A 128,090-nucleotide genomic window follows, 5' to 3' on the forward strand; every position below is an offset into this window, starting at 1 on the left:
GTAATTTTCATCTAAGGAGAGAACAGATTAGACGTACAACACCAGTATGAGCAAAGTTATAAAAACATTTTTTTGTTTTAAATATGCCGTTTAAGGGCGAGGTTGTCTGCATCTGCAGCTTCGCCCGTTTTGTGCTTGTTGGAGAAAAACGAACCGAAAGCGACCATAGAAAATATAAAAGACAGAAATGGTGTGCAAGATTCCTTTGTCCTTCTCTAATACCAAGTAATACTCATTGTCATCGACAGCATCATCATTATCACCACAATTTTAAATAATAAAACAGTAAAAACTTAGAAAACAAAAATACTTTCTTCATAAGACTCAACAGAGACAAAAAAAGCTGCAACACTGGGCTGACTGAGTCTAGGTGCACAGAGAGGACCACAACACCGAACTCAGTACCAACGTCTCTCCACTCCTAGTCCGAGTTTCCTCCTTTCCTTAAATTAATCACACCATTTCAGTCTTCCCCGTTTCCTTTTTGCTGTCCAGCAGACTTAAATGTTGCCGCAACGTCTCTGCAACAGAAACATTGAGAGAACATTCCCCGGTCCTCGTGTCTGTGCATCTGCGCGTCCGTCCTCCGTCTGCCGCGTCTTCGTCCGCCTGGCGGGACGGGATTAGGATGTACTGATTCTGCCGATTTCATGTCTGATGGCTGCAAGAAACCAAACGGAGAGAAACTGAAGCAGCATTTCTGACCGTCAGGTTGGACGAGTTTGATAGAAATCAAACTGCAGCGTTGGAGACGGTACACTGCAAAAACAGAATCTCTCACCAGGTAATTTTATTCTAGTTTCTAATGCATCTAGTGTACTTAAAAAACTATGTTGGCGCATTGGAAACATTGTAGAAAGGCAAAGGAAAGGAATAAATGTTCGCCCAAAAATGCAGAAATGTTTTTTAAAAAAATAAAAAAATTTCTGAGTTTGAAAAGTTGAAAATTTGCTAAAAAACCCCTTAAATTTTGAAATAAATTTTTGAAATAAAAAAATCCCCCAAATTTGAGATTAACATTAGAAACTTTCTATAAAAAAACATAAAAATTTAAGTTTTAAAAATAATTTTAAAAAATCCCTTAAATTTTGAAATTAATACCAAAAATGTTCACTAAAGAAACTTAGAAATATCAGTTTGAAAAGTTGAAAATTTTCTAGAAAAAAAATCCCTCAACTTTTGAGATTTATCTCGGAAATTGTCTACAAAGAAAAAGGAAAAAAAATCTGAGTTTGAAAAGTGGACAATTTGCCAGAGGAAACAGGTTAATCTCAAAACATTTTTGTTGTTTTTACACAAAAATCTATATTTTTTGTAGTCAAAAAATTTTGGAAATTTTCTGAGTTTCAAATGTTGAACATTTTTGACTTTGGAAACTCATAAGTTTAACATTTTCTTAAACAGAAAATTTTGAAGATTTATCTCAAGAGTTCTGAGCTTTTTTTTTTTTTTTTTTTTAAGCAAAGTTTTTCTAGAAAATCTGAGTTTCTTGGTAAAAATGTACTCCTTTTTTCTAATAACAACCCTAATATGTTGCCGTGAACCTTAAGCAGATAAATAATTATTTAAAGCAAACAATTCCTTAATATTGATAAAAACGTACTAGTTGAATTGATTATTTTAGTTATGGCAAAAAAAATGTATATGTGAAATAATCTGCCAGTGGAACTTGTACTTTTTGAAATTATTTTACCAATATTAAGTAAAAAAAAACAAAAAAACAACTTAATATTGTCTTGATGAAAAGTTACTTCTAAGTTAGTTTTGTCTTATTTCAAGTGCACCACGATAATTGGACTAAAAAAAACAAAAATACTTGGTAAGAGTTTGTGTTTTTGCAGTGTAAAGATTTTCTCTGCAGAAGACTTACCGTTAATGATTTCATCTTTCACCTTGTGAAGCTCGCGCACAACTTCATCCAAAATCTCCTACAAACAAATAAAATCTACGTGTGAGCTCATTTTCCACACCCCCCAGTAAACCCAGTTGGTCAGAATCCCAGCTGGTTCTGATGGGATCACCTGTTTCATCCTGTCGAATTCTGTGTCGGCTTCACTGGTGCTGCCGATGGGTCTCACTCTGAAACACAAACCGACAGCAGGCAGAATTTACGCTCCGCCGCTCGTTAACCGAACGGTTTCGTTTCCACGATAAATTCGACCTGCTCACCTGGACACCAGCGAGGATTTCTCTGCAGAGTTGGACCGCTCCCACGGCTTCTTCAGAGCATCTGCTCAAATACGCAAAAACTACATCAGCATCGGAACAATCACCGATTGTAAAATAAACATACTTTTTTTAAAAAAAAGGTCCAAAACCACACTGAGAACTGCAACATGGCGGCGTCATAAAAACAACTTTATTTCCAAGCTAATATTCTCTTTTCTTTATTATTAGTTCAAAACACTCAAGAAATTATTATAAGCAAATATAAAGCGGGGTAAAAACTGTTTTATATGTTTGTATATAGGTGTGTGCACTGCAAAAACAGAAAATCTTACCAAGTATTTTTGGTTAATTTTAATGCAAGTATTTTAGTTCACTTGAAATATGGTAAAATTAAGTTCCAAGTAACTTTTCAGCAAGAAATAAGAGATCATTTTAAGTAGGTAATTCCGTAATATTGATAAAAAATAACTGGATTATTTTTCCCACATTGTAAGTGAAATAATCTGCCAAAGGAACTATTTGTGTTTCATCAACATTAAGGAATTATTGACTCAACACAAGCTAGAAAAGCTATTTGTAAGTTATTAGCACTAAATAAATCATAAATACTTGGTAAAACTCTGTGTTTTTGCATGAAACATTTCACACAGTTGGTGAAAGCATGTAAATAATAATCAGGGATGAAGGCATTCCCCGCTGAGGTCGACTCTGAACGACTCTGCTCTGGTTTTATTGGCTGTGCGATGAAAGCAGAGGAAACCAGTGCATGCTGGGAAAGAACAGAAAAAACCGTCATCCCAGTCCATTTAATCTGGTTCCAGTTGCTGTTTGTTTTTTATTATTTCAAACTATCCACTTCAGGCTGCACAAAAACACTAATCAAGCCTGGCTAAGCTAATGTGAGCTACGCTTACTTTATATTTATGACAAATTTGATGTAATCAGCACCTTTCTAATCACATTTCTCGTTAAATCAACCAGTTTGTTTATTTAAGATTAAATCATCTGAGGAATTAATCCAACATCTGGAAAATGTTTTCTTCATAACCTTGAGCTCAAAATGTGAAAAGAAGAATGATGCACTGGATATTCGTAACCCAGTTAGGCTGGATGCTGAGCGTTTTCCCGTACCTGTTGAGTTCTGCTGACCCGGTCCTCGACCTCCTGAATCATCCTGTGAAAAATAAATAAGTGATTTCTAATAAAATATTGGTTTTCTAAGAAGAAGATGACAGCGGTTCTGATATTTTTGATCTCTTAGTTCACCAAATAATTGAATATTTCATCTAAATCTTTCACATGCGGAAACAAGAATCAAACATGGCGTAGAAACAACTTTTAGCCACTGAAACATTAAAGATGGTGGCTGTTTTTCAAGATGGCCACCATGATTGTCATACTGATTTTGACTATACTTATTACAGATTAATACTTTTGTTGTCAAATCATACATAACTGGATCCATAGTAGTCATATTTACTGATATTTTTTTATTTTTCAAAATGGCCACCATGGTTTTTGCTGAAAATTATTTCTTGAAGTAAAATTGCTAGTTAGGTGAATGTGTTTGTTGTCAAATCATAACCTGCATATTTTGAACTGTAGAAATCACAAATATTTTCTTGATATTGTTTGCTTTTTCAAGATGGCCGACATGGTTGTAATGAAGAATATGTTTGCACTAAAATAGTGTATTAAAATGGTAGTTATTAGACAGCTAACCAGAAACTTTGGCTGGCTGTGGCTAACCAAACTTAATTCCGCTAATGCTAAGTGACTAAACACATTAAAAAAATAACAGTTTAAACAGCTAAAATAATTAAAAAAACACCAGAAACTAATGCTAAACCATTACACAAATATACAAAATACACAGAAGCTAGTGCTAAGTGCTAAACACATTAAAAAAACTAATCAGAAAGTAATGCTATAAAAAAAAATCATCACAAGCTAACGTTAAACCGCTAAATACGTAAAAGTATTAGCAGAAGCTAATGTGAACTGGTAAACATAAAAAATACCAGAATCTAACGCTACACACATAAAAATATGAGTGGAAGCTAACGCTAACTATGACGACCGTTGTCTTCAGCTACTTCCAGTTGTGTGGAATCCGTAAAATCACGACCATTTCACTATATGACTGGTTACTTTAGTTATATGACTAGGATGACCAAAGTAGTAAACATGTAATGTAAAGTTATGAAAACGGAGAACATTTTACTAAACCAATAACTGGTTTAAAAGGCTCAAAAACAGCAACCATTTTGTAAAATGGCCGTCATTTTGGAACTCAAATGGCTAAATACAACAAACATATGACCTGAGGAATGAGCATGCTAAAATGTATCATCTGAACTCTTGACTACATAGAAATTATAGATTTTTGTTAAAATGTGCAACTTACTTCGTCGGGTTTCTCTGAAGCTTTTCGTCTAAGAGAGAACGAGGGAAGAACGGTTTGAACTTCAGGAGTAAACAACCGTTTTCTAAAAGCAGACTCTACCTCCTGCTTCATCGAACTATTGATGTATTACCTGCGAGCTAGTAAGGCATTCATCTCCTGCATCAGCCCCTCTCCGCCGCCGCCACTGCCACCACTCGACCGGTTGGAGTCACATTTACCCCCAGAGCCGGGTGGGCTGCTCTCATCCTGGAGGAAATGATGCAACATGGAGGTCACCAGAGGTCACCAGAGCCACTTAGTGGAGGGAATATGTCCCAGAACATGTGAAAATGTTGCTCCTGTGGCCCAATTAAGCAGCTGTAGAAACTAGAAATGAATGTTTTGCACTTCTGTGGAGGAATTTCTCTCCACTCTTCGCAGTGAGGAACATCTTAAACTCAGATTAAAGGGTTTCAGAGCCTGAATGGCCTGTTTAAGGTCATCTCACAACATCTTAATCTGGATTTTTTCTTGTACTGAAAACTACTTGATATTAAATGTGACTTAATATGCTTCCTTGAACAAGTTAGTATGGATTCACAGGCTATACAAAACATGAACATACATTTTTTTGTTGTTGCAAAAAATCATCTTAGAAAGAGATTTTATTCAGTTAAGTCAGTCTGCTCAGCTCAGCCTGTTTTAGAGCCTCCTGTCAATTTAAATCCCAACAAGCTTAGTTTAGTTTTTTTTTGTAAATCTCTATTATTTGATTTTATTCTTAAGATAAAAGGAGAAGATAAAAAAATGTTTTCTTCTTTCTGCTGCCTTTAATTTTATTGATTTGTATATTTTCCTCTATTGTATACAACCATTTAGTTTTTAATGAATTGAAACCAGTAGAACTACAAAACGCTTGTCTTTTCCAAACGCAGCAGAGGTAAAACCAGAAGGAATTCAGCTTTGGTTGCTAGGTGACCGGCTGGGCTTCTGGGGTTGCTAGGCAACGGCGCAGTACCTCTCGAATGTGACGTAACAATTGGGATGTTTTTGAAAAGGCTAATTTATTTAGTCACCAAAAACTTTAACTTATTGCCCAAAAACGGCGGGAAAAACCAAAAACATGTAAAAAGTGAAATCTGGATAAAACGTCGACTATAAAATCATGTGTGTTTGTTAAACAGGAGCGCTCACCCTTTGCACTTTCCGTAGTTTGGCCCCAGCCAGAGCTGCAGCCAGTCCTGAAGGCTGGACCCCAGGCGGGCCCCCAGGAGGTCCCCCACCGGTGGGCAGAGGAGGGGGCATGGGTGGAGGCACTGCCATGGGGGGCGGCGGGCCCGGCGGTGGCGGTGGCGGGGCCGGCGGACCGGCCATGGGGGCCGGGGCAGCGGCGGGAGGCGGGGCCACAGAAAGCATCGCTGGGTGAGCTGCAGAGACGGGGCCACCTGGTCGGGGTAAAGTTACAGCTTTAGTAATGATTGACAGCGCGAGGGACGATGGCTGTTTTACTGCATGAAAACTTCCTGAGACGAGATTTAATGTCAAATATACAGTCAAGATGAACACTGGGAGGCTATTGGACTAAACAAAGTAACAGCAGGAAAACTTGTTGTCTTGTTTGGATCCTGACGACTCAAAATATAAAACAACGATGGGAATATCTCTTAATTTGAGTCATTTTTTAGTTTTATGTTTGTGAAAACAGGTCCCAACTGTTACCTCAAGAAACTTAGTAAGAGACATCTAACATATTGTGGATGTTTCAAAGTGTATTTTATTGGTGTGACCTGTCCAGGAACTACAGATGGAAGGTAGCACTAAGCTAAATCTGATGTAAAGCGCCTCTTCTTTTAGTTAAAGTCAATGTCTTTACACACTGAAATAACTAATAAAAACAAAACACAGAGGCAGACAGTGGCTATTGATTGGGACTAATTTTATTCTAATAAACTGTTAATCGACAATCAGCCGATTAACAGTTTGTATCCCTAATCCACACACACTCCTGTTCCAACCCAACACACACACACACACACACACACACACACACACACACACACACACCGAGTGAAAACTCCTGTCACTTCCCTGCTGAGCCACTTCCTGCTCCTCTCCTCCATACTTACTGCTGCTGGCCCCGGGGGCCGGCGGGGGGACAGGGGAGGGGGTCTTCTTGGGAGAGCCCCCGTCTGACATGGCAGAGTAAGAGGGGGGCGAGGAGGATGAGGAAGATGAGGTGATGGTGGTGGGGGTCTGGGCCTGCTGGTGCTGCTGCTGCTGGTGTTGTTGGTGCAGATGCTGCTGAGAGTGGAAGGTTAACTGGTTCTGGGGGTGATGGTTGGGCCCTGACTGACCAATCAGAGGAGGGAGGGGGATTGCCTCGCAGTACTGCGGTGTGAGCGGGAGATGCTGGGAAAGAGGAGAGTAGGAATCGTCTGGCTGGCCGTTGGAGTGAGGGTGTGGCGGCTGACTGAGGCCCCCAACGGCGGGAGGTTCAAGGGGAGGGGGCTTCATCCTAGTGCTGACTGGTGGAAGTGGGTGAGCTACTGGGAGGACTGGCTGTGGGGGTAACCCCTGCTTCACTGGCATCATTACCGGAGGGGACGAGGAAGGTTGGGGGTACATCTGCTGCAAGAGGGAGGCAGACCAGGTGCCATGTTTGGGGGGGAGGAGGATGTCCTGCTGTTGTTGTTGCTGAAGGTGGCGGGCCGCCGTGGGAGGGGATAAGGGGATCTGACGGACCTGTCGGCCCTGGGTGTTCACTCCTGTCTGGACTGGGGAAAAGGCGGAGGCGAGCGAGGTGGAGAGCTGGGACGACAGCTGGGCCTTGTCCCTAATGGCCCCCAACTCCTTCTCCTGAGACGGAGGAGAGGAGGAGGACGCCACGCGGACGTAGGAGGGCGGCAGTGTGCTAGCTCTGAACTGTCTGTACTCGGGAGGAGTGTCTGGGTGGGTGGGAGGGGTGGACACTTTATACTGGAGGGTGGAAACGACTGCGGCGGGCAAAAGGTGGGAGAGACAGAGAGAGCGAGAGAGAGAGAGAGAGAGAGAGGAGATGCAGACGAAGGAGGGCAACAAACAAAGGAGAACAGAAAAGAGAAAAACGTGAGAATAATGAAAAGCAACTGAACAGTCAAGCAAGTAAGATGAGAAAAAATCAGGAGCAGTCAAAAAACAGAAGCAAACAGCAAATAAGAAAGAAGCAAAATATTGTAAAAAAGAATAAGCAGCAGAATGCAACATGACTGAGCCATGATCGGAGAGCATGTGGCATTTCCCCCCAACGGCAGCTGGGAGAAAGATGGCGGTAGAGCATGTTGCAGGGGGAGGGGGGAGCACTGGTTTTACCATCCACATCAGGGACACAGGAGGATGTTTAAGGGTGCATTCACACCAGCCATGTTTAGTCCGCTTTAATCGAACTCTAGTTAGAATAGAAAGTGCGGTTCGTTTGGGGAGGTGTGAATGTGTAATCGAACCCTGAAGTGGACCATTCAAGCAAACTGTCTGGCCTTAAAAAACTTGGTTTCGGTTCGATTAAAGTGAACTCTGGTGCGGTACGAATGCATAAGTGAATGCCAAGCGGACCGGCGAACGCTCCGAAAGCAGGAAGTGGACTGCAGCGCATGGCATTCTGGGTAAATACAACCAAAACAAACGTGTCAGTCTAGTGCTAACAGGATAATTGACTCGCGATTATTTGCCAAAGACAAAGGAGAAATCCTAGAACCTCTAAAATCTGATACCACTTCATTTTTATTTACATTTTGTGAATAAGGAAGCTGCGCTCATGTATTTATGTCATTTCCTGTAGTGCTTCTTGGTGCAGCGCCACCACAGGCAAGGAGGGGAACAGGTTTTTCAAAGGGTTTTGTTTATTTGACTGAGGGGAAAATGTAACAAATGTTGCAATGTTGGTCCCCAATCGAACCGAGTCTATCGGACTCTCAGGTGTGAAAACACCCTAAGTCTGTTGGTGTGGCTAAAAAGCAGACATGAACATTTATATGTGTGCATGGATAAAAATAAAAGGCAGAAAGACTTGGGGAAAACTACAGCAGAGGAACTCTAGGAACCTGTTTAATCCAGGAATTTCAGGAATTCTCTACAGGTGAAATCATCTGTTTGCTTTATAAACACAGAGAGAGCCTGACCTACTAAAGGGCAAATCAAACATGGGTGGGTAAATATTAATTAGCTCTTGTCCGGATCGTCTATTGGCAGATCTGGACAAGATCCGCACTAGGAGAGTGTTTTGTTTGGATGTTTGTGCAGCGGGGATCATATGACACCATCTCGGTGTGTGTGTTTGTTTTTACCGGGGGGCGGGGGCGTGTTTGCCGGAGACTCACCTGATCCTGATGTCCGCCGCTCCCTCTCTTTGTGCGCCTGCATCTGATGTTGCTCCATCATCCTATCAAGTGCAGGGATGTCACTGCTCTGAAGAGCTGCGTTTGCTTTCAGTAAATCAAGCTTAATGATTCATGTGACCGTCTGCCGCCAAATGAGCAGAGGTTAAACAATGACTCACAAACTGATTACAAAACCTGAAAAAGATAAGTCCTGATGCATTTTATTTCAACTTAATCAACTTTTCCTATAATGAACCCAAAACCCTTTTTCTCATCTTTTTGAATTCTTCAGCTATAACCTCCATTATCTGTGTTTCCATTACAAATGTGTGTAAAACTTTATTGCTATTCTGCTAATTTAAAAAAAACACCATTTCGCATTTGCAATAATTCAAATGTGAATACGTTTGTTCGTGTGATAAGTCATTAAAAACATGCCACACCACGATCCTCCGACCACTCCCCGTCATTGTCATCGTCGTTTCCGCCAGTAGTAACATCCAGTAATTAATCATATGACTCATGTGATGCAAACAAAAAATGTTTCCATTTTAAAATAGATTAATTTTGATAAGGCCACGTCATCCTAGTCCAAAACCTTTTCCTGGAAAAACATAAGATTTATTTTAAATTGGTATGTTAACAATTAAGCTCATTTATTTCCATAATTCCAATTTGCTCAATTTTATGGTCAATGGAAACGCAGCTGATGATACACTACAAAAACACAAAGTCTTACCAGGTAATTTTGTCTAGTTTGTCGTGCAAATATCTTAGTACACTTGAAAAGAGACCGAAGTAACCTGTAACTTTTCAGCAAATTATAGGAGCTTATTTAAAGTCCATGTTTCCTTAAAAATAATTTAAAAGTTCTAGTTCAACTGGCAGATTATTTCCCTTGTCACCTGGGAAAATGTCTTGTTTTTACTGATAATCTGCCAGTAGAATTAAGGAACTATTTACTTAAAACAAACTGAATGTACATGTGTGTTAGTTTTTTTATTTTTAATTTAAGTAACTAAGATATTTGCACTAGAAAATAGACAAAAATAAGATTTTGTGTTTTTGCAGTGGGACCACAGTATATTACTACACCAGAGAGTCTGGTACATTATTTGACTGGTTTTGGTTTTAATTTAAAGAGAGGGACTTGTTTGTGTCAAAATGTAACTTTACATTGTGGGGCACCCCAAGGTTTCATTTTAGGCCCCCTCATATTCAAGTTGTTGTGGGAAAAATGTTGACTGGTGACTTAAATTAAATCAAACCACTTTGTTAGATCCTGAGTGAAAAACATGAAGTAAGTTAAAAAATCTCAAAAAGCAACACAGAACAAGCAACTTGCCTGTTCTTGAAAAAAATTCAAGAACAGGCGAGAAACCCGGTAACTGACATCCATCAGTCTGGAAAGGTGGGAACTATGACACTAAAGAAAAGAATGCTTTAGTTTGAATTTAGAAAGCAAACACTCCTCTAATGCATGTAATAAGTCAAGAAAAATGTATCAAAATGATGCATTAGTCCCTTTATTTATTGTTAATGTTCGTCTACATGGCCTAATTTGAATCATACCTCCTCTGAGCTTCACTTTCTTCCGAGGACGGACCATTTTGGCGCTGAACTACAGGACCTGAAAGACAGAAAAAATATGTTTAAACTAAAAACTACCTAATTAACAGCAAAAATCATATCAACAAATAACATATAGTTGGCTTAGACTGTCTGGAAATATTTTTCCTAGATGAAAACCCTTGTTATAAAATATCCAATTACAGGATCTATAAACTTTTCCAGGAGTAAAATTCCAGCACTTTTCAAGCATTTTCAAGGTAAGTTTTCAAACTTTTCCAGCAAAATACTGTGGAGTTAAAAAGATACAAACTACACTAAAAAACACAGTTTTCATTCATGATCATATGACACCGTATGTTAGTGTTATTTATAATGTATTATAGTAATATTCTGATTCTACAGCATGAAATAAATAAACTAAAATACAGCAAAATTGTATGTCTTGAAATGCCTGACTGGCCTGAGAACAAAACACTAATTGAACAAAAGAATCCACCAATTTCAATAACTTTGTTTACCGTATAAAATATAAGACGATCAATAAGTCATTGAGAAATGAAGAATATTAAACATTCATTACATTGAAACAATCCAAACAAATCGAGTCAAGATAAATGAAATACCTGCTCAAATAAAAGGGTTAAACACAACAGATAAAGAAAGTTACAAAAAGATCATCTGTAGAAATATTGTTGGTAATTCTAACTGTCCTAAAACAAGAACAAATAGTTTGATTTAACTTCAGTCAATGAGAAACAAAACGTGTCATTTTATTTGATGTATGAAAATATCTAGTGTCAACTGTAAATACTGTTTTTCAAACGCTTAAGAACAATGTACAAAGAATGTTCAAAAATAATCCCTAAAAAATGTTCTAATTAGGTCTCCTAGTATTTAGAAAGTAGAAATTATTTTGGTAATTTTAACTGACCCAGAACAAGAAAAGTTTGGTCTGATTTAACTTTAGACAATGAGGAATATTTTTTTTATCTGTGTAAAAATATCTGGTTTCAAATGTAAATAATCTTTTCCAAATTTAGGCTTTTAATCAAATGTTGGTTGCACTTTATTACAAAAACATTTAGTTTGAATATAAAGCACTTTCAAGGACTTTATACAGGAATTACGCACTTTCCAAACCTCGTCTAAGTTCAAGTATTTTTAAGGATTTCAAGAACTACGATCAGGCATAAAACAGGCAGACAGCAGCTGGCACCATGTGATTTTATCCAAGCAGTTTGTCTACCGCAGGAATTTCAGCCGCAAACCACAGCAGAGAATAAACCAAAAAACACTGAGACAAACAGAAACCCTGGCAATAATAAAGGAAAATGTGTCCAAATTAAAATAAATAAAAAAACAGAGCTGGTGTTGAATGTTTTAGTCGCTCAGTTCAGCACAGGCTGACTCTCAAGTGGCAATCAACAGGGGGCCGCTTATCACGTATCACCAGAATACCAGTCATTAGACTCCAGCGCCCAATGTGCCATCAGGATCCCTGCAGGGTGATATTTCTGTTCACAGCGTCTGCAGAGTTGGCAGATACTGAGATCTTCTGTATTTAGCTGCATGTTTTCAACTCAGTGTGTCTCAGTAGTTTCAATTAACACCTTCTGCAATTTCATCTTCAAATAGTGGACGTCCGAGAAAAAAAGATGGCAGTTTCTGGTCAGGCAGCTAATATTCTCGCCATTTAGCCAAGAAATAAAAAGACGGGTGCCCATAACATGATGCTGCCTCTACCATGCTTCACATTGGGAATGGTGTGTTCACATTGCAAAACCACAACATCTTACCAAGGGTTTATGTTTTGGTTTTGAGTAGGGCTGGACGGTATGGCTGCAAAATGTATCACAATGTAAGCGTTTAATATCAGTTGATATCCATAATTACTGATTAGTTTTTTGTTTTAAATCTCTGCCAAACTGGTGGGGTGACCTTTCCTCTTTTATTAAGTTTTCACTACATGCCGTTGTTTATTTTTAAGTAATTGTGATGCCCAATGATGAAACTTGAAACTGCTGCTGCTCAAGTTACTCAACAAGTTGTTGCTAGGTAACCAAAGAGTGAGCGAGTTGCCAGGTAACCAAAGAGTGAGAGAGTTAGTTGATGCCACCCATTCTGCTTTCCTAGCCATGAGAGGTTTCTTCTTTCCTCTGCCTACATCTCCCAGAATGCTGTGCGGTTCAGTATTATCTATTGATATTGATCACGTGTTTATCACAGTATATATTGTTATTGATTTATTGTCCAGCCTTATTTCTAGTGCAAATATCTTGAAATAAAATGAAACTAATTTGCAAGTAACTTTTCAGCAAGAAATAGGAGCTACATAAGAAACTGACATTCAAAAAACGTCTGTTTTCATTAGGCTTTCTTCCTTTGACTAGATTCTTCGAGAGTCCCTGAAATTAAGAAGAAATGTCATAAACAACAAATCTAAAAAATTATTGTTTGCTACTCAGATTCTCTGCTTCTATTTTATTCCTGGCATTTAACAAGTTCTGCAGTTTGAGAGCTGATTTTAAATGCTTCACACCTTTTCCCACAAATCCAAATGTAAGAACTGTCCAACACAACGGAGCATTATCCACCCACTCACGAATAAAATCAGGCATCTTAGTAAAATTCAAGCTACTTCTGTCGTCACATGAGAGCTAAGACTGAATCCAAAATGGCTTCAACTAAGTTTTAGCTTCATCGTATGCAGCTGATTTTTGCAACTTTTTTATTTTACATTTGTCCAGTTTCTTGTTGCTTTTTAAGTTAGGTTTACTTTTTACATTATATATTTAATAACACTAATTCTTATGTACATATTAATCACACAAAAATCATCGTGGAACATTATTTGGATAGAGGTGTTTGTCTTTTAGCTGAGTTGTACCCATGTGTGCAAAAACTGGGAGGAAAATTCACAGAAACATTCCCTTTTACCAAGGTGAATATTTCTGAGATTCAAAGTGGTAAAAAAAAATCTTCAATCATTTCTGGTGACTCAGTAGAACAAACCCTAAAATCTGCTGTACCCTCTACTCTGTTACTATAACGCTGGATACGTTTGCTGAAGAACAACTAAAAGGTGAGAAGATAGCGAACATATTTATTTTTTTAATCTGCAGATCAAACCAGACATTTACATACACAGATAACCTTGTTCTGAATCACTACCTGACTCAAAATCAAACCAACTCTTCTCCCTGCTTTATACCAGATATTACTAGTTTTAAGTTATTTTTTAAATGTATTAAAGTGGATGGACATATTTAGCAGTGACTTTTAAACTGTGTCTTTATTCAAGCTTCTCACAACAATCTTGGCCCTTTCCTCCTGACAGAACTGGATCGGGTTTGAAGGTCACCTTCATAATATTCTCCTGTTTAGCTCTGTTCAAAGATTTACTAAAGGACTGGGATAAAGGATTTGTGATTGTCGTTCTCCAACATACTTAATGTACGGCGCAAATGTAAAACCAACTGACCAAGTTCCGCTTGGGTTGCTAGGTAACGGGGCTACACTGGGGTTGCTAGGTGACCGTGACTCAACATTCCGGAGGTTTTTGAAACAACTCAAACACCAAATTTGATTAACTTATTGCCAAAAACCCAGCAGTGTGTTTTTTTTTTTCTTTAAGTGTTTGGGCTGTTTTTAAAAGCTGTGGAGAGTCAAATGAAGCACAAAAACATGAAAATTGTGATTCTTTTTGTCACTTCGTAACTGATTTGGTGCAAAGATTGAGGTCATTGAGGTGACTAAGAACACCTTAGTGAACTAGCTTAGCTAGTTTCCTTTCTAAGCTTTATTATTAAGCTTTATATTTCCACATGATTATTTAAACAGATGAATGGGGAACGTTCCAGTACCTGGAAATTGGACCTAAGGGTGAATCAAATGTGAGGCGGTCTACAACTTTCTCCTAATATGTTGACTTAAGATTTTTTTTTACAAGTCACAGGAGGAAGCAGCATGTTTCAGTTGCTCCATAGATAAAACTTCTACATCAACCTGACACTTGCAAATCCGTGACACTGCAAAAAAAAAAAAAAAAAAAACACCAAATCTTACCAAGTATTTTTGTATAGTTTTATGTGTAAATACTGTAGTACACTTGAAATAAGACAAAACTAGCATTTCAACAAGATTTAGGAGATTGTTTAAAGTCTATAATTCCTTAATAATGATAAGAAGTACTAGTTCCATTGGCAGATTATTTCACTTCCATATAACAAAACATTTTTCTATGTTTTAAAAGAAATAATCTTATTTACTAAAAACAAGCTACTATGTCTTACTAAACATTACTTGTACAATAGTAAACTTGAAGTAAGGAAAAACTGAGATATTTTCACTAGAAACAAGGCTAAAAATACTTGGTAATATTTTGTATTCTTGCAGTGGATGGCTTTCACAAATTGTTTAATCTTAGTTGATTAAAACTTCTGAATTTTATGAAGGTTCTAAAAAAATCTATAAAAATTCTGGTATTTTGCAAGCAGAAATAAGTTAGGTAACGCTTTCACACTAAGCAGAAATTAGTATAATTTAAAGTCAAACAGCGAGGAAAATAAAAAACCTGCATGATCCATGTGAAATGCTCTCATCCAGAACATGGAAAAAAACACAATGTTTTCTCTTTAGCAGACCACTACCTGGAAACAAGTTCAATGCTTTTCCAGGCAGCTCAGCTACAAATAAATCCATAAACATGTGTGGAAAATACTGCTTTACTCGTAAAACTCCTCTGTTTAAGAGAATACGGCTTTTTACTGTAGCACCTGGTCCAAAGGGTGAAGAAATAAATGTGGGGTCACATCAATGATTTCCTGCAATCTCTTTTTGTGTTTAATATAAAAAAGTTACTTTGTTCTTGCAGAAGAAGAGTAGAAAGCAATGTTAAATAATAAGTATGTATCTATTAGAGGCTGCTGCAGTAGCATGGAAAACATGCCGGATTGTCATGCAGGTTCCTCCTCAACCCAACATGACACTTACTGAGGATGATGACGGCTGAAGAAACCCGCCTGAGGTCACTGGTTGAAATCTCAGGAGTCAGCATGCCGGCCAAACGTTTCTGACTCCACAAGCTGCTAACAACCAGCCACTGCTGCCACTGCAGCAGCTTTCAACAGCAAACAGCTGGAGACGCATGACAGCGTTTCCCATGGATGGATACAAGCACCGAGACGCAACGACGACGACGACAAAAAAAAAAAAGGTACGACATTTAGGCTCCACGAGAGATATTTTAGCAGCCATCGGGAGGGTCACAAGGATGGGATGGAATGACAGTGCAGTAAAACACACACACACACACACACACACACACACACACACACACACACACACACACACACACACACACACACACACACACTCTGAGTATATAAGTGGCCTGTAACCAGAGATGCTCTGAAGCTATCTGGTAAACTAAGAGTATGAGTAAATTTAGCTGTAAATACACTTCAGGGTTTTATTCTTTTTTCTTCACTGAACATGTGTAATAACTCTAAATCTGTGACTCTGACTGCAGGTGGGAAAAAAATAGCTTTTCACAAGTTAAAATATATGTAAAAAAATATTTAAACAACTCTAAAGTTTAAAAAATATCCACAAGTTAGAAAACACACTCACAAAAATACAAATAAAATGCAACAACTCTGCTGCTCATCTCATTTGTTGGTGCTGGGATTACAGCTGCAGTACCTGACATCAACCAGCAGGGAGCAGTAACAATCAGTTTAGCAGGTATTTTTTTACGCTTCACCGAATTTACTGAATGTGAAAAATCCGACTAAATATTAAATAATCCACCTGAGTAGCATTATTCAGACAAAGGCCTGTAAGACCTTATCAATTATAAAAAAAAAAAAAACGTGATCAGAATTAGGAAAAGTCAGGGTATATGAACCATTTCTTGTCCAAAGTTTGTGCAGAGAATAAGAATAAAACTATATAAGAAAATAAAAACAATCTAATTATGATAAATGGCAATGTTACTGCATCATAGTGATTTACTATTGAGCAGAGCAACTAATGCAGGTGTAACTAATTCAACTAATTATACTTTCTAACACAGCAGCATCAGTGATTCCCATGATTCCTTCCTGTTACACAAAAAATCACAAATCTGCGACTTCTGGGCCGACTTACTGCACAGATGGTTCAAAGTATGTTAAATTAAATCTACAAAGCAGGTGAATTACATTAATAGATAACGGCTATTTAAGATTTCTCTCTTTTTTTTGGCCTTTTTTCCAATTTAAAATGTGCTGATCACAGTATTATTTATGAGTATCATTCTCATTAAAGTCTGCTATGGGGCACAGCTTGTTTAAAATCAGAAAATCTGCTGATATGAAGATAAAACTGATATCAGAGAGAGTTTTATCACTACCTGCGGGAAACCAGAAACTTTTTCTCAAAACTTTTGACTTTTAACCAGAAACATTTCCAGGGCTTCTCAAAATACAAAAGCTTTCAACCCATTTTGCCCATTTTTAGAATAAAAACACAAAACATCAGTGTAGATTTGTGGTAGAAATAACTGTGCCAAAGAAGGTTCTGGGTTCAAATCCAAGCCTGAGGGTCTTTATGACTGTTTGCATGTAGCTGTGGGAATTTATCATACATTTTTTTATCATAAGAATTTGATTTATTGTTGTCATGATAAGTTTAAATTATTAGTTAAAACAAACAAAAAAACAAAGCTAGCTATGTGATTGGAAATGTTATTTTTGCTATTTCTTATGCTTTTTGATCCGTGAAAGCACGAACGAATAAAAAAATATGATTAAATGCTTTGTGCAGTTTAGAGCGATAAATTACAGGTTTTTAAGTGTGTTTGTGGCGCGATGAATGCTGAAAAAATAATCCTTTTTGATCATAATCTTTATTGTTATCTCAATATTATCACAAAATAACGTAATAAACGTTCACATCGTTCAATCCCCATTTGCCTGGTTGGTTGTTCTGTGCGTCGCAGGATAAGCGAGTTTAGATAACGGATGGATAGATTTTTGTATTTATTTATTAATTTCAAACATGTTCTAGAAAACAAGTGAAAAAGCAATAAGTAGGAGAAAGTACGCCTTATCTCAATTTAATGAAATATATTACACTATATTAGATGTCTACAGTTATCAGGCTTTAAATATAGAACCTGCAAAAACAAGAAATAATAAGGAAGAAAGTGGATGCATGGATGGAATAACAACTAATAACCTGTACATGGATTTTTCTTTTCAGACTGAAACCAAACTGCAGATATTTTCTGACTCTTGGGGAACCCGATGCCATGCAGGTCAGATGGTAATGGAGGTCAGACGACGCCTCACCTCCGCTGTCAGGGGAGCTGAGCACATTGAGGGCGAACAGCATGGCGTTGGAGAAGGTGGTGGCCTCCTCCTTACTGGCAAAGTTCAGCCCGTAGACCTGCCGAGCGTCCCGCCACTGATGGAAGGTCGGGGTGGCCTGGTTGTACTTCAGACCCTTCACTATGGAGTAGTTGATAACCACCTGGAAGAAAGAGAAAGATGTGTGGAGATTTTATGGTGGATTCACATCAGCTCTGTTCAGTCCGCATTAATCCAACTCAAGTCCGTTTGTCTAGAAAGTCCGGTTCGTATGGTGAGGTGTGAATGTGCAGTCGAACTCCGACGTAAAAGCTGACAAAATCTCCGCCTGGTTTGGGTCAAGTCTATTTGTGACCGGAGAATGCTCCAAAAGCAGGAAGTGGACTGCAGCGCAGGGCATTCTGGGTAAATGGGTCTAGCACTATTGGGAGAAATGTCTCCTGGTCTTTGACCACAGACAATAAAGAACTCTTACAACCACAAAGAATCAAAATCCTTACAAGTAGTTTTGTCTAATTATTTTGTCTTAAGTAATTAAGACTAAATACTTTTATCTTATTTGTCTGAAATAAGATAAAGCTAATGTATAAGTAATGTTTCATTAAGATACAGGAGGTTGTTTTAAGTTAATAATTCCTTAATATTGATGAAAAATTCAAGTCCACTGGTACGTCTTGTAAACATTAAGGAATACGTGTGGTACACCATCAGCCAAATAATCATTTACAATTCAGCCAGCCGTTTGTTTTTAGACAAAGACTTTACTTTTGTAACTGGCTGCTGTGTTTTGCGATCAGTAAAGCCGGTTGGGTGTGATGTCCAGGGTGACCCCTCACCTGCTGGTCCTGCAGTTTGACCCCCACCACTCTGAAGGTGTTGTTGGCAGTGTTGTGGTAGATGTTGATGCGGCTGAAGCCCTGCTGCCCCGGCTTGATGGGCACCCACTTCTTACTGGCGTCATCGTAGACCATCACAGAGGCCCTTGCCTGGCAGATGCTCTGCTCACTGGAGGAAGAGGAGGAGGAGAGGAAGGTCCCATGTTAATGTGTGGAATACAGAATATTTACTTTATTTGTCTCAGTAAAGAGCTGAGACGTTACACGGACCCATTGGGGTTTTTTCCTGTTTCTGACAGCAAGAAAAGTTAGTTATTAGAAAGTTTTAGGCCAATTCAAGGTTTCCCAAAGGTCGCACAACCTTCTTGTTTTTAACCACTTCAGGAAAAATATCCAGGATCAGCAGGAATCTGCCAGCCTGTCATTATAGGGCAGAGGCTGGGGACACTTACAAAAACGGCAATGCAGACCTAAAACTGAACCCGGAGGATTTCTGCTTCTGTAGTGGTGTTGGTTGTGGTGTCAAGTTCGAGCAAAAAAGAGAGTGTGTATGTGTGTGTGTGCGTGTGTGTGTGTGTGTTGAGGATAATGACAGAGGGTGTTAAAAACTGAAGTGTTTGATCCATACACACATAAAGAGTGAGAATCTTTTATTTTACCAGCAAACAAAGTAAAGTCACATTAAACAGAAACTTATGATTGGTTAAAATCAACAGATATGATTCAACGAGGGGTGCAAGTTATTGATCAAAGCTGGTTGATATTATCCATCAACTAACGATTAAATGACTAACGATTAAAATAAGGACATTTTTGAGCATGAAAAGTTGAACATTTGATAGAAAAAACTCAGAAATTTCCAAGTCCTTTGGCGAAAATGACTCCTTTCTACTCTAACACGCCGTTGCAAATGTGCACACCACACTTTTCAGATTTGCATTAGTGAATAAAACTGAAAACTCAGTGAAATAAACAGAAATGTGCAGTTTTAGCATGATAAAACATGGAAAGTTGAAAGAGTTTGAGTTTCTGTCCAAAGTGTGCTGCAGTAGTTTCAGGTGAAAAACCTTGAAGACGTCAAACTGAAATATCAAAACACCACGAGACGCTGCTGTGCAGCAACAGCTCCATCTCAAATCTTTTCCCCACTTTTCCGCTGCCACATCGTCTCCACTTTCCTTTCGGCTTCAAACAATTCAGCAGTGATGATAAAGTTCTTGTTCTGCCTCTCAAAACAAGTGGATGAATCGACTCAAGACCAAATCCCAAAGCAACAGAACCAGTTTGACTCACACCAGCTGAAAACAGATAATTATTTCTACTATTAAATGTTAAGAATGCTGGTGCATAAACTGAACTGGTCTTCAAGAAGACGACTTCGGACATTAAGAAGCTCCTCCAATAAACATCAGATGCAAAAACAAACTTACTCCAATTATCCAAGATGTTTCCAAGAATTTCCCTAAAGAGTTGATTTATTTCAGTTCTTCCTTTAAAATAGACGAAGTCATAAAGATTAATCACACACAGGTGGATGCATATCCAGAATTAAATTTCACCTATTTTGATTATTTTGGGCAATAACTCATGAAAACCAATACATTTGGGACATTTAATACAAAATGTTTTAGCTTCTGACTTGAATGTTGTCCAGCAAACTTTTTGTGGGTTTGTCACAAAAACCCACAGCTAAAGAAAATGGTTGAAGTGGAAAGTTCAGTGGAAGAAAAAAGCATGGGAAAAAATACAGAAATAAAACAGCTTTGAGGTTATTGTGAAACTCATTTAGGACAAATAATGCAGACAAGCTGAAAGATAATTAAAACAAGTCAAGATTATTTAATAAATAAGAATATTGGTGCGAAATAAACCCTGTATAAACCTTTTCAGTACCTATACTGTAGAGTGCATGGATAATTTTTCAGAATATATATATATATATATATATATATATATATATATATATATATATATATATATATATATATATATATATATATATATATATAAACTTTTATCAGTTTAAGTCAAAATTATAAACACTTACTGACATAGACGCTTGTAATATCAATCTGTGTGATAAATGTATTTGTTTCTTAATTGAATAGCTGAAATAAATTAACTTTGTGATAATACTCTAATTTATTTAAGTGTACCAGTAACTATTCATTCTTATTTATCAGATTTTATGAGGAAATTTACTCCAAAACTAATTTTAAGTGGAAAATAATGAGCAATCACTGGCAAGCCCTTGAATTAAATTCTTATAAATGTTAAACAATGTGGGATTTCTGCAGACTTTGAGCTTCCTGCACGTCAGAATGTGAGCAGCAGAGCCTCTAATCGCGTAACAAACACGTCTCTCCACTTCAGAGACTCCGCAGACCACCAGAGTCAATCTGGGAGCGCGAAGGGAGGGGCGCAGGGAGGCGGCCGACTCTCTCCTTTCGAAAACAGCTCCTATTTCTGGAGCAGTTTAAACCGCCGAGCTGGAAGATGATGCAGGAACTCAAGCTGAATGTTTTTGTCTTGTTCTGCTTTGTGCATTGCTCCATCATGATTAGGAAAGCAGAAAAGGAGGAACAGAAACGTGTAAGAGGCAGCACAGATTTAAAAAAGAAAAAGATAGATTTCACAGCTTCTTATAAATCCTTCTGTGTGTGACCTTGGTACCGACGTTAGATTGGATCAGATTACTCAGATTTGACTAAAATAAAAATCTAATCTAATCTTGTACCAGAGATCTACTTCTAATTCTCTGTCAACTTTGGGCAACATGGCAAAGAGAAGACGAGTTGCAAAAAAAGTTTAATTAGTCTAAATAAAGTTTATTTAGAAAAACTTTAACGTTAAAGAGCTATAAAAGCCCACAAAAGAAACTTCCTAAAAACTGCAAAAATATTAAATATTTTTCCCAAGAATTGAGGTGGAAATACAATTTTCTATCAAATATGAACCATATTTTTTATTTTTAACACCTTGAAGCTCATAATGTTTAGAAAACTCCACTGTTTTTTTAAATAAGATGATGTAAACAATGAAATAAGTTCCAGAAAATACATTTATTTTAGCAGTAAAAAGAGAAAAATATTAAAATAAGCTCCATAAAATTAATTTACAGGAGCACTCAATTATTCTTCTTATTATTAGACCCTGATTTATTATTATTTGCAGTAATATTGATTTTTATGGTTTATTATTACTATTGGCTGATAAAAAAAAATCTTCACTCTTCATGCAAACAACTGAACAGAAAAATTAAAAACTGATAGTCTAAGACAAAAATGGTATTTTGAGTGGTGTTTCATATACATATTTAGACTGAGATCACAATTTTTCTACATCTATTAATCAAAGCCAAAATGGGTTTAGAATAGACAAAAATAGAGTGACACAAAACACCCCAAGTATTTCTTAATGTTTAGTTTAATTTAATGACCATGTTGGACGAAAACACAAACTGGCCTGAAAAGGTCAGCGCGGGCTGGAAATCCTGATCAGTGACATTAAACTAACTTGATGAATCAAACTGGTTTTTTGAGCTGCAGAGAGATCAACACTGAAAACTGAAGGTCAAAGGTCAACCTGCTGGTCTTAGGGGTTTAAACTCAGAACCACATCTATAGATAGGAAGATTTTTATGTGTAGTGTTTTCTTAAGTTGCACAACAAGGCCTTTTTCAGATTACCCTGTTGTGACAATAAAAACAGATTTAAAAACATTTCCAACTTGGAAGTTATGAAAAAATACAAAAATGAAAAATTGTGATTTAGCTGCATTTCTGACAACTTGCACGTCTTTAGTAAGCACCGTTTTTAACTATGATAATGAGATTATCATCAAGACACTGAGATTTATCACTAACTATCAGATCAATGTGGATACGGGATCTGATGTGCAAACAGTCTAAGGTCAGAGCGAATCCACAGAGTTTCCACTCAAATAAAAGCTTCAACGGATAAAAAAACGTTCTAAATAAAGATATAGAGATCTGTAAAAAACTAAGAGCCCACTGCAGTGACCCCCATTGAAAACCTGCTGGTTATTCCACCAAGTATTGATTTCTGAACTCTTCCTGAGTTAAAACATTACCATTGTTGTCTCTAAATCAATATGATCTTGTTTCCTTTGCATTATTTGTGGTCATGAAGCACTGCATCTGTTTTGTTATTTTAACCATTTCTCATTTTTTGTAAATAAATGTTAAATTTCTGCTTTGAATTTCAGAGGCATGTTGTCAGTAGTTCACAGAGTAAAAGAACAATGTTCATTTTATTCAAACATAAACCTAGAAAGAGTAAAATCAGAGAAACTGATTATTTTAAGTGTTCTCTTAATTTTTTCCACACTCCAAACAAGGCAGTAAATAATGGAAATATAATGAGAATGGAGGCTAAGTACGCCTCATGATGCATAGCTGCACATTTCTGGATAAAATGAGAATAAAAAGCAAATGAAATAAATGAAATCCAAAGCCTGCAACTCATCTGTTAAACATGTTGGTGAGGGTATTATGGTGTGGGAATGACTGGGCATAAGAGAGGCTACAACACAGCTCTTCGGTAGATATGTTCACATTAAAAGAAAAACTCCTTTCTGCAGTGAGATGCAAAACACACTAACAAAGCAACATGGGAGTCTCTTAGAGCCAGAAAAAAAGGCAATAAAATTCCCCAATCAGCCAAATAACGACCAAAGTGCTTTTTAGTCAATAAAATTTAAATTTAAATTCAAAAGTACTTTATTGATCCCAAAGGGAAAGTAAAAGTTGTTCTAATGCATTAATTTAAAGACTTAAAACATGCTGAAGGCTGTTGGCAGGAAATGTCTCCTGTAGCAGTCTGTATTACAGCAATTCTGAAGAAGCCTCTGACTGAAGATACTCTGTTTTCCCAAGACAGTCTGATGAACAGGATGGTCAGGACTTTCTTGACCTTATGAAGAATCATTCTTTGGATAATCATCTCCAGAACAGAACCAGAACAGAACCAGATCAGATCAGAATCACATCAGAACCAGATCAGAACCTGAACAGAACAGGATGAGAACCAGAATAGAACCAGAACAGAACCAGATCAGATCAGAACCACATCAGAACCAGATCAGAACCTGAACAGAACAGGATGAGAACCAGAATAGAACCAGAACAGAACCAGATCAGATCAGAACCAGCCTTCTTCATCAGGCTGCTGAGCTTCTTTATGTCCCTGGTTCTGATGCTGCCGGCCCAACAGAAGATGCTCTCAACAACAGACTGATGGAAGATCTGCAGCATTTTGCTGCAAACCTCAGAGGATCTCAGCTTCCTCCAGAAGTCCAGTCTCTTCTTATGGACCCTTCTCTGCTGCGTCTCCAGTCCAGTCTGTTGTCCAGATGAATATCGAGGTGTATATATTCCTCAACCCTGTTCCTCCAAAAATCAACAATCATCTCTGTTGTTTTGTTTACATTCAAGGTGAGAGGATTGTTCCAACACCGTGACACAAAGCGGTCCACCAGCTCTCTGAGCTCAGCTGCTAGTCCACAATAAGCTGCTTGAAAAACCTCCAGAATGTAACATCACAGATCGGCAGGCACTGACCCACACCTGGCAACGGCAGCGGAGCCCAGCCTGTTACCTAGCAACCTTAGAGCTCAATCCGTCACCTAGCAACGCAAGCGGAACTCTAGCACTTTTGGTTAGCTAGTTTTACTGCTGTACAACGGCGGCTGGAAAAGATAACAGTTTTGGAATCACTTGCTGCATTGTTGTTGGTTGTGCAGGAGGCTGCACTAATGTTTTTCAAAGACGTACAGTAATGTAATTGCACATCTGTTTGCAGCCATTTTCATGTGCGTATGTAAACATTGAGTTGGAGGTTCGTGGCCAGCAGCAGCTTATCTGGGTTTACAGTGACAGAGACCCTGAGACAGTCTCAAAATAAGCCAAGAGTGATTTTGTGAAAAAATGTAATTAGAATCTGGCCAAACCTGTTGAAGGAATCATAATAACTCACCTTCACCATGTCACAAACAGACATGTTTGTTGTGTGTCTAAAGAATAACAGGATAACATTTCATTTCTACAGCAGTCATTTCTTAATATTAAATCAATGGGTTAGTGTTGGTTTAAGGTTTAAAGGCGCCCCAAGTTAATGTGGAAATCATTTCAGCGCACAGAGTTTTTGCTGAGATAAGGAGATTTCTCAATGGAAGCTAAATATTATTAAAGGCAGTGGAGAGAGGATATGAACAGGACTTCTGCCGCTCTGAGCACTTCCTCATGTCAAATAAGCCTCAAAGGCGAGTGGCGAAAAGGAGGCCACATTCCCAGCCATTTGAATTAAGTAAAGCACTTCCCTGCACACATGGCTGGACATATGTGCCTTCTTCATCCCAACCTCCTCCACCCAAATCCTTTCCCATATACTACGAGCTTCCTCTCCCAGAACAGATCGGTCCATTAGCAGGAACCTCAGCGCTGGGGAAAAATGCCCGAAGCTGAGCATCCCCAGAAAACATGAAGTGGATTTAATAGAAATGTTACGCTCAGTTTTGTGCTTTTGCAGAGTGAACTGTATCAAAGCTGAGGAAGTGTTCCCTTAGGAAGGAGGGCGCTGGCATGAGGTGTCCTCTCTGGATACTGCCCAAGGACAGGACTTCTGTTATCGCGACAGTAAGCTTTTAATGCCAGGGTTAATTGTTTCATCCCGCCAGTTCGCAGCGGAAGGCGCCTGAACGAACCCGAACAAACGATGAGTCATTGGAGACTGGCGTGCGCAGCAGGCATCTGAATGGATTTATTATTAGACCTTTGTCTCTGCGATGCAAACTAAACCTCGCACAAGAGCAAACAGAAGCATCACGGAAGTAGGTCATCAGCAAATAAATCTTTAGGATGAATAATAAATGAAAAAGAGATGACAAGAATATTCTAGTCTGCAGAATGAGACTTTTTTTGCTTTCCACTCAAATAGGAGTTTTCACTTTTAACCTCGTCAAACTATTTTGTACCTTTACCTTTAAGGAAACCTATTCAAATTTTGCATCTCTTTAAATTTCCATTTGGGTTTCTAAAAACTTCTGAACAGTTCAAGCACTTAACATTTTTTTGACAATAAATACATTTTTTAATGCTTTTTGGTGTCTGGAAAATGGGCCAGTTCAAAAACCTCCAAATTGTTAAGTCACAATCAACAGAACAGGTAGTACGCCGTTACCTAGCAACCCCACCTGAGCCCAGCCCGTCGCCTAGCAACCCAATTAGAACTCCAGCATGTTTGGTCAGCTGGTTTTATAAAACATTTGTTTGCGGTGTACGCTTTTTGGATGTACGTAACACGACAAAGTCTGCAGGTTATCCAAAGTCCTTCTCTGATTGGCTGAGCAGAGAATTGTGACGGCTCCTTCATAGGAAGTTTCTGGCTCCCAATGCAGCTGCGTTCCAACACTCAGAACCAGATAACCCATCAAGAAGCTTCAGGACCGATCACACTTTTCAGATTCGGATTAGATACATGTTTTTTGTTTTTTTTTTACATTGATTGACTGAGCAGACTCCTTCTAAGGATGCTGTTGTGTAAAATTCCTGTAAAGTATGAGTTTTATTTTCTTTCTGCACACGGTGATCTTCTTTGACCTAAAAATAGTCAAACCTCAGTTATAATTCAATTTAAGTGGATGTGATTTACTGAAGACTTTTTATTTTTTTATTTACATTATCTCTGGCTCTGATCACTGTTTAGGCCTGCTGACACTTATTAAATATGGCTCTATGATCCCTGCACAAACCAAAATAATTTCTACGCTTAATACTTATTTCCTTAACAGCTTTTTGAAAATGTTTAACTTACTGCAGGAGAATATGGTTCTAATCCCCTAGTCATCAATGCTAAGCACTTGAAATATATCACTTTGAATGAAGCTAACTGATATTTTCTCCTTTTTCATCAAATTTAAATTTACTGAGATAATTTTCTATCAAGTATGACAGGAATAAAAAATGGTCATCACATAATCACATCTTAAACACCTCCTCTGCACCACTTTCCACAGCAGATTCCTCTGAATATAACTGGGCCAACCAGGTGTCCTGCAAAGTGACAACTTTATTCCTTCAAATAATCCGTTTTGGTTCATGCTCATTAACCAGCTCAAAGCTCCTGAATGACAAAAGCACATGGAGAGGCTGCCATGTGCAGCAGCAGCAGGAATAATTACACGGTCTAATGCATCGCTGGTCGGAGCTGCTGCTGATGGAGACATGAAGTCGGCAACAGAAGAGTAAATAAACAGCAGAATGAGGAAGAATGCATTAAGCTTTCAGTGTTTGTTCAACTTAAGCAGTGAATTTATCAGAGCTGAAACGATTAATCGGATTAATTGATTATTAAAATATTAATTGATTAATCGTTAACTGGAGTTTATATGCTAAAAAAGGCAATTTGCTAAAGAAGGAACATATTCAGAGCATCGTTTAAGGCAAAACTGTACAAAAATACAAGCATTTTGCATTTAAGATAATAAAAACCTTTGTCTGTAAAGATGTCTATCCAAAACAGTTCAAGTGTCAGTTTTAGCTTTACCTGCTTCAAATTATGCAAAATAAAATATTAATCATTTTAAAAAGTCCTTGTGTTATCCAATCATTTTCACATGTTGATGTTAGAAGTATTTTTTTGTTACAAATGGTCAAGCATTCACTAAAGGAATGCTGTGTCATCGTTTTTACGCAATAAAATGCTTATTTTATTATTTAACAAAAGAACTGAATTCTTTTTTTTGCACCTTTAATGTATTTATAAAACTGTACAAAATGAGTTTAGTTGTTAAATGAAAAATGCAAAATGTGCCAATTTTTCTTTCAAGTATGCAATTAATTGTAATAATCAATAGAGTAATCGATTAATCGTTAGTTGAGGCCAAGAGAAGCAGATAGAAATGACTCAGAAATGCAACCCGCCCTGCGTTTGTGACATGCTGCTCTGCCTTCTTCCCCAAACAGGAATAGAAACACATAATTATCCACCAGCATGCCATACATCATGGTACCCATACTGTACGTAAACCCAAAATAAAACAGAGGGATATTTTTAGCTCAGGCACGGCTTAGGACAACAGAAAGCAGGAAAAAACTCTTTCATACTCTCAGTTAGTTTTCAGGGCGTTGATTTTATTTCATGTATGTATAATTACGGCAGCCTTCAGAGTTGACCGGGATCTTGGGGGCGACGCTGGCGCTTTGGGTGGAGGTGTGCAAGTTTATTCACAGCGCCAGCGTCTGGGTGGGTGTGGGGTTCAGCTGACTGACAGGTTGGATTAGAGACCGAGCCAAGTTGGGCGGATCATTACCTCACAGCAGTTTTAAATCTAAATTAACCACGACTTAACTCCAGCGCAAGACCTCTAATCTGTTCCACGGGGGAAAGTACTGCTCACGGGCAGAGAAACAGGCACTGGGAACTAAAAACAGAACAGGCAGCGAGAAGCCGAGTCAGATTCTGTTCGCTTGTTAAAACCAAACTGATGGAGATGAGTCAGTGTGAGCTGGGTTTTAGTATCACTGCTGGCTCTAAAGTCAGTAAGAGTCACACTGATGGGGATCAGACCATTTCATTTTAAATTTAGACAACATACATACTTAGAAATCCTGCACACTGTCAAGAGAAAACCAACTTCATCAAAGAACAGATACGACTTCTAAAAGTAGGGCTGCAACTAACGATTATTTGAGTTAATCAATTATTTCAGCGATTAATCGGGAAAAAAATCTGCAGATTTTTTACTTAAGCCTTTTTATACAATTATATAAATACATTAAATATGCAAATAAACAATTCAATAAACATTTTATTGCCTAAAATGCAATGACAGCATTCCTGTAGTGAACGCCTGATCATTTGTAGCGAAGGATGCATCTGCATCAAAATGTGAAACGCTCAGCCCTTCTGCTTGATTAAAAATTAACATAGTAAAGGGATAATCTACTGACTCTATTTTGATTAACCAATTAATAATTAGATGACCAAGAGAAGTTTTTTCACAGAATTTGAACCAGGTGAAGCTAAAACTATGCCACTTGAGTTTTGGGTAGAAAATACTTAGAATTTTCTCATTTCATCTTAAATGCAATATATATATATTTTGTACAGTTTTGGTATAATTACCACTCTGAGTGTGTTGTTCTTTCAACAAAAGGCCTTTTTTGAGTCTGTATCCTCCATTTTACAATTAATCAATTATTAAATTATTTTATAATTACTTCCGTATTCGATTAATCACAATTAATTGTTTCAGCGCTAGTAAACTCCCCCAACCCCTTTTTTTAAAAAACAAAACAAAAAAGAAAACATGCCAATATAAGACAGAATGCAGAGTATGACAACCTGTTGCTGAAAACAGAAATCAAACTGCTTTCTCCAGATCAAGTCAAACTTGGATGCTAAAACTTAATGGCAACAGAAAAAAAAGAGAGTGAGCATTCCTACTTTGGCAAAGATCTTCTATGCTGGAGAGATGAGTAAAAGTGATTGGATCAATTCAAGGATAATAAAATGTCAGAGAGAAACTTGGTGGAAGGAATCCCATTCAAATAGACAAAACGCAGATGACAGTCAGCAGCCAGACGGCCAAGCATAAACTTTCTCATTTACCGTCATTTTTAATGTTTTTGAGTAGGATAAATCTGCCTTAATTTTGAGCTACAACAAGCCTTGAACAAATGTGGCACCGTTTCAGGAGGAGTAAACAGGCTTTCCATTGGTTTGAGACTTATTGCCAAGAAATGTTGCTACAGGAAAGAAAACCTTAAGCCAAATACAAATGGTTTAACTTTTTGTGCTGGGTTTATAATCCATATTCCAAAGCCTAAACATGCCAATCCCAGATGTTGTCCTGAGTGCACCCACTTCCACAGTCTGTGTATTTATCTAATCTCCACCCCTGCCCCATCTGGTCCACACAAGTAAACACTAAAACTGCACAATCGGGAATAGTTAAGCTCCAAATGAACAAAACTCGAAGTCCTAAAGGCATTAATGCAAACCACATAAATACAACTGTGGGCGTAACTCTCTATGCCACAGTCACGGTGGAAAAAACATAAATCTAGTGCCATGAAAATTTAGTTGGTGGGGTAACAACCTTAAAGGTGACCTATTATGCTTCTTTGAACAGGTTATGATTGGTCTGTGGTCTATACACAACATGTTCATAACATTTTTTACACAAAATTATTCTTATATGATGAGATTTTAGTCTGCTCTTTCAGAATGAGTTGTTTTAGGGCAGAGGTCCCGAAGTCGGTCCTGGAGGGCCAGCATCCTGCATGTTTTAGTTCTCTCCCCGGTTTAAGGCACCTGGATTCAATGATGGCTCGTTAGAGGCCTAAGAAGAACATTGACCTGCTGAAAAGGTTGTTGGTGTCACCAGGGAGAGAACTAAACCATGCAGGACCGACTTTGGGGACCCCTGTTTTAGGGTGCCTTGTCACTTCAAATACAATTGAGCTGTTGCTGTCCACGCCCCTAACTCAACGTTTACACTCACACATGAAAATGGCTGCAAACAAACCACGCAATTACACAACCAGACATCTTTGAAAAGTAGAAGTGGAGCCTCCTGCACACCCAACAAGAATGCAGCAAGTGGTTTATGGAAGGTGAGTCAAGAACAAAACAGTTGTCTTTTCCGGCAGCCATTGTACAGCGCATGCAGCAATAAAACTAGTTGACCAAATGTTTTGGAAGTGTGCTGGGGTTGCTAGGTAACCGACTGGGCTTCACTGGGGTTGCTAGGTAACAGACTGGACTTCGCTGGGCTTGCTAGGTAACGGGCAGTGCCTGCTGATTTGTAACATTACATTCAAAAGGTTTTTAAATTTACTCAAAACACATTAACTTATAGTCAAAAAGATTTCCCTAAGAGCTTGAGTTGTTTTTAGAAGCAGTAGAAACCCAGATGGAAGAACAAAACCATGCACAATGTAAATTTTGCATAATAAATTCCCTTTATGTTTTATGCACAAATATAAAAGCACCAGAAAATAACATGTAATCTAGAGTTTACATTCTCCTGCTTCTGATTCCTTAATTATCTACGTTATAGTTGGCTCAGCATGCAGCAGCCCCTGCATATTTAAAACCAACAAAATACAACTGTCAAAAGCTAACTGTGGATTTTTACAGCTTAAAACACCAAAACAGGACATTTTACCCCAAAAGTCAAGACAATTTTAAGCAGAAGGAGCACAGAAAGGTCTAATTGTTCATCATTTTCCTTTTAAAAATGAACAAGGCTGCCATCAGGGCTGTGGGGACAACCGCCGAGACCCTGTTAGCATCATCCCCGCAGAGACCACTGGCCTGAAAGACTGCTGCCTCAGCCAGAAGCAGAACTGTGTTTAATACATGTGTGAATTAAAAATGCATGGAGGCCTTAAAGAGTTCTGCTGTTCAGAGATGCTCTGTGTGAAGCTGCAGAGTGTTCAGAATAACGACGAGGCTCGTTGCATCTCTGACTTTCACTGAGAAGATGCAACCAGACAGGATCTACAAAACGGTAGATCAGCTTCACTGTTTTACGGGAAAAACATAACAGTTAGCTCAAACCAGTCATGTACACAGCAGCTAATCCCAAATAACCTCAATTCTGTTTCTATACAGCAGATTAAGATTACAGATTAGTATTTTAGCTCTGATTAAAATACAAAAAGGAAAGATTTGTCCATCTGTGCTGCACAAATGTTGAGAAGCTTTCTCCTTTTTTTCACACTCACTCCGTCCAACTCATTTAAAATTCCCCATAATGTGTTTTATTATTTAATTTCAGTCATAACACTTCACTCTTCTCTGATATTTATAATCAGAGGAAATGCTCATCCACAGAATACAGCTGCAGCTAACAATTATTTTACCAGTTGATTAATTGATTATTTTGACGATTAATTGGTTAATCTGATTTTTAAAAATGCCACATTCTGCATGTTTTTCATTTAACTTCTCAATTTTTATACAATAAAAAACTAATAATTAAATTTATTTTTAAATGAGAAATAAATATTTTATTGCCTAAAACGCAACAACAATTTGAACTGGGCCAAGTCAAAACTATGCAAGCATATTTACAGAGAAATTAGTTTTTATCTTAAATGCAAAATGTTTATACAATTTGTACACTTTTAGTTTAATTACAGCTCTGAATATTTTATGCAAATTGCCTCTTTTTTAAAGTATGTATACTCCAGTTAACAATTAATCAATTATTCTGATGATTAAGTGATTAATCTTATTTAAAACTTCTCACATTCTGCAGATTTTTATTTAACTTCTTAAACTTTTTTATACAATATACAAAAACAAATGATTCAAGTCCTTTTTATACAAGAAAGTGACATTTTATTGCCTAAAAAGCAACAACACTGCATTCATTTAGTGAATTTGAACCAGGTGAGAATAAAACTATGGAACTTGAGGAGTTTCTGTAAAACACATTTGCAGAAAAATAAGGTTTTTATCTTAAAAGCAAATAGAAATTTGTATATTTTTAGCTTAATTACTATTCTGAATATGTTGTTCTTTCAGAAACTAGATTTTTTTTCAGTGTTTATACTCTGGTTAACAATTAATCGATTACCAAATTACTAGATGATTATTTCAACAATCAATTCATCATGAGTAATCTGATTAATCATTTCACAGACAAAGAAAATGTCAGCACAAACCTGGCAGCGATATGGCTGTAAAACAACCCCGAGTCACTGACGCTCTGAGGGAGGCAGTAACGCACCGCTTGGACCCGATGAATGTCCATTTTGGTCAAAGGGGAAACAGAACTACAGTCCTAGAAGAGCAGCTTTAACCGTCACGTTCGACCAGAATTAAAAAGAAGTGGTGGGAAAGAAAACATCCTTTTGGTAAAAGAGATGAGATCCAGTGGTTCTGAATTCATGCACTGCTGCATCCACAGTTGGACCAATAATCCATCCTTCCAGCAACAAAGAGATGACTGACAGACGGGCAGAGATGAAGTCATTGACCTGCCAGCTGTGTGTTTGAGCCTCTGTGCTATTGTCATGTTGCTAACCCAGGGGAGATTACCTCATGTCCTAAGCCCCGCCCCCTTCCATCATACACAGCTTTTTCAGTCTGCTGTTGGGGTTCCTGCTGCTAGCGCTCGCCCCACCTCTCCACCAGCCAGTGAAGAGCAGAACCTAAATTAACAATCACCGGTCTATACTGTGGTGACTAATATTGATTGGGGTGGCCTCGGCCTCAGAGGACGGATGTGGCGCGTGAATACATGAATACAACACTCATTGGCTGCAGAGGGGTTCATGCTAAATGTTCGTCAACACCCACGGAGACCAACCCTGTTGTCTCAGCCTCTGCTAAAGGAAAAACGACACGTAAAGCTGCATGCAAACCTCTACACTGCAAAAACACAAAATCTTACCAAGTAGTTTTTGTTTACTTCCTAGGGCAAATATCTTAGCATACTTTAAATATGATAAAATTAACTTATTAGTGACTTTTCAGCAAGATGAAGGAGTTTATTTTATTGTTTATTGATAAAATAAAAGGGCTAGTTTCATTGGTAGATTATTTCACTCACAAGAAGAAAATTTTCACATGTTATAATGTAATTAACCTGTCAATAGAACAAGTACTTTTTCTTCAATATTAAGGAATTATGTACTTAAAAGAAGCTCCAATATCTGTAAGAAATGGCTTGTGGGCTTTTGCCAAACATAAAACAGAAATCCTACAAATGTTAAAATCTGACGCTGCTCCTTTTTTCTTTACATTCATCTTTACATTACAGGAAGTTGCGCTCTTCAGAGGTTTTCATGTTGTTTCATTCAGTGGTTTTTGGTGCACCGCCCCCACAGGCGAGGAGGGGAACAGATTTATCGATTAGTTTGGATCGTTTGACACAAAGCAGTGTGAAAGAAAACCGCAGCAGCTGAAAATGTAACAAATGTTGCAGTTTTGGCCCCCAGTTGAAACAAGTCTACTGGATTACCAGGTGTGAAAGGAAAATGTTTAGGCTGTAAAGGTTGTAGATCCCTGGTTTAGGTGGGCAGACATGTCTGAGTGTTAGAACCTAAGGTAACACTTTATTTGACGGCTTGTGAATAAGACTGTCATGACAGTCTCAAATCATGATCTGACATAAATTTATTACATAATAACATCAGTAATAAAATTATTACTGATGTTATTAAAGCTAAAGTTTAATCAGCAATACTTTTATAACAAATTTATGTCAGATCATGATTTCTTGGTTAATGTCAAGATGTCATAACAAAGACATTTTGAATAATGTCAACTTTGTATTAGAAGTGTCATGACTTACTGAAGGTGTTATGTCATGTTTATGACGGTGTCATGACAATCTTATTCACAACATGTCAAATAAAGTGTTACCAAACGTAACCTTACTTTAAACCTCTACAGTCTGACTAGCTAATACAGATGCAACATACATCTATAAGCTTCACTTTTTGAAGTGGATAACTTAATTAAATTCACTATTTGATCATATTTAAATGCATTGAGATAAACTTGAATATTATATCTAGTGAAAAGCCTAAAACCAGCACACTGATCTCCCCAGATTACATCAATTATTTATTCCAAATGTCCTTAGATGCCAATCAGGCCTCCGGCTAATCGACATGGATACATAATGCACAACCCAAACACAAACCCCAACCTACTGACAGTGTCACTCGCCCTCGTCTCTGAAGGGAATCAGCACTCTGCAAAAACACAGACTCTTTCCTGTTTTGTATTTTTTGTCTAGTTTCTAGTGCAAATATCTTAGTACACCTTAAATAAGATGACACTAATTTAAAAGTAACTTTTCAGAAAGATATAGGAGCTTATTACAGGTAAATAATTCCTCTATATTGATGAAAAAGTACTAGCTCCACTGGCAGGTTAATTCACTTAGTGGGAAAATGTCTTGTTACAATGAACTAGTATTTTTAATTAATATTAAGAATTATTTACTTAAAAGATCCGACATCTTGCTGAACTGTGAACTGTCTGTTAGTTTTGTCTTATTTTAAGTGTACTAAGATATACACTACAATCTAGACAAAAACTACTTGGTAAAATATGATTTGATTTTTGCAGTGCACTTTTGTTTGCAGGCAAACATGAACCTGAGAGTCGTATTGATAAGAAATGTATGTTTACATACATTTCTTATCAGAATTGATTGTTAAGATGATCAGCTTATTTTATACAATAATAGAAATCCATCTAAAAAATGCAGGTGAACAAATAACCAAGTTCCTTTTTAAAATAAAATAAACATTTAAGTGCCTAAAATGCAATAACTAAACATGCCTTTAGTGTAAGTTTCATCTGTTTGAAATGATTTTTTTGTACAGTTTTGGCTTAAATAAAGCTCTGAATATGTTTTTCTTCCAGCTAATTGCATATTTTCAAGTCTGCACACTCCAGTTACCGATTAACTGATTATTAATGGTTAATCGATTAATCATGGTTAATCTGATTAATCGTTTCGTCTCTGTGTGTCTGTAAGATGAAATGACAGTCTGAACCACCTTCCCTCCATGCTAACTGCTCCGATTTGCAGACAAGTTTCCCATGTGATCTTGTTTGCATTAGATCACTGGAGTTCACGCGGTCAAATCTAAACCATTGATATTATCCCTCCTGACCCACTTCTGTAGGATAGCTGCAACAAATCAGCACAAAGCAGCTGTAATCTGTCATATTATGCACAAACCTCTTTGTCTGAATCTCATCCATCTCCTGCTACTCCAGCTCATCCAGCAATCTTAGATTAACGTTCTCTATCCTTTTCTTCCTGTCTCTCCTACTTTAGGTGATGCATTGAGTCAGATCACTGCTGCAAATTGGCAGCATTGAGGCAGAAACTCCTTCCTTCTGCCTGTAAAAAATGGAAACTAAGCTAATCAAAATCAATTCTCTGGGAGCAAAGAAAACACAGACGGGAGGGTGTAAGAGAAACTGGCGTTTTTCCTCGCATTTTTCTCATTTTCTCTGCCACACCAGAGGAGTTCATGGCACGAAGAGCAGCTTAAATGCAGAAGCAAAAGCAGAAAAATTCCCTTTTCTTTCAGACGAGCAATCCTGCGAGAGCTTTTTCGAGAAGGAAGCAGATTATGTGGCCTGAAAGCCGAGCCAAGCTTTAAAAAGAAACACTCAGGAGCGAAGAATCATTCCCACACATTCCAGAAGCAATCCGACGGCGACTCGCACAACTCCACAGACACAGACCGAGAGGCGCAGAGGAAGAGTCGCGCTGCCTTACCCGAAGTCATCCAGGGAGTACATGTCGGATAGGACGCTATCCTCGAGGATGAAAGGAGATACAAAAAAAGGTGACGATTACGGAGGAGAGGGGGAAGTGTTGGTCTGAGAGGACAGAGAGCCACACATGCTGCAGCACACTCAGTCTTTCCCCTCTTCACATCCTCAAAAGCTGTTTTTTAAGAAACCACCACGCCAGCAAAGCATGAGGCACAGAGAGAGAAAGACGGAGAGAGAGAGAGAGAGTAGGAGGGAGATGAAGAGGAAAGGGAATGAAGGAGAGAGAGAGAGCATGTGATTGCTGCAGACCGGCCCCCGAGGAATGACTTCCACAGGGTGGAAATTACATGTTACACTGCAAAAACACAAACTCTTACCAAGTATTCCTGGTCACCATCTGACTACACTTAAAATAACACAAAACTAAATTATGAGTAACTTTTCAGCAAGATATACCGTAGTTGCTTATTTTAGGTAAATAATTTCTTAATATTGATGAAAAAGTTCTAGTTCCACTGGCAGGTTATTCCACTTATAACATTGGAAAAATGTCCTAATATAAATAAAATAATCTCCCAGTGAAACAAGCTCTGCAATATAAAGGAATTATTTACTTAAAACAAGCCTCTAAATCAGCTGCATTGAACTCATTTTCATTTTGGGCCACATCACAATCAAGAATGTACTTGAAGGGCCGTTTGTGGCAGAACGGGTTGATGAAACCAGCTGATGGTGAGAACTTCTTGAAATCAAATCATATTAAACAAGTTTTCACCTTTATCTGATTTGGCACAATACAAATAAAACTGCTGATTGATAAAATAATGTGTAAGAAACACAACTGTTATTTTAAGATTCTATTTCTACAGTCCAGAGGGCCACATAAAATCTTCTGCCGGGACAGATTTGGACCTCGGACACACGTGCTCTACAGCTTGCCGAAAAGTTACTTTTAAGTTAGTTTTGTCTTATTTCATGTGTACTAAAATATTTGCACTATAAACTACCCCAAAATTACTTTTGTTTTTGCAGTTTAACCCTTGTAGGAAACACGATGGATTCCACTTGTTTTCCTTTATTCCATTTAATTATTCCAGTTCAGACAAACTGAGCAGCAATTATGTGTAATATGATTCTCTGTTACTCAGATGTGGGTTTAGTTTGTCTGCACTCAGGGTCCATCTGGCCGAAGCAACGCAGACATTAAGCTTCTTTACGGCAAGCCGAGGTGCAGGAAGCAAACAAAGAGCAATCTTAAAGATTAGAGGGCTTTGTGCGCCTTAAAATGGCAGGAAATATGCAGCCTGATGCTGATAAGGTCACAGAAATACAACAGGAATTTAAAAAAAAATCCACAAGCAATTACTTCACCACTAAAGTTCCCCAAGTTTTTGATCAACAGTATCAAGATGTTTATATTTACTAGGAAACGATGTAAAAAAGTACTTCCTTGTTTGTGATTTAAATGTTTTGGGCGTTTTCACACCTGAAGGTTCGATTGGGGACCAAAGTTGCAATATTTGGTGAATTTTCAGCTTTCACACTACATTGTGTCAAACGATCCAAACTAAACGAGAAAAAAAAGTTCCCCTCCTCACTTGTGGTGGCGCTACACCAAGAACCACTGAAGGAAACTGCAAAAACCTCTAAAAGAAACACTGAGAGCAACTTTGTTCTTCACAGAAATGGAGCCGTCAGATTTTACTGTTTGCAGGATTTCTCTTTAAGCTGTGATATAAATCCATTATTCTCTCTAACAGTGATTTTGAGGCTATAGTTATGTTTTTTATATTGTCAGATTAAAAAGAAATCTCACCCAAAGTCCTAGGGACACAAATTTTAATTCCCTAAAATCTTATTTTTTTATATTTTATTGTTTTGTTTTTTATAACCGTTTTAAAGCCAAGATACTAACATTGGACCATTTTTTAAAGATAAATACCGTAACTGAAATGAATTGTTGATATTGTCATTAGAGAGAAAGATAGACAGTTATGCAGCAATAACAGCTGCATAATAGTACAAAACTTATTTCTTGGAGAAATTCACAAAAAGTGTGAAATTTGGCTGCAAGTTTTAAACGGAGAGAGTATTGCCATCTGCTGGACAAATAAAAACCTTCTAGTTTACTTTAGGACACACTGAAAGACTATGACAGGTTTCCAATAGGTTGTTTATTGTCTTTATGAACAAATGTGTTGTTTGGGGTTAATTTAAGCAAAAAAAAAAAAAAAAAAAACATTTTAAAACAAATATCTGAGCTATACACACAGCCAAAATGGGTTGGAAAATAAAATGAATTGCAGAAAGCATGGGTGTCCAAGGTGCGGTCCGTGGGTCACCTGTGGCCCTTGGACTGTTTTTGTGCGACCCCCAACTGCAAATCAAAAATAATACAAATTTAGCCCGTAGATGCAGACTTTTAATTTGTAACCAGGGTCAAGATTAGAGGTATGGCGATCGATCATAATCGCCCGATTTCCATGAAAAAATCTGTGATTGGTGATTTCAGATCACTCGTCTCTTGTTCCCGATCACTAAACCGATCACATTTATCTCACTTTGCATCCTGCGTGTGCAGCTCATCTCCTCTGAGCAGCAACAAATCCAGCTATGTGGAACTTTAACGCTCTGAGAGTGAATGCCGACCTTTGATTGTTGCGGCGGAAAATTACCTCGGGGGTGAAGCACGTCAAAATGCATCAACAAATCAAATATGGCATTTAAAAAACAAGCGCTTGACAAAGTTTGGCTACATTGAGGCTCAATGCAGGAAAAAAAGGACAACCGGAGCAGCCAGATAGAAGGTAAAGCAGCGCACAGCTACCAACACTCACCTGGATTAGCATCACAGTCAGAAAACTAAACAAATAAACCGAAAAATAATTCAAATCTTCGAGCTGGCGGTGTAAGACGCTGGTTCTGCTCTCGCTGTTGGACCGCTGCTAGGCGCTACTGCTAGTAATATTTCACAGACGGAGCCGTTCAACCTCCACCAGACAGTGAACTCTCACACCGAACCTCTGCTTGAAGCTGCAGCATGTAACTTTAAAAAACTGAAGATTTTAGATGTGCATCAAAACTTTTACCATCCTAACGTAAGACAGGCAATGTCTGAAAAATAATCGATCTCCTCTGCATCCTCCTGTGTTCTGCAGAATTTGATATAGGCAGATTTATTTGACTCTTCTATAATTTAGGCTGTCGGGAGTTTTACTGTTAAATATTATTTTACTGATAGCAAGTTTTTCAGTTGTCCTTTTAACTGATTAGCTGCTGCATTTTGCCTGGAAGTATTTTGCATATTTTATGTCTAAAGAAAGTGAATTTATTGCCAGATCATTTTTCCATTTTGCCAAATCACACAGCAGCATTTATGCCTAAAACAAAAAATTAACAGCCAAACCAAGTGATCAGCAGTGATCATCGGTGATCGGTAATGTGCAGCCATCGTGCAAAATCTGTACAAGGGTCATTGTGGAACAAAAATAAAGTGCTGTAGTAAATTTCTGCAAAAAAAACAAACATAATAATAATAATAATAATAATAATAATAATAATAATAAAAAGTGTTCTAGAAAAAAAAATTCACTAGAAAATAATTTTTTAGATTTATATTAGAAACTTTCTCCAAAAATAAACATGAAAATTTCTCAATTTCAAAACAAAAATTTTCTTTTGCATTTTTTCTACAAAAGTTTTGAGATTAATCACTAAATTTCTCAGTTTTTGGTGGAAATGTACTCCTTTTTCTCTATTAATAAAGGCCCTGATACACCGCCGTAAAAATCCCTTTCGAGTTTTTGCTCTACAAAACTTAAAGGCTTGATTTTGGATTTTTTTTTTTGGCCTTTGACTAAGTTGTAAACATGTTTAGCCATGTTTGCCAAAAGTGAAAATAAATAAGTTTAAGAGCTTTTCTGACATCTTCCAACCCCTCGGATAAAAACTACACAATCATTAACAGTTAAAACACTTTGCTTTCTTCCCTTGAAGGTTGAATTTTCTCCCCTACATTCCAGGGTTTATTGTGAGTCTCTCTCTGCCAGTTTAAAGCTTGGAGACGGCTGACTTTGGCTCACGTGGACGCTAGCAGCAGCAGCAGCAGCAGCCTGCAGTACAGCTCAGCATTTTACCTCCCAGTGTCTCCTCCATCATTTTACCTCTCCAACAATGAGTCACCATCAGAAGCGCTTCAGAAATCATCCTGCAACGACTGTGTAGGACAAAAGCCCAACTGTTTTAAAGCTACCTCCTCATCCAGCAGCAAGAACTTCCTCAGACCTGACAGCATAAAGCAATGCCCAGCCAAAGGACTAAAAATGTATACGCTTAAACACATCAGCATTATGCAACAAAGCCCAGAATGAGGTTACATTTTTATAAAAATCTTCCTCCATAGTGTTGCAAACATCCAACTTACAGTTAATTGTTGATCAATGATTTATCAGATTAAAATTAGTCCCAACTGATTAACTCGTAAGTTCTGCTTAAGGTAGGGTGACCATATTTTCATTTGGGAAAACCAGGACGTCGGTAAACATACATTTGCGCTTTGGCATGTTGTTGGCGTACTGACAGCCACGCAGGGTTGCCCGCACTGACGCGGCTCAGGGATTACGTCACACGCAGCGCCGTGCGCAGTGCCCAAGTGCCTGTAAATTTAATGGTCCAATGAAGGTAATTTAAAAAACAGGACATTTCCTCACTTTCTAAAAAAAAAACCCGGGACGCCCGGGACAGGACGTGAAATACGGACATGTCCCGGGAAATACAGACGTTTGGTCACCCTAGCTTAAGGCGTAAACCTTCTTTCTGTGTTGTAGATTCGCCACCATCCAGCAGACGGCGCCGCTGGTCATCCTTAAGCGGAGCAGCGGATACAGAAACAAAGATGGCGGCGAGAATAGGAAAGAGAAACTGTCCAAGAGTCCAGAGTCTGCCCTTTATGCTGCTTTTAAATATAAAGTTCATTAAGTCAACTTTTACCTCAATAGCAGGAGAAGGGTCAATTTCTCATTCAAAAATTATTGTTTTGCTACAAAATGAGAATAATGTGCAAGAAAAGCAAAGGGCATAACAGAGAAAAATTATAACATAATGGAAAAAAAACATAATGTTGATAATTCTGGTTCATTTTTAGGGCTGTAGTGAGTTAATTCACTTCATGGAGAGAAGTCTTGACGTTCTTTCAAAATGAAAAGCAACCGATTTATGTTGGGGAATGATACAAGAGCCTGCACAGTGGCGCAGTTGGTAGAGCTGTTGCCTTGCAGCAAGAAGGTCCTGGGTTCGATTCCCGGCCTGGGGTCAGTTTGCATGTTCTCCCTGTGCATGGTGGGTTCTCTCCGGGTTCTCCCAGTCCAAAACATGACTGTCAGGTTAATTGGGCTCTCTAAAATCTCCCTAGGTGTGAGTGTGTGTGTGAATGGTTGTGTGTCCTGTCTGTTTTCTGTGTTGCCCTGCGACAGACTGGCGACCTGTCCAGGGTGAACCCTCCTCTCGCCCGGAACGTTAGCTGGGGAGGAACCAGCAACCCTCCTGACCCCATTAGGGACAAAGGGTGAACAGAAAATGGATGGATGGAATGCTACAAGAGAAAACTCAGGTTTTAAAGAAAATGGCCGCTTATTAATTAATCGCTAGTCAATCAACTTTAGATGAGCTCATTAGTCAATAATTTGCATCCCCTCCATACACTGCAAAAGAAGCAAGTGGTTTCTCTGTGGAGATTTAAAACTTCCCTTCTGGGCTTAAGTCAAAGAGCAGATCTGCCTCTGGCAAAAATAAACACACACAACACAAGGAGCTGAGCTTCACAGAAAGGGAGGAAACCCAGCGTTCTTCCAGCTGGAAGGAGCCACATGATTCCTACATGTTTGCTGTCTGAGAGGAAAGCAGTTCAGCTGCTGGTTCTGACCCAGCAAAGCAACGGGATGGAGCTGGAGCTGCCTGGCAAGCAGATCGCCAGAACACCGGCCGAGACGCAGCGTTGTCCTGTCTGAGGTGTACGTCACAGCCATTAAAGGGGCAGTATTAGGTGTTTTTCAGCCATTTTATAATAAAATCAAGTAACTATGTTAACTTCAGTTGTTTAAAAATGCTATATACATAAAATATTACTTAAAATAAATGATACTGTGTAATTTAAAGGCTTAAAATTGGGCTTCTGTCTCTTTAAAAAACACTCTCAGGAAGTGATTACAAAATGGCACCTCTATTAACCCTTTAACAACATTTTTACCAGCGATGCCCTGAGAAGTGGCTTGTACAATGATGCGCAGTCCCACCAGGTATTTGCTAATTGTTGCTGGCTAGTCTGAAGGAGCTAAGGAGCTGCTCTGTAATACGGAAACTTGGAAACTGCAGCTCTAAAAATTAGATGACAAATATCTTTCGTCTGAATTAGCCTATTTTTTGAAGGACAAATTTATTTATAATTCATTTTATTTGTTGTGTTAATTTATTTTGGATATTTAAAATGTCTTCCAGTTCCCATGTTAAATCTTCATCTTAAAGAATATGTTCTGAGAATCATTACCATCATGTTACTTGAAAATAATCTCAAAACAACAATAATTTTGTCATGACACTAATTTCTGGGATGATTTGTAGCCCAGCAAAATTTGTTATTGTGGCAGGTCTGGTACTTCACCATTTAAAATCAGAAACAGTAAAATAACTTTTCAGCAAAAGACATAGGATATTAATTTAAGTACTTAATTCCTTAACATTGATTTTAAAAAAACTGGCAAAATTTTAACTTATAACAAGACATTTTTCCCATGTGATAGGTAAAATAATCTACCAGTGGAATTAGCAATTTTTTTATATCAATATTAAAAACCTATTGAGTTAAAATAAGCTCTGCCTGTCTGAAAAGTTACTTGTAAGTTAATTTTGTTTTGTTTCTAGTCAACATAAAGAATTAAATTGAGAAAATTTAATTTGTACGTCACTGTCTTTGGCGCCCCCGCTATTGCGGCGCCCCCTATGCATCGCCTATAATATAAACCCATTTTTTTCTCTCTTTTTTTAGCGCCAGCCAGTATCAGACAATTTGAATAAAGGTCGAATATAGAATATATTTTTAAATGAGCAAATATGGCTTGGATCCATGCTGGATTAGTGTGTGTGTGTGTGTGTGTGTAGTGGGTGGGGGTGGGCTATTAACCTGCCTGGAAACCACTAGAATAAACAGCCCCCCTCCTCCTCCTGCTGCTGCCATAAGCACCCCCACTTATCCCCTGCAGCGGCTCACATATGGCGGTCACATACACCGAAACGGGGCCTTTTCTTTCCCCATATATCACCGATTAGGAGAGACACAGATGCTGTCGTTTCCATGACAACACGATTCACGAACCGGGGCCTGAGTCCGGCTTTTTAGCTATAAGGGTGGGTCCAGTGTAGGTGACAATGGAGAAGTGGGTAAAAAAAACATAAAAATGATAACATGAGGGGGGAGGTGGCCGAGCCGAGCTGCTGAATGAGCCAAAGCTGCTGCAGTGATTTTCAGACATATGCGAGAGGGAAGGAAGAGGGCAGAGCATCTGTCATGACGCGTCAAACGGAGCGCATGGAGCCGCAGCAGCGGTAGCAGCTTACCTCATTTTCCTCCTCCTCCTCCTCCTTCTTCTCCTTTATCCAGCCGTTGGTGGTGCACTGATGAGCGTCAGATCCGTCTTGATAAGTGTGAAGAAAAATAAAATAAAAACAGCCCTCCCGCGTCCAAGCAGCGTCAGTAATAGAGAGAGGAGAAAAAAGAAAAACAACCGTTGAAATGACCCGCAGACGCTAAACCAGAGCGCGCGCCTCCATGCGCTTTGTGTTGCGCTGTCTCAGCGGAGCTCCGGCGGTTCGCTGGAGTCTCCTCAGGCCCATGTTCGGCTCACAGACGCTCGGTCAACAGCGCCGGTGCGGCTCGGTCTCCTTCGTGGAGCATTTCCTCCCCATCCGGAGTGTTTTGTTTCTGGTTGTGGTGCGCTGGGGAAGCAGATTTCGTGGATTGCTAACACGGTGGGCGAAGAAGGAGAAGGAACAGGAGCGACTCAAGACTGCCCCCCAGCGGCCAAGGCGAAAATAGAACCAAGCCCCCTCCGCCTCCCAGTGGTTCCCAAAAGGTGGGAGCGGGACTCCACTGGGTGTCGCCAATTAACAGGCGTCTGGTCTTTGTCTTCAAAAGCAACAATGATTGTAAAATATAAAATAAAATAACACAAATCATCATCAAACTGTAGAAACACAAACTCTTATGAAGTAATTTTGGTCTAGATTCTAGTGCAAATATCTTACAAAATTAAATTACAATTAAGATATGAGAGCCTGCGACAGACTGGGGACCTGTCCAGGGTGACCCCGCCTCTCGCCCAGAACGTTAGCTGGGGATAGGCACCAGCAACCCTCCCAACCCCATTAGGGACAAAGGGTGAATAGATGATGGATGGATGGATATGAGAGCATAATTTAAATCAGTGTTTCCCAACCCTGGTCCTAAAGGCACACTGTCCTACATGTTTTAGAGGTTTCCCTGCTTTAATGTGCCTGATTCAACTGATTGCAGTTCAACAAACGCCTGTTAATCAGTCATCAATTGAAATCAGCTGCACTGAAGCAAGGAAATACCTAAAACATGCAGGTCAGTGTGCCTTGAGGACCAGGGTTGGGAAACACTGATTTGAATAATTCCTCAATCTTGATAAAAAAAAAAAGTAGTACGAGTTTCACTTGCGGATTATTTTACTTATAACATGGGAAAAATCTCTAGTTATTTGCTAGTTGTGTCTTATTTCAAGTGTACTAAGATATTTGCCAAAAAAAAATTATTGCTTTTTTTTGCAGTGTATTATTGAAATGTCAACTTGTTCTGTTTCTGGGCTCAAGATCAACTAAACTGGACAAAAGGGAAAATATGACAACTCCATAAAATTTCAAAACAAAACAAAAAAAAAGAAACAAATAAAAGGTTTGATTAAAAAAACAAAACATTCCTCCAATTGGAGGAAACCCAAAATTATTTTTCTCTCCATTTTTATGATAAATACTGGTTTTTGATCATGTGGAAATAAAAAGACAACATGAAGACATTTTCAAGTTTCATTTGTTTTCAGTCAGATGTTAGGTATTTAATAGGAATAAATCTGCAGCTTCAGGTGTTATGTGGTAAAACAGGTTCTGTTACATCCAGCTGGAGGAAGTTAAAAGATTTTACTGAGAATGAAGCTCCAACCATCAGTCACACACACCAGCAGAGAGACTCACACTAAAATCCACTCAACTCCGTCCCGATAAAGTTTGGCTCTGAAGCAGAAACCTGACTGGAGCAGAGATTGTTTCATGTAACGGTGAGCAGTAAGAAACCTGCAGTGTGTTTGCCAGGCGGAAGAAGTGCATCACAGAGGAAAAGGGTTCAGTTCAGTGTCGGTGCAAAACGTCAGGCGATTACAGTGCAACGGTCTCTTCCTTCCTCTGCAGGAGCAAACCTTCGAAGCCAAAAAACAACAACAAAAAAACAACATTTGCTTGTTTTTAATGCTCCTCTTTTTTGTTTGGAAAAAAAAGACACATTTCATCAAAAAAAAAAAAAAAAAGAGCTAAAACTGTTTCAAAATTCCACTCAGGTTTTCCACAGAACCGTGCCATAGCTCTTGGTATAGATTCACCCACTCAGGACGACAAAGGGAGAAAAACTCAAGGAGAAACGACTGGCAGAGGGAGATTTGGATTAAAATCAATAAATAAAAAGAAAATTGTTTCCTTTTCAGCTTGAACACTGCAAAAACACAAAATCTTACCATTCAATTTCTAGTGCAAATATCTTAACGCACTTGAAATAAAAAAATTACAAGTAGCTGGAGCACAATATGTTAGTTAGTTTTCTCTAACTAACATATAGTTAGTTTTTTCTCATTTCATGTGTCAGATATTTGGACTAGAAACTGGACCAAAAATATTTCTTAAGATTTTGTGTTTTTGCAGGGTTGGTCAAATATGTTGAGACTGTGATGCAGAAAATCCTTCATTCGGTTCTCAATTGGCTGAAACCTGATTTGTTATATTGTGATGATGTCACTGATATATCTTAAACTTTTTGACATTGGATCACTTTACATCAACAAACTTTTATGTTTTTTTCAGGAATTTTGTGTGATAGACCAACAAAAAGTGCCTCAATGTAAAGCCAAAGGTATTTTTTTTACAAATAAAAATCTAAATAGAATGTTTCCAATTAGCATGAATAAATTTAAATGTAGAAACGAACTAATATATTCCTGTGGTAAAACACGGCGGTGGCAGCATAATGCCATGTAAGGTTGGATGGAAATAAAAAAGGCCAATACTGGGAAAAAACCTGCTAAAGGCAATACAGTCGTTTACATCACACTCATGTGTCAGAATGACCTAGTCAAAGTCCAGACTAAATGAAAGTTTGTGGGAATACCTGAACATTTGTTATTTTACATCTCATGTGACTGAGTTTGAGCTATCTTGAAATAAAAGCAAAAACTTTCAGATTTTCTTTCTGTAAATATTATTAGGCGATTATTTTAGGTATCAATTAATCTATCAATTATTCTGAAGATGAATTGATTAATTGGATAAAAACACTGGGAAATTCTACACATTTTACATGTAGGCCTTTTTATGCAATATTAGAAATACATAAATAATTTAAGTTGATTTTTTAAGCAAGAAAATGAACATTTTATTGGCTAAAATGCAGTAACATGATTATTAGTAGCAAAGGATGAATCTGTAGCTAAACTTTTTTATAAAATCCTAACCTGTGGAAGTGCAGTTAATCTGTTGATTATTTTTAGATTATATAAATTAAAACTAGATGGCAAAAGGTGCTCTTAAAAAGTTTTAACCTAATATGGGTTTTTTTTTCCATCTTGTATGCAAAATGTATCTTTTGCGGATTTTTGTCTTAATTACAGCTTTGAATATGTAATTTTTTCAGCATACAGCAATTAAATTAATACTTAAAGTACTAAATTAATAATTAATAAATAATTTATTTATTATGATTAAACGTTTAAGCGATTTCATAATTATGCATGACTTTGTGTTAGTCTGTTTCATAAAAATTAAGTAAAAAACATCAAAGTTTGTGGTTCTTGTGTGGAAAATTCAATACTTTGCAAGCTGTTGCCAGAAGTTCTTCCTGATATGTTAAGTGGGGAAGAGTCTTGCTTCATTAGTGCATTCCTGAGTTGTTAAATACAAAACAAAAGTTTAAAGAGTAACAATAACAATCCCAACATTTCAGGGTTTTTTGGCTCTCCGGCTCCATTCGGTTCTGTCTGGCAGCGAACAAACCTCCTGAGAGCAGAACCGGGACATCCACGCTGAGTAAGTGCAGTCAGAAAGTCGGAGCCTTTGGTTCTGTTGGACCGTTTGTTTTGTTCATGTAGTGTGACTAAAAAAAACTGAAAAAAGGAAAAGTTCTGCATTTCAACCACTTCCGATCACTCACATCCACTTCTTATTTGGAGTCTTTTTTGTTTTTAGTTTGGTTCATTTTAGTGCAGTTCTGTTCTGTTCGGCTGTTCAGACTATCCTCCACTGCAGGACGCTCATGTCCTTCCCGCCGGTCGACACCAGGTAGCTGTCGTCATGGAGGAAGCTCACATTTGTCACGTGGCTGCTGTGGCCCCGGTAAACATGGCTTGGAGCCTGGAAGGGATAAAAAAACAAACATTTCTTCATACAATTCTGAATAAAACAAAAGGAAATGGTCACATTGGTAGCCAGTGGTGGTTCTGTAATGCTCTCCTGCCTCCATAAATAACTAAATACAGCTTCTACCCCAATCTATGACGACCATTGTTAAATGTAAAATTCACACTTTGTACGTTTTTATTCTTCCATTTTGGTCTCAACTGCTTCTAAAATCAGCTCAATCATTCAAACGGGAAAAACCCAGCTGTTATCGTTTGTCAGTGTCGGTAAAATGAGTCGCTAAGTCATAGTCAAGGGACGGTGCCCCGTTACCTAGCAAACCCAGTGGAATTCTGTCCGTTACCTAGCAACCCAAGTTAAGCTGCACCACATTTGGTCAGCTGGCTTTACTGCTGTATGCGCTGTATAATGGCTGCTGGAAAAGACAAGTGTAAGCGCAAGTGGCTTCTGGCTACCATCCAGAAGCCACTTGCTGCGTTCTTGTTGGTTGTGCAGGAGGCGCCACTTCTGCTTTTCAAAGATGTACGGTTGTATAATTGTTGTATGAACCACTCGATGCGGCTGAATTACAATATTTATCTTGTGTAATTCATCCGTTTGCAGCTATTTACACGTGTGAGTGGAAACGTTGAGCTGGGGGCTTGGCCAGCAGCAGATTATTTGTATTTATAGTGACAGGACGCTCTAAAACATCTCAATCTGAAAGGAACTCCAAATGAGACTAAAATCTCCTTATTTAAGAATAATTTTGTGGAAAAAAATGTAATGAACATGTTTTGTATCGCCCACAGTCCTATCAGGACTTGTTCAAGGAAGTATAATATGTCACTTTAAAAACCTTTGATCTTATTTCTATTGATTTGTTTGATACTAGGCTTTTTTAATGTTCCAATGAGGGTAGATTCTTCAAAAAATAATTTAATCCAGTCTGACTTGGAAGATAAATATTAAAGACCAACTTCAGAGCCAGTGTTATTCTAACTGACTCATAAAAAAGTGCTAATTTTGCCCCTCATGCTATGCTGCCCTTGGCAGAGAGCCAGATCACGAACCGCCACCGTTTGTAGCCTGTGTAGTTTCATACCCTGAACTGTGAACATGGGTATGAGAAAAGATGGACCTTCCCGAAATCATCTCCAGTAACCAGGAGGCTCTTGTCGCTGGACGCACACGCTGCGTTGATGTCGGTGCCGTCGGAGCCGTCGGGCCACAACCCTGAGGAGAAAAGAGCAGCAGAAACATTCTAAACCAAACATTCACTGGGCTCTTTATTTAAATCAGCCAATCAAAAGCAAGCCAACATAATCCAGTGGCTAGATGTACACTTACCCATAATAGATACAAAAAAAGGATATATTAGCAGCTAATTAGCGGTAGCCTCAACCACTGCGACTCACATAATGCAATAAAGATGTTTGAGTCTGACTCAAACAGAAAGGTCCCAGAGAAAAATAATAAAGAAGATTAAACAGTCCTGCTATGACAAAATTTAAGAACTGTAATGAATGTATTTAAAGCTAAGTTGGTGTTTTTTTCTAATGAATTTAAGACATTTTATGGCCTTAATTTTAGATAAATGAATTAAAGACTTTGACTAAGGAGCATGGACACCCTCAGATCTAGATGATGAAGATGAAAAAGATGTCTTGCTGAAGTTCAAAGTGGGAATCAAAATGAGTAAAAGAGCTTAAAATTTATTTATGGAAAAACCTTGTCTGGTCCTTTTAGTCAGAATATGGTACAAAAAACGACAAATGCAGTCATCCATCCTGACTTATATCAACAATTCAGCCTTGTGGTGGAGGTATAATAGTGTCAAGATGGACCAAAATCCCTCAGAAATTTTCAGACGCTTTGCTGAATTGATAAAATAAAGAATTAAAGTGCTTTAGAAAACAGAACAGAGTCAAACCCACTACTGGGGATGTGTACCTAATAAAGTGGCCAGTGAATGCACATGGGTCGAGAGAGGAGGAGGCGGCAGCGTCTTACCAAACACCTGAAAGCCCAGAGTGCAGGTGTGAGTGAACCACTGGATGTCTCTGGTGGTTTCCACGCTGACGACCTGCTTACACACCGAGGGGATCCCTGTGGGGACAGAAGACGTCCTGCATCAGCAACAGGGCTGCAAACTCTGCAGCAATCAGCAACGTTTTTAAACGGTTTGAATTGTGAAAAATTGAGATTTGTTTTTAACTCTTTAGTTTTTTACGTATTTTATCTTTGTGGTTCAGAACGGAAATTAATTAAGTCGTCTTCTTTCAATTCTTAAAGGGGACATATTATGCAAAATTCATATTTTGTAAGTTTTTGTCCTTCCATTTGAGTCTCAACTGGTTCTAAAAACACCCCAAGCTCTTAAAAAAAAAAAAATCACCCAGCTGTTTTTTGGCAAAAAAATGAAATGAGCCCTTTCAAAAACCTCAAGATTGTTGAGTCACATTCCAAAGGCACTGCACCGTTACCTAGCAACCCCAGAAGCCCAGCCCTGTTACCTAGCAACCCCAGAAGCCCAGGCCCATTACCTAGCTACTCCAGAAGCCGTGTCACATTACCTAGCAACCCCAGAAGCCCAGCCCCGTTACCTAGCAACCCAAGGAGGCCCAGACCATTTGGTCAGCTGGTTTTATTGCTCAGTTCACTGGAAAAGACAAGTGTTTTGTTGTCAACTTACGATTAAGTCAACAACAAAACACTTGATTCATTCTTGTTGGTTGTATAGAAAATCTTACCAAAAATTGTTGGTCTAATTTGTAGTGCAAATATCTTAATACATTTCAAATAAGACATAACTAACTTACAAGTTTCTATTTCTTGCTGAAACGTTATTTGTAGTATAGTTTTGTCTCATTCCAAGTCTATTAAGTTATTCAAACTACAAACTAGACCAAAAATACTTAATATGTTCAGTTTTTTGAATGAATGATTGTATAATTGTGCATATGTTTGCAACCATTTTTACTTCTAAGTGTAAGTTATTCAAACTACAAACTAGACCAAGCATATAATGAAAATGCTTTTTATGACTCATACCCTTATCCTAACCTGCTTAATGAAGAATAATAGGTCACCTTTAATAACGGCAGTAACATTCTGTGTTGTTTTAACGTGAACCTTGTAACAGTTTGGACCAAAATCTCTGAGGAATGCTGGTATTATGAAACACGTTTGGCAATTGGAATGTCAGTGATGTTATTTAAAAAATGATCTCAAAGGTCACAGCTGAGGAGTCTGGTTCCTCTACAGTATGCTTTATTTAACCGGCCGTACTTACAGTAGAGAATCTCATAGTCGCCTGAATTTGAGACCAGATACTGGGAGTCCACAGACCAGTCCAAATGGGTGATGAAACTGGAGTGACCCTGGCGAGGGATTAAAGAAAATAAAGCTAGAAAAACGACCCAGAGAGGAGAAGGTGAGAAAGGAGGTGTGAAGGAGACTGAGCTGACCGAACACTTCCCAACCCGACTGTACTTCCTGCCATTTTCTGCCACGGCGTAGATGTAAATGTAGTTGTCATGGGAACCGATAGCCAGGAAGTTACCGTCTAGAGAAAACAGACCAGAGTTACGTCGTTTAGAATGTGAAATTATGGGAATAAACATAAACCAGACCATTTAAAGTCCTGTCAGCGTAAAAACTGTATTTTTTTTTCACTTGTCTAAATGAGGCAAGTGAAGCATATTACTGCAGGTAAAACAGAGAAACCAGCACACCTGGGCCGTAGCGCATCACCGACAGCTGCTCGTTCCCGTCTGTGTGAACTGTAACTAAATCCTTCGAATCCGTGTCCAGAACCAGCCACCTGCAGGATCAGAGACACATTGGGCTTCCTGTCAGCGTCACATAAATCTGTCTCTGTAATAAAACTATTAATCTTATGATGAATTAAAACAGGCTCATTCAACCAGAGACTGGATGAATGATTAATTTTGTTTACAGAGACTTCACAATCCTTTTTATTTGGTGTTTTGTTTATTTATTTGGATATTTAAAATGTCTTCCACTTCTAGTGTTAAGTGTTTGACAGAAATTAAACTGAGTGTTCCTGTATTATTATGCAGTTAACATTATATAACCTTGAAATGGTCTCTAAACAACAATATTTTAGTTTATCTCAATAACTTCTGGAACAATTCATTGTCAAGCGAGATTTGTTATTGTATGATTGTTATTTGACCTTTATTTGTACAGTTTGTCTCATTGAGAGACCTTTTTGCATTTGTACCTGCCAGTCTGGGTTCCCACGGCAACCACGGCTCCTGATGGGTGGAAACCTGCTGACTGGGCTGTATCCTGTGAAAACAACACAGCACAAACACAGTTCATTAACTTCTAACTTAAAATTGTAATATGGGATGAGGATGAAAAACAGTAACACATGCTGTGTAATTCCCCTAAAGGACCTCAGGGGGCAGTGTTGACTAATCTCACCTCCAAGGTTTTGGTCCAGATGAGCTGATGAGTGCTGGAGTCCCACATACAGACCTGCCTGTCATAGCCGCAGGTCAGGAACTGGGGCTTCCAGGGATGAACAGCCAGACCCCACAGCTCGTCAGTGTGACCCTGTAGAGGAGACTTTGTTAATTATTCACCCAGTCATAATGAGTGAATATGATACCAAACAAAAACAAAGTAACTCCTTCAGTGGAGGGTGGATATCTGAGCACATTTACCTGAGTGATGGGTATGAATTCTCCATCCAAGCTGCCCTGCAGAACAAAGTTCTTGGTGGTGCCGATGAGGACGGTTTCCCCTCTGCCCTCTGCTATGGTTCTGATTGGACCGAAAAACTCAAGAACCTGCACAATGAAAATAAAGCCGTTGTTTACCGGGAAGCCAACATTGACCAAATAAACAATCTTTCTTCATAATGAAGGTTTTCAAGATACCTTGAATACATATCAAAAGTAGCTTTAAAATGCTGGTTGAGGGAGATTTTTTTTACAATCCAGCCTGACATAAAAGTTCATGTCAATAATTTTCTTATAAGGATTTTGAATTTCTCCAGACCTAGTTAATCTTTTAGCACAATGAGGCTGAATAAAATTTTAAATTAAGAAAATCTGGTGAATTACAGTTAGTTAGGTTTTCATGATTTGAGAACTGTGTGTTGTTTCTGCATTCAAATCTGTTAAGGGGGTGAATATTATTTGGAGGACTGATATAAGCTGTATCAGTTAACAAAACACTCATCTTTTCCAGCAGCCATTGCACAACACATACAGGAGTGAAAAGAGCTCCACTTGGGTTGCCAGGGAAAGGGGCTGAGCTTCTGGGGTTGCTAGGTAACAGAGTAGTGCCTGTCACACGGAACTCAACAATCTGGAAGTTTTTGAAACAGGTAATTTTCCAGACACCAAAAAACATTCATGTATTGTGAAAGAATAGCTGGGTGTTCTTCTTAAACGCTTGCCCTGTTTTTACAAGCAGTAGTGCCCGAAAAGGAAGAACAAAAATCCGCAAAATGTGAATTTTGCCTAATAGATCCCCTTTTAGAGTGGAAAGAGTTTAACTAATTCATTTCTGATCTGAAACAAGAAGCTAAGAAATGTGGAAAATGAAAGAAAGTAAAAAAAAAATAATTCCTTATCTTCTCGCTAATCAAGATATTCAATAAAGTTCTTGATTGCTGCAGAGTTTACAGTCCTGTCACTGATATAGCGCCTCTTCTATCTCTTGGGAGGCGCTACAGGTGCATCAAAACAAAAACAGACTCAAAACAGCTTCTACCCGAAACCAATTAACACCCTTAACTCTCACATGCTTTTATGCATGGTGGATGTATGGGTATGCGTCTATATGTGAATTTTACTGATTTAATATATAACTGTATATATTTCTTGCATTATTTGCACTCGTTTGGAGATGATTTTAATCTCATTGTACATGTATGTGTAAAGTGCTCCACCGGGACCCTATCAGAGTGTAAACAAGTTGGTGGAACTCTGCTGGGGTTGCTAAGTAATGGGCTGGGGTTCGCTGTGGTTGCTAGGTAACGGGCGGAACTCTACTGGGGTTACTGGGAGAGAGACAGTGCCTGTAGATTTGTGACGTCACATTTTGAAGATTTTTCCTAATGGCAAATTTTTCAGCCACTCAGAAACATTAACAAGTTACCAAAAAATGTCTGGGTGTTTATTTTAAAGCAGTTTGGTTGTTTTTAGAAACACCGGAAACCCAATTTGAAGTACAAGAACAAGCAAGATAAGCCTTAAATATTGTTGCTATGCACTTGCAGCACTTCCTTGGTATGCTATGGAATTCCACCATCATGTCTCATGCTAAAAGAAAAACTAAATTACTAATTACTAATAATTCAAATTACAAATTATTTGCATTATTCAAAGAGGTTGTCGGGTTTTGCTTTCTTACCTCCACTGTTTGGATCTGCTGGTAGCTGCTGTCCCATGAAATAAGCCTGCGGTCCTTCCCTCCGGACACTAGGGCGCCGTTTCTCAGCATGCACACTGCGAAGATGCTGCCCTCGTGAGCTCCCTGGATGACGCGGCTGATGCGATTAGTGCCTGCACAACAGAGACGGGAAGAGACAGATGAGCAGGATCTCAGGCCAGGGAGACAGACAGGAACGGTGATCAATAGATTAAACTGAGATGGAGATGGTGAATCGCTTTTCCCATTAAATCTCTGCTCACAAGATCAAGCTTTGATCTATTCTCAAAGTGACCTGACTTTAACCTCCTGCCTGCTTCACTGGAGCTTGTGACTGGAAACATTTGGATTGTTTTATTCCCTTCTCAACTCCGGCTCACACATTTGATTATATTCACTACAAAAACACAAAATCTCACTTAGTATTTTTGTCTAGTTTCTAGTGCAAACATTTTACTACCCTTGAAATAAGACAAAACTGACTTGCAATTATTTTTTCAGCAATATTAAAGAATTCTTGATTTTAAACAAGCTCCTATATCTTGCTGAAAAGTTGCTTGTAAGTTAGCTATGTCTTATTTTAAATGTATGAAGATATTTGCACTACAAACTAGACAAAGATACTTGGTAAGATTTTGTGTTTTTGCAGTGTTCATGCATGTTTTTTAATTCCCTGCAAATATTCGTACCTTTTCCCCACACCAGGATGTTTCCACTGGAGTCTCCTGTGATAGTGTCGCCATTTTCAGCAAAGGTCACACACAGAACGAACTTGGGCTTCTCCTGTTTCTGTAGCACAACACAAGAATTCACTGATTTCTCCCACTATATAATAATTTGCATAATAATACAGATTTTCTTTCATTAAATCGAATATACATGGTCTGAAATTCAACACATTTTTATTTGCTTTCTCCAAAATATTCTAGACTGAACCTATTATTATCAGCTACTACGACCTCTTATGCTCAAATAAACTCTCACTGGAATAATCTAATTTTGAAGATTTTGAAAGTCTGAAAAAGGTTTTTTTAAAATTGATAAGTCAATGATATGCACTGTAGTAATTTTAGATATGTTTATAAAAAATACTAACTAAGAAAGGACATTAAAACCAAGTTAAAGTGAATAGTAATTTATTAGATGATGCTATAGATGTTAGATGGGTGGGTGTAAAACTCAGTTCCTACTTCTTTGATAAAATCTAAGTGAACCTGATACATTTTTTGCCTAATGTTAGACATTTCTCTTACCTCAAACAGCCTAACATCAACAATGTGTCTCCACTGATAAGGTTGAACTGAAAAGGAGATTGTACAAAAATAAAAAACATGAGTAATTTGTGTGGTCCACTGTTGTCTGGAAAACTCAAGAAAGAAACAAGTCCAGTTCAGCAGACAGCCACTGTACCAGCAGCTCCACACAGACAGGACGTGATCGTTGGAGTCATCCACAACGCAAAGTGTGTTTCCTCCATTCTGATTTGCCAAAAAACCCCAAACAACACAAACCCTATTATGTGTTTATTTGGCTTCACAGGAAGAGATCTAAAAACTAACTCCTAGCAGAGCTGGAGTGGCGCTAAAGGTGCTAGCTAGCGTCTCTTACCGACTTGGAGAAAGCCAGGCAGACAAGCGCTCGGTCGAAGAAGCCTGCGCCCAGAACGTGGAGCGTGTTGAGGCTGACAGAGTCCCACACGCGGACGTGAGGAGCCAGCTGCTGCCAGAAAAACAAATACCAAGTTAGGATACAATAATCTGTTTATTTAGCTTGGTGAATATTAATTATTTAGGAAAAATATCCAATCATAAACATCAAAAGTCTAGAAATATTTACAAAAGATTAATAAAAGAAACAGATTTTCTCTTTCCAATAGACTATTAGAGGCTGGACACCACATTCATTCACACACATGGTCAAATATGACCTTTAACCTACAAAAGTTCTAAATTTTTACAAATCACTACAAATGATTGATAAGTAACTGTAGTCTGACTACTGGATTTGAAATAGCGCGTTTTACTCATTATCTAAGTCAGTAAATCTAAAGTCATTGGACTTTATATTTATAAAAACAAACTAACTCCAACCCCTAAGGAATCAATTTCAGTAGACAGCAAGCAGATAGCCGGTTTATTTTTCAATAATTGCTCTGGCGATAAACTAATATTTTTGTTTTGAGACTATTTTCAAGTAACATACTGATAATTGCCTAATAACGCAAGTTCACCTTCTCAAAGACAAAGATATTAGATTTTTATTTAACACTCCACTTAGCACTGAAAATGGAAGATATTTTAAATATCCAAAACAAAACACAACAACCAAAAACAATAAATAAAAAAATTAAAAACACAACCAAAATCATAAATATTAATCAGAATGGAAATTATGGAGCTCCTTTCAATTTATTGTGTGATTAACTGCATCCGGTGTAGAAGTTATGAGGCTCTATGACTGTTATTTTAATTTAACGTACCTTAATATCGCTTCAGTAATGCGTGAATGTGAAGAAACAATAAAATAACTTACTTTTCCGTCTGAGGAGGTTCCTGCCACCTGCCCAGTCGCAATCGTAATTTTATCAGGGTGGACGGCCAAACTGAAGAAGACAAGAAAAACATCAAATGGTCTCCGAAAATAATCAACCTAGTTGGAAAAACTGATATTCCTGATCAGATTGGAGGAAATTAGATGAATTAAAATAAATTTTCTTCTCTTAGACATTTTCTCAGTAAAGTCAAATGATAGAAATTAAGAACACAAAGTAGGGGTGAGCGACATGGATATAAAGTTTTATTACAATATATTGTGGTACTATTGTGACAACGATAAAATTGACGATAAGAACTATTTACTAATGTTTGTAAGGTCAGTGTAGAATTACTGTGAGTCACGATAAATTCTGCTGAAAGATAAATCAAGATAAACGACAATATCGCCATTTTGAAACAATTTTCAACTAACATAATAATGGCACACTAAATCATAAACATCAAAAGTCTAGAAATATTTACAAAAGATTAATAAAAGAAACAGATTTTCTCTTTCCAATAGACTATTAGAGGCTGGACACCACATTCATTCACACACATGGTCAAATATGACCTTTAACCTACAAAAGTTCTAAATTTTTACAAATCACTACAAATGATTAAACTGATCATTTGATCAATCTAAAGTCCAATCTAAAGTCATTGGACTTTATATTTAGCCAAAACAAACTAACTCCAACCCCTAAGGAATCAATTTTACAATAAATTATGACAATAATTATTGCGATAAACAATAATATTTTTGTTTTGAGACTATTTTCAAGTAACATACTGATAATTGCCTAATAACGCAAGTTCACCTTCTCAAAGACAAAGATATTAGATTTTTATTTAACACTCCACTTAGCACTGAAAATGGAAGATATTTTAAATATCCAAAACAAAACACAACAACCAAAAACAATAAATAAAAAAATAAAAAAATTAAAAACACAACCAAAATCATAAATATTAATCAGAATGGAAATTATGGAGCTCCTTTCAATTTATTGTGTGATTAACTGCATCCGGTGTAGAAGTTATGAGGCTCTATGACTGTTATTTTAATTTAACGTACCTTAATATCGCTTCAGTAATGCGTGAATGTGAAGAAACAATAAAATAACTTACTTTTCCGTCTGAGGAGGTTCCTGCCACCTGCCCAGTCGCAATCGTAATTTTATCAGGGTGGACGGCCAAACTGAAGAAGACAAGAAAAACATCAAATGGTCTCCGAAAATAATCAGCCTAGTAGGGAAAACTGATATTCCTGATCAGATTGGAGGAAATTAGATGAATTAAAATAAATTTTCTTCTCTTAGACATTTTCTCAGTAAAGTCAAATGATAGAAATTAAGAACAAGTTTTATTACAATATCTTGTGGGAACTATTTACTAATGTTTGTAAGGTCAGTGTAGAATTACTGAGTCACGATAAATTCTGCTGAAAGATAAATCAAGATAAACGACAATATTGTCATTTTGAAACAATTTTCAACTAACATAATAATGGCACACTAATGCAAGTAATTTATCCTCCTAGAGATAAAAATAATAAGCTTCTTCAGGACACCAGTCATTTAAATAAGTGTGATTTATATGAATAAACTCCAAATTTTAAGTGTATTTAATTAGACTTTCAAAGTTATTTATTGAGCCCACAGTAGAAAAAACAGTAAAACTTTAATTGGATTCTACTTTGACAATAATAAATTTTAATTCTTGCTTGAAAAGACGTTTATCACACTAAATGCTTTACTAACAGAAGGAACGTTTTAAATAAATCCTCGTTTTAATGATGGACGGGAAGCGGAAAGTCCAGTGTGTCTCTCACCACTTGATGTCGTCCGTGTGTCCTGTGTAGTGTCTCTGCAGCTGCTCGTCCACGTTGAACAGGACGACCACGGAGGCAATGAAATACACCGTCTCTCCAGTAGGAAGCAGGTACAGGTTGGAGCGACAGTCTCTGCCACGGTAACCGTAGCTGGGTCAAGGGTCAAGGAATCCAAATGGATGGAAATTGATTTGGCACAAGAACAATTTGTCAAAGAGTTTAAGGTGTTTTAGGTGAAGTAAACATAGAGAAAAAAACACTTCCAGTCTATTTGGTCACATAAAATCTCGATATTATACATTGAAATTTGTAAATATACCCTTAAAAAACATGGTTGTTTGTGCTTTCCTCCTCACATTTTTTTTTGCCTTTTGGTTTTTTTCTATTTCTGCAAGGCTGAACAGCATGCCACATTCACTCCTGACAAGAAAAAAAATAAGCAAAGATGGCCACAGATGATGAGAAAACAAAAAAGAAAATAGCACAAGAGGAGCTGCTGACTGCTTGCGCCATCGGCTTGTCAGCTGTGTGCCGGTTATTCCTAACTCGAGGCTGCAGGGCGACGAAAACAGATCGACTCTGACAAGCAGGGGAAACATTTACAGACTCTTGTTTCTCCAGAATAACAGGCTGAATTTATTATGCACACAATTACTCAGCTGAACACTGAAAGAACACAAAATCTTAAATACTTTTGGTCTAGTTGCTAGTGCAAATATCTCAGTGCACTTGAAATAAAACTAACTTACAAGTAACTTTTCAGCTTGTTTTAAGTCAACAATTCCTCTATATTGATGAAAACGTGCTAGTTCCACAGGGAGGTTATTTCACTTATAACAAGACGTGCCATCGGAACTGGCACTTTTTCAGCAATATTAAACAATTATTGACTTAAAACAAGCTCCTGTATATTGGTGAACGTTCTGCAAGATAAAGCTTTGTCTTATTTCAAGTGTTTTAAGATACTTGCTTAAAACATTTGGAAAGATTTTGTACTTTTGCAGTGTTGTTTCTGAATAATAAGTCAATAGCAAAACATTTGTGTTTTCCAGCAGAGTTCCCCTTGGGTTGCTAGGTGATGAGCTGTGGTTGCTAGGTGACGGCACAGGGCTCAGAATTCTGACTCAGCAATCTGGATTTCAAGTTTACCAAGACATTTCCACTAGAGATCCACCAATCTGATGTTAATATCTGCATCGGGCCAGACATAAAAAAAAAAATCCATCCAGAGAGGCAGATCTATTCTGTCTAATTCTATGCTTAATTATTTACATTTAAAATTACTAATTACACTTTCTGGACAATTTGAAAAAAGCTTTGTTGTTTATTTTTTTACATGTTGGGTCATTTTGCCAATTTATTCTGTCAGTTTCAATTTCTGACAGAATAATATATTTCTACTAGAAACTAGACCAAAAATGCTTGATAAGATTTGGTGTTTTTGCAGTGTAAATTTGTAATTCAGCTATGTCTGTATTTATTTAAAAAAGGAAACATTTTCAGTAAATTTAGCACTGTTTTTCTGAGTCGGATTAATATGGGCCAACAATACTAAACCTCTGATATTGGCATGAGAAGAAAACAAAAGTAGATCATTGCATCCCCAATTAGCAGTAGTTGGTGATAGTTGGGAATAGTATATTACCAAAAATACTTGATAATATTCAGTGATTTTTCAGTTTCATTTCGGCTTTAACTTCTGCAGAAAACTCCTGGGCAGCAGCGTCAGGATACACCCAGTCCAGTTTGAGCTTGTTGCTGGGCAGCTCGCCTCGGGCCTCCAGGCTGTAGCTGTCCACTTGGTCCTTAGGCATGAACATGGTGACGGGGCGACCCTTCAAGAACATCTTCACATAACCTTCCTCTAGAAAAGGCAACAGAAAAAAGCCTCATCAAACCATGAGTTTATACACAAACAGATCAGAATAATTAATTTGGGAGAAATTAGTGAACAAAAGAAGCGCTGGTGAGTTATGAGTGAGATCGGTTAAACAGTGATGCAATTGGCTGTCTGAAGGTGGAGTTTATTTATGTTTTTGTTGTGAACAGATAATTAAAAACAGAAAAATTACAACACAAACAAATGTCTTAAACTGGCTTTTATTGCTCATTTCAAACATCTGTGTGAAAACAAAGGGCACAAAATGAACAGCAGATGTTTTTAAAACACACAGCAGAGATTCAGCACAAAATGCGGAGACAAGCAAATGAGACGTTGTCATCAGTGTAAAATGTTGACCTGTAAAATAATGCATGCAGAGGACAAAAACAAACAAATCTGAACATTTTAGAAGAAAAAGTTCAGAAGAGGGGATAATATTAGCCTAAATTTAAAATTTTTTTAGGTCTGAAACTGTTAATCTGATTAATCGTGAACAAAAGAAGCGCAAATTTAAATAATAGCCAACTAATTTAATTGCTAACTGAAGTATACAGATTAAAAAACAAACATATTGAGAGCATTTAAGATAAAAACCATTAGAACTTCGAAGTATTCTGACGATTAATCGTTAGAATATTTGATTAATCGTCAGAATAAATCAATGACAAAAACAACAGTTAGCTGCTGCTGTGCTTTTTTCTAATAATAGGTAACTTTAGAAGACCTGATCTAAATTAAGCCATGAATTGGCCCGTTTAACCTAAAACAGTAAAATTTCAAACAATGAGTGTTGATGTTTTGCACTAGTAACAAATCTGACAGTACTGGCTGGGAACTACAGAGCAGAGGAGGCAGAGATGGAGGGAAAATACGTGTGAAAAGAAGATGGAGAAAGTTGGATATTAGATTATTGAAATTCATTCTTATGTCATAATGAGGGAGAGCAAGCAAAGAACAAACTAAGCTACTAAAAGAAGGAAAGAAAGGAAACTGTGATTATAAATCACCAACATTTTTAACATATAGTAAAATATTTTACTGGAGCAGCTTGTTTTTTGTTTGAACGTTTTTACAAAATACAGAGTTTTATTTCATAAAACCTTAATGTTTCAGTAGCTGCTTTCCCATTTTAGTATATATATTTTAATCAGTCTGATTATGTAAATACTATTTCAAATATTAAATGCTTGATGTTTTCGGTAGCTTTTTTACCAAATACATTTTTACTCTTACTTGAGTGATTTCTTAGATAGCTAATTTCTACTTTTACTTGAGTAAAAATATGTTTTTGGAGTGCAAATATCTTTATCTACTCTACCTGCTTTTGGTTTAAGGGTTTAATCCCTCTGAAAGAAAGCTACATGTTTCAGGATATTACTCCCTCTTTTTTTTTTCTTTTTTTTTGGCACAGATACAAAACAAAAAGCTGAAAAATCAGACAAGATTCAATAGGAACTGTGTCAGTGTGCAAATACTCATTCCAAGTGCAGGGAGACTGCAAGAGCAGGAGTTAAAAAAACCAAACAACAACCTGGAAGCAACTGCAAGGCATTGAGTGGCAGACATCTTTGTGTCGTTACTATGGTGACCAAAACTGACTGAAGTGAGGCTGTGAGCAAACAGACAGCAACCACTGCAAAAACACAAAGTCTTGCCGAGTATTTTTCTCATCTTACCTTACTTCAAATAAGACAAAATTAACTTACAGCTATGCTTGTCAAAGTAATACATTTTTCAGGATGATAAATTGTCTCAAAGGTTATGGTGATAAACGATAACATTGTTGTTTTGAGACCGTTTTTAAGTGATGCAACGGTAATAATGGCATGATAATGCAAGAACAAGTTCCCAAAGATAAATAAACTTTAGATTCTAACAAAGATTTTAGGCTGGAACTGGAAGACATTTTAAATATCCAAAACAAATAAAACTGAAATATCAAAATGAATTTTGAAACGTCCGTAAACAAGGTTATCCTTCAAAAAAAGAAATAAGGGCTTGTTGAGCCTGAAAACTTTTATCACCCAGTATTTTGTAGGAGAGAAAAAAAGTAAATTAATAAATCATAAAAATTGACATTTTTGGGTTTGTTTTAACTGATTTATTGATTATTGTGAAAAGCCTATTTACAAGTGACTTTTCAGCAATAAATAGGAGCTTTACTTCAGTCAATGACTTCTTCATATTTATAAGAAACTACTATTTCCACTGGCAGATTATTTCACTTTTAAAAACATTTTTTCTATGTTTTAAGTAAAAATAATCAACAGCACCAGTACTTTTCTAATAAACATGAAGAAATTATTGACTTAAAACAAGCTCAAATGTTACTTCCAAGTTAGTTTTGTTTTACTTCAAGTTGAATAAGATTTTTGTGGTAGGAAGTAAAAAATACTAAGTAAGTTTTTGTGTTTTTGCAGCTTTGAGGGGAAGTTAGGTGGGATGTTTGTGAGTAAATTTTTCCAAAGGGAAAGTCTCAAACGCAGCTCAGCAGTCTGGAGCTCCTGCTCCAGTCTGGACAGCTTTCTGCTCACTCCATGAACAGGTTTTTATTGCTTTCTCTTCAAGACTCGGCCTGAGAGCAGCGTCTTCACGTCTGAATGAATCCAAACTGAGCAGAGAGCTGTGCAGACAGGGCGGAGGTAGGGGGGGAGCAGAGGGGCCCTGACCTACCTTTGCAGTGGGTCACACGTCGCATCCCTTTTAAAGGTCACAGAGAGACACACAATCACCAGATGAAGGCTGGCATCGCTTCCTCACCTCTACAGTCACCTCACTTCCTGTTTCCTGGTGAACGGCAGCTTCTGTCCATGATGTATTCAACAAACTACCACAATTGTTTTCTAAGAGTTTCTCTTTATCTTCATAATTTTTTTTGATGTTTTTCATCTATTTTTTTAAATCATGTTAAAAAGAAAGCTCCATGTTTGTTAAAATATTAAGTGGAAAATTTTGCAGGTATGTTGAGCATTGGTAAGATCTTCTTAGTTAAATGACAATAAATGTAAATCTAAATTTGCCCTGATTATGAATACTTTTGTGGAGGGTATTACGTAAAAAATATAAGTACAAAACATAACAATAACAACGGCTCCTACTGCTGTGGTGAATTTAATTTATTGCAACAGAAACCTAAAACTTCTTTTGAACTGAAATCTACAACAAAAAAAAAAGTTTTAATAAGAAAAGATTTTGTAATAAATTTTGAAGCAAGGATAAAATGATAGGGCTGCACAGTGGTGCAGTTGGTAGAGCTGTTGCCTTGCAGCAAGAAAGTCCTGGGTTCAATTCCCGGCCGGGGATCTTTCTGCATGGAGTTTGCATGTTCTCCCTGTGCATGGTGGGTTCTCTCCGGGTTCTCCGGCTTCCTCGCAAAGTCCAAAAACATGACTGTCAGGTTAATTGGTCTCTCTAAATTCTCCCTAGGTGTGAGTGTGTGTGTGAATGGTTGTGTGTCTTGTTTGTTTTCTGTGTTGCCCTGCGGCAGACTGGCGACCTGTCCAGGGTGAACCCGCCTCTCATCCAGAACGTTAGCTGGGGATAGGAACCAGCAACCCTCCTGACCCCATTAGGGACAAAGGGTGAACAGAAAATGGATGAATTTTAAAACGATATGAGATGAATGTGTTAAATGTAAAGAATGAACGATGAGAAAAATGAATGTTTAACAATGACATTTAAAGCAGGACATCATGGAAAGAAGCTGAAGTAGACTTCTGTGTGTAAAACACTCATGACACAGAAATCGTAGCTGATATTAAATTTGTTTTTTGGAAAAAATATAACATCAGCTCTCAACTCTTTGAAATAGAAAAAGCTGGACTTTTACCTGCATTGAACACTGGATCCCTCTGTTTGCTGCAAAGTAAATGAATAAACACACAACTATCAGTCATCCAAGCTCACACACTTCAGTTTAGAAAACTAAAAACCTTCAAAGTCAGTAGCTGCATTTCCTTTAACCACAAAATTGTGCAAATTTAAATTTTGAAAATAAATTTGCTTAATGGAGATAGAGCAGTTTAAAAAAACAACAACTCCAGTTTTATGATAAAAAAACGTTTGTACTAGGATGAGTCGGTTTTTCCAAAAACTTTTTTAGCATCACAAAAGTCACATGATCAACAACCGGATGTTACTACTGGAGAAAACAACAAAGAAGACGATGACAGGAAGTGATAGGAGGATGAGCTCTCACCACTGGTCAGAAAGATTAAATGAACAAAGAGTAGCACTACTTAAACAAATTTTTCTGTCAAAAGTAAAAGGTCGCCATCCAAAATATTACTCAAGTACAGTTTTTAAAAAAGTATTTGGTTAAAAGTCTACTCAGGTACTAAGTAACCGATCAAATGAGGATTTAATGTTTAAAAATTACATAATCAGAAAGTTTTAAAGGACCAAAATGACAATTATTAATATAAGTGACAAAAAATAACAAAATCAGGCAAAAGAACATTTTTCCAAGTCAGTTTCTTTCAATAAAAAAACTTTGTGTCATTCTAATGTGTTGAATCCACAGCTACCAGTAAAATGGCCGACTATAAGTGGAAGCGGCTTGTCGCTCCATCGCTTGAATAAAACGCTGACGTTTCCTCTGATGGCTGAATTATAAATGCATCTTACTGTTTACATCCATCGCTGTCATGATTTTTAATGACTTTTCGTGTGAAGAAGCTTATTCACGCGTTATTTTAATCCAGCAATTGCAAAATTGTTTTGTTTTTTGTTTGTTTTACATTAGGAGAATACTGACAAAGAGTTTCACATATTTGAGATGGAAACGCAGTTAGTGACTGAGGTTTGGGTTTACCTGTCGCTTCTCTTGCCGCTGGAGTTGCTGCCTGTTGACCCGGCCCGGGTTCGGTTCCCCTTGGAGTCGCCCGAATCCTTGCGAGTGAGAGTCCCCACGTGTTCGTTTGAGTTGGCTCTCCTCACAGTGCTGCAGGGACAAACACAAGAAGCAAAACCAGTGAGTGGAAGCAGACAGAATAATGGGCCGTAAAATTACCTGACGGTAACGTCTGTGAGCTTTCTTGGAAAGATTTCATCGATAAGGATTTATTTTCATGCTCTATTAGCAACAAGAAGGCATTTGAGACATAAAGCACTACCTCTTGTGTTGCTGCTGAAATTAGGGATTAAAGTTATTAATTAATGAGTTGATCAAAAGTGGATTTTTCTATACGACTAATTGATAAGCGGCTTTTCTTAAGAATCTGAGTTGTCTCTTGTATCAAGATTGCTCAATCTTTTCATATGGCGGGCTAAATGTTTCATCGTATGCTGAATTTTTTAAAACAGCTATTAAAGTTTAACATTATTTTGTGTCAGCTCTATTAACTAAGTGATAAAATAGAAAATTAATAAAAAGGTGTATTAATGGTTTTCTTACATTAATACACCTGGACGTATAAAATGTAGTAAAACAACATCCTCTTAGGTTGCTGAATAAAAAATAAAAGAATAAAATATGTGAAACCATTAATTCCCCATGAATAGAGAAACATTCATACAGAAATAGTCTGTTGGGCGTGCTGTGGTGGCAAGGGGATAGCGCGACCCACGTTTGAAGGCCTTGAGTCCTCGACACGGCCTTCGCGGGTTCGATTCCCGGACCGGCGACATTTGCCGCATGTCTTCCCCCCTTTCTTGTCAGCCTACTGTCATATAAGGCAGTGGTCCCCAACCACCGGGCCGCGGACCGGTACCGGTCCGTGGACCAATTGGTACCGGGCCGCGCAAGAAATAATTAAATATGTCCGTTCTATGCATTGAGTCTGGAGGAGCTTTTATTTTGAAAATCGTACACCGGATGCCGAGGGTTGAGTCTTGCGCCAGCTCACAACGCGCGCACCTCCCCCCCCCCGGTCCGCGGAAATTTACGAAGGCTTTGGCCGGTCCGCTGTCATAAAAAGGTTGGGGACCACTGATATAAGGGACACTAGAGCCCACAAAAAGACCCCCTGGAGGGGTTAAAAAAAAGAAGTAGTCTGTTGAAGGAGTGTTCAAACTTTGCTGCATTAAGTCTTTTTAACTTACCACAGCTATCAAAGTCAACCTTTTTCCATAAGATTAAAATATTTCCTCCACTTTTCTCACATTATCATCGCCTTCGCAGTAAATGAGTCATTTTTGAGTGATAAATTGAAGCTGCTACGACATGTAGCTCGGCTAAATGAGTGCTATTAAAGTAAAACGTAACTTAAGGAAGAGCTTTTCCAGTGTTTATGTCACAAAACAGAACTCAAAACAGTGTTCTTTTGCATCCCAAACCAGACTCTGGACCGTTTCTCTTTCCCGTTCCGCCATAGCCCCGCCGCCATCTTTGTTTCACATCAACGGTCGGCTTGAGGATTACCTGGGGCGCCACCTGCTGGATGGTGGTCAAACTACAACACTACAAGAAGTTCTAACGGAAATTACTAGTTTATCAATTTGAATTAATTTTAATCCAATAAACCACTAATCAAAAACTAATAGTAAGCCAATGAATAGTTTGCATCCATAGCTTAAATAGAGTATTTTTATACCTCCTCTAACAAAGGTAAAATCAAATCAAACTTTATTTGTATAGCACATTTCAGCAGCAAGGCATTTCAAAGTGCTTTACATCAAATCAAACACAAAAATACAATGCACCATAGAATCAACAATAAAAACAATATCAAGTCAGATTCCGTCAATAAATTTGCAATTGATTACGTTTCGAATACAACTCTAAACAAGTGGGTTTTTAGTTTAAAAAATAAAAATAAATAAAATCTGTTAAATTATTATAACAGTCTATTTGGTAGAACAACAATTTGTATTAAGATTGGAAAAAATACCACCTCCCACTTTGGCAGAGAAAGCATACTATATTCTATTTTCCTTTCCTAAAAACATATAAAACAGTCACAATAAATTAAGTTTGCTTCACTGCCTTCCAAAGCAAAAAGCAAAGTTAGGGAGCAAATAAAAAGGTGTTTGCTCAGTCAGTGTTATTGTCTGCATCAAACCAGATGAAATACATAAAACATTGGAATTTGCTGAAGTGCAAAATGATTTGATTGTATTTTCCCATCAGAATACAGTTTATTTAAAACAACAACATGTCAGAATAAAAGCAGCGCTGTGCAGATCTGCATGAGGGCAGCTGGTCTTTTTTCCACAACAAAAAAAAGAGCCAAATCAGCAGTCAGCAGGCAGACAGGTCATCTAATCCACTTTGTCCAGAACCTGAAACTCGCCGCTGGCTTTTATCCCTTCTGCACAAACTGTTTGTGTTTTTATCCGAAGCAGCAGAGAGGAACAACTGTTTGCTGTTTTTCCTGTGAGGAATCCCGGCGCCCTAATTGGACCGCAGGGCTTTAAAGGCTGTAGCAAGTCGGGAAGCGACTGCAACGAAGCTTAAATTAACACAAACATCAATGAGAGAGTCAGTGCGAGAAAGTTAAACTAATATCCAACTTTCTATGTTTACACACTGCAAAAACACAAAATCTTACCAACTATTTTTCGAAAAAGTGAAAACATATCTAATCCCTATCTAAATTAAATTAAATGCATCACTTACCAACTCAGTAATTATCTGAAAAGTATAATTAAAAACTTGCATTTATATGCCTGTTTAATTTACTGTGCTAAAGAAAAAAAATTATTACACATATATAGATAGATTAGTTCAGGACATAGAAAAACACAACCTGCACTGCAAAAACACAAAATCTTACCAAATGTTTTTGGTTTATGGTGCAAATATCTTAGTACACTTGAAATAAGTAAAAACTAACGTTTTAGCAAATTAAGGGAGCTTGTTTTTAGTCAATAATTCCTTAATTTTGATTAAATTGTTCTAGTTCCACTGACAGATTATATAATTTATAACGACATTTTTCTCATGTTTCAATTGAAATAATCTCCCAGTGGAACTAGAACTTTTTTTTGTTACATGTTTAACCAAATTTGTGAAACTATTCACTGCAAAAACACAATCTTACAAAGTTTTTCTGGTCTAGTTTCTAGAGTGAATATCTAAGTACAAATAAGACAAAACCACCTTACAAGTGACTTTTCAGCTCGTCTTAGGTATACAATTCCTTAATCTTAATGAAAAGTACTAGTTCCACTGGAAGATTATTTAACTTATAACAATAATTTTTTTCCATATTCAATATTAAGGAATTATTGACTTAAAAGGAGCTCCTACATCTTGCTGAAAAGTTACTTGTAAGTTAGTTTTGTCTTATTTCAAGTGTACTAAGACATTTGCACTAGAGACTTGAACCAAAATACTGAAGGTAAGGTTTTTTGTTTTTGCAGTGCAGGAGGTAAAATGACAGAAGGGGAAGTTTTAGTCTGCGTTTTAAATGGCGGTGATGTTAGCTGGGTGATTCTCACCTGAGGGACAAAATTCTGGTGGGAATAGAAAAGAGGACAAAACAAGAGATGAAAACAGGAGGTGCTTTCAAAAACAGGCTACAGGAGAAGATGTGTCTGGGAAAACACGACACAATGAGGGGGGGAAAAACTCAGCTGGAGAATAAAAATGTTTATTTCACTTTTCCAGTTAAAAAAAACTCTTACAGTGAAATTTCTCTAAGAAAGTAGAATATTACAGTAGCAATTTATTTCGTAGCATTTGCTAATCTGATAGTTCTACAAAAATTGCATAAAAGAAACAGGTAGGCAAAAGTATGCAAAAGGAAAGTTTAGCGGAAGAAAAACATATCGTAGGAACATCAGATTATGAGAGAAAGTCTCATTCTAGTTGTGAATCGGAGTGCAGCTGGAGTTACAGGAAATGTTCAGGATATGGGCTACACCTGTTGCATTCCTTATTATTTTTACTCCAGAACTGGAGTCAGTGTAGGAAGAATCTCAATTTGATCAAAGGAGAAAAAGGATTGAACTGTTCCTCCATTTCTGACATAAGATTTTGCATTTTATTTAAAAATAAAGGTCCCAGTTTCTGGAAAAACTGCAGAGCGGAAGAAAAATCCTTTGCTGTTACCTAGCAACCACTGCCAAGTCTAGTAAAAATGGAGCTCCAGCACCAGTGGTCAGCTGATTTTACCACCGCTGAAAAAGATAAGTGTTTATTTGTTGACTTAACATTTATAAACCATTTGCTGCATTCCTGTTGGTTGTGCAGGAGACTCTGCTTTTACTTTTCAAACATGTACGGTTATATAATTTGGCATATTTGCAGCCATTTTGATGTGTGAGTGTAAATGTTACATTGGGGGCCGTGGCCAGCAGCAGTTCATTTGGATTTAAAGTGACAAGAGGCTGTAAAACAGCTCAAAATAGGCAGAACTGAGCAGACTGATATCTCACTATCTAAGAATGATTCTTTTAGAAAGTTTTTCCTCTAGTTTTAGTGAACACAAGCAGACGGTATTAAAGCTGGGAGGTTTGTTTGGACTGAGCTGCTCTTCTTCTGATTATGTTAATGTCATCCAGGAACGGGAAAAGACTTTTGTTCCCCTGGCAGACTTAATTTGTAGCTTGACCTCCACGTGAACACACGCACACAGAAGTGACAAAGAAGCCTCTTTCTGCATCAGTCTTGTTAAATGTCAGTGAATTTGGCTGGTAGAAAACCTGAGGGCTCAAACGGCAGAAACACAAAGCAACATGGCTGTGTTGACTGAAGATTTACAACATCATTAATAAAACTAGGGCTGCAACTAAAGATTAGTTTAGTAATAAAATATTTTCTCAATTATTCTGACGATTAATTGGGCAATCAAATAAAAATGCAAACAATTTAATTCTTTTTTTTTAAAACAACATTAATATTAACTGCAAAATGTATATATTTTTTCTACCGTTTTGGCTTAATTATTGTTCTAACCATGTTGCTCTTCCTGCAAATGTTTTTTTTTTTTTGTGAGTCTCTTTACTCCAATTAATTGTTTACTGTATTTTTCGGACTATAAGCTGCTAACTTTTTTCCGCTTTGAACCATACAGTTTGTTTCCCGGTGCGGCTTTTCTGTGGATTTTTCTTCAACCACCAGGGGGCTCTTCAGCAGGAAATGAATCATTGGAAGTCAAAATTGGAAATCAAAGAAGAAAGCGCTAATTTGCTAATTTAGAACATGCTAGCAGCAGGCATGACGGAGAAATTTCTTCAAACTCAAACTCCCTCATCATGGAAACCACATGAAGAGTAAGATGCAGCTTTTAAGTTGAAGGCTATCGATCTGACAGTACAGATCAATAGCCGCTGCACGTAAACTCGGAGTGAACGAATCCATGGTTCTGCGTTGGAGACGGAGGGCTGCGTCCTCAATAGCAGATGTATTAAGATTCAGGCCTCTGTTGCTTCCTTATGAAAAACCGAGAGCGGCGGAGAGAGCCGCGGCTTAAATTCAAGTTCAAATTCAAGTTTGGAGTTAAAAAAAAAACAACTTTGTGGGTGCGGCTCACAGTGACGTGCGCCGTATAGTCAATAACTGAATTAGTAGACGATTATCTTAATAATCGATTAATCCCTATTAATTTGTTTAATCGTTTCAGCACTTAAGACATGGTGAATCTTTCATAAAAATAGCACAAAATATAAATCAAAAACAAAAAACAAATTTATGAATCTGCTGAATAGTATGACGGAGTATTAGGGTGATGATAAGAGAATTAAAAATAATAAATAAAATTGACTATTAGGACTTTTTATTCCCATATTATTTTTACTTTATTCAACTTTATTCTTGTATTATTAAAAATTTTTCCACAAAATTTTATGACCTTATTATCGTATAATTTAACCTTCATTCTCATAAGAATTAATTTGGGTAATTTCTGACTTTATTCTGATTATTGTTTGTGATTTATTATTTTTTTTATCAGTGTTTTACTCCTGGTACTCCGTCGCAGGACTACGGTACTTTAGGAATCCTCTGTTTTGGTTCCTGACCTCTTGTTGGCTGCCGGGCCGGCGTCCTTCCTGGTCCCGGGTCCAGACGGGGAGGGCAGGGTGCTGCTGCCTTTCTTCGGCAGGACGGTCCCATTGTTGACCGTGGGCCGCAGCGGCAGAGTGGCGATCATCGGCCTGGCTGGAAAACAAACAACCAGAAGCAGGACGGTGAGGAGCGTCAGCTGCAGCGGTGAAATCAGCGACGAGGGAGGAGAGTAACAAAATATAAAAACACCAAACTGATCACTTTATATCAGGATTTACATTTTACCAACATTAAGATACTGTTTGGATGTTTTGACATTATTCTGGAGGGTCTATCAAGCCCACTTACTTGATTTGGACACATTATTTCCAGAAGAATTCGCCATTCTGATAAATTTCTTGTAATTATTAAAATGCTTTATTGTGAAGTTAGGGAAGATCAAAAGTGTTCATATTCATTGGCGTTGCAACTGACGATTATTCTTAGTGGATTATTCTGATGATTAATTGATTAATCAGATTTAAAAAATGGCACATTTTGCAGATTTTTCAGCTAACAAATTAAATATTTTTTCTTTTTTTTTTACAATATTAGAAATACACTAAAAGATGAAAATAAACAAATAATTTTGCTTTTTAAATAAGAAAAATATTTTATTTCCTAAAATAAGTTAATATCATAAACATGACATAACACCTGTCATAACCCAAGCAGAGTTCCAGCATGTCTGGTCAGCTGGCTCTGTTTTGATGTTCAGTTACCACCCATAAATCACTTTCTGCATTCTTGTTGGTTGTGTAGAAGAGTCCACTTCTGCTTTTCAAAGCTGTTCAGTTGTATAATTGCGCATCTGTTTGCTGCCATTTTCATGTGCGAGTGCAAACGTTGAGTTGGAGTCGTGGACAGCAGCAGCTCATTCTGAACTGAGCAGACTAAAATGTAATTATCTAAGGATGATTTTGTTTAAAAAATGTAATAACATATTTTGTGAAGTCCACGAACCAATCCTAACCTGTACATAATAGATCAGCTTTACAAACACATGGAGAGTTTTTATTAAACAGAGATACAAAAATGACGGCATGCAGGTGGACAGACAGCAGCAGTGGCAGCATGCAAAACAATGCAGCAAGTGCAGCCTGGACAAACGTAACAGGTCCTGCGGAGTGGAGTAAATCAAAAAATCAGCAGCAGGACAGTTGAACTCACAGATGTGAAGGCGAAAAAATCAAGACGCCATAATTTTCTAACATTTGAAGATACAGTTGGATTTAAAGAGGAATTAGACATCTGTCATTTTGCTGAAGTAGTTTACAGTGTGTTTAGATCTGACTCTTCAAACAGGTTTACGTCTGGAGAAGGATGATTAGAAGTGTTCAAAACTCAATAAATACATAAATACAATTAGAAAGATACCATATTAGTTTAACTTCGACGGTAGTTTACCAAACTTTGCTCTTTAAGAAAAACTCTAAAACAAGACTAAAACACAAAATCTTACCAAGGATTTTTTTGTCTTCACTGCAAAAAAACCCAACTCTCTAATTTACATTTAATTTAAAAATATCTACCAGAATTGCCAGAATTTTACTGTACAAATAAAGATTTTAACATATAAACATGGTATAAATATGATAAAAATACAGTAAAATCTGTTACCTCAGTGGCCGGTACTTTACTGTAAATTAGAGATGTTTTTTTTATAGTGTACTTTCTAGTACGAACATCTGAGTACACTTGAAATAAGAAAATGTTAACTTATAAGTAACTTTTCACTACGATGTAGAAGTTTGTTTTCAGTATATAATTCCTTCATATTCATGAAAAAGTTCTATAGTTCCATGTTATAACGTCTTCACTTGGGAAAAATGTCTTCTTACTAGTGAAAAAAAATTCCCAGTGTTACTTACACTTTTTGGTCAATATTCAATAATAATTGACTAAAAACAAGCTCCAATACTTTGGTGTAAAGCTACGTTTAAGTTAATTCTGTCTTATTTCAAGTGTACGAAGATATTTGCACAAGAAACTAGACAAAATACCCTCTAATAAACATTTAAATCTACCGATTTTAGTAGTTTAAACAAGAAATATCCCTTATTATGAATAAATATGAACAGTGGAAACGGTTTTAGCATTACCGCACTCTTCCTTCGCTCTGTCGTTCATAGTTCAGCCAATCAGAACCAAGGAAAATCAACGGCGCTCCTGGATTGGCTGCTTTGAAAATGCCAGCTAATTGTGTATCATGTAGCATTGAGTTTAAGTATTTTTGATTCCCAAGCTTCATTTTGTCAGCAAAAAAACCCCAACTTTACTGTAGGGGGTTCTAACTTTTTCCTCAAGTAAAAAACTGTTTTGTTTTTTATTCTTGCTCTTTAAGTGAAATTAAATCTTTCCATGTACACATAAAAAGAATTAGACATCAATTTATGAACATGACAAACTTTATAAAAAATAAATGTTACATTTACAAATAGAATATTTTAGAAAGGTTGCATTTTTTATTTTGTGTAATGTGAATAAATTATTTATTCTTATTAATGTCCCATATAGGGAAATTCCAGATTTAACAGCATAATTAGGTGTAAAATGTTCTTAAAGTGTTAGAAACAATATAGAAACTACAAGTTATAGTAAATCAAAGTTTTCTTTTCTTAAATCTGTCTTCTAATGTGAACATTGTGCAGGATATTGATGTGAAATGTTGCAGGCAACGACTGGAAAGTGCACAACAGGCCCGGTGAGTGCAGACAAGCTACAGACAGCCTACCTGACTTGCCAAAACTGCTGTCTGCTGATGGAGATTTTCTCATCTTAGTGGGCTCTATCGCACAACGCAATTAACAAAACAACACAGTCATGGAGGAGGAGAGAGTGACAGCTGGTCAGAGGAATCAAGCAGAATCTGAAGTAAACTTTGGCAGGAAGAAGAAACTTAAAGAAAAAGCTCCACAAACAGATAAAATCATGTAAGGAGGAACAAAGCAGAGGTAAAAGTGAAGGTTCTGGTTCTGTGTTACCTTTGGTGGGTCCTCTGCGCGACCCCATGGCCTGCTGCTCCTCCGAGTGGTTCAGCCTCCGAACCACGTCGGCCAGAGCGGACTTGAGCAGCTGGATCTCATCCTCCTGCATCTGGACCCGCTGTTCCAGGGAGGCGATGCGGTCCGTCACCTCCATGCTGCTGGCTGCCGACGCGCTGTCATCTGAGGAGACAAGAGGTCAGATATGTCAACGTATTACAAGAAAGACACATTTAAAGGGAACATACCAGGCAAAATTCACATTTAGCACATTTTTATGCTTCCATTTGGGTTTCTACTGATTCTAAAAACAGCCAAAGTGCTTAAAAAAACCCAAGCTGTTTTTATTGGCAATAAGTTAATGTCTTTTAGTGTCTGGAAAATCCACCCGATTGTTAAAGGTGACCTATTACATCTTTAACAGCTTCCTTGAACCGGATAGGATAGGTCCATGACATCATTCTTGGATTGTGACATTTCAGTTCTGCCTAGTTTGAGGTGTTTAGGGCCTCTTGTCACTTTACATCTAAATAAACTGCTGATAGCTACGGCCCCTCAAAATCAACATTTACACTTTTAAGTGAACATATGTGAAATTATACAACCGTACATCTTTGAAAAGCAAAAGTGGAGCCTCCTGCACAGTTAACAAGAATGCAGCAAGTGTTTTTGGAATGGTAAGTCAACAACAAAACTCTTGTCTTTTCCAGCAGCCATTGTACAGAACATACAGTGGAAGAACCAGCTGACCAAACATGCTGGAGTTCAGTTTGCTAGTCAAGTGTACTCAGATATTTGCACAAGAAACTAGACAAACTAAAAAAAATACCCTGTAGTAATGCTAGGTGACAGGCAGTGTAACTTTATATTCTGAAGTTTTTAAAATGGCTTATTTTCCAGACCCCAATGCTACACATTTTTTAAACCTTTGGACTGTTTTTAGAAGCAGTTGAGACTCAAATAGAAGTATAGAAACTCACTATATGCAAATTTTGCACATTTGAAAGTCACTATGATGTTACTTAGCAACCCAACTTGAGCTCCAGCATATTTGGTCAGCTGGCTTTACCATTGTACAATGGCTGCTGGAAACGACAAGTGTTTTGCTGTTGACATGCCATCCAGAAACCACTTGCTGCATTCTTGTAGATTGTGCAGGAGACTCCACTTCTCCTTTTCAAAGACACATGGTTGCATAATTGCGTTGTTATTCATGTGCAATAGTAAACGTTAAGTTGGGGAAGCAGCAGCAGATTATTTGTATTTAAAGTAACAAGAGCTCGTAAAACAGCTTGAAAGAGGCAGACCTGAGCAGACTTAAATCTCATCATCTAGAAATGATTTTATGCAACAACAAAAAAAAAAAAAAAAACTGTAACAGGTTTGTATCGCCCATAGACTTACCCTAACCTCTTCAATAACACATAACAGGTCACTTTTAACAGATAAGCTTTGCCTTACTAAAGAGAAAATCAAATTGGATGCGAGGTTAATCACAGATTTGTTTCCAATGTCTTCCTGGCCTCTCATCAAGCTGAACAGATTATTATTTTGTCTCCAGCAGAAACGCAGATCAGGGCCAAGCACCGGCCACCAGGGTCCACTTCATTAATGATAACACATGCACACCCACTTACCCGGGGTGTCCTCCATTAACACTTTGATGTCAGGATGGGTTGTTGAAATATTCATGTAAATCAATGCCGTGTTCTCCCCACAGATTGATAATGAATTATTCATGTTGGAGCAGACCCACTCAGAGTCTGAGTTCGACCCCCCGCCGCCTGACACCATTACGGAAAAGCCTCTTGACCTCCGTAAATAACATCTTCAAACAATCAGCTGCAGCAGTTGTTGATTTCAGAAGCTGGAAGTAAAGTGGCATGATGAGCTCCTGAGGGTTCATGAAAGCTTTTTAAAAGGTTACATCCCCAACCGAGACGCGATCAGATCTGAAATACAGAAAACAAATCTTCCCAAACGAATATCACATATTAAAATGTTTTGGTCAATAAGTGGGAAGACATTTAGTGCGTCCTTATTTCTCGTAAAAGTCAAGTAGATTTTATTTGTATGTAGCCTCACAAAACAACATTTGTTACCTTTTCAGCTGCTGCAGTTCACTTTCACACTGAACTGTAAAATACCACATCTTTGAAAAACCTGTTCATCTCCTCGTCAGTGGGGGCGTTGCACTGAAAACCACTAAACGAAACGACAAAACAAACCTCTGAAGAAAATACTGAGCTAAACTTCCTTCTTCACAAAATCTAATCAAAAATGGAGAGGCGTCAGATTTTAATGGTTGTAGGAATTTTCTTTTGTTTTTAGTAAAAGACAGCGACCCATTTCTCCTGCAGGTGATAGATTCCCGTGTTTGTTTTGGTTGTATTTACCCAGAATGCCCTGCATTGTAGTCCACTTCCTACTTTTGGAGTAGTCTCTGAACCAACAGAGTTCACTTCAACTGAACCGAGACCGAGGTTTGTAGGGGGACCAGATCTTTTGGTCCACTTAGAGTTCAATTACACGTTCACAACTACTCAGACGAACCGGACTTTCTAGACAACTTTTTAAAAACAAACTTAGCACAGATAGTTACAAAATCAGAAAGTGTATTCTAAAGAAAGTTTGGTGGTTCACAATCTTAATGAAACCACCTGCCTTCCTCGTCTGATTTATTTGTGTCTACTAATTAAAGGGCCAGCGTTATGTAAAATCGACATTATGAGCTTTACATCATATTTAATGTCAATCCCTCATCAAAAACACCTGAAATGTTGCTATGATTCTTTCATGTGTGTTTAAGAAATTCTTAAATCTCCATTGCAATCAGTTGTGCAAGACACCTGGGTGGACCTAGCCCCGCCTTCGAGGACAAAGCTCCTCATTTTAGCTGCAACTCAGAAATTTTGAGACAGATCTCAGAAATTTTTGAGTAAAAATTGAGGTAATTTCTGAGTTTCAAAAATCAAAAATGTTCGACCCAGTGCCGAGGCATCACTCCTCCTCGGAGCTGCAGTTTCCAAACTTCCACCTCACAGAACAGCCGCCACCAGCAAATCCTCAACATGGCTCCTTCAGACTAGCCAGCAGCAATTAGCAAACACTTGGTGGAACTGTGCATCAGCTGTGCTCATTACAGGAGCTACTTCTCAGTGCAATGCAAGTAAAAACATTAAGAGGTTAATGGAGGAACCAGGTTATGGTGACTTCCGGATGGCGGAGTTGCAGAAAGAGCAAGAGATTTTAAAGAGACAAAAGCCCAATTTCAAGGCATCAAAAAATGTTTTTTAAGCCATATTTGATATATACAGCATTCTTTGACAACTGAATTTATCATAGATCCTTAATCCTGCTATAAAATGGCTGGAAAATACATAATATTGGCTCTTTAAAACTTCTGTAACTACACAACAAACCAAGCTTACAAGAGCAATGATGAATTAATGAATGCTTATGAACTCTTCCTGCTGCCTGCAGAGGAATAAACCACAGAAAAAAAAAACCACAGTCCAGACAGTCCAACGTCAACCACAGGACGTATTTAAGACTTTTAAAAATGAATTTAAGACTTTTTAAAGATGCGTAGTAAACACATCTTTAAAAATCTTTTTTTTTTAAATAAAAGCATAGATGTTGCCAGAAACGACCAACTGCTTTCCTCTCACCTGCAAATATCTCACCAAGGCAATCCATGTACATGTTTAAATGTGAATGTCTGTCAGGATGTGAATTTCCTCAGATGAAGCTTCTCCTGTCTGCTGAGAATCTGCTGTGAGTCTGTTCTGTACACAGACAGCGATGGTGGAGCCGCCGTACAATGACTGGGTGTCACAGCTCTGAGCTAACATCCTCCGTCTGTCACCCGGCTCCCACCAGTCAGAGAAGTTCTTCCAGAAAAACAAAACGAATGCTTCCTAAATAACACCAAAACATACTTTCTACCCAGAGATTCACATCACTGAGGTGTCAATCTTTATTTAGCAACACATCCTCCATCACAGTGTGGAGACTTGAACATTGTTCTGTCTGTGGGAGAAAGGATTTCTGCCTGATAACAATCTCCAGTGGGGTCTTCACACCTGTCAGCCATCATCTGTAATCGCTGTCTGTCTTCCTTAGCTTCCCTCCAACTTTTCCCCTGTCAGTCCTGGTTTCATTACTGGATCAAAATGTGGCGAGGTCACAAATCAGAGACCGTGCTCTCTGCTCACCTTAATGCAGTGTTTCCCAACCCTGGTCCTCAAGGCACACTGCCCTGCATGTTTTAGGTATTTCCTTGCTTCAGTGCAGCTGATTTCAATTGATGACTGATTAACAGGCGTTTGTTGAACTGCAATCAGTTGAATCAGGCACATTAAAGCAGGGAAACCTCTAAAACATGTAGGACAGTGTGCCTTGAGGACCAGGGTTGGGAAACACTGCCTTAATGGATCTGGGCATGGTGTCCCCCAATACCTCCCCCTGGAAAACAATGAGATTCAGGCAGGAAGCCTCAAGCTTGACTGCATGTCCATCATTTTTTATAAACATTTGAGACGCAAATGGAAATATACAAACATGTAAGATGTGAATTTTGCTTAATAGGTCTCCTTTAAGGATGAAAAGCTATCGAAACCCACTGTCTTCTTCTTAAATCATCTGATAAAACCACAAAAGTTGAGTTACATCTCATTGAGAGTTATTTTAAATACCAGCAAGAATGGCTGAACCACTTAAGTTTATCTTTTTTAAATTAATGCCGTAAAACATTTTTAAAAACTGCATTTTGGGTTTACTCAAGTTATCTTTCTTTGAATTGAAATCTCATAAGTGTGGCAACAAAAAACAGATTAAATTGTTTTTACGATTATATGCAAAACAGGAATTTTAAAAACACGTGAAGCTCATTCCAAGAACGCGGAGAGTCCAGCTGTATTCAACGTGTTGGACCTTCTCATGAACAGATGGTTAATGTTAAACATGCCAACAATCCACCGACAAACAGGCTGGTTAATGTTCGCTTTCTTTGCTCCAGCAGAGCAGAAACGTTTCAATAAACCTAAAAAAAAACTGACGGAAAGTTCAGGAAAAATCTGTCGGATGATCTAAAAATCCACAAGTATTTGCACAAACAAAAAGATGATAAAAGTCAAAATGGCGGCAAGGAAAAGCCTGTTAAAACACTTTGACTTCTGTTTGTTTTCCAAAGTACATTGAAATCACCACTTCTGGCTTATCTGCTGGACAAACCCAGACAGCTGGTTCCAATTCCAGAATATTCATTTGTTTGTCCAGATGGTGCGTTGCCACTGCAACTTCAGCTGGTGGAAATTGATCCTGAGGACATCAATTTTTCCCAGTGAGTCTCATTTGTTAAAAGAAACATCTGAACTCACTTTGCTGCTGGCTTTACTAATGGAGGTCCCAAACATTACTCAACTGGCTTAAAGAAATAAAAAAGAGGTAACATTCTGTCATTGGTTTCTCATAATTATTGGTTTAATAGATCATAATAATTTCACCAATCAACTCCAATTATTTTTGAGTTAAACAGCTGGATGTCATTAATCCTGACCCAGAACAGTAAACTGAAACATTTAACCAAGAAAAATGAGAAAAGTCATACTGCTTCTCCTAAATATGAGGTGGGCTCCATCCTGGAGTTAGCAAAAAGTAATCACTTAAATCATTTTTATACTTTCATTTGGGTCTCAACTGTTTCTAGAATAAGTCCACGATCTTAAAAAACCCACCCAGCCGTTTTTTGGTCAATAAGTTTGTGTTTTTTGGTGTCTGGAAAATGAGTTGTTTCAAAACCTCCCTATTGTTGAGTCACATTCAGCAGGCACTGTCTGTTACCTAGCAACCCCAGGCAGCCCAGCCGCATCACCTAGCAACCCAAGCTGAGTTCCAGCATTTCTGGCCAGCTGGTTTTACAACTGTATGCACTGTACAATGGCTGCTGGAAAAGACAAGTGTTTCATTGTTGACTTATCATCCAGAAACCACTTATCACATTCTTGTTGGTTGTGCAGAAGACTCAACTAATGCTTGCCAAACATCTACTGGTGTTTAGGTAACTGCCTGATTTATGCTCGTTGAAGCAGATTCAGGCATAAAAACTTCATATTATTATTTATATTTCCATTTCATCAACCATAGAATCACAAAGTGAAATTGTTAAAATAAATTGGCTTAATGGATTTTTTTTCGCTTTTGGACTAGAGTGAGGCGTCTTTTTTTGGCTATAGATGTCTTTCACAAAACTGCAATGAGAACAGTTTCATGTGGTCAACAGCAGGATCTTACTACTGGCGAAAACAACAAAGAAGACGACAGGAAGTGGTAGGAAAATTATGGATTGTTTTATTTTTTATCTACCCCAAAATGCAACATACGTTGTCGCTCCCAAGTATAAGCGGCTTGTCGCTGCAACGCCTGAATAAGATGCTAACGTCTCCTCTGATGGCTAACACATGGTTAGCGCTAGCACCATGGATTAATTATGAATCAAATCTCATGTAACTGTTCACATCCATTGCTGACATGTTTTTTAACGACTTACCGAATGAACAAACGTATTCTCATGTAATTGTCTTTTAATTTTTTGCTTAATGGAAACACCGTAATTGCGAAATTGCTTTTTTTCAACATTACCAGAATACAAGATTTGTGTGGATTAGTAGTGGAAATGCAGCTAATGATGCATCCCATGACTCGGCTGCGGTCTGCAGCAGGTGATCTGCTGATGTCATCGTAGCGAATTAACAGGTCAGTTGAGGGAAACAGGTGGCTGATTACAACGCACCGCTTAAAGCTCTTTGGAAATCCTCTCATACAAAACCTGAAGGGGGGATTAAAGAGCAGAAAACAAGCAGCACAGAGGGGGGGCGGGGGGGCGGGGGGGGGGGGAGCAAAAACAAAACAAAGCAAAGCAGACTGGGTGGCTTTATATGGCGACACAGGATCACTGAAAGCAGGAAACTCTGCATGTACCAGCAAGGGGTCAAAGAGGGGATGACAAGAGGCGAAACAACCCCCACGAGGGGTTAAAGCGCCGTCTTCCTATCAGTCACATCCTTCCTGAAGTCAAACTCAGGTCAGACGGCGGCCCCACCTTCATCCTCTCACCCTGACAGGAATGGCGATTTCAAACAATAAGATGTGCTGCTAGTCCAGCAAAATGCATCATCAAGAGGGAGAAGAGAAACATCAAGGGTTGTGTCTGTAAGAAAGACTAGAGATAGTTTCCTAATTATGTTTAATATGTTTATTTTACATTCATATATATATAAATAATGATTTCAAATGTGAAGTGCATTCATTTCGTAAAGGTGACCTATTATTCTTCCTTGAAGATGGGATATGCAAAATATGTTTGCATATCCCAAAACATAAATTTATTGCCAAAAATGGCTGCATGGTTTTCTTTAAGAGCTTGGATTATTTTCAGAAGTCATGAAGACCCAAATGAAAAAACAAAAATGTGCAAAATATGAATTTTGAATAACAAGTCTCCTTCAAATTTATAATGTGGAGATTTACACCTTTTCTCTATAAATATATTTCTAATGAGGGTAATAAAATCATCAACAACCAAAGTATTCCACACGATAAACACAAATAAGCATAAATTACATATTTCTAACCTTTGAGTTGGGTTGGAAAGAAAATTATTTGATAATAAACCGTTTTCGAAAACAATCTGTAACAAAGTCATGGGTTCGATTCCTACACTTAACATCTGAAATATAAAGTTTTAATAAAATCAACTCTTTAAAATAGCAGGAGGCTGTATATTTAACCATTGTGCACATTGATTTTGAAAAACAATAGAGTATGAGCTCCTTAATCAAATCTTCATTATGGTAAAATCATGTAAGTTTTTTAAATCCATGGAAACTCAACATTATGAGTAACATTGTACTTAGGAAAACTTTGTCCAGCTGATGTTAGCTCAGCTGGACAGGTGTGGCGCTGATAACGCCAAGGTAAGTGGTTCAATTCCCTTACTGGTCAAAGGTATTCTAAAGTCTTTCAGACAAACAATACTACAAAATTAAAACAGGTGGCAAACAAAATCAATACTTAAAAATACAAAAAGGTGGAAAATAAAATCAATACTTCAAAATAAAAAAGGTTGTAAAACAAAATCAATACTTCAAAATAAAAAAAGGTGGAAAATAAAATCAATACTTCAAAATAAAATTTTGCCGGAAAATACAGCTTTAAGCATGTTGATTTTGAAAAACATTTAAGCATTTCTTCAAATCTTCGTTGTAGAAAGATCATGTACATTTTTCTAACATTGACAAAGACAGAAGATTATGTGTGGCTGGTTAGCTCAGTTGGTTGGAGTGTGGTACTCATAAAGCCAAGGTCATGGGTTCAAGCCCCACATTGGCCAATGGACTCATGAAGTGTTTCATAAAGTCAATACTTCAAAATAGCATGAGGCTTTAAATTAAACCACATTTACTGTTGATTTTGAAAAACTTTTGCATTTCAATACTTTTGTCAAGATCATGTAAGTTTTTCTAACATTGACGAAGACACAAGATTATGTGTGGCTGGTTAGCTCAGTTGGTTGGAGTGTGGTACTCATAAAGCCAAGGTCATGGGTTCGATTCCTACACTAACCATCTGAAATTTAAAGTTTTAATAAAATCAACTCTTTAAAATAGCAGGAGGCTGTATATTTAACCATTGTGTGCATTGATTTTGAAAAACAATAGAGTATGAGCTCCTTAATCAAATCTTCATTGTGGTAAAATCATGCAAGTTTTTTAAATCCATGGAAACTCAACATTATGAGTAACATTGTACTTAGGAAAACTTTGTCCAGCTGATGTTAGCTCAGCTGGACAGGTGTGGCGCTGATAACGCCAAGGTAAGAGGTTCAATTCCCTTACTGGTCAAAGGTATTCTAAAGTCTTTCAGACAAACAATACTTCAAAATTAAAACGGGTGGCAAACAAACTCAATACTTAAAAATACAAAAAGGTGGAAAATAAAATCAATACTTCAAAATAAAAAAGGTTGTAAAACTAAATCAATACTTCAAAATAAAAAAGGTGGAAAATAAAATCAATACTTCAAAATAAAAAAGGTTGTAAAACTAAATCAATACTTCAAAATAAAAAAAGGTGGAAAATAAAATCAATACTTCAAAATAAAATTTTGCCAGAAAATACAGCTTTAAGCATGTTGATTTTGAAAAACATTTCAGCGTTTCTTCAAATCTTCATTGTCGAAAGATCATGTACGTTTCTCTAACATTGACGAAGACGCAAGATTATGTGTGGCTGATTAGCTCAGTTGGTTGGAGTGTGGTACTCATAAAGCCAAGGTCATGGGTTCAAGCCCCACATTGGCCAATGGACTCATGAAGTGTTTCATAAAGTCAATACTTCAAAATAGCATGAGGCTTTAAATTAAACCACATTTACTGTTGATTTTGAAAAACTTTTGCATTTCAATACTTTTGTCAAGATCATGTAAGTTTTTCTAACATTGACGAAGATGCAAGATTATGTGTGGCTGGTTAGCTCAGTTGGTTGGAGTGTGGTACTCATAAAGCCAAGGTCATGGGTTCAAGCCCCACATTGGCCAATGGACTCATGAAGTGTTTCATAAAGTCAATACTTCAAAATAGCATGAGGCTTTACATTAAACCACATTTACTGTTGATTTTGAAAAACTTTTGCATTTCAATACTTTTGTCAAGATCATGTAAGTTTTTCTAACATTGACGAAGACACAAGATTATGTGTGGCTGGTTAGCTCAGTTGGTTGGAGTGTGGTACTCATAAAGCCAAGGTCATGGGTTCAATTCCTACACTAACCATCTGAAATTTAAAGTTTTAATAAAATCAACTCTTTAAAATAGCAGGAGGCTGTATATTTAACCATTGTGCACATTGATTTTGAAAAACAATAGAGTATGAGCTCTTTAATCAAATCTTCATCGTGGTAAAATCATGTAAGTTTTTTAAATCAATGGAAACTCAACATTATGAGTAACATTGTACTTAGGAAAACTTTGTCCAGCTGATGTTAGCTCAGCTGGACAGGTGTGGAGCTGATAACGCCAAGGTAAGTGATTCAATTCCCTTACTGGTCAAAGGTATTCTAAAGTCTTTCAGACAAACAATACTTCAAAATTAAAACGGGTGGCAAACAAACTCAATACTTAAAAATACAAAAAGGTGGAAAATAAAATCAATACTTCAAAATAAAAAAGGTTGTAAAACTAAATCAATACTTCAAAATAAAAAAAGGTGGAAAATAAAATCAATACTTCAAAATAAAAAAGGTTGTAAAACAAAATCAATACTTCAAAATAAAAAAAGGTGGAAAATAAAATCAATACTTCAAAATAAAATTTTGCCAGAAAATACAGCTTTAAGCATGTTGATTTTGAAAAACATTTCAGCGTTTCTTCAAATCTTCATTGTCTAAAGATCATGTACGTTTCTCTAACATTGACGAAGACGCAAGATTATGTGTGGCTGGTTAGCTCAGTTGGTTGGAGTGTGGTACTCATAAAGCCAAGGTCATGGGTTCAAGCCCCACATTGGCCAATGGACTCATGAAGTGTTTCATAAAGTCAATACTTCAAAATAGCACGAGGCTTTAAATTAAACCACATTTACTGTTGATTTTGAAAAACTTTTGCATTTCAATAATTTTGTAAAGATCATGTACGTTTTTCTAACATTGACGAAAACACAAGATTATGTGTGGCTGGTTAGCTCAGTTGGTTGGAGTGTGGTACTCATAAAGCCAAGGTCATGGGTTCAATTCCTACACTAACCATCTGAAATTTAAAGTTTTAATAAAATCAACTCTTTAAAATAGCAGGAGGCTGTATATTTAACCATTGTGTGCATTGATTTTGAAAAACAATAGAGTATGAGCTCCTTACTCAAATCTTCATTGTGGTAAAATCATGTAAGTTTTTTAAATCCATGGAAACTCAACATTATGAGTAACATTGTACTTAGGAAAACTTTGTCCAGCTGATGTTAGCTCAGCTGGACAGGTGTGGCGCTGATAACGCCAAGGTAAGTGGTTCAATTCCCTTACTGGTCAAAGGTAATCTAATCGAATGAACAGCAATGGAAAAATTTATGGGAACATCTTTGATAAGAATCATAAATTAAATGACGCAGGACTTTTTCAGCTTGATATTGATCTCAAATGCTAATTATTTAGCCTTAGATAAGTAATTAAATCCAATTTAAAACACATTGAAAGAAGTCAAGATCAGAAGATCTGCTGCATGTCTGTGATGAGGTTTTAAATTGAAAGATAAGCGTTTAAAAATGTTCAGAACTGCAGCCTCCACAGATAAATGATTAAAAAGATGAGAAACAGAGCGCAGACCAGCCACAAAGCCAGAAATAATTGGCAAAAAAGAAGGAAAACCAGATAAAGACGTGGCTTCCATTAACCCAGGAACACGTCAGATATACACCGTTATCCCAACACGCCGTTTAACAAAACACACCCTGTCCTGCCAAAGAGGAAGTGCAGAGGGATTACAGAGGATATGTGGAGCAGATCTTACTGAATGTCAGTGATCCCTAAAGTCAGAGATTAGCTTCATAGATCTGTTTTCTCTCTGTCTGTGAAAATCAGTTTTTAACTGTCTGCTCGCAATTATACCCTCAGAAAACGTCCCAAACGGTTTAAACAAGCATGAAGGAGCTACCTGGTGAAATTTATTACATTAGTGTGACATTCAATAAAGTCGATAAGTATCAAAATATCAAAGGAGTTACCTTTATTCATTTACATTTACTTTAGTAAAACAATATACTTTTACCTTGCTGTACTTTTTACTATTACTTGAGTAACTTTATTTTGAAGTATTTCTACTCTTACTTGAGTAAAATTTCTGGATTTTCTACTCACTGAATGAGAAACACATTTTACCAAAAACTCACCAGACCTGCAGTTTTTGTTACTTGTATGAATTATTGTCTTTTTAGTCCTTAAAATATGAACATTTCCACTTAACTTTATATTTTGGTTCATCTGATGATGTAACATTTAAATATTAAGTGCCTCATAATTTGATCAGCTGCTACCTTTTACTTTTACTTGAGTAAAAATATGTGGAAGCAGTGTTACTCTTACTTTAGTACAATTTTTGTATACTCTCCGCACCTATCCAGATGCAATTTTGAATCTATAGCATAAAGAAACATTTTACAGATTAAAGGGCATCCAAGAAACTAAGGTGAAAGTGGAGAGTGAGTGTTCATACAGGGAAAAGATAAAAACAGGGAACAAGTAAAAAGGCTGAAAGCTTCTCTAGGTGCTTACCAAAATCCAAGTGAGACAAAAATCCCAGTTTATTCCTTTATGTAGCTGTTCTGCCAGGCAGCAGTTGTTAGCATTGTTGCTAAGTTCCTGGACTGGAATCCTGGCCACAGTCCAAAACATGCTAAGCTAACTGCTCTCTCTAAATTGCACTTAGGAGTGAGAGTGTGTGTGAGAAAAAGTGTGTGTTTGTCCTGTTTGTCTCTGTGTGATGGAGGGGCAGCTTATTAAGGGCGTATACTCTCATCGAATGACGGCTGGATACTGGCACCAGTCCACCCTCTCCCCAGCAGAGATGGATGGATATTCCAGAAGCTGGAAATGTTTACATGAGTTTGAGGTGGATTCCCACCAGCCCAGTTTAGCATATTTTAATCAAGCTCTAGTTCATGAATGCATCAAATCTGATTCATCCCAAAAAAAACCAAACTCTGGTCCACCTACAAATCTCGGTCTTGGTTCAAGTGAACTCTGGTGCTGTTCGAATGCATATGTGAACACCAGGTGGTTTATAAGCAGGAAGTGGACAACAAAGCAGAGCATTATGGGTAAAAACAATCAAACAAACTTGCTAGTGGGAGAAATTGGTTGTAGGGATTTATAAGCAACAAAAAAGAAATCCTACCACCGCTAAAATGTGACGCGAGTCCATATTTGTTCAGATTTTGTGTAGAAAGAAGTTGTGCTCAGTGTCTTCTTTGGAGGTTTTATGTTTCCTTCAGTGGTTCTTGGTGCAGCGCCCCCACAGGCGAGGAGAGGAACAGGTTTTTCATTTAGTTTGGATTGTTTGACAGTGCAGTGTGAAACAGAACCACACCAGCTGAAAATGTAACAAATGTTGCAATTTTTGTCTCCAATAAAACCAAAAAAGCAGAAAGTAAACAACAGTGCAAGGTATTCTGGGTAAATACAACCAAAACAAACATGCGTGAATCTAGAACTAGCAGGAAAAATGGCTCTTGGTCTTTTATAAAAGACAAAAGAGAAATCCCACAACCGCTAAAATCTGACGCCACTCCATTTTGTGAAGCAGAAAGTTACGCTCATATCTTCTTTTTAGTGTTATTTCCTTCAGAGCAGCGCCACCACAGGTGAGGAGGGGAACAGGTTTTCAAAGGGTTTGGCTCATTTGACACAGTGCAGAGAAAAATAAACTGCAGCATTTGAAAATGTAACAAATGTTGCAACTTTGTTCCCCAAAGTCCGGTAACACGTTGTGAAAACACGTTGAACAGACACCGCTCCAAAAACAGGAAGCAGACAATAGCATAGGGCATTCTGGGTAAATACAACCACAGCAAACGCGCTCTTGGTCTTTTACCAAAGACAAAAGAAAAATGCTACCACCACTAAAATCTGATGCTACTCCATTTTCTTTTACATTTAATGAAGAAGATGGTTGCCCTCCTGTCTTCTTCAGAGGTTTTTATGTAATTTCCTTCAGAGGTTCTTGGTGCATCGCCACCACAGGCGAGGAGGGGAACAGGTTTGACACAGTGCAGTGTGAAAGCAAACCACAGCAGCTGAAAATGTAACAAATGTTGCAATTTTGCTCCCCAATCCAAATGGATTACAGGGTATAAAAACACTTGAACTCCTCTAATTTAGTGTTTTTCCCTCCCATCAAAATAAACCTCAGTTTTCTGAGTGACATAGGAGATCTGCAAAAACAACAACAACTCTCATTTTCACATAAATCCCCTGCCACCATCTGAATCAGCAGCGGCGTGACAAACAGCTGGAACCAGAAATCCTCTTCATTAGTGAGACTTTCAGGACCCAAACGGACCACAGATGTACTGAGTCATGGCTGGCAGCAGCTCCAGGCTCTGACACAAGCCTCGCTCTCAGTCTCAACCTTTCCTCACATAAAACAGGCCTTTGTCCTCAGCAACAAACAGCCAGGAAGGAACAGGAGGTCCATCCAGAGCGAGAGAGAGCGTGGATATGCACTGCCGTCACAGAAAACATGATTTCCATACAGTAAAAATAGAAACAGTGAACACTACCGGATACAGTTACTCTGCAGTGGATATTCATTTAATTTGCTCTTTACAGTAGCAATCCTCAGTGAACTCAGTATTCTCTATTTTTATGATTCCCATTTAAATATCCAGGCTGTTTGTCTTGCATCATGTTAGAGCTGCAACCAACAATTATTTTAGTAATTAATTAATTGATTAATTGGATTTAAAAAATGACATATTCACCAAATTTTTCATTTAACCACTTAAGCCTTTTTTATACAATATTAGAACTAGTTTAAAAGACAGAAACAAACTAAGGGTTCACCAATTAGAATATTCAAAAAACAAAATGAGTATTTAGATATAAAATATAAACAAGCTTAAAATGATTAAACTCATAATCCAGTTTTAAAATCTCTGCTTTGTCTGCTTTTGCTGCTTATTTTTTAGTTGAAACTAAATTCCACAAAACAAGAAAAAAATTATATTCAGCAACAAAAAAAAGAATAAATAAATAAATAAATGCAAATATCTTTCTTCCTCTCATGTCTGCACCTGAGGTCTGACGAATCAATTTTTGATGGGATTTCTAATGGGGTCCTCTGCTCCAGCTGGGTGCATGCAGAGGGGGGATGCACACTTCAGTCACAGAGAGCCGGGTTTTCCCCGCACTTCCCCCATTAAAAGCAAATGTAGGACATCAATTAGGCTGCAGCGTAATCTGTGCAGGCTGCACAGCAGGCACCAAGAGGTAAATTACATTTGTTAACATCGCAACCAGACACGGTTTGGAAATGAGCCGCAGACAACTTGATGACGTAGGAACCAACATGCTGACACTCAGCTAACAAACTAATCCTGAGCTGATTGTAAAAGGTTTGGTGGTTAATTTACAGCTATCCAGAGCTTTGGAAAAACAGATTTATTCTGTTTTAGCTTTGTGGGAACAACACCAAGAAGTTTAGATTGTCAAAATAATAACCTGAGTAAATACAGGTTGCTGTTTCTAAATGCTAATATCCAAACTGCTGCTCTGTTAAATCTGAGTGAAATGAAAGAAATGATCAGCAACACAAAGTTTTAACTTTCCAAAACTTTAAAATTAAGAAATCATTTGCTGTTTAACAACATGAAGAGATCTAAGAAATAAATCATTTCCTCATCAAAATAAATGTGATAAGAGAATGATTTCTGTGTTTGCATTAAACATAATATTGTGCACATTAAAATAATAAAAATAAATTTGCTTAACAGAAACACAGACATTTCAAAAAACCTCACATTTTTTGATAAAACGTTTTGATGTTGTAAGATGAGGTGGATTTTTTGGCTGCATCAAAATAGATGAAAAGGAAATATCACACAAATCATGTGATCAACAACCGGATGTTACTGCTGGCGAAAACCACAAATAAGACGACAGGAAGAGGCAAGAGAACAACGGCTGTTCCTGTATTTTATTGACATATTTTATGAAAAAACCTAATTTGCGTTTGCAATTTCAGCAGTTTATTGTCCTTCAAACTCCGCTAGTTTGCAAAATGGCGACAGCAAAAGTTGTGATAGAACACAAGACAGTTTTTCATTCAATAATAATTGAATAAATTTTTTGAAAATGGCGACTTCTGTTGAGTATTCATTACCCAATATACGTACACATAACCACAACACGATACTTTGACATTTTTTAATTCTGCACCTGCAAAACTAAAACAAAATATTTAAATAGTAATAACTAGCAAACACTAACTGAACTAACAAAAAAAATCGCAATGAAATATCACTAAATTATATCGAAAAACCCAAAACTATCCTCCGGTTTACTGCTTCTGAAACCGCATAATTTTTTTGGCAATAAGTGACTGTGTTTTGGTTTAACTGTTCATAATTTCTTGCCTCTCCTCTCTTTGATGATGTAGCAGCTAAAAATAATGGCGTCTCCTCCAGCGGGTTGTGCTGACTCGTTTGATTTATTACCAGTGGCCTCCCCCCGCAGGTAACATCCACGCTCTGCTGAGCGCGCTCAGAACGGAGCGGAGCCACTTTCTGATCTGTTTCTGCTCTGCTGAGGTATTTTTAAACATCTGTGACAAACTGTCCAACAAACCCCGTGAAGCCTGTGTGTCTCATCTCCTGACCTTCTGATGTTAGGTAAACACACACACACACACACACACACACACACACACACACACACACGCACACACACACACACACACGCACACGCACACACACACACACACACACACACACACCCCAACACACACAGATCTTCAAAAATGCAGGCGCACATTTATGCAAATTCTCCACCACAAATAAGGTGCATAACTTTCTTAATATTCAGCTCCAGAAGCTCCACTTTTCTACACTGTAAAAGAAAAAAAAAATCTCTAAATTACGGTAAAATATAGTTGCCAGAATTTTACCATATAAATATAGTGAGATCTGTTTTGCAGTGTATATAAGTAGAGCTTCTGGAGCCAAACAAATTAAATTAAAATGTCATAAAAGAGAAAATAAAACCTGCTAGTCAAAGGATGTTAAGGGAAAAAACACATGACCTGAATACAGAACCTTGAGGAACCCCATGGAGGATTAGAAATGAAACAATTGGATAAATAAATACACTATTAAACCATTAATTAAAGATAAAATGAAATGAATAAATGCTTAAATAAGTTATTTAATAGACAATATATGCAATATGTTTAATATAGGAGAATTGTCAGCTCTAGAAAAAATTAAGAGACCACTCAAAATCATCCGTTTCTCTGATTTTACCTTTTATCGGTTTATGTTTGAGTAAACTGAACATCATTCTTTTGTTCCATGAACTGCTGACAACATGTCTCTGAAATTTCAAGCAAAAATTTTATATTTATTCGCAGAAAATGAGAAACGGTCAAAATAAAAAATGTGGTGCTTTCAGACCTGAAACAAAGCAAAGAAAACAAGTTCATATTAATTTAGAAACAACAAAACTAATGTTTTAACTCAGGAAGAGTTCAGGAATCAATACTTGATGGAAAAACCAGCAGGTTCTCAAAGGGGTTCAGTTCAGTGGGCTCTTAGTTTTTTACAGAGCTGGATATGTATATTTATATGTATATTTATATTTATAGCCCAGGACTTGAAACAGTGCTGCTTTACATGCCTGATTGTTTTAGTAGGTCACAAGATGAGGCTGCCTGAATGTGTGTCAGTGCAGATAAAGACGAGAGAGGAAGAGCGTGTTCTTGACACGCTCTCTTCCTGCATACAGAAAATCTATTTTTAATTTATTTAAGACAACCAAACCAAACACGATTAAAGCTGCGTGGCAGAAGAGACAGAAATGCTTGAAGAAGCACTACAAAGTATTTTTAGAAGTAACAGTTTCTTCAAATGAATGTTTGATGCTTTTAACAGGATAAAATGGGAGCATTTTAATGCATTTGGACAAAAATAAAATATTTCAGCAGAAGCTGACAGCAGACCTGTTATATTAGCATATTTTCATGGTTCTTTGATATTATTTTTGCAGATTTTAAACAAAGCATCGCATTAAAGAGATTTGCACGCTTCAACCTGAGCAATAGCTGAAGTTACATCAGTATCTGTCAACGTGATGACTAACAAGCATTTAAGTGGAGTTACTTTTAATTTTGCATTTAAAATACTTTTTACTGTCATTCCTGTAAGAAACATTCGGTTATTATCACTGTTTCATCAGTCTAATTTGCTTTACTGGTATTTGTTTTCTGTCTTTTATAGTTGTTACTGCAATGTGTCATTAAAATAAATATTAAATAAAATAAATAATTGATTAGTTAATTAATTAATTTAGTGTACAAAAACCTGCAGAAATGTTCATTTAGTAAAATGTTTTTGAAGGGCTAAAAGGGACTAAATTAAATAAATTAATCATTAAATGTACAATGAAATAAATAAATGTCATTTATTTACTAGACAATTTATTAAAGGTATTACAAAATAATTAAAATGCAAACTTATAATAGCTGATAATTAAATGTGCATTTAATTATTTTACGGTTCTTGGACATTTAATAAATTGGTATATTTAATTAATGATTTAATGATGTATTTATTTATCTAGTTTTGTCCCTTTTAACTCTCCGTAGTGGCGTTCCTCAAGGCTCTTAACTCACGTCACTGTTTTTTCTTCCCTTCATATACTTTGGTTAGTAGGTATTCTTCAGTTTTTATTATATAATTTGATTTAATTCAGTTCTGTTTATGTATTTAGAGGTACTTTACAAAACAGATCGAACTAATACAAATATATATATTTCTATTTCTATGTTGAAAATATTGAGTTATGTGGGTTTTTTAAACTACATGTCAGTAGTTTGATAACCAAAAGTAATTCTTCTCATTCATGTTCTTAATTAGGCTTTTTTTTTTTATCTCTTAATGTTACTATTTGTTTCTTCTGCATCTTATCTTTGTGACTATTTTTGAGAAAAAACATTCATTAATTGAAGACGAAAACACTTATTTGCATAAATTAAAATGCATAAAATCTAAACATGGCAGAAAAATATCTTATCAGGATCTTATGAAATAGGTGGGTTTCGCTGCACACATTTAATCTGTGTATCATTTCACTATAAATGGTTCACTATTTAGCAGCACTGAAGTAAAAGTGCTGAGCAAACCTTATCAGGGGGAAAGTGAGAGAAAACGGAGGGAGATAAGGCGCTGGATGGTTGGGGGCAGGGCGCTCAAATCGCCCAGCTCAATATCTGACTGGCTGCAGATTAAAAATTAAAAAGAAAAACAGAAGAGCGCTCTGAAATCCACCGTGAGAGAGTCAGAAGTGAGGATAAAGGGGCAAACTGCTTGAGACAAAGGAGCAGAATAAAGCAGAGCAGGATTTAAACATGGAAGAGACGCAGCTGGATCCGGTTTGAGACGAAGGGAACGAGGTGAGCCGCCTCACTGACTGATACTGGAAATCAATGTGAGCCTTTAAACGAATCAGCAGGAGCAGATCAGTTATCCTGTTCGGGTCGATATTTATTAGACTGATCCACTGAAACATGTAGATACAGATTAGTGGTGTTTTACATCATTTCCTAATGTTTTGAAGCTGTTTTTTTTAGAGCCCACTGGTGTAAATAGGTTTACATGTAAACAACAGCCATTGCTATCTATAATAACTCTTTAAAGAATCTGAATTAATATGAGCTACAACATTTAATTTCAATTTGGGATCAATAGAGTATTTTTGAATTTGACTGATTTAAACAGGAGAAAGGTCAAAAGCAGAAGAGGAGAGATAGATTAAGATAAAAAAAAAAAACGCTCTAAACAAAGAGCTGGATAATAAATCAATAACAAAATACATCAATCAATCTCAATAGATAAAACATCTGATAAAATATTCAACATATGGAATATCTACTGAACTCTGATCCAAAAATCTGGAATCAACTCACTCTCTCGCTCTTTGGTTGCCTAGCAACAACCTGCTGGGCAACAGTTTCAAGCTCCCCCTAACTTCGGTTACCTAGCAACGAGTTCCGTTTAGCAACTGACACAGTAGCAGTTTAAAGTTCCACCACTTTTCCCCATAACTGCTTAAAAATAAAATTAAAAAAACGATGCAGAATGAAAACTGGATGAAAGAAACGTCACACCCCCAGTTTGGCAGAATTTCACATATTTAAAGCCAAAAAACTAATCAACGATTATCGATGTCGACTGATATGAAACGCTGAGATTTTGATAAATTATTCAGTCATGTCGTCCAGCGCTACTGTAACACTAAACACTACAATTTGCCTTTCCTACAACTCATCCTTGGCAGGTAATGTGAGCGGGGCTTTGATCCTAATTCTTCCTCAGTGCCGTCATCAGCCAGAGTTCAGACAAAGACTTCTCTAGACGCAGATCCACGGAGAAGAGACGGAGGCTAGATGAAGTCCTGTCACCTCTGATGTGCTTCAAAAATACCTCCAACAAGCATCAAAGCAGCTTCAGTCTTTATTAAACTCCCACTGCACCCTTCACATCTGCTCAGTCCAGCTGTACTTTCACTAATTAATCCCTACTTTCTTCATTCATGATCTCACATCGCAGCTTTTTATCCACGATTCCTTAATCCTGACGTGTGTTTGAACATGGAGCAGAAAGATTTGGTAAAAACAAACAAAAATCTTTCTTAAAGGTGACCTGTTATGCTTCCTTAAGCAGGTTAGGTCTGTGGTATGTTCATTACATTTGTTGCACTAAATTATTCTTAGAGAATGAGATTTTATTCTGCTCAGTTCTGATAATTTTGAGCTGTTTTAGGTTGTCTGGTCACTTTAAATCCAAATAAGCTGCTGCTGGCCACGCACCTCCAACTCAATGTTTGCACTTGCACATGAAAATGGCTGCAAACAGGTTCGTAATTATACAACCCTACAGCTTTGAAAAGCAGAAGTGGAGCCTCCTACACAACCAACAAGAATGTAGCAAAAGGTTTCTGTATGGTAAGTCAACTACAAGACATTTGTCTTTTCCAGCAACCATTGTATAGCACATACATTTTGGGGACTAAAATCCAGCTGGTTAATGATTTTCTGTGGGGTTTTTGGTAATAAAAATGAAATGCAGCAGAAAAATCCTCCATAAAAAAGGTCAAATTGAAATTTAATTTTGACTAAACCCATTTAAAAATCCACTGAAAGAGAATTTACTGTGATTGGGGCTGATTGCTCTCTTCTGGTTTGACTACAGGGTTTATATTTTTACCCTCATCTGTGTTCCTTATAACAGGGACAATGTAAACTCGGCTATTTTGGGTTTAGGGAAATAGCTGGCTGTAGTGAGCTTTCAGACAAAACAGGAAACAACCGTCAGATTATTCAATGGCAGCTAAAAGCGGTCACTTTCTTCCCCTTATAATGAACCAAAACACATCAAATCATCTGTGAAAGCTATTGCAAATAAACTCCATCATCATTAGCAGCTACAAACCCTAAACTAACACAATTACATTTCTGCTCTTCTCCAGAAGCAGCTTGTTCTAAATCTGATTTCCCAGAGAAAGGGCCTATTTAAAGGGTTTACTTCCTCCATCAACTGCAGCCAGCCAGATGAAAATTAGCCCCGTTACAACCTCAGACAAATGAGATATGTCTGAGGTTGTAACAGGGCTAATTTTCATTTATTCTGACCGCCAGAGGACAAAGCGTGCAGCCTGCTCATGTTTTCGGTAGTTTAGCTGACCCGCTCTCAGAACATTAGTCTGGTTGGATGCTCAACAACTCACGAGGCACGAGAGGGGCAGCGAAAGAGGGAGTGAATGACATCATTCGCCTCTGCTCTGAGTGGATTTGGATGGCTGGAGCAGAGAACGATGATCTCAGTTCGGCCTTCAGGATAAACACAATAGATGTGTGCGCCCCTGGTAAGGCAGTCTGTTGGAGCAAAGCACAAGTTCCTCTGTGAAGATGAGCGTTTTCATTTGGGAGCAGGAATGTAGAGGCAGGGCCGGCCCAAACCTTTTTGGGGCCCTAAGCGGATTCTAATTAGGGGCCCCCCTTAACAACATGTCAACACCAGATGCTTTGTTATTGCTAAGCAACTTGATGTGGGAAACATACTTACTATTATTGGCATCATTTGTAATTAGCTTACAGTTATGATGGCCATTGATTTTAACCTCGCAGGAGTAAGAAACTAAAAATTATTTGGATTTTTAGGTATCTATTTAAGTGACCTATATTATCAGAGTTGGGTGATAACTATTTACATTTACTCTATTGCATGTACTTGAGAGACTTCTTTAAAAGAAATGTACTTTTCAGAGTATTTTTACCGTTACTAGAGTAATATTTCTGGATTTTCTACCCACTGAATGAAAAACAAACTTGTTTTAACCAAAATTCCCCAGACACACATGCAGTTTTTGTTAAAGTTTCCTAAGTTTTTCACTGAAAGTAACAGATTTGGAAACATTTTCTTTTACTTGATTTTGTTATTTTGTGTTACTTTTACAAATTATTGTCATTTTGATTCTTAAAATACCAACATTTCCTCTCAACTACACAGTTTGGTCTATCTGATGATGTTATTTTAAATATTAAATGACTGATAATTTGATCAATTACTAGACTTTTTACTTGAGAGATTTCTTGGATGGCTACTTTTTACTTTTACTTGAGTAAAAATATGTTGAAGTAGTGCTACTTTTGTTATTTTTCTTTGGCATCTTGTTTTTGGATGCCAATGAAACAAAAATAAAAGTACAAAACTGAGTGAGGGGCATTTAGGTTTATTACAGTGCTGCAGATGCTAATTATTAGCAATGAATGGGAATTTCTATAGATGTTAGCATCAAGCTAGTGGTCTTAGCATTAACCTTTTGTTTTCCTAAGTTTTGTGGTTGTGCTGACGTGAATCTTATTTAGCTTTAACGCCATGTAGAAGCAAGCAAAACATTTTAATTTTTAGAGTGAATTGTTATTTGTTGCTACAAATATTAATAATTGAAAATCATTTATATTGTTAACTGATTGCTCTCTGATAAGACAGGAAGGAAGTTTCAGTGTGAAATTCCACTGAGATAAATGCAGCAAGGCAAAGTTTTTCAAATGCTTCAACATTAACGTGCCAACCAGAGAACCTGCAGCTGCTGCATTTTTATTTTTAAGAGTTTGAAGTGAGACTCGTATCATCAGGGAATCTGGTGAAGCCTCCAGAATGTGGAGCACGCTGCCACACCTGTTTTTCAGGTCAGTCAAACTAACGCTCACCTCTGCTGTCACTGTCGTAACAGATCCACTTTACTTTTTCAGCTTCTCTGAACGGATTTAAAGTTTTCAGGATGAATAAATCCAAATGGATTGAATATTTGTCTGTCTATCTCTGTGCAGCTTCTTTCTTTGTGTCCAAAAAGGTTTTAACCAGCTTCACTTCATCAGTTATTCATGGGAACACTGAGGCCTGAAGTGGACCTAGGAAGCAGTCACCTCTCTGTAATTCCTCATTCTTCGTTTTCGTTAGAGAGGCGCTGCTCTCCCCTTCCTCTTCATCAGCTGCAGAAGTGCTTACACAGCTCAGAAAACGCCATTGATTTTTTCATTAACAGTAAACGACAGCCGAGGCGATTCACAATGACAAGCTGTGGCGGCGTGATCGCATTCAGAGCATTCTTACGTTTACAGCTGAATGAAGATGAGGAGAAACTTTAGAGGGGCAAGAGGAACTTTTTGAAAAAGTGGAGAAATATTTAATTAATATTCTGTTACTACTTTAGGAGAAGCCCAAGCATGTTAGCTCGGTCACTGCGTTCGGTCTAATCCCCTTTGTTTGGCTCTTAATGTCTGCAGGATGCTGAACAAATGTCGCCTGTCCTTACAAATAACTGAACACACTCAGGTTGTTTTCACACCTGATAGTCTGGTAGATTCGGTTGGATTGGGAACCAAAGTTGCAACATTTGACACATTTTCAGCTGTTTCAGATTTCTTTCACACTGCATTTTGTCTAAAGACCCAAACTATTTGAGAAACCTGTTCCCCTCCTCACCTGTAGAGGCGCTGCATCAAGAATCACTGAAGGAAACACAAAAATATCTGAAGAAGACTTGAGCGCAACTTATTGTTTCACAAAATGAAAGAAAAAGTGGAGTAGCGTCAGATTTCAGCAGTTCCGGAATTTCTCTTTTGTTTTTGGTAAAAAACTATGAACCATTTCTTCCTCTAGCGATAGATTTGCGTCTTTGTTTTGTTTGTTTTGTCTCCGGCCCACTTGCATCCACATATGCATTCAAACTGCATCAGAGTTCACTTCAACTTAGGGTGACCAGATTTGGGTTTCTGAAAAGGAGGACACTATTTTTTTGTTGGAGCAGAGGGGGGTGGGGAGTGGGGGGGTACGTCATTTTTGCCATAGAATCGGCGGACACACATGTGCTGTCGCCTGTCACACTTAAGGTTTAACTAGTCTAGCGGCCCGTGTACAAGTCAACTCAGCTATCTTTACTTTTCCCACTCACACTCGCACACATAATGCAACATGATTGGATTTGGGGAGAAGGGCGTGACTAATTTGTCATACAAAGAAACCTGGAATGGAGTAGTGGAACGGAGTGGCAATGTAATCACAATGCACTGTAAGCTATGTAATGTGTTTTGAGGCAGTTGACCAAAATCCCGGACGATTTTTAAATTCCCCCCGGACATTTTTTTAGGTCTGAAAAATAGGACATGTCCGGGAAAAAGAGGACGTCTGGTCACCCTACTTCAACTGAACCAAAATTCTTAGGAGGACCAAAGTTTGCTTTATTGGTCTATTACAAACGAACCAGACTATTGAGATAAACAAACTAGATTTTGATTAAAGCAGACTAAACTGGGCTGATATGAATGCAACCACACAATCCCACCCTATTCTGAAACAACATATCAGAGACGTTAAGGACTAAATTCATCAGTGCTGTGCATTAACATAATAAACTCAATTAAAGTTGTATGTTAGGATGCATTCACACTGGTCATGTTTAATTTAACTCTAGTTTGTTTGTCTAGAAAGTCCAGTTCATTTGTAATTGACCAAGAAAATGAACTCTGGTCCCCCTACAAACTTAAGTCTCAGTTCGGTTAAAGTGAACTGTGGTGTGGTTTGATTGCAAATGTGAAAGCAAGCAAACTGAAGTCCACTCCAAAAGCAGGAAGTGGACTTTAACGCACGGCATTCTGGGGAATCACAACCAAAACAAACATACTTATCTAGCGCTAGCTGGAAAAATGGTTTGTAGTCTTTTACCAGACCAAAGAGAAAACCTAGCACTGCTAAAATCTGATGCCACTCCATTTTTGTTTCCAATTTATCAAACAGAAAGTTGTGTTCATGTCTGACTATCAGGTATGAAAATAAAAACTTTTTCATGTGGGTTTTTACTCAGTTTATTACTAACTTGCATACAAAACACTAAATTGACAAAAAGAAAAACCTGATGTCATTTGTTTTCTTGTTTTAGCAAATTGACTCCCCAGGGCATGCCACCCTGGATGGAGAGCCATTAACTGTAGAGAAACCACGCAGAAAGGCATAATGTTACCAGTCTGAACGCAGTTTGATGTAAACACTTAGAAGATAAACAGAGGATAGCTTAATAGAAATAAATCTCTAAACTGATGTGTCATCCTGTCCTCCTGACTCACCCCTCCTCAAACACATCATTTCTCCTTCCCAACAGCTCGGACAACAATCATGTTGCAGATGTTTTCTCCTGCTGAAATAAAGGGGAAAACCTCTTCCAAAAACGTTTTATCTGGACATGAAACTGAAACGCTGTTTCTCCGCCTGCCTGTCTTTGTTTATCGCCTCTCCTGGCTGCAGCTGACTCACTCTGACACAATGTTGACATTTTTCTGGCTTTAATTCCTCCTGCAGCATGACTTTCAGCTCCAAATCCCCTAAAGTGGTCTGCGCTGTGTAAAACTGGAGCTGCTGCTAAACTCTGATGCAGCTCAGCATTAAACACTCGCGGTCAGCTGGTCGGGAACACGGCAGGCGGGATGAGTTAGTTTCATTTTACCGTTGCAGAACTGGAGCAGGGATGAGGTGTCATACAGGCTGCTGTAGCTGGAAAAGCCGTCCTCCATTCTCAGTTTAGTTTGCTGCTGCCTCCATTCACTCCGCTCGGATTAGACTCCCTGGCAACCCATTCACTGCCATTCCGTCATGTTAACTTGTGTTTCCTCCCAGTAAAACTCCGGAGTTGCAGCGGGAGGAACAAACCAGAGGGATGGATGTCTGCAGCTTCCTCCGGTCCTTCCGATATAAAAAATGAAACAGCTTAAACAGAGGGAGCTCTGCTGGTGTGTGTGTGTGTGTATGTGTGTGTATGCGTGTGTGTGTGTGTGTGTGCGTGTGTGTGTGTCAGTAGCTCTGTGGGTGTTTAGATAATGCTCGGGACAGCCCCCACTGTCACACGGAGAGGACGAGTCAGGGAAAAGGGGGCGTGGCCTGCCAGATAAGCCCCGCCCCTCCACTGAAAGCAGGAAAAGGAAACGCCTGAAGGATGAAACAGTTTTAAAAATGCTGAAAGCGTTACTAAGGAAGACTATATCCGCCATGAAAGAAAAAATAAAAGCCCAAAAGGAAGTTATAATTAGACTTTTAAAGTAAAAAAGACCATTTTGAGATAAAAAGCAATAATTTTGACTTTCAAAGTTATAATTATGACATAATTTGGAGATACATTCACAATTACGACTTTCTACATCATAATTTCGACTTTCAGTCATAATAAGATTAAAAAAATCATAATCTAAACACATATGTTCATAATTATGTGACAAAATAAAACCAAATTTGACTTACAAAGTAATAATAATGAGATGCAAAGACAATTTTGAGAGAAAGTTGTATGTTTGACTCTCATCGTCATAGCTAAGATAAAAAGCCCTAATGTGGATGTTGAAAGTCATAATTATGAGATCCAAAATGATAGTTTTGACTTTCAAAGTCATAATTATGAGATAAAAGGTCAACATTTTGACTTAACCACAGAAAACTAAAAGATCTAGAAAGGAAAACTGAAAAATAAAACTAATGTGGAAAATTTTAATATTAGAGCAACTTTTAAAGCAAACAGGTCTAATTTCTTTCACAAGTGACTGATGTGTTTCATCTGGAGCGAAACCAGACGAGTCCCTGCTTGAACTTGATGCACACTCCAGAACCAGAACCAGAACCAAACACAGAAAAGCTGAATTCAGCTTCTGTGCACCACAAATCTGGAATAAAACTACAAATCAGCTGAAACACAGAAATCCTTTAAATCTAGACTGACACCCACCAGACCAATGTTGAAACATTGATCAACATTTTGATGTGTATCAATGATTTTGAGGATGGGAATCAACAACGCTGCAAAAACACAAACTGACCAAGTAATTTTGGTCGAGTTTCTAGTGTAAATATCTCAGGACTCTTAAAATAAGATAAAACTATCTTACCAATAACTTTCAGCAAGACATTAGAGCTTCCATCCATACATCCATTTTCTGTTCACCCTTGTCCCTAATGGGGTCAGAAGGGTTGCTGGTTCCTCTCCAGCTACGTTCCGGGCGAGAGGCGGGTTCACCCTGGACAGGTTGCCAGTCTGTCGCAACATTAGAGCTTGTTAAAGGAATAATAATTCCTCGTTGATCAACGTTTTGAGGTGTAATGACAACACTTGGCAAAATAAAGTTTCAGTTGTTGACGGTGTGTTTTATGACTTTATGGTGTAAAGCACTTTGCTCTGTTGCTATTCCAATAAACCGTAGTGATTGATTAATTGAAACTTCTCCATGTTTAAAGTGAAACAATCTGGCAGTGGAACTGGAACTTTTTCATCAATATTAAGGAACAATTTCCACAAAACAAACTCCTATTTTTTGCTGAAAAGTTACTTATAAGTTAGTTTTGTCTTACTTTAAGTGTACTAGGATATTTGCACCATAAACTAGACCAGAAATACTTGATAAGATTTTGCAGTACTCAGCTTTATACAAATACAGCACATCAAACACTACATCTGTGATCTATATTGAAAGGTTATAATAAAAAGTTTAAAATTAACCAAGCAGGCATAAAAAGCTGCAGAATACATTTATAATAAACAGATATTTTTTTGATTTTGCAGTGAAAATGTTTGTTACTGGTTTCTGTTGCTGAAATGTGTTTTACTAATAAACCTGATTGACTGATTAACCTCCAGAATGGCTGAAATCGAAACGCTGAGCTTCATTCTGACTCGGAGGGAGAATCAAAGCCTTTCCTCTTTCTCTGCGCCATGAAGTCACATGGGAAGAAACAGACCGACATCACAAATCTCCTAAAGCGACAGCCAAGTGTTTCTGCTGTGGCTCAACACGATTATCACTCTGTCTGCGTTATCTGCCCCGCTGCAGACCGGCCCGAAAACAAGGACAAGCGGGGGCAACTGGAGGAACAAATGAGGAGGAGGAAAACCCAAATTAAAAAGTGAGGTGGGAGTTTCAGGAGGGAAACCCTGCAGGAAAAAAAGGGGTAATTTGTGCTCTTCTTCAAACTGGGGGTTAGAGTTTTTGTATGTGCTCAAGAAAAAAAACGCTTTGCATTATTTATAGGCTTGAAGGGGAAAAGAATAAGAAGCCTGAGGAAAAGAGAATCTGTGGCCTACATTCACGCAGAAACACTTCCCCCCTTTTCTCCTCAGATCACAAGACGGAGTCACACAGAGGCAGAGAGGCTCTAAAAACAGCAGCCGTTGTTTCCTCCTGGGCAGGTAGCGGCTCGTCGCTTTGACCCTTAAAGAGATGAACGGGTCACTGCCAGATCCACTGACCGCCTCCGTGTCCCGCAGGAGAACTCGCTGATTACACAACAGCATCAAGCATCAGGCGACGCGCTAAGCTCAGTCGCAGCCGGGATTACGCCAGGAAACAATTTGGTCTTTGTAGAGCAAACGGTTCGTCTGATAACAGGAATCTTAATATACGTTGAATTTTCAGAGTCTGAGCGCATTACACTGCAAAAACATCAAGGATTTTTAGTCTGAAAACATCTTGAAATTAGATGAAACCAACTTAAAAGTAACGTCAGCTTCAGATAAAGGATTAATTTATTCAACAGAGTCAAAAAAACAAAGACACGTCATATTATTTAAACATATGACTGCTGTTTTGTTCAGTTTGTCTATGTCAACGTGTGCCTATCCCCATCAAATAAACTTAAATTAATTAATCATTTAGAGGCAATAATTCCTTCATATTGATGAGAAAGTATCAGATCCATCTGCAGATTATTTCACTTATAACATGAACAAATGTGTTGTTAAATGGAAACTATTATCCAAAGTGCATTTTTCACTGCAAAAACACAAAATCTTACCAAATATTGATGGTCTAGCTTCTGGTGCAAATATTTTATTACACTTGAAATAAAACAAAACTAACCAAAAAGAAGCTTTTCAGAAAAATATGAGCTTGTTTAAATTAATTACTTGCTTAATATTGATAAACAAGTGAAATAACTTGTTTATGATTTTCCACAAAATGGAAAAAATTTTGTTATAAGTGAAATAAGTGTATTTTCCATCAATATTCAAGGATTATTTACTCACAGCATGATCATTTTTCTTGCTGAAAAGTTACTTCTGTCTTATTTCAAGCATAATAATCTCACCAACAATACTTGGTGAGATTTTGTGTTTTTGCGGTGCTGCTTGGTCACAGAGAGTTTGTATCTATAAATTATGCAAAAATCCACCAAACTTTTATTCATCTATCAGCTCTAAGATGTGCCAAAGCATTGAAATCTGAGGTTTTCTCCAGATAAAGTAGGAATTTCGAGCTCTGTGCATCCTTTGTCCTTCATCCTGGACTTCTTGAGCCTTGTGCTGTTTTGTCTGAAGGGGGTTCAGATTTTTGTAAATCTCATTGTGGAGCTGATTTGGTATCCAGATTAGGGACAGGTCTGGCTTTTGTTTGTGTCTGCCTCTCTTTTTTTCCCAGTGCTCATATGAGAGGAGCAGAATCCCTAAAACCAGACCTCCACATGGGGCCCAGAGCCCCGCCTGCGTCCCAGCGGGGGGCAGACGGAGAACCGGCCCCCCAGCCCTCTGCGCCACACTGGTCATTAAAAACTCATCGTGAGGTTCCCTGCATGTTGTTTTCTATCATTTTTAAGCATTCCAGGCAAAATATCAGAAATTAATAATGAGAAGAAAACATTTTTAAAAGAATATCTTACAATTGTGGCATCTCTTTGTATTAAACCCCTCGAACTCTGATACTCTTAAATAAAATCACGCCAGAGTTGATGGGAAGGTGGATGGAGCGAAATATGGAATGATACCAGAAGAAAACCAGGAAAAGGTTTGAGATTGGACAAACAAGACGACATGTGAATGGGACTGGCATCAATAACGGAGTTTCTATTAACCGTAAAATTTATGTTCGTAAAATTGAAATTACGAACATAAATTTCTTTGACAAAACAGTTTTAGCTTTAGTCACCCTAAAGCTAAAACTGTTTTGGGTTTTCAGCCGTATTGAAATAGACTTATTTTGCAAAACTGCAACGGAAACACTTTTTTTTTTTAGTATCATACAAGTCATGTGATCAACAGCAGGATGTTACTACTGCCAGAAACTCTGAAGAAAACAACAGGAAGTGGTAGGAGGATGACAGTTTGTTTTTTTGTTTTGGACGATGTCTAGCTAGCGCCACCAGAGCTCTCACAGAACCATTCAGTTCATAAAGGGTTTTGTGTCATTCGAACATATTGAATCAACAGCTCTTCTGTAAAATGGCCGACGATAGTTTCCCCAAAACGCTGCATAAGTAGCCGCTCCTAAATAAAACAACTTGCTGCTCCAATGCCTGAATAAGAAGCCGGCGTCTCCTCTCATGACTGATAGATTATTCTAGAGCCGTGGCTGAAATATGAATATAATCTCATCTAACTGTTTACAGCAGTTGCTTCCATAATTTTTTATAATTTATTGAGTGAAAGAGTTTATCTTAAATTTAATTTCTTATCTTCTGGAAATGTCACAATTGCGAAATTGTGTTCTTTCGACATTAGCAGAATTACAACAAAGATTCAAGTACATGTTCAACTAAAACGCAGCTCTTGGTAGAGATCTGGAGAAACGTTACGTGAAATGTCTCAGCTAAAGGAAGATGTTTTTAGAGTTAATGCGGCTAAATGTGTATTAAATTTATATTTTATGTGTCCCCTACAGAAGTGGAATGTTTATTCGTAAAAAAATTAAAAGTTTCTGTTATTCACGTGTTCTTAAAAAATTATACAGAATATGTGGACGTTGTTGTAAGTCAAACTACTGATTTGTGATTTTTTTTTGTCTATTCTCCATGAGAATGCCTTACTGCATGAAAATATTTTATGTTGTTTATTTCTCACAACGTTTTTTGTGACCTCCGAGTCCAATTAAATGCTAATAAAAATCAAGAACACCTCGTGTTCATTTTTCCATCAAGGTTTATTAGAGTGGAGCGTTGCGTTATGTGACGCTCCACAAAGTGTGACATGCTAAAAGTAAATGCATGCCACACTTTTCAGATTTGTACTATACAAAATGTTGCAAACTATTTTCTCCATTTCACAATGATGCACAACTTTGTGTCGGTAGATCAGTTGTAATCACAATAAATGTAATTATTTTCGTAGTTTCAGCTTCCACTCCAGCCTGACCTTGTTTTGTTTTTCTGAAACTCCCTGCTGGTTTACAGCTGCAGCTCCCCGGTGGCTCCTGAAGGTCACATTCAGCCACACCAGACATTTCTCTTTTTGAAAAGAGAGAGGAAACTGCTGACATTCGTTTTGTCAGCAGATGATCAGTTGGGCTGTTGGTGGGTTGGGATTATGAACAATCAAATCCAGAGCAGAGGGGGGAAAGGGTCAATCCTCGGTGTGATCCAGCCACCATCTGTGTTCCTGTCCTGCTTATTTGACTGCTTTGTTCTTTTACACCATGAATTCATCCAACCTGGGCTCCAAATCAGGCCTTTAAACTCTGAAACACTGAGATCTTTTACATAAACAAGCTGGTTGGAAACTCTTTGATAAACATTTTAACTAGTTAAAGAGGAACTGAACAGCTGTCGGCTAAAATTTATAAGGTTTAATATACGTTTCAACCTGCTTGTGACAGAGAACAAACAAGCAATCACAAACAGAATCTGCCAAAAGTAGTAAAATAAAAGTAAATAAAACCTCAGAGAGCAGAAAGGACTTTAATAGTTAAACCTGACATGTATATTTTGAAGTAAAGATGTTATTTAAATTGAATCGTACTCCTAAAAGAGGAATTGCTTTTGCTGATCCTTCTGGGACAGAAAATAAGATTATTGCCAAACACTTGAGTCAAATTTAGTTTCTCTTCACGTTAAGGTCAAACTGAGAAATTACAAAAAGACAATTAAATGTGACCTGTCCCTGAACAGGGTCGGATAGGTCTATGGGCTAAAGAAATAACATTTTATCCTGCCCTATTTTGATCTGTTTTAGGGTCTCTGTCACTTTAAATCCAAATAAGCTGCTGCTGGCCACGCCCCCAACTCAACGTTTACACTCGCACGTGAAAATGGCTACAAAAAGATGCGAAATTATACAACCATACATCTTTGAAAAACAGAAGTGGAGCCTCCTGCACAACCAACAAGAATGCAGCAAATGGTTTCTGGATGCCAAGTCAACAACAAAATATTTTTTCTTTTCCAGAGATAGAACCAGCTGACCAAACATGCTGGAGCTCTGCTGCCATTGCTAGATAACAAGGCAATCACCGCTGATTATTTTCCAGACACCGAAAACTAGTTGACATAAAACAGCTGGGTGGGTTTCTTTTTCAAGCCCTTCGGCCGTTATTAGCAGTTAGAAAGTCAAACTCTCATAATTTGGCACTAAAACTGTCGTTCATCTCATTTAAAAATGAAATAAAAGCCACTTTTTGAAAACATTTTCTGCCATTTATTTAAAAATATTGTAAAGAAAGCAAGAAAACGGATTAAAATCAGATCTGGACGTTTTTAAAACCCCTAATCTGAGTAAATCAGAATACTAATAGATAAAAATGAACCAGATCAGATATTACAGATATTATTATAAAAACCTAAACCCTGTGATTTATGCATTTTCACCAACATAAATCGTCAGAGATGGCTGGCACCCTGCTACAGATCACCAGGACCCAAAGTGTTTTACTACAAACCGTTGCTGGATTTTGTGGGGGAAATGTGACCCAGTTTCACGCAGAGAGAAAATCTGCAACTGAATCAGAGAAAAGCCGAAACTCAACCATAAAGATGCAGAATTCAACCAGGACGTTTTATTCTTTACGTACCTGCTTTAATCCCTTCACAAAGCCATAAAGGCAGTGATTTTTTTGTGGTGCTGCAGAGGAAAAGGCAGCAGCTGCAGCTGCTGCAGACTGCGGGCCACACACAGGCTGCAGCTCTGCCAACTGATGATGTTATGAGTCAGAGGAAACTGGGTCACCACTCCTGCTCTTAAAATGATGCAGCTAATATCTGTGGATGCTCCTCGCTTATCCCCACCGAGCTCTGGCTCAGTAACCCGGCTTTACTCTTTAGGAATCTGATGAGCATCATAGAGCAATCCAAACAGATTTGGATCCTGAAGTTCTGCTGAAAACGAGGCGTAAACATCTTGAATGAAACGCTTCTATTTCCTCTAACGTTATAAAAAAGACGAGTTGTAACCCTGACCCATTTTCTGAAGCTGTGAAACCAGGAAGTATATTTATATTTTTTGGGGAAAAAAACACCAAATAAAATAGTTAGTGCTAAAACCACGACTTTAGTTTAACATAACTTCTTTAACGTCAGTTTTACTTCATAAATATACTGGGAAACATTTCTCAAATGTTGATATTTTTATCTGCTGGAGAAAACTTTTGTTCTCTCATCTCAAGCAGGAATGGTATAAATAATTTTAACATTTCCCCCCCCCCCCAAGAATAGATTAAATGAACAACAAGTAAATTATTTTAAAGAGCTAATTTACAGTGGAACGCCTGAAATACACTGCAAAAACAAAAATCTTACCAAATACTTTTGGTCTAATTTTAGTGTAAATATCTCTGTACACATGAAATAAGATAAAGGAACTTTCCAGCAATAAATTTTAGCATTTTTAAGTCCTAAATTCCTTAATATTGAATAAAAAAAGTACTAATTCCACTTCCATTTATAACATTTCCATCAATATTGAAGAAACTGTTGACTTAAAAAAACTCTCCTGTTTATTGATGAGAAGTTAGTTTTATCTTTTGTCAAGTGGACTGAGATATTTGCACTTAAATTAGACCAAAAATACTTGGTAAAATGTTGTGTTTTTGCAGTGTATGTATGTATAAAACAAAGAAAAAGGGAAGCAGACAGAGTGAGAGTCTGTTGCTTCATTCGGTTCATAACGCCGTTACTCCACACCAGATGAAATTTTTTGGATTTTATTGCTTTGTCTCCATCTTTGGCAACGCTTTCCGCCTGGGTTTCAAACTTCCTACTGATGAAGAGGAGACGAGTGGCTATAAACCAGCGATTCCTCCTCTTCTAATCTATATGTTAATGATGCACAAGTGGACCAGGATGGCAATAATTCAGCAGATCATGAAACTCAATAAAACTACTGCTGTGTTTTATAGAAAACACCAGAAAACAGCAAAAGACAGCAGGTCAGGTTGATTGTTATGAATTAATCTATAACGTCAGAGCTGCTATAAAACGCTGAAGTGGGAATGGACTCTGTGTTGCTGCTGCTTCTCTCAGCTTTAATCACATCTGATGTGGCGCCATGTTTGGTCGCCCTTCCCCCAGACTCCTCCAACATCCAACACATGTTGCAAATATGATTATCTACAAACCTGTGCATGAAATATAAACCCATTCAGTCCGACTGCAGGACAATGGGCCTGTTCTGATCCAGAAGAACATGGTTAGCATGTTTAGGGATGACATCATCGCCTCCGTTTCTGAACAAACGTTTGGTTTCACACAGAAAAGATTTCAAACACGTGCAGTCTGAAAAACTCTTCCACTTCTATTCATTTATCTTTAAAGGTGACCTATTAAGCTTCCTTGAACAGGCTAGGATGGGTCTATACAAAACATTTTTTAAAGGTTTTAGTGGCCTTTATTTGACAGTTAATTGACAGGAAAGTTGGCAATGAAAGAAGGGGTTTTACCACTGCATTGTACAGCACATGCAGTAGTAAAACCAGCTGACCAAATGTGCTGGAGCTCCATTTTGGTTGCTAGGTAACGGGGAAGTGCCTGCTGATTTTAATGTTACATTGAGAAGGTTTTGAACAAACCAAAAAACATTAACTTATAGCCATAAAACAGCTAGGTGAGTTTTTTTTAATCGTTCAGTTTGGTTTTTAGAAGCAATTAAGAACCAAATGGAAGTTCAAAAATATGCAGTATGTGAATTTTGCATAATATCTCCCCTTAAAATCAAAATCAAGATGAAGCAGAGTTGTTGTCTTTTCTCACTTCTTCACCCTCCTTCCCCTTCGTTTTATGCTGCTTTCACTCGTTTATCCTGTAGTTTTGACCCTCTAGTCTGTTTTCATCCCTTGCCCTTACATTTCATCACACCTTTCTGTTTCTGTGTTTCTATTATTTTGTCCTGGAGATGGAAAACATGACAATACTGCCCCCTGTGGGAAATTAGCTGTGCTGCAGGAACCCTTTTTTTCCTCTAAAACCAGTTTCTGGCGTTTAAACCTTTTAAAGTAGGGGCCAACAAGTACAAAGGGCCCATAGACGCAGTTTTGTCTTGTAAAAATGAAAAACTCTTAATGTGAATTTTTCTGCAGTGTTTATATATGCAAAAAAAATTATAATATGATGAAATATAGATCAAAATAACAAATCATATTGGGTACAGAAATGGGTCTCCTTTAAAAAAAGAAAGCTTTTTGGTTCGAGTTATTTAGATTTTGCTGCCTGTAAAAATATTGCATTTAGCCAAGTTTAATGAAATATCTGGAATTAGAAGTTGCTGTATTTGTTGCCCTTCTTGGCATGAGATTAAAAAAACACGGCTAATCAAAATATTTTGTGTTGTAATAAATATTTTCAATTTAACAAAATATGTACATTTCTCACTGAAAATCTTATCTTAAACAGCTGCAAAACATCTGTCTGAATCAGTTTTATTTGCTGGTCTTGAATTTGTAGCATTCTATTCTTAAAATTAGAATAGTATAGGCTCGTTTTATTACTATTTTGGTAGAGCATATCCCAAATATTAAAAATAAAGCGAGTTTGGCAACATAAAACAAGACCCAATGCTACTAAACATGCTATCGGCTAATTGTACCTTCAATAGGTGAAGGTACAATAAGTCACAATGTAGATGTTAGCTTCTCAGGTTGTGCTAAAACGGTTTTCACTGTGTATTAATCCATAGCAAAGCTGTAACTTTTATAAAGAATATGTTTTTCTTACACATTTGTTAAAACTGTCACCATGTTATGACAGTTTGTTATGAGTTATTACGTTACAGGAAAACCGTTTGACAGCCGTCATCGGCGGCTATGCTAACTAGTGCTAGCATTCACAGCAGGCTAGGCTAGCTGCAGTTTACCAGAGCGCGAGTGGGGAACGCTACGGAGATTATGATTGATGGTGCTAAAACCTGCCTACGATTATTTGTTTACAGGTAGCACTTGGAGAAACATTATGGGTCTTAGTGACAGTTTCAACAAATACGTAATATAAGTATTTTTAACAGAAGTTACATCCTGCAGCAGCTTTAGGGCATATTTGGTGTTTAAACTATTAAAATAGACCATTAAAACCAGATTTAAGTTATTCGTAGGTGGTTTTAGTTGCTAACTCCAACAAATACTAGAATCCACTGTGCTTTATTTTTGGGTGGTCATTGTGTTAGACGATAATGCCCAACTTTGGTATCCTGTGTGTAACATTCATCACTACTTAGCAGTTTTCCTCTTTTCATGCATATTTCTTCATGTCATACATCAAAGCTACGAAGTCAAACACAACTGAGAATAAAAACTGTAAACATGGTAATGGTATATATATGCTGTTTGAACTGTTGACTAGACAGATGCCATCTAACCTCAAATTCCTCTGGTTGACAATGGCATAAAAACACACTGAGATGTAAAAACAACCTTGTAGTCTTCAACACTGCAAAAACACAAAATCTTGCAGAGTAATTATTGACTCATTACTACAGCAAATATCTCAAAAGACTTGAAATAAGACAAAAACTAACTTACAGATAACCTTTAAACAAGATGTATGAGCTTGTGTTAAGTCAATAATTTCTTAATTTTGATGGAAAAAAATATTAATTACACTGGCAGATTATTTAACTTGTAAGACATTTTCCCATGTTGTAAGATAATCTGGCAATTGAACTAGAAGCACTTTTTCATCAATATCAAGGAATTATTGATTTAAAATAAGCTCTTATATCTTGCTGATAAGTTGCTTATAATTTAGTGTTGTCTTATTTCAAGTGTCTTAAGATATTTGAATTAGAAACTAGACCAAAAATACTTGGTAAGATTTTGTGTTTTTGAAGTGAAGCTAATATCGTACGGTTACTTCATAAACTTGAAGGGCTTCCAAGCAGATGAATGCAATAAGCAGGACAGACGTCTGGCCGTTTCAGCAGTTTAGATTTTATCAGCCTTGATGTAATTTCCTGGCAAATGCGTCAGGAAATCGTAGTATCCGATAAGGCAGGACGGTCAGATGATAACAAGTCATGCACCAGACTCAATTACAGGAATGCGTGTGTGGCCAACTACATCAAAGGATCATATTTACTGGAGAGGGAATCGTCCGTGGAGGTAGAAGATGAAGGGAAAAAGGGCTGAGGCATCAGTGAGTGATGGAGAAAGAGAAGAAGAAGCTTATATGTGACTGTTGCTGTTGGTGAGACTTCCAGACATTAGAAAGGCTTATTTTCTCTCTCAAGCTCTCACTTAAAGATGCAGTATGTAACTTTTAAATGTTTTTTAAGCATTTGTTAAAACTGTCACCATGTCATGAGACAGATAATCTGTGAAGATTGATCTTGTCCACCTTTTCCCTGAGCTACTATTGCCGTGTGAAGAAATATACCACTCAAGACCAAAACCAACCAATCAGAGCCAGGAGGCGGGTATTAGCGCTGTTAATCAATGTACTCACTGTTAAATGTGCTAATGGGGTAGAAACAACTTACCATTACAGAAAAAACGTTTTTCTGCCATCGTTGTTGGCTATGCTAGCATTAGCGTCTACTGCCGGCTATGCTAGCTCTAGCAGATTATTTCACTGATGAAGACATTTTTCCTCACGCTATAAGTGAAATAATTGGCCACTAGAACTAATACTTTTGTCAAAATGAATGAATTATTGACTTAAAACAACCTCATATATCTTGTAAATTAGTACATTTGAAATAAGACAAAATTAAGATGTTTATACTAGAAACTTGACCAAAAATACTTGTTAAGATTTTGTGTTTTTTTTTTGCAGTGTACTAATATTTAATGAATTAAATATATCAGGATCACAAAGGTGATTTACAGCACTTAGACCCGCCTCCTGGCTCTGATTGGTTGATTCTAGATATCACTGAAGAAAGGCAGAGGAGCTTGATTTTTTTCATGATATAATGACAGTTTCAGCAAATATGTAAAAAAAAATAGTTATAAACATTACACACTGCAGCTTTAATGTTTTGCCACACACAAATCCGTTAATGCACTCAAAATGAGACGCCTGGACATTCACCCTTAATTCCTCTGCATGTTCCACCAGGGGAAAAAACCCCCTAAAAGATTATTAATAAGTTTTTATCAGCCGCGGTCATCCTGCACCATTCCAAAGAAAGCTGCTTCAGGTTTCCATACAAGGCCTTTGACTGAACAGACTCCTTGTTGGGTGAGGCGTCCCCAGTGGAGACTAAAACTGGATGGACCAACAAAGTCCCCTCCTCCACTAAAAACACACACACACACACACAACGCAGGAACACAAACCCAAACAATTTACACACATGCATGCCCGGTGTTTGCTTCAGACGTCTCTCTTAAACATGGGTTCACCACCGAAGAATAATCATTCAGCTCCTCTTACCCATGGGTGGTCCCTCACAGTCGGACATGCTTGCAGACAGAAGGATGAAGGGATTGTTTCTCGTCTTCTGCTTCTTATTTTTTCTTCCTTTAAGACTCAAAGAAACTCCTGTTTAGTTTTGGCTGACAGACTCTCTTTCTCTGCGCACTTTCTGTCAGATTATCCTCCTCCACTCTGACCCTCTACGAACAATCTGAGCAGTGGCCAGAACAAACGTCAGTCAGCCGCTGGACTCTGCTCCATTGGACACTAAATTTGTAACCCGCAGCCCTCCCTGGGGGTACTGTTTCCCTGAGATGTGACCGACCCCTGAGGATAGGATTTCACAGGCTGTCTTAGTCAAAATTCAACACAAAAACACACAAACTGCAGTAAACACGAGGCTTGGTTGAAAATTCTGAATTGTTTGGATATCTAACAGTTTATTTAATCTGTTCACAGTGCAATTCCAATTTTTTACTGTAATCTGATTTTGTTTTTGCCTGCGGATTCATATTACTAATTAAACCCGGTTGCAATGAGACATATTTATGAGCAGTTTACAGTTACACAGTAAAAGATTAACGGCTCTATTTAGGTTTATTTAACCTGTCATTGATAAGGGAAAAAAAATGCAGAAATTAATTTTTTCTAAGTCATATTTTCATCATATTATTCATACATTTATAAATATCTGAGTTCCAAACTAAATATCTAATGTACTAAACTAAATGTTTAACTTTCAAATTAAGTATTTAGTTAAAGTATTTAAGTAACTAAACTTGAGTTGTATTTAGTTAGCAACTTAAATGTTAGAAAGCTAAATGTTTAGCTTGCTTGCTAAATAATATATTTGTAAAATGAATATCTAGTTTGAAAATTAAATATTTAGTTTGGAGTTAAATATTCAGCTTGCTTGCTAAATAATTAATTTGGAAAGTAAATATTTAGTTTGAAAATTAAATGTTTAGTTTGGAGAATAACTAAACATTTAGTTCAGAACTAAATACTTAGCTGGAAAAATAAATACTTAGTTTGATGCTACATATTCAGTTTGCTTCATAAATAATTTGGAAAAGCAATGTTTGGTTTGAAAATTAAATATTTTCAAGCCAAACATTCAAATATTTACATTCAAATATTTAGTCTGGAACTAAATATTCCAGCATATTTAGCATTTATTATTCTAAATAATTAGCATAATAAAATTTTAATTTGGAGCTAAATATTTATCTTCCTTGCAAAATAATTAATTTGGAAAGCAAATATTAAGTTAAAAAATTTTATGTTTTGTAAATATACATAAATATTTACACATTTGGTTTATTTTAACAAAATAAATATTTAATTCAGAGCTAAATATTTAATTTTCAAACTAAATATTTAGCTCAGACTTAACTATTTAGTTTACAGATTAAATATTTAGTTTACAAATAAATCTTTCTTATTAAACATTTACGTTGAAAGCTAAATATTTAGTTTGTAAACTAAATATCTAGTTTAGGACTCTGACATAAATAACATGGTAAAAACATGACTTTGAAAACAAACGCCCAGTTTTTAATGACAGGGTAAAGGCATTGTTTTTTATTTTATTTTTTACTATGTAACTTTACAAACGGCACCCCATACGTTTCTTCATATATAATCAGATCCATTAGTTTGCTGGGAGACGGCGTTTCTCCAAACCGGTTTAGTTTTGGTTGTAGTACCTTGGATTCCCCCTAGAGGGCAGCAGTGTCTCGTTGAGCTCTTGCTCCGTCACTTCCCATGAAATCTGTTGTTCCTCCTGGATAGCGATCAGATTCCAGGGTCAAGTGACTTAGCTGTCAAGAGAGATAATTTCAGACAAATAAACGGATCGGAGCGCATGTTTATGAGCGACAGGAAACAGACAAACAGAAAAAAACCCTACAAAAAACAGAGTTCAGTTTGCTTGAAGTCTTTTTTCCCCAAATTTGACACAAAGGAAAGTGGTCACAGACTACTGGCCCACTTGAGCAAACAAAGGAAAAAACTGAGCGCTTCAGTTGAACTTTCTGTCCTGAATTACTCGCCGGCTTTACTCAGCTGACCCTTCCTGTCAGTTGGCAGCGAGGATTATCACGAGGGAAAGGTTCAGCATGTGATTAAGTGGGGTCAGACGCTGGGCTTGTCCGGCAGAACCCGGAGTCATGGAGGTTGGGGTTTAGCGGCCGGGGGGAAGACGGGTTATCAGGGGATTTTGGAGGAACACGGGGGGTTACGTGTCGGGGCTGTTATCTTTCCTGCGGACCTGCCAGGAGCCCCTCCGCCCTCCGAGCTCGCAGTCTTCACACCGACTTTGATGTTTGGCAAACAAGAGCCGGAGAGGCGCTTTCCCAAACACAGCCTAAACCTTCACCCCGTCCTGACCTCTTGACCCCATGAGCTCCTGCAAACAGAAAGAATTAGAAAGCGCTGCATCTAATTCGCGGCCTTTGATCACGTGCACTAAGTTTGGGTGACTTGGTCCAGACCGGTTCCCAGATCATCGTTAATAATACCAACGGTTCCGTTAGTTACTGTGTTTCCATTAGTATTCCTTCATTTAAGGTCAAGAAACTTCAATCTATTTTCCACTTTCTGTTAATACACTGCAAAAACACAAGATCTTACCAAGTGTTTTTGGTCTAGTTTCTATTGCAGAAACCTTAGCACACATGAAATAAGACAAAACTAACTTACAAGTAACTTTTCAGGAAGACATGAGAGATTTTATAAGTCAATTAATCCTTGATATTGATGGATTATTAGTTTCAATGGTAGATTATTTCACTTATGTATTATGCCAATGAACTTGTAATTTTTCATCATTACTAATGAATTATTGACTTAAAACAAGCTCCTACCGCTTGCTGAAAAGTTGCTTGAAAGTTATCAATAACTAATATTTTTTCATCAATATTAAGAGATTATTTACTTAAAACAAGCTATCGCATTAATACATGTTGAAATAAGATAAAATTAACTTAACAGTAACTCTTCTGCAAGATGTAGTTTAAGTAAGCAATTCCTTAATATTGGTGAAAAATGTCTAGTTACAAGTGAAATTGTCTGCCAGTGAAACTACACAATTTTTAACCAATATTATCTAATTATGTACTTAAAAAAGCTCCTTTATCTTGTGACTTGTGATTTAGTTTTGTCTTATTTTATGTGTACTAAGACATTTGCAATAGAAACAAGACGAAAATACCTTGTAAGGTTTTGTAGAATCACCTTTAGCTACTTAAAGTTACATTTTCTCCTAATGCTAATGCTAATGTTGAGTTACTGTGAACATGTTTTTGACCATTTGAATACACTGCAAAAACACAAAATCTTTTATATTTTTCTATTTTTTGTCTAGTTTCTAGGTCAAATATCTTTGTACATTTAAAATAACACAAAACTAACTTAGAAGTAACTTCACAGCTACACATAGCAGCTTGTTTTAGGTCAATAATTCCTTAACATTGATGAAAAAGTGCTAACTATTTTCAAAGAGAATAATTATTCAGTATATGCAGTGTACATAAAATTATATTTATGGCCTTTTGATCATTTAACACATTTAGTTTTCTGCTTTTCATTTCTAAAAACTGTATTTTTGTGAATATTGCTGTCACTGTGTGTTGTCGTAGTTATAATACTGAACACTGCTGGTATTGATCTGAAATTACAACCTGATTAGTTATTTTTGAATTCTTACAAATCAAGAAAAAAATAAAAATAGGCAGATTTCTAACTTTTTTTTTAAAGCATTTTGAATGTAAATTAAATTTTGAAACGTGTCAACTGGATTAATTACTAACAACAATCTGCCTTAAATCTAATTATGCTAATTAAACACTTGTTTGTTGAGCCTTATCTCCCAATTAGACACCTGCAGTGGATTCTCCTTTGCTTTGGAGAGTCTGGGAGGCTGAAGGAAGACGCTTTTCTTTAAATTTTTATTGCGTTGTTTGTGGAGAAACCAAATGGGGTGGATGAAAAGCGGCCCGTGGCTGGCGGCTTTAACGGCTAATGGTAATGATCCTCCAGTTGCTACTGCGTCTGCAGGTACTAATGAACTCTTAATTGTGTTGAATCTAACGACCTCTGAATGATTCCACTAACGGTTTTATGGCTCTGTGGGCAAAGCCCTAATTGAGGACTTGTGGAAAAGAGCTGCAGTTCACAGCTTTTACGGGTTTAACAACCTGCGGAAGCTAAATCACTGCAACGCAGAGCAGGAATCCACATTACAGATATTTACACTTAACTAATAATGTCTTTATTTACAATTAAATCACAAGATTCTGATTTATTTTGGCCAAAACATATTTAATTGTGAATTTATGAGGATTTTTTTTAAATGCTAAATAAAATAGACATTTTAATCAAGTTTGTTTGATATTGTCTGAAATTGCTTAAAAACATAATAATCTGTTCACTTTGGAGGTAAAAACTGCATTTAAAAATTATCTTTGGCATTTAGCAAATAGAAGAATTTTTGGTGATCCTAACTGACCCAAAACGGGAAAATTTTATTCTGATTTTTCATCGGACGGTGTGAAAAATAAAATGCATTTGTGTCTTTTTATACAGTCAATGCAAACTTCTAGTTTCAACTGTACATGCAAAGCTGTGATAGAATCTTCATTTGGTGGAAATGAATACAAATATACATATTTTTAGCTAAAACAATTTACATTTTAATGTTAATTTGTTTGCATTTACCAGTTTTCTTTTTGTCTTATAAATATTGGCTTGCAGAAGTATTCATACTCCTGTATTATTTTCATATTTTGTCACATTTCAACCACAAAGCAGCTTTTTCTGCACTGAGAGTCAATCACACACTGGTAGGTAATCAGGAAACCTCTGAAGGCAATTGGTTGCCAAAAGAAGGGTGAAAACTTTTGCACTATTCAGTTCTTTATTTGTAAAAAAAAAATGCTTGGAATGATATAGAATATTCTTGCTACTTCACAATTGAATTCACTTGTATTCAACTGTGAATACAAGTGACCAAGTGGTACAAGATTTACATAGAGAACTGATTACTCATGTGGCTTTACAAACTTTGAATCTACCAGATTAAAGGCCAACACAAATTTGTTGTGTTGGCTTTTCACATTAAAATACAATGATAAGATATAAAAAAATACAAACAAGTTAGCATTGGAAGCATATATATGGTTCATATTTGATTAAAATTTCTATATTTTAGCAAAAAATAAAAGTGTTTATTTGTATTAATTTCCTCCGAAATGACTAAAGTATACCAGCTTTTGGTACAAGACTTACATAAAGGGAACTGATTACTCATGTGGCTTAACAAACTTTTAATCTACCAGATTAAAACTCCTGAAATCCTTTAATTAATTGAATTCTTTCCCCCTGTGTGGAGCCCGTTCTGGAGGAGGATTAACTGTAGGAGGAGGAAGTTTTCCTCAGGCAGCAGTCGAGGTGTGACGGAGGGGATTCCAGAGCGCGGAGACAAAAGGCAGACACTTTGATTTGAACAGTGGTGTTAGTCAGAAACACACACACACACACACACACACACACAGAGAAACCCTGGTTCCTGATCCTCAGCCGCCCTCAGGTCTCAACCAGCCGAACGTTTGGGGGAAACTCCAGATGCAAAGACGACGAAGAAAAAGAAGTAAAACAACGAAGCAAGTTTTGGTCCAAAAAGCGTCTTTTAAATGGCGAGGAGCGCTGCGGGGGCTGAGAGGAGGTTCTGTATGATGGATGGACTGCTGAGGAAGAAAAGAGGGGGGAAGAAGGAGCCTTCAAAAGAAAAATGACCCAGCCTGCTGCTGTGATGTAGTGAGTGTGGGGGCAAAGCAACATGTGGGGATCTCATAACCAAAAAGCGAAATACCTCAAAATGTCTGAGCCAATGGATCCCACAGCAGGAAAGAGTGACTGACCCATTTTTAACATTAATAACTCAGAAACCCTATGAGAGAAAAGTCATAAAATGTTGTAGAGACACAAAAAACAAATGTATTGGAGTAAGAGTAGCACTACTTCCACAGATTTTTACTCAAGTAAAACTAAAAAGTAGCTGTTCTAGAAGAAGTCACTCAAGTGAGAGTAAACTAATCAATCAACAATTATTTAATATTTAAATATTACATCATCAGACACACTAAAATATAAAGTTTTTTGTTTTGAAAAAATTATAAATCATATAAATAACTTTTTTTACATTTGAGACTTTAATAGAATCTGAAGGTCTGTCTGGTGATTTTTTTGTTAAAACATGTTTGCTCTTCATTTAGTGAAATTTTACTCAAATAAGAGTAGAAATACTTCAAATTAAATTTACTTAAGTAAAGGTGAAAATACTTATAGAAGTGCTATTCTATTTTAAAAAACGGTTGCTCTACCAACTCTGTTGTAGGCTACACATTCTTAAACAAAAGCTTTTCTTAAACACCGTTTGATTTGCATTTTTTAGCTTTTTTTCTCCTGCATCCCACATTTGACTTGGCAATACTTACCCACATAATATCTTTTGTCACATAAACCCGCAGATTTACTGTTAGATTTAATTCCAGACTAAAAAAACTTTTTTTAAAAAAGAGAAGCGTATAAAGAGCATTATTCCACACCGGACTCTGTTTGGACCGTTTCGCTTTACCGTTCTGTTACGGCCGCCATCTTTGTTTGTGTATGAGGATGACCAGCGGCGCCCTCTGCTGGATGGGGGCCAAACTGCGACACTAAAAGACGGTCTAAGCTGACGTAGTAAATCAATCTGAACTCATTTTAATCTAATAAACCATTAATCAAGAATTAATCTAAAGTCAATTAAGTGTTTGGATCCCTAGTAGGAATGAGGGCAAACTTGGCTCTTTGAATTCAAAAGGCTCCTGACCTCTGACCTCACTTGGAGAATAGAGGGGACTGTTGTCAGATATACAACAGAACCAGACCTTGTTGGAAATTCCTGAATCAGCTTCTTGTCTGCCACCCTGATGAGTTTCCATCTTGTGGTTTCAATAATGTTGGAGAAATGTCCAATTACCATAAAGGTATGTAAACAATGCTGTGAAAGTTTATACTCTTCTCCTGACTGATAGCTTTTTACACCGATGATAAATCCTCGATCTTTTGCAACATTTCAGCAAATGGCTTCATCTAAAGGATGCAAAAGATCAGAAAACTCAAATACTGTAAAAACACACATTTCCAAGCACTTTGGTCTAACGTGTAGTATAAATATCTCAGTAAACTTGAAATAAGACAAAATTAACTTACAGAAACTTTTCAGCAACATTTCAAAACTTGTTTGACATAAATAATTCCTTAATATTGATTTTTTAGAAAGTTTTAGTTCCACATGGGGAAAATGTCTTGTTATAAGTGAAATAATCTGCCAGTGGAATTAGTACTTTTTCATCAATATAAAGGAATAATTTACTTAAAACAAGCTTCTACACCTTCGTAAAAAGCTACCCGTATGTTAGTTTTGTCCTATTTCAAGTGTTGTAAGATGTTTCCAATAAAAACTAGAACAAAATACTTTGTAAGAGTTTGAGTTTTTACAGTGAAGAAGCAGAAGTTTATTTCAGGATGATTTAATTTAATTGGTGGATGGTAACTAAACAAGAGAAAATGCTGAGAAAATGAGTTGAATTTGCATGTTATCTGTTGCAATGTGATAAAGATGCTTACGCAAAGTGTGTGAGAAAATGTTTTAACTGATTTATCAAAGTCTCATTTTCCCTCTATCATAAAAACCTGACATTTTAATAAGGGTGTGTACACCTAGGAGAGACGCTGTACATGATTCCTCTGCGGCTTTCGTGGTATGCATAAACCTTTTGACTGGGGTTAACTTCAAGGCTTTTAAAACATGATCCAGCCACACCTCCTGATGCAGAAATGAAAGCTGTCCTCTCACACACCTCCTTCGCTCTTTCTCCTTCAGGGGCTGCTAAAGCCATTATGGCTCTGAAAGAGATCATATCGGCTCCAGGCAGACAGACGTGCTCTCAGGCCGACAGCTGGATGTGCCAGGGACGGGCCGACCAAGGCTGCGTTCACACTGCAGCCTGAAGTCACACAAATCCCAAAGATTTTTTCTTTTTTTTTTTGGCATGGTTCTTGTATCTGAACCGCAAGCGACCTGAAAGTGACCCACATGCGCAGTAGAGGGCGCAATAACGTCACACAGGGTGGTCAGTGTTTTGCCAACCGCCATAAAAAAAGAAGAAGAAGAAGAAGAAGAAGAAGAAGAAGAAGAAGAAGAAGACGAGTAGCGAACAAAAAATAGTTACATTGATATATTGGTACCATTTGAAAGGAGGAAACCATTATATCCAGATTACTTTTTGGTCATACAGGGTTAAATAGTATTTTATTTAAAATGGAAACAAAAAGATGTGATTTTTGTCTTTAAGAAGAGACATGTTTTGTTCTTTTCCAAATATTTCATTGAGAGAAAGGAATTAGTACGTAGACTACAAAACAATAAATTACAGTTAAAAATACAAGATATTTTGAATTCATTTGTTTTTTTACTAAGATACCTTAAGAAGACGACTTTTTGTTATCAATCTTTGTAATATATTTTTAGCATTCCAGTTCACAGTCCTTTCCAGTAGATGGCGCTAGTGCATATATCTAAACGTTGCTTGGCAACCGCTGTAAAACAGAAGAAGAAGACGTGCTCACTACGAACTGCTCAGTGTTTGCGGAAGTAAACGTGGATGCTAACGGTGTAGTATAGCTTACGATTTTGAAGTTGTTGTCCGACCGGAGCTCTTAATCCTCCTTACCGCCATTGTTGTTTTTCTTCCTGCTTGCGCATGTAAGGTCGCAGAATGGTGACGTTTTTGTCGAGTATCAATGACGTTCAGGACCTGACCGTTAGGATTCAGGTCCCATTAGAAAAGATCGGATACATATCGGATTTCCAAGTCGTATTTGAAAAAATAAAATAAAATAAAAAATCTGATTTTGTTGCTCAAACTATCATGAAAAGATCTGATACAGGTCGCATTAAGACAAAAATAAAATCGGATTTGGGTCACTTTGGGCTGCGGTGTGAATGTAGCCAAAATCTCTGGCCGCTCTTCAGAGGCTCTCAGGTGTGACCGGCATGTCTCCTGTGTGAGCCTGCCAAGACGGCAGACAGACTCTGGAAAGCCAGAAAGGTTTTCCATAACAGAGGTGTTTCAGTGAGCCTGGAGCGGAGTGAATATCTGCTTTATCTCCCCCGTCACAAGCTGCGTACGCTCCTGTGAGCAGCGCTAACACAAGCCAGATCTTCTTTCCTGTGGAACTATGCAGGCTTTCACTGAGTTAATGCATATTTTCAGTCTGAGCCAAGGTCAAACGTTTTGCCAAAGAAACTGCCTGACACGTAATTCCTCCCAGCAGCTGAATGTTCCAACATTTGATGACTAACTTTGCATTTGTATCAAAGAGTTTATAGAGCATAACTGTATTGCAGCAGGACTCACAGCAGAAACACAGAATCTCACCAAGTATTTTTGGTCTAGATCCCAGTGCAAATATCTCAGTACATTTGAAATAAGACAAAACCAACTTAAAAGTAACTTTTCAGCAAGATAAAAGAGCTTGTTTTAAGTAAATAATCCCTTAATATTGATTAAAAGTACTAGTTATACTTGCAGATAATTTCACTATGAGCAAAAATTTTCCCTTTTTATAAGTGAAAAAGTCTGCCACAAGAACTAGTACTTTTTCATCAATATTGAGAAATTAATTACTTAAAACAAACTCCTTTATCTTGTTGAAAAGTTCTTTGTAAGTTTAAGTATGCTAAGATATTCACAGTCGAAACGAGACCAAAATATTTGGTAAGACTTTGTGTTTTTGCAATGCAGAACCCAAATGATCCTTTTCTGCACCGCGAAACACAAAATATCAAGTATTTGGTCTAGTTTCAAGTGCAAATATCCGAGTACACATAAATGAGACAAAACTAACTTTCAAGTGACTTTTTAGCAAAATATATTAACTTTTTGTAAGGCAATAATTCCTTAATATTTGTGAAAATGTTCTAGTCATAAGTGAAATAACCTTATAGTGAAACTATATTTTAAAAACAATCTATATTTTTGAATCATAATTTTGTATATCTGAAAAGTTATTTGTTATTTTAGTTTTGTTTTATTTCAAGTGTAATAAGATATTTCCACTAGAAATTACACCAAAAATACTTTGTAAGATTTTGTGTTTTTGCAGTGTACCTTGTAGAATCACATCTAGCATTTCAAAGTTAGATTTTATGTTTATTCTCAGTCAGACTGTAGTAATATACTTTTATAGGACTTGACAGAATTTAGGTCTGTGCTTTGACTAGGTCATTCTGCCACACGAATACACTGCAAAAACACAAAATCTTGCCAAAAATCTTTGGTCTAGTATGTAATGCAAATATAAGTAGACATGAAAAATGACAAATGCAAGCAACTTTTCAGCAAGATATAGGAGATTGTTGTAAACTGGAAAAGTTCTAGTTATAATGAAATTATCTGTTTGTGCCAGTTTTTAGCTACTAGTACTTAGCAGATTGTTTTTCTTACAACATAGGAAAATGTCTTGTTATAAGTGAAATAATCTGTCAATAGATCTAGTACTTTTTCATCAATATTAATGAATTATCTATCTTATATCTTGCTGAAAGCTACTTACTGGTTATTTCAAGTGTACTAAGATGTTTGGACTAAAAACTAAGCAAAAATCCTTGGTAAGATTTTTAATTTTTTGCAGTGAAGAAGCAGAAGTTTATTCCAGGTTTATTTACTTTCTAAGAAACAAGTTTCTGTATCTTGCTGAAAAGTTACTTGTAAGTTAGTTTTTTTTTTCTTTTTTAATGGTACTAAAATATTTGCACTTGAAGCAACAGCTATATTTTGTGTTTTTGCAGTGTTTTAGGAGAGGGACGCTGTTTCGTCTGCGAGGCCCAAACCCCACAAAGGAAGCCTTAATGTCCCCCCTCAGTGCACGTGCACACACACAACTCTTCCCTAAAATTGCTGATGGCTTGTTTTCATGAACCGATATTATTTCCAGATGGAGGTCATGAATAAAACCTGACGGAAACAAGTCGGGTGAAACTAGAAACTTAAAAAAACAGAAATGGAGGGGTATGGAGCTGAGTTAAAACAACAATCATTCTCCTCCCCCGCCCGTTCCCGAGCCTTTCAGAGTAGAAGAAAAAAAAGGAAAGAAAAAAGGACCAGCTTGTCAATTACACGCTAAAAAAAACAGAGCAAGTCAGTGTACCACACAAGAACATAATCATACGGCTGCTGTGTTTTACATCTTTTGACGCAGGAAATGTGACAAAATATCCAAACAAAAAAGAGCTTTCATAACAAACTCGACTGTTAGACCCTCACACGTAGCTTGGGTTTAAAAAGAAGTCGGGCAAAGAAAGAGATACGTTTGGAGTAAAAGGAAAACCTGCAGGGACCAACCGCAGTCAAGGTGCTGATTCACAAACCCCAGGCGACGCAACAAAGGAGAAAGAAACATCCATTGTCATACGATACATGCAAACCTCATCCAGCTGAAAAATCATATTGCTTAGTGTACATATGAGCAGACAGTAACTATTTACAGCATAGATAAAGAACCTGGACTTTCAGATCCTTTAGGTGATCTCATTTGATTAAAAACGTTGGAAAATATTCAACAACACATTAAAAAAGCAGTTCTGTTCTCTGTTCCAGTGATCACCCTCCCAGCTTTTATAGCTCCCTTATTCATTCAGTTTTTGTCAGATCCAACTGTCTGTTAGTGATTTTATTTGTTTTATTTCACTCCTACTGTTGCTATGGATTTGAATTTACCTTAAAATGCTGAACAAACCCTGAAGAATGCAACAAATCCATGATGAAATGTTACATACAAACATCAACCACCTGGAAAACTAAGTTTTTTAGTGTATGATATAATTAAAAAAATTTACCTTTTATTGTTTTTTTAATGGACGGGATTATTTTACCTTTTTGTCTTTTCATTTTGATAAAAGTTAGATGTTGAAAATGAACTATTTGACTGTTACTTGTCCAGCAATAACTTTCCCCAGATCTTCTAGCTTCCCGATTTATTCAGTTCTTGTCAGATCAAACTGTGATCTACACTGTTTATCTGTGAATTTATTTATTGTATCTTACTCCCACTCTTCCTATGGATTTGAAATTTGTTTAAAATGTTGAACAAACAAACAATGACATAATTTGTAAAAGGAAACTGCATTTTTTATTGTCTTATTAAGTTATTTTTGCCCTTTAGTCTTGTTATTTTGGTAAAATAAACAGTTGGACAATAAAAAAGTACTTCTTTTCTGTTATTTGTCCAGCAATCACCTTAGCTCCCTGATTCATTCAGTTTTTGTCAGATCAAACTGTCTTTTTGAGATCTATTTTATAATTTTCATGTTTATTTTTCTAATCCCATCAGTGGTTAACTTAATAAGTTATTCTTACAGACATAACACCCGTTTGTGTCAATTGTTCCCATCGCAGATGCTGAAAGAAACATCTGGAGTTGGTTGAAACCATGAAATGTGTTATTAACTGGCTAAATAAAATCCAAAACAACAGCTATGCTCCTCCTTAAAGCTGTTTTCAATGCTGTCTTATGCTCCAAAAAGTAAATATTGCTACTTTAGCTACTAGCTTTTTGACGTTAGCTCTTGTTTTTTGGTCATTGTGTACTGTAATTTTATTAAAAACAGAAAGTGGAAACTGCATCATGTGAAGAAAAATCCAGACAAAAGCAACAACCAGAGAGGCATCTAAACAAAGAAACAGCTTTTTTTTCTTTGAGGAAAGTTTTTCATTGTTTTGGGGACAATTTCCATCCCACTCAAAGCTCTGTTGGTAAACCAAAACTTAATTGAGCCCAGAGCAAGCATGCTCTTCTCCCCAACATATTTAAAACATGCTTCAAAATTGAGTGTGCAGACTATTTTTCAAAGAGCAATAAAACATCTCTGGTCCAGCTTTAATATTTTCTACTATTTTCAGAAAAGCATGTGGTTCAAATGATTTGCAGAACGCTGAATTCTGTTGTTTTTACAGATTACACAGTGTCCCAAAGTTTTCTGAAAGCTTGGTTACAGTCCTTCAGCTGCTCTGCATTTATAAATGATTTCAAAACATTTGAGGTTTAAAGAAAAAACACAAGTAAGCTTCTTTCAAAGCCAAAACATTCATTAAGTCTGTCAAAATGGCTGCCAAGACAAACCAGTTTGAGACCGACGAATTTCTCCTCCAAACAGAGAGGAGGATGAAATAAATACTCTAAGTTTTAACACATTTTCTCTTTATCAGTGGAGGAAATGTTAGTGAAGCTGCATGTAAAGATTTAACTTAGTATTTATGACTTTAGAAAAGCATCTGGGATTTATGTCTCTTTAAGTTGTCTGAGAAAGGACAGGGTGTGTCTAGTTTTTTGTTTTTACACTATTATTGCTCTTCTTTAATGAAGCCAACGAATAATTCTGGCTCAGAAAAGCATCAAATCTGTTACAAACGTAATAAAATACATTTAGTAAAATCTCTCATTCAGCTCAGCAGATAGAAAATAAAAACTGTTGGTATGTGGTGCAATTTTGGCTAAAACATGTTTCCTCTTAATTTAGTCAATTAATCCAGTTCAATATTTAATTTTTAATTTAAAAACACGCCTGCAGCAACTTTTAAGACCTTTTGTCTTTTAGTTTTTTGAAAAAATGCCCTGTGTAGATCTCCAACAGGTACTATTTAGTAAACAACATAGCCTAGCTTGTTTTCAATGCTGCTACATGCTCACAGTATCGTACAGCTAGCTAATATATTCTACAGAAAGTGTGTAAAGTAAAAGACACTTTACAGTTTTGGTGGTTTAACTGTTATGACAAGTTTATGGTTTGAACTGGTTTACTTTTCAGTGTCAGTTGTTAGCATAGCCAGAGCTAATGGCTATTAAGCTAGGCTACTGATAGCAACATAGCTTACAAACAAGCTAATTTGATTTAGTTTTGCCAGGTGTTATTTTGTGAAATGATTCTTGTGTATTTTATAGTTTCCTTTTGTTATAATACTTATCAAACTAATAAAATTAGTTGTTTTTAAAGCCAAAACATGATTCATTAGTTATTTTAACTAAAACAAACTTTTCTGAGGCAAGCCAATTTCTCCCCAAAACCAAAGAAACATCTCCAAGTTCAATTATGTTACATCATTAACAGCATCTGTTGTTCTTTAATGTGTTTACATTTTCTGTGAATTAAAAAAATCAGTCTAGATTATAGTTTGTTTTAAAAATGAACATGGTAGCTTAGCTTAGCAATATCTAAAAAGCATCATAACCAGCATGGAGTTTGTATGATCTCTTAAAAAACTTGTAATAAGACAATTTATAGTTTTAAATTGTGGTAACAAGTTTTATTTATTTAGTTTTATTTTCAGTGGACAAATTAGTTAAGCTAACAGTGCTAACAGCTGTTTTCTCCTAGTGTAATCTCAATGTTTTTGAGCAACTTCTGGTTTCAAAATAAGCTCATTCCCAACAACCTACGGAGTATTTTGTCAGCTAAGATGCTATGATAACAATATCTAGCCTACTCATGTTAGCCTCGGTTTCAATAGCCATTATATTATGGCTCTTGTGCGTGTTATGTTTTTCTTTTTCGGTTTCGCAGCAGGTTTGTTCGTTATAATGCTGGTAAAACACCAGCCTCTCCTGCCAGTCCGGCTGTGTTGGTCCGCTGAGTTTGTTTTATCTAATCAGAGAGACGTCTTATCTGTATGATCAAGACGGTAATCAGTCGGCTTTGTCCAGACAACAAGGGGCCAACATGAGTCAAAAAGGGCCCTGAGGCCTCCCTGTTACCTCTGCTATAAAATTTTGACTTGTAGACACGGACATGTCCTTTCAAGTCAGATGGAGGTAAGGCTGAACGGTAAAGGAATCGCTGCTTAGATATATAATCTGGCATCCATTGTTTTGCTGCTGTGTGCAGAAAAATGGAG

General features: G+C 37.2%; 2 protein-coding genes across 7 annotated transcripts; both read right to left on the reverse strand.

Moving 5' to 3' along the window:
• Window positions 1-439: 439 nt before the first annotated feature.
• On the reverse strand, window positions 440-44,102 carry evla (Enah/Vasp-like a). 5 transcript variants are annotated; one of them, XM_044143520.1, is made up of 14 exons: window positions 43,564-44,086; window positions 18,668-18,836; window positions 17,814-17,994; window positions 10,480-10,537; window positions 8,908-8,969; window positions 6,682-7,548; window positions 5,750-6,000; window positions 4,707-4,822; window positions 4,577-4,604; window positions 3,301-3,343; window positions 2,170-2,230; window positions 2,022-2,079; window positions 1,871-1,928; window positions 440-661 (listed from the first exon to the last, which is right to left on the reverse strand). In XM_044143520.1, the coding sequence occupies exons 1-14, from the start codon at window positions 43,566-43,568 to the stop codon at window positions 624-626; spliced, it is 1,995 nt and encodes a 664-aa protein (XP_043999455.1). In that variant the 5' UTR covers window positions 43,569-44,086; the 3' UTR covers window positions 440-623. The 5 variants fall into 5 exon arrangements, with proteins under 5 accessions (XP_043999455.1, XP_043999454.1, XP_043999459.1 ...); XM_044143519.1 differs by lacking the exon at window positions 43,564-44,086 and adding an exon at window positions 35,957-36,191; XM_044143524.1 differs by lacking the exon at window positions 6,682-7,548 and having other exon boundaries at window positions 43,564-44,102.
• Window positions 44,103-45,054: 952 nt separating this feature from the next.
• Window positions 45,055-100,353, reverse strand: eml1 (EMAP like 1). Of its 2 annotated transcripts, XM_044143527.1 has the most exons (22): window positions 100,016-100,353; window positions 74,198-74,380; window positions 71,189-71,327; window positions 65,097-65,225; window positions 64,113-64,141; window positions 62,957-62,983; window positions 60,136-60,265; window positions 58,402-58,551; window positions 57,699-57,768; window positions 55,642-55,749; window positions 55,287-55,511; window positions 54,723-54,822; window positions 54,016-54,167; window positions 52,317-52,442; window positions 52,075-52,206; window positions 51,869-51,936; window positions 51,357-51,445; window positions 51,090-51,187; window positions 50,915-51,002; window positions 49,633-49,728; window positions 48,725-48,855; window positions 45,055-47,634 (listed from the first exon to the last, which is right to left on the reverse strand). In XM_044143527.1, the coding sequence occupies exons 1-22, from the start codon at window positions 100,080-100,082 to the stop codon at window positions 47,509-47,511; spliced, it is 2,463 nt and encodes an 820-aa protein (XP_043999462.1). In that variant the 5' UTR covers window positions 100,083-100,353; the 3' UTR covers window positions 45,055-47,508. The 2 variants fall into 2 exon arrangements, with proteins under 2 accessions (XP_043999462.1, XP_043999463.1); XM_044143528.1 differs by lacking the exon at window positions 62,957-62,983 and having other exon boundaries at window positions 55,642-55,752; window positions 100,016-100,349.
• Between the last annotated feature and the right edge of the window lie 27,737 nt (window positions 100,354-128,090).

Source organism: Gambusia affinis, linkage group LG16 (genome assembly GCF_019740435.1).
Source record: "Gambusia affinis linkage group LG16, SWU_Gaff_1.0, whole genome shotgun sequence".
In the NCBI taxonomy this organism is placed as follows: domain Eukaryota; kingdom Metazoa; phylum Chordata; class Actinopteri; order Cyprinodontiformes; family Poeciliidae; genus Gambusia; species Gambusia affinis.

Bases quoted from the DNA above. Each gene is read 5' to 3' on its own strand.
- evla (XM_044143519.1), bottom strand. From the start codon at position 35,979: ATGTACTCCCTGGATGACTTCGG. The intron at 8,970-10,479 runs GTATGATTCAAA...TGCACTTGATAG, and splicing joins GAAAGTGAAGCTCAGAGGAG to GATGATGGAGCAACATCAGA. The intron at 4,605-4,706 runs GTAATACATCAA...GTTCTCTCTTAG, and splicing joins AATGCCTTACTAGCTCGCAG to ACGAAAAGCTTCAGAGAAAC.
- eml1 (XM_044143527.1), bottom strand. From the start codon at position 100,082: ATGGAGGACGGCTTTTCCAGCTACAGCAGCCTGTATGACACCTCATCC. The intron at 57,769-58,401 runs GTGAGAGACACA...TGTCTTCTTCAG, and splicing joins CACACGGACGACATCAAGTG to TTTGGCCGTCCACCCTGATA. The intron at 52,207-52,316 runs GTAAATGTGCTC...TCTCCTCTACAG, and splicing joins AATTCATACCCATCACTCAG to GGTCACACTGACGAGCTGTG.